The 142,576-nt window shown below is 54.7% G+C and overlaps 1 protein-coding gene and 1 long non-coding RNA gene across 11 annotated transcripts; both read right to left on the bottom strand.

The window, feature by feature from the left end:
* Window positions 1–36,468: 36,468 nt before the first annotated feature.
* Window positions 36,469–89,678, bottom strand: KCNJ12 (potassium inwardly rectifying channel subfamily J member 12). 10 transcript variants are annotated; one of them, XR_005017726.1, is made up of 5 exons: window positions 89,436–89,678; window positions 63,395–63,516; window positions 55,085–56,446; window positions 39,723–40,266; window positions 37,171–38,581 (listed from the first exon to the last, which is right to left on the bottom strand). XR_005017726.1 is itself a non-coding variant. In XM_036836051.1 (4 exons), the coding sequence occupies exon 3, from the start codon at window positions 56,382–56,384 to the stop codon at window positions 55,101–55,103; it is 1,284 nt and encodes a 427-aa protein (XP_036691946.1). In that variant the 5' UTR covers window positions 56,385–56,446; window positions 63,395–63,516; window positions 89,436–89,678; the 3' UTR covers window positions 36,469–36,502; window positions 55,085–55,100. The 10 variants fall into 10 exon arrangements, 7 of the variants coding, with proteins under 7 accessions (XP_036691946.1, XP_036691949.1, XP_036691948.1 ...); XR_005017724.1 differs by lacking the exons at window positions 37,171–38,581; window positions 39,723–40,266 and adding exons at window positions 40,634–44,686; window positions 47,695–47,965; XR_005017725.1 differs by lacking the exons at window positions 37,171–38,581; window positions 39,723–40,266 and adding exons at window positions 40,634–44,237; window positions 47,695–47,965.
* A 14,704-nt stretch (window positions 89,679–104,382) lies between these two features.
* On the bottom strand, window positions 104,383–107,108 carry LOC118886963. Its single transcript, XR_005017837.1, has 3 exons — window positions 107,000–107,108; window positions 106,330–106,647; window positions 104,383–104,511 (listed from the first exon to the last, which is right to left on the bottom strand). It is a non-coding gene; the product is annotated as an uncharacterized LOC118886963 (long non-coding RNA).
* Between the last annotated feature and the right edge of the window lie 35,468 nt (window positions 107,109–142,576).

The raw sequence follows: 142,576 nt of genomic DNA, 5'->3' as shown, positions 1-142,576 counted from the left end.
CTGATTCTTCTCTCCACAGACACCAACTAAAACTTTACTGTGTGAAACATCCTGGGAAGTTTGATGTGGGGGAAATAAAGGAATTCAGAGGATGCCATCCCACAATATGCTGCTCTGGCACGATGCTTACTTTGAGCTGAAGCTGCTTGAGGACAGACTGATGCAGGGAACTCACCCTGACTAAAAATAAAGTATACATTTCCCCTTTTGCAAAGAAATTTATAAGCATAGGAGAAAACTGTGTTGTAAAGATGCCTCCATACCACGAAGAGAGATACATCTGCCAAGAAGTCTGCTTTTAAGTGATGACTGAGATCCATCACTCTGGGATAATGACAAGTCTTAGCACACTGTCAACTACTAGGAGCCTCCGAGAACACAGATGACAGCTTGGACAATCACACAGGTTTGAGAGTTTACCATGAACTAGGGCAGGTTGAACAATAAGCTCTGTCTCCTCCACAAGGCCACTCCTTCAAGACAGGAAGGTGGGTTTTACCTACTGCACAGACTAACACAGAGAGTCAAGGAAAATGAAGAAACAGAGGATTGTGTACCAAAGAAAAGAAAGATCAGGATAAAAGTCCAGACACAGACCTTAAAAAAATGGAGATCGGTGATTTACCTGATAGTGTTCCAAATGATGGTCATAAAGATGCTCACTGAGGTCAGGAGAACAATGTGTGAACAAAGTGAGAATTTCAACAAAGAGATAGAAAATATAAGAAAGTACCAAACAAAAACTACAGAGCTATAGAACGCAATAACTGTACTGAAGAATTCAGTAAAGAGGTTCAACAACAGACTAGATGAAGCATAAGAAAGAATCAGTGAACTCAAAGTCAGGGCAGTGGATTATACTCAATTAGAGGTGCAAAATATATGAAAGAGTGAAGCTAGCTAGAGGGACATACAGCCATCATCAGGTGGAGCAATAATCACATTATACAGGTTCCAGAGGGGAACAGAGGGAGAAGAGGGCAGAAAGTTTTTTTTTTTAATTGGCTGAAAACTTACCTAACCTGGAGAAAAAAGGGATATCTAGATCCAGGAAGCCCAGATAGTTCCAAATAAGATGAATCCAAAGAGACCCACACTGAAGCAAATTATAATTAAATTGTCAAAATTTAAAAGCAACAAGAGAAGAGCAAGATGTTATGTACATGGGAACCCCCATAAGACAATCAGCAGATTACTCAGCAGAAAGTTTGAAGGCCTGAAAGGAGTGGCATGATATAGTCAAAGTGATGAAAGAAAAAAACCCTGCCAACCAAGAACACTCCACCCAGAAAAGTAGTCCTTCAGCTTAGAAACAGAAGTAAGAGCTTTGGAGACAAGCAAAATATAAAAGAGCTCATCAGCACCAGAGAAGTTTTACAAAAATTCTTAAAGAAAATGCTTCAAGCCAAAACAAAAGGTGCTAATTAGTAACAGAAAAACATAAAAATATAAATCTCACCAGCAAAGGAAAATGTATAAATTCAGAATACTCTAATGTTAAAATGCTGGTGGCTAAATCACCTATAAATCTAGCGTGGAGGTTGTAGACAAAAGTGATAAGATTAACTATAATTGCATAAACTACTAGTGAATATACATGATGAAAGATGTAAATTCTGATATAAAAAACATAAAATGTAGGAGAGAGAATAAAAAAGGAGAGCTCTAGTATGCATTCGAATTTAGGAAGTTGTCAGTTTAAAATAGAGTGTTGTAAGTTATTTTATACAAGCCTGATAGGAACCATGAAGCAAAAACTTATAATCGATCCACAGAAGAGAAAGAGAAAGAACTCAAAGCATATCACTACAGAAAAATCATCAAATCACAACAGAAGAGAATAAGGAAGATAGAAACACGGGAATTCCCTGGCAGTCCAGTGGTTAGGACTTGGCATTTTCACTGCCGAGGGCGCAGGTTCAATCCCTGCTTGGGGAACTAAGATCCCGCAAGCCAGGTGGTGCAGCCAATAGATAGATAGATACATAGATGGATAGATAGATAGATAGACAGATAGATAGATTTAAAAAAAAGAAAGAAAGAAACAAACGCAGTACAAAAGAGCCAGAAAGCAGTGAATGAAATGGCCATATAAGTTTTTACCTGTCAATAATTACTTTAAATTTACTTGGGCTAAATTCTCATGCAAAGATACTGAGTGGCAGAATGGATTAAAAACAAGACCTGGCTATACACTGCCAATAAAAGTCTCACTTCAGCTCTAAAGACACAAACAAACTGAAAGTGAAGGAATTTCCATTTGCATTTCCTTTTGTGCAAATGGAAACCAAAAGAAAGCAGGGGTAGCCATGTTTATTTCAGGCAAAAAAAAAAGCTTTACGCCTAAAACTATAATAAGAGACTGTTCAGCCTATAATGAAAAAAGGCTCAACCCAAAAAGATGATATAACATTTGTAAATACTTAGGCACCCAACATAGGATATTAAGCAAATATTAACAGACCTCAAAAGAGAAATTGGCAGCAACACAATAACAGTAGGGAACTTCAATACCCCACCTTCAAGAATGGACAGATCATCTAGACAGAAAATCAATTTAAAAAGCAATGCTCTTAAACTACACGTGAAACCAGATGGACGTAACAGACCCTTACAGAACACTGCACCCCAAAACCGCAGGATGTGCTTTCTTCTCAGGCACACAAAGAACATTCTCCAAGATGAATAACCATATGTTAGACTACAAAACAAGTCCTAATAAACTTAAGAAGACTGAAATGACACCAAGCATTTTTTTCTGACCACAATGTACAAAACTAGAAATCAACTAGAAAGAGAAAAGTAGAAAATTCATAAATATTCGAGATTAAAACACATGCTGTTGAACAACACCAGTGGGTCAAAGAAGACAGCAAAAGAGAGATTATAAAATATCTACAGACAAATAAAAATGGGAATTCAGTATACCAAAACTTGTGGGACACAGCAAAAGCAGTTCTAAGAGGAAAGTTTATAACAATAAATACCTACTTTAAGAAACAAGAAAGATCTTCAAGAAACAAACTAATTTTACACATCAAGGCCTAGAAAGAGAAGAGCAAACTAAGCCCAAAATTAGTAAAAGGAAGGAAGTAACAAAGATTTGAGTGGAAATAAATGAAATCGAGATAAAAAGACAATGAAATTAAACGCTGTATTTTTGGAAAAGGTAATGAAGATAGACAAACCTTTAGGTAGACCCACCAAGAGTGAGGACTCAAAATAAATAAAGTAGACATAAAAGGGGAGACACTACAACTGATATCACAGATATACAAAAGATCATGAGAGGTTACTATCAACAATAACTCACCAACAGAGCGGATACCCTAGAAAAAGTAATTGACAAACTCCTTGACTTTCGGCCCAACCCAGATTGGTTCATGAAGGAATAGAAAATCTGAAAAGACCAATAATGAGTGAAGAGATTGAATCAGTGATCAAAAACCTTAAAACAAATAAAATTTTATGACCAGATGGCTTCACTAATGAATTCTACCTGACAGTTAAAAAAGAATTAATACCAATTTTTTACAAACTCTTCTAAAAACTAGAAGAGGGAATGATTTCTACTAATTTTATGAGGGCAGCATTATTCTGACACCAAAACCACAAAGGACACTACTCGAGAAAAAAAGAGTACAGACCAATAAAGCTGATGAATATGGATGCATGAATTCTCAGCTAACCGAATTCACCAAGTCATTGCATGGACCATCCACCATGATCACGTGGGATTTATTCCAGGGACGGTGATTGCATATGATCATCTCAATAGATGCAGAAACAGCATTTGACAAAATTCAACATCCACTCAGGGTAAACTCTCTTTTAAAAATGGGAACAGAGAGGGAGTTCCCTGGTGGCCTAGTGGTTAGGATTCCGGGCTTTCACTGCCAGGGCCTGGGGTTGGGGAACTGAGATCCCACAAGCTGCACAGCATGGCCAAAAAATAAAAATAAATAAATAAATATTTTTTTAAATGGGTACAGAGAGAATATTTCACAACATAACCAAGGCACATTTGATAAACTCAAAGCTAACATCATACTCCACAGCTAAAAGCTAAAAGTGTTTCTCCTAAGATGAGGAACAAGACAAGGATTCCCAGTCTCACCACTTTTATTTGACAGGGCACCAGATGTTTTAGTCAGAGCAATTAGGCAAGAAAATAAACAAAATATATCCAAATCAGAAAGGAAAAAGAAAGACTGTCTCTGTTTGCAGAAGACATGATATTATTTATAGAAAACCCTGAAGGCCCCATCAAAAAGTTGTGAAAACTAATAAACAATTTCAGGGAACTTGCAGAATACAAAATTAATATACAAAAGTCAATTGTACTTTTATACATTTACAACAAACTTTTAGAACTAAAAATTAAGAAAACAATGCTTTTGGGGCTTCCCTGGTGGCGCAGTGGTTAAGAATCCTCCTGCCAATGCAGGGGACATGGGTTCTAGCCCTGGTCTGGGAAGATCCCACATCCCGCAGAGCAACTAAGTCCATGTGCCTAGAGGCCGTGCTCTGCAACAAGAGAAGCCACCGCAATGAGAAGCCCGTGCACCGCAACGAAGAGTAACCCCTGCTCACTACAACTAGAGAAAGCCCGTGCGCAGCAACAAAGACCCAACACAGCCAAAAATAATAATAAATTAATTAATTAAATTTATTTATTAAAAAAGAAAATAATGCTTTTACAATTTCATCAGAAAGAATAAAATACCTAGGAATAAAGTTAACCAAGTACATGAAAGATCTGTGCACTGAAATACTATTAGACATTGATGAAAGAAATTGAAGACCCAAATAAATGAAAAGTTATTTTGTGCTCATGGATTGGAAAAGTTAATATTATGAAGATGTCCATACTACCCAAAGCAATTTAGAAATGCAATGCAATCCCTTTTTTAAACAGAAATTGAACAAACAACCCTCAAATTTGTACAGTACCACAAAAGACCACAAATAGCCATTGCAATCATGAGAAAGAAAAATAAAGCCAGAGGCACTGCATTACTGATTTTAATATATACTACCAAGCTATAGTAATTAAAACAGTATGGTAATGGCATACAAGTTGACACATAGACCAATGGGTCAGAAAAGAGAGCCCAGTAGCACACCCTCAGGTATACGGTCAACTAACATTTGTCAAGGGAGCCAAGAACAATCCATGGGGAAGGAATAGTCTCTTCAACATATGGTGTTGAGAGGGGCTTCCCTGGTGGCACAGTGGTTAAGGATCTGCCTGCCAATGCAGGGGACACAGGGTTGGAGCCCTGGTCGAGGAAGATCCCACGTGCCACGGAGCAACTAATCCTGTGCGCCACAACTACTGAGCTGTGCTCTAGAGCCCACCAGCCACAACTATGGAAGCCCGCGTGCCTAGAGCCCGTGCTCCGCAAGAAGAGAAACCACTGCAATGAGAAGCCTGTGCACCGCAATGAAGAGTAGCCCCCGCTCGCCGCGACTATAGAAAGCCCCATGCAGCAACGAAGACCCAACGCAGCCAAAAATAAAAATAAATAAATAAATAAAATATTTTTAAAAAAACATATGGTGTTGAGATAACTAGATAACCACATGTAGAAAAAGGAAATTGGACCCCTACTTACATCACTTACAAAAATTAACTCAAATGGATTAAAGACTTGAACATAAGCCCTGACACCATGAAACTCCTAAAAGACAACCTAAGGAAGAAGCTTCTGACAGTGGTCTTGCCAATGATTTTTTAGCTATGACACCAAAAGCATAAGCAATGAAAGCAAAAGGATCAAGGGAAACTACATCAAACTAAAAAGCTTCTGCACAGCCAAAGAAACAATCAGGAATATGAAAAGGCAACTTATGGAATGTGAGAAATTATCTGTACACCATATATCAGATAAGGAGTTAATATCAAAATTATATAAGGGACTCATGCACTCAATCACAAAAAACCAAAACCAATTAATTATAAAAAGGGCAGAGGAACAGAATGGACATGTTTCCAAAGAAGACATCCATAAGGCCAACAGGTGCATAAAAATGCTCCATGACACTAATCATCAGAGAATTGTAACTCAAAATCATAAGGAGCTATCACCTCACACCCGTTAGAATGGCCACCATCAAGAAGACAAGTGATGACAAGTGTTGGTGAGGATGTGGAGAGAAAGACAAATACTGTATGATACCACTTCTTTTTCTTTTTTTTTTTTTTTTGGCTGTGTTGGGTCTTTGTTGCTGCATGCAGGCTTTCTCTCTAGTTGCAGCGAGCGGGGGTTACTCTTCGTTGCAGTGCACGGGCTTCTCATTGCAGTGGCTTCTCTTGTTGCAGAGCACAGGCTCCAGGCACACTGGCTTCTGTAGTTGCGGCACGTGGGCTCGGTAGCTGTGGTTCACGGGCTCTAGAGCGCAGGCTCAGTAGTTATGGCGCATGGGCTTAGTTGCTCCGCAGCATGTGGGATCTTCCCGGACCAGGCCTCGAACCCGTGTCCCCTGCATTGGCAGGCAGATTCTTAACCACTGCACCACCATGGAAGTCCTGTATGATACCACTTCTATGTGAAATGTAAAAGAAAGACGAAATGTAAAAACAGAGAGTAGAATTATGACTAAGAGAGGCTAGGGGGTGGGGGAATTGGGGAGACAGGTTTTAGGGTACAATTTGCAACTTGTAGGTACACAAGTCCTGGAGATCTAAGGCAAGAACAGTGATTATAGTCAACAACACTGTATCGTAAACTTAAAAGTTTCTAAGAGACTAAATCGTGTTATCACCACAAAATAGAAATTATAATTATGTGAGGTGATAGAGGTGTTAGCTAAAGCTATGGTGGTAATCATGTTACAATGTATAAATGTATGCAATCACCACTTTGTACACCAACATTTATATGATGTTATATGTCAATTCTATCTCAATAAAAATTAATTTTAAATAAATAAAGTTTAAATAAAAGGAGGTTCAAAGGGAAGTAAAAAGCCAGCCCAAGCCAAATGCTCTATAGTCTGGTTAGAGTTTAGGTCAGACGTTGGACTTTACTGCCTCCTGAGGAGAAAAGGCCGAGACTCTCACTGGAGCCCCTGGAAGGCTGGGCTGTGAATGAGAGAAAACCATCAACAGAGCAACCCTCAAACACCCTGGAACCCAGCCTGAAGTAGCTCAGTCCCTAACTGGAGCAAGGTGATCTACGGGTGTTGGTGGGGTCACTCCTCTCTGGAGGAGAGTCACATTACTCAGAACCTCCATAAATTTTCAGACACATCTCTGGACTTCAGTCTGAATCTGTTAGCCAAACCATGAGACATGATGTGAGGACCAAAAGTCAGAAAGAGAAGAAAAGAGGACAACGGAAAGAGTTCAAAGGAGATCAGGACTTGGTGTTCATCCAACACTGAGCTTGAAATGCAAAAGAGCCCCAGGGAGAGGGCAGATGATCCCCGGTAGGGAGACCCCCCCCCCACACACACACACACAAGCCAGTGGGGAGGTCTGCTCCGAAGGCTGCAGGAGCAAAAGGCAGGAGGAGGGTGGTGCTGCATCAACAATACAATTAACATCAAGGGTGTGGAAGTGGGTGGGTACTGAATTCATCTGATCTCTCATTTAAATTTCTCTTTAATGTTCACCGATAAAAGAATGGAACGCACTGGCAGCGGCAGAACAATGGAGGACTTCAGGGCAGACGGAACATTGGAAATTGGAAGGAGTTTCAAAGACAGGCCATCAAGATGCACTTGAAGATGAGAGGGTAGGGTTTCAAAAGTGTTTGTAGAAGCAGCACAGCTATAACTGAGTGCATTTAGGAAAACCCTGGAAACAAATGTTATGACCAAAAGTGGTTTTCTGTGGACTATGTGGGAAGTGTAAGTCCTTCGGCTGGTGGGAGATTTTTGTCTTTTTAATTCTATGTCATGTACCTGTATTACATGGGGTAAAGTCAATATAATTTTGTGTTAATTTATAATAAAAATGCTTCTTTTTACTTATACATTTTACTTTATTAATTTTACATCATATTATAAAATAATATTTAGTTCGTTGAACATTATTTAGATACAGAAGGAGACTGGTTTTCCTTCCCCACAGGGGTAAAGACTGGTGTCTGCATATATATGGAATCTAAAAAAAAAAAAATGGTTCTGAAGAACCTAGGGGCAGAACAGGAATAAAGACGCAGACGTAGAGAATGGACTTGAGGACACGGGGAGGGGGAAGGGTAAGTTGGGACGAAGTGAGAGAGTGGCATGGACATATATACACTACCAAATGTAAAATAGCTAGCTAGTGGGAAGCAGCCGCATAGCACAGGGAGATCAGCTCGGTGCTTTGTGACCACCTAGAGGGGTGGGATAGGGAGGGTGGGAGGGAGACACAAGAGGGAGGGGATATGGGGATATATGTATACGTACAGCTGATTCACTTTGCTATACAGCAGAAACTAACACAACATTGTGAAGCAATTATACCCCAACAAAGATGTTAAATAAAAAATAAAATAAAATAAAGACTAGTGTCTGTTATTCATCAGGAATTACTCAGCTTACATTCACTGAAAGTGCACTGAAATGTAGATGCAAGAAGGAAGGGAGGGATTAACATTCACAGGACTCCCTCTGAATGCCAGAGTCACTGATAGGCATTTCTACCTAACTTTCTGATGGCATTTCAGTGAATGCTACATTCAGCCTCCTGATCTCCGTGTCCCACCTTGGGAAATATGCTCTCCAGAGTGTCCTAGTTTATGCTAGGTGGGAACTGAGCCCACATCACTCTCACCCCACAGACCACAGCCACCCCAGAAGGAGACAGACAGTGCTGGTTGGGAGGGGCCCTCTATTACCCTGAACCCACTTTGGGTTTAGAGAAGAAGAGATTAAATAGAGGAAGCAGAAAACCCCAGTGTTCAAGAGCACTAATTTGGAGAAATGTTATGAATCTGCCCCTAAAGAAGCCCATGAAAATTTTCGTTATTACTGGGACCAGTGAACTCAGGTCAAGACCCAGCTGCTGACTCAGGTCTCTCTCCGGGCCAAAGTCTCAAGCTCAATTTGCTCTCTTAGAGTTTACAGAATATTAGAGGGCACCAACAAGTGGTTTTTCAAGATTTATTTCACAGCCCTGATCAGTGACCTATCAAAGAGACCTGATGTGAGAACATCGATGCCTCTTGACCGCCCCTGATGTACGGAAATCCCGTCATCTCCTGCAGACTTCTAGAACATGATATTCAGCTTTGCCATCTTATTACTGATTTCATCATATATATTGATATTACTTCTATATTACCAATGGTTGTACAGGGGTCGGGAGGCTGGTTTATAATTTATTTATCACCTACTATCACTTCCTTAACTCTGGAGGTCTTGACATTTTTAACATTGGTGGCCACACCAAAGAGGAGTGCAGCTATGAAGGTATAAATGCGACCAAAGACCAGTTTCAAATATAGGATCGATGCTTGGCTTGTTTTTACTGAGCGAATTCTTCTTGAACTGGGTCCGCTGTCCATGCTCCCTCCAGGACCTCTCTTTAAGCACAGTGGAGGCTCCCAGCCTACGTGGCAATGGCAATTCCTTCTATTGTTGCAAATTCCTCTATGATTGCATTTCTTAGGGGGACAGTCATAAGTTATTGCATCTATACGAGCATTGCAGGCGCTATTGAGACAGAACCTCTCAGGAGCGCAGGGGGTACCACTTCTCACATGACCAACATCAGTTGTTTCTGGGGAATAGTGACTGCCTACTCCCCAACACCAGACCCCTGAGATCTTTGACTGATGGAATGAAACATGTTCCTGCAACCGGGGAACATGAGTGACATTGCTACACTGCAGCCTTCCACATTTTATGTCTTCTTCTCCACAAGCAGCATAGTTCAACACCCTATCATTTCTTGTACAGTGTCCAAATCGATTGGCTTTTCTATTTATTGTATAGCAGACGTCATGAGCGTTAATAGCGTGTCTTCCAAAGATCTCTCTGCAGTGCATTGTGCGGTCAGTGCAGTTTCCATGATAGCAGTAGCCTTCTTCAGTACAGGGCGTTCCATCCTGCATATAAAAATCTTCTGGGCATTGACTGGTTGTTCCAAAACAGTACTCTGGAAGATCACATGGATTCTGGATTGGTCTGCAGAGTGTCCCAGGTTCAGAGTAGGTACAGTTTGTACAGCATAGTCCTTCATTACAAGTAGCCCCTTCCTCCAACATGCAGTCATACTCACAGCATTTGTTGCTGTAACACTGCTTGAAGGAGCCACAGTCACATTGCTCCCAATCCTCCACTATATAGTTTCCACAACGCATCTTTATCAGGCTTTCATTAAAATAGCTCACCGTTGTGTTAAATATACAACTGCCCCGTAGTCCTACTATGTTCCACCAATGCCCAATGGAACAGTCACTGTAGGCATCTGTCAAGGCTGGGTATTTTGCCATAAGGCAGGTGCTCCTTCTCATGCAATAGCAGTTATCACCATCATACCACAGACCAAAACTTCTCCCAATGAGTTGGGTTGATACAATAGCTAATATTAAATAATGTCTGCCTAGATAACCAACGAAGAGTAGACTACGATCAGTTGTACACATAGTATAGGTCTCTGGCTCAAATTGACCTGGTCGTGGTCCATCACGAATTACTATCAAGGATGAAGTGGTTTCTGTAACTAGTCTGAAATTGTTTGCATGATAACGAGCATATGCACCACCTGGTACTCTATAGTCATTCATGACAGTTGGATCTCTTTCATTAAATAGTACCACTGCAACTAGATAGAACCTTACAGCAAGACCTTGTTGAAAGGAGTCCACTATACTACACATATGTACCAGGGTTTCTACACACTTAGACACATTGTTGTATACATGATACATTGAATTAGAATATTGAACAAATCCTTTCATAATTCCCTTATGTGCTGCAAACACCCTAGCACCACTCCTGGGGGCTACACTGACATCTGCTTCAGGGAACAGTGGGTGTCTATCCTCCTTGTGTCCCGGTCCATATGCAGGTCCTGTTGCATTGGCATCTGCCACTATCTGAGAAACCACATGTTCAAACCTTTCCGAATCCTTGAGGGGTTTGATTTCATATGCAAGGTCATCCAACTTCATAATACCTTCAAGACCCCCATAGCACGTGTCCACGGTGACCATGGAAAAAGGAATCTCCTCCAGGTAGCCAAGGTAGTAACAATCTGAAGGGACGAAGGGGTAGTCCATCTGCAAGGCTCCTTGGTCATCCTGAGTCATCAGCAGCAGGTGTCCGGGCCAAAATAACTTCTTGCGCCGCATGTGGATAACGTGCCTCTGGCCCCCAAAATGCAGGCTGTAGGAGAGCCAGCCCGGCGTCTGAACACCCTTGCCTCGGTGCAACTCCTTCCTGGGTATCACCAACTCCGAAGAGATGTAGCGCCATGAAGGACGGCCTTGAGAGCACTGGACTGGAGCCAGTACTGCCCAGAGTCCAAGCAGCAAGACAGCTGCCCCCAGGGTGACCTGGCCCCCTGCCAGCCTTGGGGCCTTGCTCAGGGACATCTACCAATGAGTTAAAAGCAGGATCCCAGAGGAGCCAGGTCTACACCATCTGCTATGGCCACCTCCTACAAAGGAGACAGTGACAGAGAAAAAGAGGTTGCTGGGTGGGTCTCCTAATGGGATTAGGTAACAGTCCCAGGGCGTGGCAGTGGATGGGTCTGGATATGAACTCAGCCAGGGCTGAGGTGGGAGAGCGGAGGGCTATGTCCATGAGTGCTACCATGGAATTGAGGGCTTACTGGGTCAGCATCTAGAGTAGGAGTCATTGTTCCTCAGTGCTCTGTGAAACCCTTCAGAGTGCACCATCTAATGCTCCCTTAATCATCAGATTTTATTTTCCTTGCCCCAGCGGGTGAGAAGAGACACCACTCCTGACCACGTGAGAGCCCCAGGGGCGTTCCCTCTGTCCTTTTCCGTGGTTCTTTCCTGGACGTGGTAGGTTCCTCCTATGCATGTGCTGATCCCTTCTCTCTGTTGGTGCCCAATGTGAGAGAACAAATATTTCACTCTTGTGAAATTTTGTACTTGTTTTGAGAGGAGGAAAAAAATCTAGTACCAGGTCATGATCAGAAGAAAAATTTCATTGTCCTCCAGACTATGAATATTTCCCTTTTAATTTACAAACACAGTCCTGCCATTTAAACCGAATGTGATTGGGGATGAACTTCCAAGGTAGGACATTTACTCCTTGCCGTCTGCCTGCTGTTCTGTATTCCTCCCCATCCCAACTGGGCCTGCTCCTCCCTGATGGACCTAACACATCGGCCAATCTTCCCCCCTGATAGGGCGAGAGTTAGACGCTCTTTCACTCCCACAGTAGGGCTTTCGCAGAGCATAGGATGAGGATACCTGACCCATAAAATCTAATGATGCTCCCCTTACCCCCCGTGCAGCCCCAGGGCTTCACTCTGAGTCCTCACCATTCTGCTCTCTCAAACGAGTTCCCACTGACCTTCTGAATGCTAATTCTACACTTTTAATTTATACCCTGTACAAGATGATGTACTCTTTTCCCTCTACTCACCATTTAATTATGCTTACACATATGGCTTTTACGTTTTTGCTTCTCATTTCTTTCTTCTTCTCCCATCTTCTATCTGGGCCTGTTTTCATTCTACTGTAAAATCACATCTCACAATCTCCTTCGGTGTCTGTTAGCTGACAATGCACTCTAACTTGTTTTTTCATCCTATGTCTTCCATTAAGGTGCTTTCTTCAGCATGAAATGCTTTCGTAAGGCCCAGTTTCATAGGTACAGTACTACAGACTTGCACTAATTCCCCCCTCAGAATCCGGAGGCCACAAGCCCTTCTGCCTGCCTACACATCATGATGAGAAGTCTGACTTAACTGCGTATCTTAAACCACTTGAAGAGAATCAGACTTTTCCTTCAGAAATGGGATGATGGGATGAGGCCATGTGCCTGTGTGACTCAGGAGTTTTCTCTCTTCCCAGGTACCCAGGCTGAGAACCACATCGTACAAAGGCATGAGGGAGAGGTGGTCTCCATGGAGAGGCTCAGCCTCACCTGTGTCATCTACATGTTCCCAGGTTCAGAATATTCCCTGTGGTGGATCCACATTCACCCAGGGAAGGGGCTGGAGCGGCTGCTGTGGCCTGGGCTCAGGGGCACACTCAGGACAGCATGACCTCCAGTCCTGAGTCAGCATCTCCAGGGACACAACCGAGAAGCAAGTGTTCTCACTGCTGTGCAGTTCCAAGGCCAGGAGTGCAGGCAGGTACGGCTGTGCCCGAGACACTGCAGTCCGAGTGCGTGGTGAGCCAGACACAAGCCTCGCAGGGGCAGGTGTGGGGGCTGCGGGTAACAGCCAGGGTCTCCCAGGAGATCTCAGGGCCTCAGAGGGAGGTCGGCGCTGCCAACACAAGGCTGATCGTGGGAGCAGGCGCAGATGGAGGTTCAGGGCTGTTCCCTGCCGGGGTCTGGGGCTTCCTCTCCTTCGAGCAGTCTCCCCCAGCCCATCTCTGCCTCATGATTCTGTGCTTAACCCTGAAACCTCTGAATTAGGAAGATGTGCTGCCATAGGAGGAAAACACTCCCAAGCACAGAAGGCAGAGTCCCTTACGACTGTTTACTCCTGTCCATAAATACCAATTAATTATCAAAACTTCTGAAGGAAGTTGGCTGAGTCCATACAAGAGGCTCTGCTGCAGTCAGCAACGCGGCAGTGCACGGCTCAGCTCAGAGCACAACGAACCAGCAAGCAGCGCCTTAAAGCGCGTGATGGGTATCAGGCAACACCGGCATCACACACCCAAAGCGAGAGGAGGAAGGCCCTGGTGGTGGCGGTTACTGACCCGACACCACACTCACAGCACCAGCAGTTCTAATAGTGGACATCAAGGCAATGCACAGTGACACCCATCCCCGACCAAAGCTCGATATAGAAGCTCAGTCTGATGATGCCACAGGCACACGTGAAAGGAATTTGAAAAATGTATCACCTCCATTATTGAGGTGTCTGTTGAGAGCAGGGCAGACCTCTCAAGCACATCAGAAATGGTTTGATAGCACCAGCAATGGAGACGGATTAGGGTTTTTAATGTGGTTCCTGGGTGTGGGAGGGTAAGTGTTGTGCTCACGGGCGGGGCTCATGTGGTTTTGATCTCCCACCTGCATCGAAGGAGGGAGAAGCTGTGCTTCTTACCAAATTTCCCAGCAGTGGGCAGAGGAAGAAGAGAGGAGTGAACTTTAAGGTGTCAGCTCTCAAACATCAGAAAATAGAGTAGGACTATTTCTTCCACTTAACACCTGCAAAAACTAACTGAAAAGAAAGGAGAAAAGGGCCATTATGGATAGAAGACAATCTGAGTCCTTAGAAAGTGGGGAGAATGATTATATGTTGGTTAGCAATAATAAGAAATAACAGAAAAGGAGTTCTTCAGTCCCTCCCCACTTCTAAGGACAAAGCTTCCAATATGAAAATTCCTCTTCAAGCTCGAGGGTAAAGTCCACCCCTGGGCTGCGGGAGCTCACAGCTCCCTCCGCAGACAGGGCTGAGGTCTCTGGGGAAGGCAGAGCTGTGGTCCGGAGGAAGAGGAGGCTGTGGGTTCTTCTCCTCCGCCTGGTGACACCTCCCCAAAGTGAGGGTCGCAGGTGTCAGACACGGGTCTGCGGGGATGGTTGTGGCCACAGGTGACTGACGGCGACTGATTCTCCTTGTGCCCAGGTGTCCTGTCCCAGGTGCAGGTACAGGAGTTGGGCCCAGGACTACACCTTGCAGACCCTCTCCCTCACCTGTGCTGTCTCTGGATTCCTCATCCCAACCAGTGGTTATTGCTGGAGCTGGGATCCATCAGCCCTTGGGGTAGGGGCTGCACTGGTCATCAGGAATATGCTAGAATGACGACTCAGCCCCAGCCCCAGCCCCTAGGAGTTAACTCCCCGTCTCCAGAGACACGTCCAGGAGCCAGTTCTCCCTGCAGCTGAGCTCTGCGACCACCCAGGGCATGGCTGTGGACTGTTTGAGGGACACAGGGAGGGGAGGTCAGGGTGAGCCCAGACAGAAACTTCCCTGCAGGGAGACAGGAGGGGCTGGGCTGCAGGTTTCACTGAGGACCATGAGGCAGGGCTGAGGCCACCAGGGGATGCTCAGGACCCACTGAGCACAGAGACCAGCCACACGAGCAGGTGCGGATGAAGGTAGAGGTTTCCTGCCAGAGCCTGTGGTTCCCTCTGCGTCTCACCATTTCTCGTAGACCCTCTCTACGTTTGTAATTGTTTGTCAACTACAGATTTCTGATTAGAAACTTCTGCTCTAACACGAGCATACAGTCTCACGTGCACCAATGCAGAGTCCCACCTACAGAGCCAGTAATGACTGCTGATGGTCACCAGGAGCAGGGATGTGAGGGAGCCTGAGGGAGCTGGTTGCTGGTTTCCCATCATACTGGAAGAGCAGACCTCAACAGAAATCCTACACAAGGACAGTCTTTGCTGTCCCGGTCCCAGCCAGAAGAAGGCTAAGGCCGGGCCAGTCCCTGAGAGAAGCTGATGGATTTTAAATCTAACCCTCCTCTCACCAGACTCAACGCTGTACAGTGACCACTGATCAGGCTGTCTCTTCTGTGAATCAGCTTTCTTTCTCCTTCATCTTTTTGTCCCCAAACCCTTTCTCCTTCCACTCTCTGAAAAGGGGTCATGCCCCTTCTGTGGTCTAAACCCCAGGGGCAGACCCTTTACCTGGAGCTCAGGTGTGGCCCAGGCTGTGGCTCCTGCAGGCACCTGGGAAGGTGTGATGGGACTTTCAGACTTGCTGTGGACCAGGATGTGCCTGCTGTCCTCTGCACGTGCACTCACTGGGGAAGGTAAGTGGACATAAGTACTCAAGGGAGTGATGTTTGTTTAGACACAACGGGATGTGGAGTTTGAACTTGTCCTGATCAAACTATTGTGGGGTCACCACCCTGACCTGTGGCTTCCAGCAGAGCCTGATGGACACCCCGCTGTGCTGCGAGCTCTGGAGGATGGAGGCTGTGTGGCCGGTTGGAGACATACAACCTTCATGGGGCCAGACGTCAGGAAGGCCAGGCTGGAAATCTCAAGTAGTAGATGAAGCTGCTGTCCACTGTGGAACTGCATCTTCTTCAGGTCTGTTGTGATTGAATCAAGCCCAACCAGGTTATCTAGGATAATATTGCTAGATTAGAGTAAAATGATGATAGAATTTAACAACATCTACAAAATAGCTTCGGGGTAACACCTGGATTAGGGATTGATCTCCAGAATAACTGGAGAGGGAGCCCAGGCTAGCTGACACATAAAACTGACCATTGCCATTGTTATTTTATATTTTATATTTGCCTAAAGAAGCAGGTTCATATTATCAATAACTATGCTAAGGTATTTTTTCAGTTATTTCAGGTCACCTAAAAAGCAGTCATCGAAAATGGATTCCATTTGCATGGAATTTGTTTTTAGGAAAGTATGTTTGTGATGCTGAGTGATGTCAGTCCTGATGCAGCTCTGACCCTGAGTGATAGAGAGAGAAGTAAGATCGGATGGGACATCAAGTGTCCTTCAGTCCAAGGAAGGACCAGCTGGGGCATCTTCGCGCCCAAGTCGTCCTTCGGAGGACCCCCACACCTCATGGTTATGGTCCTGCCTTGGCATCAGCTGTGCAAGGACTGAATATAGACAACTCACCATGGAGTCTGGGCTGAGCTGCTTTGCCTTTGTTGCTATTTTACAAGGTAACTGACGGGGAACAAGAGATACTGAGGATGTGAGGGGATATGAGTGAGGGAATCAGTGGACGTGTGACAGTCTCCTGACCAGGATGTCTCTGTGTTTGCAGAGGTCCAGCTGGTGGAGTCTGGGGGAGGCTTGGTGTAGCCTGGGGGGTCTCTGACACTCTCCTGTGCAGCCTCTGGAGTCACCTTCAGTAGCTACTGGATGAGCTGGGTGTGCCAGGCTCCAGGGAAGGGGCCGGAGTGGGTCTCATCCATGAATACTGGCACTGGTAGCACTAGCTATGCAGACTCTGTGAAGGACTGACTTGTGATCTCCAGAGACAATGCCAGGAACATGCTGTATCTGCAAATGGACAGCCTGAGAGCCGTGGACAGGACCATGCATTACTGTGTAAGAGACACAATAAACGGAGATCAGTGTGAGCCCAGACACAAACCTCCCTGCAGGGAGACAGGAGGGGCTGGGCTGCAGGGTGTAATCAGGACACCAAGGAGTGCTCTGGACTCAGGAGCACGAGGTCAAGTCCCAGGGACAGGGCAGGTGCAGTGGCCTTAGCAGTGGATACCCTGGACAACAAATAACCCCATCTTCTCATTTATAATAAACTACTGGGCCACTGTCCAAAAATTGTCCCCTTTGGTGTAAAAGTATCTGGGAATCTCTTGCCTCAAAGATACCTAAAACGTAAATCAAAATGACACATATTTCCATGTATGCTAAGACCTACAATGCCTTACTAGAGCACTACTTATTTCCTTTGGAGTTATAGACTTTACTAATAGTAACTAAACTACACATTTCATTTTCAATACACACAATGTAGGGTCTTGGACTATCATTCAGTAGAACCATCATGTCCCTGATAGGTCCTAGACAGATGTTTGCTATTAGAAACATAATGCTCTTCTCAAATAATTCCTTTCCAAATTCCAGTCTGGCACATAATCCCCTGAATGTTTCTCTCCCTTTCCCCATGGCTTGATTTATTTTTTAATATATTTTACTATCTTTCCCCCATACCAAAAGGGTTGGACACCAGATCTAGGGCACATACTCTCCTGGAAGCACTAACCATAACCTGTCCTACAGGGCAGGTGGCTCATTTGATACAGGACCCTATATGCCCGCAAACAACAACAATAACAGAGACTGGTCAGGCACAGCTCATATCACCCTGATGATTGCTGATCTAATTAGTAACGGTCTAGTTGTTTTCATTAAATTATAATTGGAAGCCCACTCTGCCACAGAGACATTACTTCAGACAACCATGGCAAATGCTGAGACCCACATCCACTGCAGCAGGAACTCACTTGGAGGTTCTCCAGTCCACCTCCCAGATGATACCCATCCAACTCAAGACCTTCCCATTGGTGATGACTTCATCCTGGATGCTAAATCCTGAGCCCCAGTAAAGCCTGTGGATGGTCCCTCTTAAAACACAAATGATGAACACATAACTTTTACTGCTTTTCTTCTTTTGATATTGGTATTTCTATTATGTGTCTGGGCTCACCCTCTGCTTAGACCACAATCCTGGTATAATCCTTGCTCTCTACCGAAATGTACACCCCCGTTTTCCCAAGATTAAAGCGAAGTCTGGAAGAGATTACTCCTATCTGTGCCATTCTGAAAATTAATGGGGCTTTTTAGCAAATGGAACAACTGGATATCCACATGCAAAAAAGTGGATAGGTCTTGGCAAAGACCTTATAGTCTTCACAGAACTTTACTGAAAATGGTTCACAGAGCTGAATGTAAAATTCAAAACTCTAAAACCTCCAGGAGATAACACAGGAGAAAAACTAGATGATTTGGGGTAGAACGAATGATGACTTTTTAGAATCCATAAAATAAATCTTTGATAAGCTAGATTCTATTAAATTTTAAAACTTCTGCTCTGTGGAAGACAATGTCAAGACAATGAGAATAGAAGCCACAGCCTAGGATAAATTATTTGTAACAGATTCATCTGGTAAAATACTGTTACTCAATTATACAAAGAACACTTGAAACTCAACAATATGAAAACAGAAAACCTGATTAAAAAATGGGCCAAAGGGACTTCCCTGGTGGCGCAGTGATTAAGAATCCACCTGCCAATGCAGGGGACACGGGTTCAAGCCCTGGTGCCGCGGAGCAACTAAGCCCCTGCGCCACAACTACTAAGCCTGCGCTCTAGAGCTCGCGTGCCACAACTACTGAGCCCGTGTGCCACAACTACTGAAGCCCATACGCCTAGAGCCCGTGCTCTGCAACAAGAGAAGCCACTGCAATGAGAAGCCTGCGCACTGCATCGAAGAGTAGCCCCACTCACCGCAACCAGAGAAAGCCCACGCGCAGCAACAAAGACCCAACACAGCCAAAAATTTAAAAAATAAATAAATTTATTTTTTTTTAAAAAAGGGGCCAAAGACCTGAATAGAAACTTCACCAACGGAGATAAACAGGTAGCAAATGAGCATATGAGAAGAAGCTCTGCTTCACATGTGATCAGGGAAATACAAAGTAAAACCATGATGTGATGACTATACACAGTTATTCAAACAGCCAAAATCTGGAACATGGACCACGCTACATGCCGGCAAGGCTGATAAACTGTCATGACACATCGCAATTACCCGCCACATGCCAGCAAGGCTGTAGAAGGAAAGGAACTCATTCACCGCTTGTTGTAACGCAAGACGGTGCATCCACTTTGGGAGACATTTCAGCAGTTTCTATGAAAGGAAACATGCTCTTACCATATGACCCAGCAATCATACACCTTGGTATTTACCCAAAGACATAGAAAACATAGGTCCACGTGACAACCTGCACACAAATGTTTATATCAGCTTTATTCATGGTTGACAAAACTTGGAAGCAACCAAGATGTCCTACAGTAAGTGAACAGATAAATAAACTGTGGTGCATCCAAACAATAGAATATTATCTGGCAATAAAAGAATGAAAAGACATGGAAGAGGCATGCATATTACTAAGTAAAAGAAGCCAATCCGAAAAGGTTTCATATTGTATGCTTTTAACTTTGTGATATTCTGGAAAACACAAAACTATGGAGACAGTAAAAAGATCAGTGATTGTGTGGAGTTCGGGAAGAGGAAGATGGATGAACAGGTGAAGTCAGAGGACTTTTAGGGCAGAGAAATACTCCTCATGATTCCTTAATACTGGACACACGTCATACATTTGTAAAGTCCCGTGAAATGTACAAGGGTGAACCCTAAGGTAAGCTATGGACTTTGGGTAATTGCCATGTGTCATGACAGTTTATCAGCTGTAACAAATGTGCCATCTGAGGGTACTGATGATGGCGGAGGCTGTGCATGTGGGGGGTCAGTACGTATATGGGATAGCTCTGTACTGCCCCCCCCCCATTATGCTGTAAACCTAAAACTGCTCTCAAAAAAGTAAAGTCTTAATTTAAAGAAAATAACGGATGAGGCTGCACTCTAGAGCCCACGAGCCACAACTACTGAAGCCTGCGCACCTAGAGCCCGTGCTCTGCAACAAGAGAAGCCACCGCAATGAGAAGCCTGCGCACCGCAGCAAAGAGTAGCCCCCGCTCGCTGCAACGAAGACCCAATGCAGCCAAAAATATAAATAACTAAATGAATGAATGAATGAATGCAGGGAGCAGAAGTTTAAAAAAGAAAGAAAATAATATACATAAATGTTGTCTCCAGGAAGCACCGGCCTCCTTTCAGTCAACACCTTGACCCCTATGGAGTAGGACCACCCGCTCCTACTACAGCCTTGGCTATACACAAATACTACTGTCTTTGCATAAACTTACTTACAGTTCATACTCTCAAAGGGCGTAACTTCTGGACCCGTCTCCTTGACCTGAGCATATTCTAATACTCTTCACAACTCCGCCCAGGTATTTTTAGAGAGCCTCAAAACTTCAAATCTGTTTTCCTGGCTAATGCCATACAAGTGGGGACTTGGTGACGAGCCAGTTTACAAGGAATCTTCATACTTTTACTTGTGTTTGTTCTTCCTATTCTCACAGTAAAATGTTTTATTCCATTTAGAGTGACTTCTGCCATATTCTCTGAAAGTCACTCACCCAAAGTTCCCTTAATTTGAAGCCAGAGCACCACAGGGACAATTGTAGCAACTATATTTTCCTATTTCTGTATTCTCAACGTTCTGATATGGGGGGCCTTGACCTTGCACAGACTGCCCCTTCCTGGGCTGCAAGTTCCTGCAGATATCAGACACCTTCCTGTAGGTGTACCTCTGAGGTACAAGCCACCAATCCAGAGCACATCTCTATTTTCTATCTCTCTTACAAGCTCTCACACACCTTTCCATATTCCTCCTGACCTGGGTCACCCCAGGGCCAGGTCTCTGACAACCAGGGACCACACATGCCCAAGAGCCTGACAAAATTATTCAAGTTATCCAGTGCTAATTTTACTCAGCATACCTACCCTGCCTCATCCATTCCAAAACCCCAATCAGGACTCTGGTGCATGTCCCGCCCCCTCTTCTGTCTCCTGACCAACCCCAGTGCCTCCCTGAGTGGCCCCTGTGTGGTGTGTGCCCCCTGTTTCTAGGGGTCTGTGAGTGTAAACTGACAATCACTTCCACGTCCGTGTGTCTCACCATACCTGATGAAAACAAATCTGGCTACATTTTAACACACACACACATACACACACAGGTTTTTACGTATATTTTAGCAGAAAACATACTTTGACAAGTTAAAAAAATAACAGATGCATAATGTTTCATTTTCTTTTTGAAAGAGAATTTCTGATACTGTTTATATTTATGAAATGCCTTTCTTTTAAGTTTTTTTAAGTATTCATGAGTCACATATCTCTATTTTCTTTCTCCCTAAAATTAGGAAACATTTTTGTGCAACTAATAATGTCAAGCTCCCTGGTCATAATTTTTTGTGAATCAGGTGGGTAATCAGAAGGGAACAAGTCCCACCCTGACACCACTGCGGAAACCCTGTGAGAATCACAGATTAGAGACACGGGATAACTGCCTCACTGAGATTTAATCATAAGAATATATAAGACCTCTCTCCCCCAGACGGCTACCACAGTAATGAGGCTCCAGGATAACACTAGTGGATGAAAGCTGTAAGTGCTACAAGACGCAGACTCTCCAAGGAGGAGAACTGAGGGATGCCCAGAGACCACAGTGAGACAAAGTCCAGAAAAGGAGATCAGGTCGAAGCCTCTGACACCTGCAGCTTACAGACCAAACTCAGGATCCTTGCTCATCAGCCTCAGGCTGTTTTTCTCTCTTTCCTTAGTGTTCTATGACAAAGTTTCCCTCCTCCTCCAGGAGTTTTTGGTGGATCCAGGTGTAATCACAATCCGGGTTCCACCAGACGTAGAAGACGACGCAGGTTTCCCACAGTTGGCGCGGTTGTGGGTGATTAAGCAGTGGGTCTATCTACCTGTCAGATGCTAGGGTCCTAGGTCCACAGGGCAGGCGGTCAAGAGGAAAGATGACCAGCAGGATTGAGCCCGAGGACGGAGAAACTTCTGGTGACGAGGTGCCCTGCAAAGGCCAGGGCATCCCTCATGGAGCTGACCCAGCTCATCTTCCCGCTACTGCCCCACCCACCTGGTGACCCAGTAGGACAGCGTCACCTGAGTCAGTTGACAATGACGCTGCCTCATCCTCCTCTTCCTCCTCAGACTTCTCAGGTCTTCCTTCCTGCAGGTGGGGTCTCTGGGGTTCCTCAGGTGCAGGCACTATGAGTGAGAAATGTTGTGACTGTGCCCCACTTCTGACAATGTGGGGCAAGCCTGTACCCTTCCCATGGGGCAACTGCAGTGTCCAGATTCTTCAAGAACAGGCAAACCCAACGTGCTTGCACACTCCAGTCTCCACTTTACTGTGTTTGCTTTTGTTTGTCAAAGCAAGTCACACACTCAAGCCTAGGGTCAGTGTGTGTCAGGGCACGGAGGGCACTGCCCATGTGCTAGGTATAGAAAAGAAGAAATTTCAAGTACATTACTATGATAATTAGCCACTGTGTGTGTGTGTGTCTGTCTGTATTATTGGAATATTAGATGTTATGTGTGCATTGAGATCCATGGCTTCTATGTGCAGGTGTTCTCTGACAGGATATTAAACCAGAGGAGCCCAAAAGAAATGAGAGGAACCCCCAAAGCCCCTGATAGACTCTGGACTCACATGACTGTCAACTGCATCAATGCATCTGGCACCTCCAGGGAAAGGGCTCCCTTATGGTTTCATAAAATCCTTGCTTGGGGTCTCCCTGTAAAGTATGTGGGTTTAGTAAGGCCGATTCACTATTTCAAGAGATGATGTAGAAAGAATATGGTGTCACTGTAAAAGGATTCTGAAGGCAGGGCACAGCCATTGAATACTGGACTAGAGATACTGAGGTAGATACAATGTGAGACCAGGCAGGACCCTTCCCTGCAGGGTGGTACTGGGGGTGCTCAGGACCCACCCAGCACAGGATTGCAGCCCCAGTAGAAGATGCAGAAGGAACTGGGGAGTGGTTTCCTCTCAGGCACTGAGTCTTCTCTTTTCAGCTAAAACAAACCTAAATTAAGAGTTGTTAAGGACTGCTTACTCCTGTGTGATTAATATTGGATTCTATTGGGAACACATACCCAACTCAATGAGGCAATGAGAACTGTGTTTAACAGGTAAATTTGTAGGCCTTCTAGATATCCTAATTCTTAGAAGTGGAAAACAGGATTTTTTTAATCCAATGGTTGCAGAGTTTGGGGAGACAGTCTGACCCTAGGAGTAACATTTAGTTATCAAAGCTCAGAACATGTTCAGGTTGTTTCCCTGTCATTCAAAGGTGGGCTCAAAAAGAGGGGCATGTTGTGTGGGGCTTCTTTCTCAGTTTGAAGAACTCTGTCTGCACAGAGGTCAAGGATGTGATGGGGGACACATATTCTCAGACAAGGATTAGGACTTGGGCCTTTGGCATCCCACTGAGCGTGGTCCATGGGATGTCCATCTTTTCCTGGCTAGACAGGCACTGAATATGAAATATTCTGCCTCGTCAATGGGCAAATAAGTTGAGATATCCTAGGTTAAATATGGGTATGTCTTGCCCTAAGAGCATCATCCAACAACCATACAGCGTCCTCTACGGAAGTCTCATAGTCCTCGCCACAGACTGGACCGGGAGGATCCTCTTCCTGGTGGCAGTGGCTACATGTAAGGAACTTCCCAGTCCCTGGGCTGGGGAGGGAATCAGGACAAGTCAAGTGGATTTCATCCACTCCTGACCCCTCTCCACAGGTGTCCACTCCCACATCCAGCTGCTGCAGTCTGGCACTAAGGCAAAGAAGCCCAAGGCATCAGTGAATGTCTCCTGCAAGGCTTTCAGACACACCTTCACCAGCTGCTTTATGCGCTTGGTTCAAAAGGCCTCTGGACAAGGGCTTTAGTGAATGGCACATATTGATCCCAAAGATGGTGAAACAAGGTATGGCCAGAAGTTCCAGGGCAATCACCATGAGTGTGGACACATCCACAGCCTACATGGAGCTGAGCAGTCTGAGATCTGAGGTCACAGTCATGTGCTATTACTGTGCAAGACACATAGTGCGATAAACCTCCTCCTGAGTATGTCAGAAACCCCGAGGGAGAGGTTGGCTGTGCTGGGGCTGAGGAGGTGACAGAGATGTTTAGGTTGAAGGTGCCTCAGAAAATGGGTTTATGTAATTGAAATTACACAATAGATATGAGTATTCACTAATTATTTTGGAAATTTTCCATAAACAAATCACCATAGGAGCAAAATTCAGAGACTAGAAAATGGTTCAAATAAATAAAGCTGATATAAGCATTCCCATGAAGGCATTTGTGTGAACATAAAATTTCATTTTATTTATTTATTTATTTATTGGCTACGATGGGTCTTCGTTGCTGTACGCAGGCTTTCTCTAGTTGAGGCGAGTGAGGGCTACTCTTCGTTGCGGTGCGTGGGCTTCTCATTGCAGTGGCTTCTCTTGTTGCGGAGCACGGGCTCTAGGCACGCAGGCTTCAGCAGTTGTGACGCACGGGCTCAGCAGTTGTGGCACGCGGGCTCTAGAGCGCAGGCTCAGTAGTTGTGGCGCACAGGCTTAGTTGCTTCGCAGCACGTGGGATCCTCCCGGCCCAGGGCTCAAACCCGTGTCCCCTGCATTGACAGGCGGATTCTTAACCACTGTGCCACCAGAAAAGTCCAAACATAAAATTTTAAATCAGTTGGGTAAGTACTTTGTAGCCCACTCCTCAATCACATGGTAGGTGTATGTTTAACTCCATAAGAAACTGTTAAAATGTCTTCCAAGTTCGTAATGCTCCACTTTTGCCAGAATTTGATTTTTTGCATGGGTTTATTCAGAATCTACCCTCCTTATAACAGAACATACTTGGAAATATTGGCCATGTAACCAAGGCTTTGACTGGACTGTCATATTTTACAGTGATGTGTATAAAATCAGATGTGTCCTGAGAGTTCAAGACACTAAGGTTGATTTTTATTGCCAATGGTTACAAAGACATCTCAGGGTAACTGGCCTGCATCCTGGCTCATGTGGTACCCAGCCTTACAGGAAAGTAAGGAAAGGCACTTCTTGATAGGACCAGGAACCTTAGAATATTTTATAGAAGAGATAATAATGAGAGAAGAGAGGAATTCACCCAAATCTATAGCTACTGCATATGAGGTCTGGTGGTAAGTTCTTGGCATGTCTTCCAAACCTCAAGAGGCTTTTAAGACTACAACCTGAGATTCCTTATGAAAAATTCAACCAAAACAAACTAAAATGTTCATGTGGTCAGTAATCATTCTTGCTGAACATGTGTGAATATCAGGCAAATCTAATTAGAACAGATGAATTTTGTAAAAAAGGATAACCTTACTTTGTTAAGGTTTGATCACAAGTAGGGTGACTATATGGAGAAATTTTATGTTTCAGTAGAAAACTACAGCCAATCCTTTTGGGTTATCAGATTCTAGCCCAGATAATTTTCTTAGAAGGTATTTATCTACCTGTAAATTCGTCTTGATCCTGCCGTTTCTCGTATTTAGTTGGTCCTTAACAAATTCTCACCTCTTGTAGCTTCCTTCACTATCTGGCTACGTCTCTCCAAAGTAACGTTCCGAATTTTATCCCACCCTCCAGAATTCACATCATGAAGAACCAAAACGTGACTGCCCAGATCCTCACTGTGACTCTAAGTTGTCTATAGCTGATCTTCCCACTGCCCCCCGACCTGGTACCTAATGAAGCCGTGTGAGCTGATGCAGGACAGCTTGACAAAAACTTCAAAGAAACTTCAGAAGATGGTATGCAAATAATCTTGGTGCCTGGAGCTGCTGCTGTGTAGGCCCCTCAGGAAGTTCACCTAATTTCTGCACCTTTTAGTCTCTGCTCCAGGAAATACCATGACTGTAGACAATCTTATCAAAATCTCTCTGATGTCTATGCCACCACCTGGAACATTCAGTAAATCCATCCAAGAAATCCATCAGACTGGCACTGATGCTGTCACTTCACCATCTAAAGATATTTTGTGCCAAATGTCTAGAAATTTTCTTGATTAGCTGCACTCTGGACTCAGAAATTGTCATTTCAGTCTGCCTCAACCATTAATCTTTGCTTTTATTTTACTCTCTTGATAATCCCCCTTATTGCAGGTTTAAAGGCTCACACCATACAAACAATATCCTCTACTATAAACTCTCAACACACAGTGCAGGAGGCCCTTAACAATCAAAAGACCACTGAACAAGAAATGGACTTCTATTGTACAGAGGAAAGAAGAATGCCTCTTCTTATCTTGAGCCAGAAAGGTGGATGGACAAAGACTCCATCCTTGATCGAACTTTAGTGAGGCTCCTCTGAGCTCTCTTCTTGAGGAGACCTCAACCTTGGCCTGCCTTTAGTGAGACTCCTGCTAAGTCAATTTACTGAGAATTTCTCCACCCTTGATATGTGATCAAATTCCTGATCTTCCACCTTTGAGATACAAGACCTTGACTGCATTTAGCAAGAACCTCTTAGGCCAGTTTAAGAAGATCCTCTGACCTCTGTTACCCCCTATAAGTGAGTTTCCATCTCATCACTCTGCCAGTTGGTATAAATCCCCACTTGTCCCTGTTGTATTTGGAGTTTAGTCCAGTCTGCCTCGTGTTGCAGTAGTATTGAATAAAGTCTCACTTGCTATTTTTATAAGATTTACAATTTGTTGTTCTTTAACCCAAGTTCTTTGCTTTCAAATTACACTGGTGGGGCAGGCATAGGATAGAGTTTCCCATTCCCAAAGTAAAAAAGCAAGATGATGTAAACAAGGTGTCAAGCAAGTCAGAAAGAAACAGAGCAAATTCTATTGGATTTTAAGATAAGAAAAAAAATGTACTGGCTCTATCAAGGAGGAAGAAATTTCCCTCTACGTTTCCAGGTCCTTCTGGCTGGTCTAAAAATTAAATTGACATGAGACAGATTAAAAGGAAAAATTCCAATAAACACTTAATAATATGTATACATGGGAGAGACCCAGGAAACCTGAGTAACTCACCTTAAATATCATCTTAAGCTAAAGAAGAAAGAGGAGGTTGGGGTTAGTGGTTTGGGACTTCAAAGGGGAAGAAGGCAATTCACATGAAAATGGAAAAGCAGATGTTTGATAAATAAATATTTGCTGGGCCAGTGGAGACAATGGGACACAGAGTGGACTCTGATCTATAGGCCCTGCTGAGTCTCCTGGCCCCCACACCACCACACCTAGCCCATGTTTTCTGCACATATTTCTGCTGACAGCTCTATTTTGGTAACAGGTCCTCTATCTAAATTCTATAGGTAGCTAAGGGGGAGGTCAAAATTTCTTCCTGACTCTTCTGTTCTTAAAAAGAATGACCTTAATTTACTCCTCAAGATAATGAGACACACCGGGGTGGCAAATTTTGCTCCCTTTCATCTGCATGCTCTGTCCTCTGGGCCCACCTGTCTGTGACCCTGGTACCTCAGCCTGTGCCCTCTGAACACCTGGTGGCAGTAGCAACCAAGCGAGCCACTCCGTCTGTCCCTGTCCTCAAATCAATCTTTCTCTACTTCATCCGATTTGGTTATTTCAGTCCAGAGCAGCATTGTGTCTGCTACTGTCAGACTCTCAAAACCCTTCTTGGCCTTCTATGCAATTGATGAGATTCAGGTCTTCAGACAAGAGGATCCTCCACAGGCCTTTCCTGTATGACCACATAGCTATTCCTGGTTCTGCTGAGATGGTTGACTGTATGAATCACATGCATCAACCCTTTAGCAAAAGTTTTTCCAGGCACACCCTTGGCTCTATTTCAAAAGCAGGTTATCTGGATAGACTGAGATGTTTCCAAAACTTCAGGATTTCTTTCTGCTTTTCTTAACAATTTTCTCTTCAGTTTACTTTCTCTTCTCATAACTGCAAGCATCAAGAAGAAATCAGGCCATACCTCCTTCAATACTTTGCTTAGAAATCTCTACAGCTAAACATCCAAAATCATCACCCTCAAGTTCTAATTTGTACACGCAACCTAATACTATTCAGAAAAGTTTTCTGCCACTTCATTACAAGATTCACCTTTCCACATGTTTTCAGTGGCATGTTCTCCATTTCCATCTGAGATATCACCAACATTCATTTGTTTATGCTTGTATATATATTTCTAAGATTACAGAAGCTTTCTCTCAGCTTTCCTCTTTCATTTCTGATCCCTCACCATAATCTCCATCAATGTACATTTTCTACCAACAGGTCTTCCAGTCTATCTGAGCTTTTCCTATTAAGCACACCAACACCAGCCTCTTTTCATCATCCAAATCTAAAAATATTTCCACATGTGTAGGTAAGTGTTAAGGGCCTTCCTCTTCCTGATACCAAAATCTTTATTATTTTCTAGGGCTGCCATATGAAATATCACACACTGAGCAGCTATATGCAATAGAAATTTATTATCTCACAGATCTGGAGGCTTGAAGGAAATGTGACGTGTCGGCCAAGTCGATTTGACGTGTTGGCCAAGTCAAACATAATTGTCCCTCACAGCCCTGTCTGTCAAGCCTCTCTCCGTGGCTTGACAATGACCAGATGCAATACAGAAAGTAAAAAGACAGCCCACATAATGGAAGAAAATATTTCCACATTATATATCTGATGAGTCTTTATTTATCCAGTGTATATCAAGAACTCTCATAACTCATCAACGAAAACAAACAACCCAATTTTAAATATGGACAAAGGACTTAAATAGACCCTTCTTTGCACAAGACATGAAAATGGTCAACAAGCCGATGACAAGACAGGAGGGAAATGCAAATTAAAACCGCAACGCAATAACTCCTTCGCACACTCTAAAATGGTTATAATCAAGAGAATTAAAAATAACAAATGTTGCCAACAATGCAGAGAAATTGGAACCTTTAAACATGGCTTGTGGCAATGGAAAAGGGTGCAACCTATGTTTACAATATGAATGTACAATTACCATATAGTTCAACACCTCCACTTCTAGATAGAGACCCCAAAGAACTGAAAACAGGTGTACATATATATTGATAGCCGCACTGTTCACAAGAGCCAAAAGGAAGGAACAATGCAGACGTCCACCAGTGGGTAAATGGATAAACATAATGGGGTTGATCCATAAACCGCCATGTTATTCTGCCGTGAAAGGAATAAAGTGAAATGGTGCAGCCCCTGTGGAAGATAGTACGGCAGCTCCTCAAAAAGGTAAACACAGAATTAACATATGATCCATCAATTCCACATCAGGGTATATACCCAAAAGACTGAAAGCAGGGATTGGAAGAGATACGGGTACACCCATACTCACAGCAGCATTAATCACAATAGCAAAAGGTGGAAGCAATCCAAGTGTCCATTGATGGATGAGTGGATAAACTAAATGTGGTATACACACAAAAGAATGTCATTCGGCCTTAAAAATTAAGGAACTTCTGACACGTGCTACAACATACATGAACCTTGAAGTCATTAAGATAAGTGAAATAACTCCGTCACAAAAGGACAAAAATGATATGATTCCACTTATATGAGGTACCCAGAAAAGTCAAATTCAGAGAGAGAAAGTAGAATGTGGTTGCCAGGGGCTGAGGGGAATTCGTGTTTAATGGCTACAGAGTTTCACCGGTGAAAACTGAAAAGATCTGAATGTGGATGGTGAGGATATTTGTACAACAATGTGAGTGTGGTTAATGCCATAGAACGGTGTACTTAAAATAGTTTAAATGGTAAATGACCGGTACATTTAATCACACAGACACAAAATAAATGAAGTACTGATACATGTTACAATGCAGAAAAGCCACCCAGATCATACTCATCTTGTGTGCTTTAAATCCATCAAGGTTGTGAAAATGAGGGAAAGTACCAGTAATTGTTCCAGAAAAAGAAACCTGGATCAGAATGGGAAAAGACATTGCCCTAGAGCTGGAGCAGCTGGTGAAAGTTGAAGTGGGCCTATGGACTGGACCGCAATGCGGAAACCATCATAATTTCCTCATTTGGAGGTTACGTGTTGGTTCCCTGGAAGAGCGCCCCCGTTTTGGGTAAAATGCACTGGAGTATTTATTCTGTGTTCAGTGGCTAAAGCAGTAAAGCAAGGAAGGCTGGGTAATCTGAGTGTGCAGATACACAGTACCTTGTTCTGCTATTACAAGTTTCTGTAGGTTTGGAGTTACTGCAAAGTCAATAACTTTCCAAAACACCACGTCAAGACCACACCAGGAAGGCAGAGAAAATATCACACTTTCTTATAGAGGCCAAGCCTTAACCCAGATCCACTTCCCACAAAGTCAGGAACCTAACTGCCCTTATAGGAGTCCACACGGGATTGACAGGCACTGTGGGAAGATTCTAGTAGGAGACACTGCGTCTTTGGTGTTGCGGATGACCTAAATATGATAGAAACAGTGGGATTTTCGAGTTCCAGTTTTCTACCTCAGTCTACCAAAAAACTATTCGAAATAATAAATGAACTCAGTAAAGTTACAAAATCAATACACAGAAAATCAACTGCATTTCTAAACACTAATCATGAACCATCAGAAAGAGGGAGAAAACAAACAAAAGCTATTTACAATTCCATCAAAAAGAACAAAATACCCAGAATAAATTTAACGGAGGACGTGAAAGACCCGCACACTGAAAACTTTAAGGCATTGGTGAAGAAGCTGAAGACACAAATCAACGGGAAAATATCCCGCGCTCATGGAACGCAAGAATTCATATTGTTAAAATGTCCATGCTGGGCTTCCCTGGTGGCGCAGTGGTTGAGAGTCCGCCTGCCAATGCAGGGGACACGGGTTCGAGCCCTGGCCTGGGAAGATCCCACGTGCCGCGGAGCAACTAGGCCCGTGAGCCACAACTACTGAGCCTGCGCGTCTGGAGCCTGTGCTCCGCAACAAGAGGCCGCGATAGTGAGAGGCCCGCGCACCGCAATGAAGAGTGGCCCCCGCTCACCGCAACTAGAGAAAGCCCGCGCACAGAAACGAAGACCCAACACAGCCATAAATAAATAAATAAATAAATAAATAAATAAATAAATAAATAAATAAAATTTAAAAAAAATGTCCATAAATAAATAAATAAATAAATAAATAAATAAAATTTAAAAAAAAAAAATGTCCATGCCTCCCAAAGCAATGTACACAGTGAGCGTAACTCCTACCGAAATTCCAAGGGTATTTTTCACAGAAACAGAGCAAATCCTCCTAACATTTGTGTGGAACCACAGAGGACCCCGAAGGGCCAAAGCGACCCTGAGGAAGGAGACGGGGCTGGAGGCATCTCGCTCCCTGACTTCACACTCTGCTGAGAAGCTACAGTCCCCAAACAGGGCAGAACCGGCACAAAAACAGGCACACGGTCCAGAGGGACGGGACAGAGAGCCCAGAATCCAACCCACACGGGGTGGGGGGGGTGGGGGGGTCCGTTAAGTTACGACAAGGGGGCCACGGACACACCGAGGGGAAGGACAGGCCCCACAATAAATGGTGCTGGGAAAACTGGACACCCCATACCACATGCTGGCTACACAGCACACCGAAGTGACTAAAAACCCAGCTTTCCACACCAAGCCCTTCCTGGGTCGCAGGAAGACGGACCCCCTCAGCCGTCCGCCGCCCACAGGAAGCTTCTCCCCACTTCTTCTCACCCTTTCCTCCCGGCGTCGCCTGGGTCCTCAGGAAACCCAGCTTCCGTCAGCGTGGACACAGCCCTGCGTCGTCCTGAAACCGAAAGCCCAGCGAGTCCTAAGGAGACTGAGTTCCTGTCAGCAGAGACGCTGAGCCGGGCGTCCCAGCCGAAGCCTCGGCTGTGCCTGAGGAGACACAACTGCTCTCAGCTGCAGGCAGGGAGGGGGAACACGCATGCGCTCTGGGTCAGAGAGGCCAGCTCAGCGCCACCGTGTGGTCAGTGCAGGAACTGCAGGCCGTGCGTCCCTCACAGTTCACGGGACACAGCGCTCCCTGCAGGCAGAGCTGCGGAACCCATTCAACTTTGGGCGTCCACTGAAATGGAGACTGTGTCCCATAACTTCTCCAAAAATAGTTAAGGAACCGTTAACTGGAAACCGTATGACATGAAATGGAGGTAGACACGAACTTTACAACTTATGCCAACTCATTCAAAATTATTCTTAGACACATTTAAAAGGCACAACTTCAAAATTATAGAAGAAAACATAGGAGAAAATCTACATGAACTTGTGTTTGGTTAGGTAGATCATGAGCTTTGAGTTTTAACACACAACACCAAAAGGAAATCGACAGAAAAAGAGAAAGTAATAGCATGGACTTTATAAACTTAAAGATTTCTACTCTGTGAAAGACCTTATTCAGAAAATCAAAAGACAAGCCAGAAGCTGGGAGAAAAATATTTGAAAACACATATCTAATAAAGGATTTGTCTCAAATATACAAAGACCTCTAACACAAACAACCCCACTAAAAATAGGTAAAGATATGAACAGACACCTGGACAAAGAAGATATACAGATAGTATTTTAAAAATGCTCAATATCATACACCATTAGGGAATTACGAATTAATACAATGAGATATCACTGTACATCTATTAGAACTGCTGAACCCCAAGAAAATGACAATACCAGTTACTGCAGGGTGAGGAACAACAGGAACTCTCCCTGCTTACTGGTGGAATGCATGTTCAGCTAATTTGTAAGACTGTTTGGCAGTTTTTTCCAAAACTAAACAAGTCTTACCTTGGGATCCAACAATCGTGCTTCCAGTATTTAGGCAACTGCTTTGAAAAACTATATCTAAACACAAACAAGGATGGAATTATGCATAACAGCTCTACTCATAATGGCTAAAAACTGGAAGAAATCAGGATGTCCTTCAATAGATAAATGCATAAGCAAACTGGGGGTACATCCATGTCATGGGGAACAGAATATGCCACCCCAAAATGCTCTTAGGCATAGGTATTATGTTGATCTGATTGGTTTTTTATAATAAAATGACCCTGAAGAATTTCAGAAAACTGAGTAGAGTTTGCCCTTTTTGAGGGACATTTACATTTATAAGGGGAATCTCCATTTCAAGGGTGTGTCCCTTTCTGTAGAAAGATGATTATATAGAAGGATGATTAAATAGAATAGAATAGAAGGATGATTAAATCTCAAGAAACCCTCATCAATGGAGAAGTCCTGAGTTAAATCTGCATAGTAACCATGCCCTTGTTTACTGTGCATTGCATGATAACCTGTCATAACCGGCTTCTCCCCTTCCCCCAAAGTCTTGTTTTGTTTGTTTTTAGCTGAAGATGGTATTTAAGGTGATGGCTTGGTCCATTTCAAGGAGTTAGTTTTCCTGGGTATCTCCTAGATATACAAGAGGTATGAGTGTTATTAAAATTCTGTTTGTTTTTCTCCTATTAATGTTTTATTACATGGAGGATCTCAACCAAGAACCTAGAAAGGTAGAGGGAAAACTGTTTTTCCTCCCATGCACATGCAATGGAACACGACGCAGCAATAGAAAGAAATGAACCATCAACCCACGGAAAGACATGGATGAATCTTAATTAAGTGCATATTGCTAAGTGAAAGAATCCAGTCTGAAGAAGCTGCACGGAGTATGACCCCATTTAAGACACTCTAGGAAAGGCAAAGCTACATAGATGATAAGCAGACCATGTGTTGGGGGGTTTGAAGTATTCCATGTGACACTTTAGGACGGATACTTGTTGCTAAGCATTTGTCCAAATCCATAGATTTGTATAGCTCAAGGGGTCAATCATAATCTATTCAAATTTAGTATTTGGGGTGTAGGAGTGTTGCAGGATGGGATACACGATGTGACAGAATCTAACTGTATTAGAAATGTATGGAAAAAACTGTCAAGGGTGGGGGCAAAGGTGCTGACCTAAGTTACCTGTGGAAATGAATGGAATCTGTAGACTAAAGGCAAAATGGACCGGACATAAACAGTGGGCTTTATTTTATGAAGTTCTTTCCAGGGTGTAGTAGCTAACAATTCTGAAACCTCTGCACATGTAACCTAGAAAGGAGCAATGCATAGATAAATGGCAGATGGTGGGAGCCAGGCTCCTCGCTGTGGGAGTGGGAAGTTACAGGTAAGCAAGGGGAGAGCCTCTGCCCTCGTAATCCTGGATCTGGGCTTCCTGGGAGGATGGTGTCGAGAGTTTACTGGCTGGGGAAATGCACAGATCTTTACCCTGGGAAGGTCCTGCAGAGGTAGGAACATCACACCCCATCTTTCCACCCCCATGAGCTAGAAACAATCAGACCTCCGAAATCAGCCAAATGCAGCTTTTAAGACATTCTCGCCCCCAGATAAAGGAGCGTGAGGGTCTTGAATTACCCCTAGGCTGTCCAAGAATCCAGGCCCTGGGGGGTGGAGCCAGGATGGGGGTGCCTGGGCCTCTGACCAGCAGCTGGTTGGAAGAAAGGAGGCCAGTCCTGAGGGCAGGGGTTCCCTGAAGCCTGTGAGTCCTGGTGCCCTGATGGGATTCATTCCCAGTGGGGACATCTGCAGGGCCTGCAGTGGTTCTATTTTCCACCCGGCCCCTTTTGATGAAGCCACAGCAACACTGGGCCCAGAAGTCTCCTGGTGGTGTCTCAAACTCTGACACAACAGCTTTACAAGGAAATAAGAGAATGTGCTTCGGAACCTTCCAAAATGAGGGAGAGAAGAGTGAAATTGAAAGAGAAGAATCCGAGGCGCTTTTCCTATAAGGGCCCCTGTTGGGAGAGGCAGGGATGGAAAAGCAGGGAACTGGTGGACGGCAGCCCTCCCTCGCACGTGGGCCATTTTGGACCACAGAGGACCTCGTTCCTGACTGAGTACGCCCTCCTGGAGGAGGGCGGTCCCAAGAACCACACGCATCTCCTGGTTTGGGGTTGGGGTGGGGGACCCCTCACCCAGCACATGTGTCTCCAGGGTGGGGTCTGGGTTGGGGTGGGGGACCCCTCACCCAGCACGTGTGTCTCCAGGGGACACTCTGGTCATGTGATACATCAAAGGCCACCTCCAAGGGGACCCTCCCATGAAGACCTCTGAGAGGTGGGTCCAAGTGGGCTGGAAGGAGAGGGTGCAGGTCTTACCGGGAGGGATGCCATCTCTGGGCCCCTCCAAGTGTCAAGGACTCAGACGTTTCCAGCTGCTGGACCCCATCCCTCCCCTGCTTGCCTGACCTTCTCCCCCAGCAAGTGTCTCCTCAGCCTCCACACCAGGATAAGGGAAGCTCCTTAATGCATCAGTAGATCAAGGAATTCTCGTTGGCCACCCAGGGGCACAGGCTCTGCCCAGGCCCTGGTCCTCCAGGTGTGTGGAGCCGAGCAGGCATCAGGGATCAAGCCCTGGGCCAGTCACTGGGGAGACAGAAAACCCCCAGTCTCTGTGATCAGACAGAGGAGTGCCTGGGAGGGGGATTGAAGGGGACCACTGACCCCAGACCCAGCACTGACCAGAGCGCTGAGCACTGACCCAGACCTCTGACCACACCCAGAGCCAGCCCAGCCCCAGAGCACCCAGGACTGGGGTCCATAACCATGCGGACACCTTTTCTAAGGAACACAGGCCTGGGAGTGCCCTTCCCACACCACCCCCTCGCAGCCCCAAAGTGCCCAGCGACCCCACACGTTCTAGTAGACAGGTTGGCACCCTGGATGGGTGACGGGCTGAGAAAATATCAGCCAGTGGCGGAAACGACCAGAAGACGCCCCAGACCTTTGGGGGCAGCTGTCCTCCTGTTACCGAACCAAACTTGTGTCTGCTCACCCGTGCAAGAATAAAGCCAATCTAGTGACACCAGGTTGTGGTGAAGGAACCTGCAGTGTTTATTGTAAGGCAGCAGATAAGGAGGCCAAGGCAGCCAATGCTCAAAACGCCAGAACTCCCCAGTGGGTTTCAGGGAGGCATTTTTACTTTTTAAAATTTTTTTATTTTTATTTTTATGTTTTTATAAATTTATTTATTTATTTATTTATTTATTTATTGGCTGTGTTGGGTCTTCATTGCTGCGCACGGGCTTTCTCTAGTTACCGTGAGCGGGGGCTACTCTTCGTTTTGTTGCGTGAGCTTCTCATTGCGGTGGCTTCTCTCATTGCGGAGCACCGGCTCTAGGTGCACGGGCTTCAGTAGTTGTGGCTCGTGGGCTGCAGAGCGCAGGCTCAGCAGTTGTGGCGCACGGGCTTAGTTGCTCCACGTCATGTGCGATCTTCCCGGCTCAGGACTCGAACCTGTGTCCCCTGCATTAGCAGGCGGATTCTTAACCACTGCGCCACCAGAGAAGTCCCAGGGAGGCATTTTTAAAGGCCAAGTGAGGGAGGGGAGTCACAGGGTGTGGGATCAGCTTGTGCACAGTTCTGATTGGCTGATGATGAGGTCACAGGGCGGGCTCACAGGGGTGAACATTATCGATTCTCAGACTCCAGTAGGTCTGGGGGCTACATGCTCATGGTCATCAGTAGTTAACTTCTTCCATTTGGTGGGGGTTTCAGCATCTGTAAAACAACTCAGGAATGTGCCTCAGATGCTATCATCTAGGTACTTCAGGGAGGAGCTACAGCAGAGGACATGGGGAGGGGTCCGTCCCAGGAAGGCCCCATAGGATCCTGCTGGGTTACACTCCCCGACCCCATGAGTCCTCCCGCCTGGACCTGGAGCCCTGGAGCACCAGCCAGGGCTGGTGAGAAGCACTAGCTGAGAGCTCCTCTTTGCCTTGTAGATGATCTTTCCTTTCTCAGACATGACTTGGAGTCTCGGAAAGAAATGCTGATTCTGTGAGATTGGCTTTTTCAAGTGGTTTCCTTCCCTCTGGTCCTGAAGCAGAAGGTTGGGGCCAAAGATGACTTGATGTTACCAGGGATGGGCCAGAGCGGGGAGAAGTCGGACCTGGGGCAGTTTGCTGCTAGAACTGGAATTTCTAGTCATCGGTTTATGACAGGAGGAGGTGGGGTAGCGGGAGGCCAAGGGGGTCATTTCAGCACCACGGATGTCTCTTTGTGTCAGAGCCACACACCCAGGTAGCTCTGCTCTGCGGGCTGGATCCCCTTAGAAATTACATCTGGGCTCCGAGATTGTTAGTTCTCCATTCCAGCTTCCATGCCAGCGACCCATCTGGTTGCGCTCAGGCCGCGTACGTGCCATGGACGGAGGCCAGCCCTGGGGTTGATCGCCACCTGGCAGCAGGAAGTGTGACCCGAGCCGTGGAGGGGAGTTTATAGGAGGTTCTCGGCTACAGGCCAAGTCGCTGGGCTGTGATTTGCTGCTCCGTAAGTCGTGGCTTTATTTTCTGGAAAACTTACTTGTGGGGGCAGCCTTCTCTGTCAACTCAGATTTTCAAAAATATCTACTTTGATTTGCTGCCAACTAACGTAATATGATAGAACCCAATTTGATCTTATTAACGTTGATGAGGCTGAATTAGCTAACGTCAGGCCCATTTCCAAAGTGCACAAAGGTTGCCGAGGAGGGGACCCCGTGAAAGCACTGCACTGGAGGCCTCGTCTCTGCCGAAGCCCCCGGAGACCTGGAGACCCGGGGTGCAGTTTGCAGAGACCACCGATGCCCTTGTTCCTCGGACAGTGAGAAGGACACCAGCTTGAGTCACGGCTGCCAAGCACCTGGCACGGAGCCTGGGAAATCCCTTGCCCACCGGGGCCATGGCACGCATGTCTGCAAGATCAGGCCACAGCTCACTGAACAACAGTGCCAGAACGGCTCTCGGACCCAAGGAAGCAGCCCTGACACCACCTGCCCTGTCTGCTGGGCTTTTTGATTTCTCAGATCCTCTGCTCACAGTTTCCCGGTCTCTTCCTCTGGTCACCGCTGCCAGCATGCCTCTCCTACAACAGCAGATGCCTCTTGCCTTCCATTCTCTGTGCTCCAAGCCGTGCTGCAGCTGAACTTTTTATAACAGAGCACAGCGAACAAGTGCCTGGTGAGCGCATTGTGAGCAAAGCGGCGGCCTTACTGTGACCCTCGGGATGTCGTGTGGCTCCTTAGGGCTTCCTGGATGTCTGGGCCAGCTGCACACGGGCGTCACCTGGTCACGTGCACGTAGGCGAGGGCCTGCTGTTCCTTGCCCTCGTTTGTCTCATCAGACAAAGCGTCTGATCTCAGGGAGGCTGCGCACCTGTACGCCAGGTGACCATCTCCTGAGGTTCACAACCGAGAGGGACAGATGCCACTGGGGCCTTGTGTCTGAGTCAGAGAGAGAGCCGACGCCTCCAACACTGCAGGCTCCCTGAGGGCAGGGTATCCCGCCTCCCTGCCGGGACCGGGCGTGTGCTCTTCCACAAGGAGAGGAGCCCACACGACGGACCCTTTATTTGGAAAAGATAAGCAAAATCCGGTGAAGCAATTTGATACCTATTAAGATGATATCTTCATCCCGAATACCACCCGAATGTATTTTTTAGAAGGTTAATGTTATTTATCATAGCTTAAAAAATGGAATAGCCAGCAGCATGGCACGAATAAAGGAACGCTCTGGAACCTTTGCACACAAAGAGAAGATGCTCACGTAACGGTGCTACTGAGATGAGAAGAACACAAAGACTGTAGAATAGATGTGAAGAGGTGCCTGGTTCTGCACGTGCAGGACAAGTTACGTGACAATTGCGGACCAAGTCTGGGGACGGGCCAGGGGTTCTGATGTCAGGCAACGGTGACCTCAAGTAGGGGCCAGGTTTCCATGGGGAACGCCCATCTCCCCCCAAACCTAGATGTGCTTCCTGAGAGCAGTGAACACAGGAAGGTAGTGTAGGAGACAAAAGAACTCATTCATGGGCTCAACATCCCCAAGACCACTTGGCCTTTGTCCTCCAGCCACAGATCTAAGCATCTATTAAACAGGAGCTAACCAGGGCCACAGCCAAACACAGAAGCTGCCACACAGTAGGTGCTCAATAAAGAACCGTTGAATTAATGGAGCTGCTCCTAAGTGGGGTCCGAGTAAGGGATCTGACACATCTCACTGCCCTTTATTGACTGAAAATGTCAGCCCGCTAACGAGGTCTAGGTAGATTAATTATAGAATTTAACACATTTATGTTAAAAGGCTTTGCAAAGAGTGTCTTGATAAAGAACACACAACACCTGTCACGTTCATCATCCTAAAGATCGACTCATGTGCATTGTAGCCACTTAATAAAAAGCTAGCATTTACTAGATGTTAATTATTAGCAGGTGACAGCCGGAAGCAATGTTCTACACATGCATATCTACTCACGTGCTAGAGCATGGATACAACCATCTCTCTGGATGCAGCAAAAGACACACAACATGAGTTGCCAGCTTATTTCTAGAAGTTCATGATCACATGGTGGGGGCACGGGAAGAAGAGGAAAAAACTTTAAACTATGGTCCTTTATTCTTAGAGACCTCAGTCCCCCAGCCACAGGGACATGCTTCGTTGAAATAATGGCTAATGTAGGTAAAAATGAAAGAGGAACTTTGACTTACCCAGGAAAGTCCAAATCAGATGTTTTCCAGTTTGAAAGCATGTGAAGCAGGTGTTTTCAGAGTAGGTGTGCATCTGGGACCAGGGTGGGTGTCCACCAGCATGGAGGAGATAGGCCCAGGGCAGGGGGGACATAGGGCTGCTCTCCCAGTGGCCTGCAATGGACGCCAGCGTCCCCAAGACTTCACTGAGACCCCAGCCACCCGCATGGAGTAAACCCCTCAAGGCAGGCTCTTCAGATGCGGCTCTCAAGACAGCACCAGGCCGTGTCTGCACCCTCCAGGGCCCTTCGAGGAGCTGCAGCTGAAGGAGCTCATGCTGCCTCCCTGCCCCTCCCCACACGGGTCCTGCACCCCATCCCCACAGCCTTTGCTTCTCTCTGCGGAACAAGCTCCCTCTCGCCCACGGGTCTCTTCCAAGGCAGCGATGCTGGGAAGTCTGGTACTCAGACCCAGAAGGAACCAGCAGGGAGGTTCTGTGGAGGCATCACTGATGATCTCCCCAGATTGAAAACGCTCACTTGGGAGAAAAGGGAACTCCTGTGCACTGTTGGTGGAAGTGTAAATTGGTGAAGCCACTGTGGAAAACAGTAGGAAGGTACCTTAAAAAATTAGAAATAGACCTACCACATGACCCAGCAATCCCACTTCTGGGTATGTATCCAAAGGAAATGAAATCAGTATCTCAAAGAGATATCTGTGCCCCATGTTCATGGCCGCGTTACTCGCAAAAGCCAAGATACGGAAACAACCTGTGTCCATCGATGGATGAGTGGATAAAGAAAACGTGAGATATGTATATATACATATATATAGAAATATAATGAAATACTCAGCCGCCCGAGAGGAAGATTTTCCTTTACGCTTCTAGATTCTTCTGGTTGGTATAAGAATTAAATTGACATGAGGCAGACTAACAAGAGAAAATCAAACAAACTTTAATAACATGTATCCATGGGAGAGACCCAGGGAAACTGAGTAACTCGCCAATGGCCAAACCTTCACCTTAAATACCATCTTCAGCTTAAGACCATAGAGGATGTTGGGTAGGGATTTGGGGCTTCAAAGGGAACGCAGACAGTTCACCCGGTGACAGACATGCAGATGTTTGGTAAATCGCCGTTTCCTGGGCCCTGCAGAGAAAGTGGGACGCAGACTGGACACTGGTCTCCAGGCTCTGCTGAGTTTCCCCACCACACATAACCCACGTTCTTTGCAGATTTCTCTGGTGACAGCTCTGTTCCAGGAACAGACCCTTTATCTAAATTCTACAGGCAGCTAAGAGGGAGGTAAAAAAAAAAAAAAAAAAACACTTCCTGAGTCTTCTGTTTCTTAAAATAATCAGCCTAAATGAATCCTCATGCCAGAGAGACACATTCTGGGATGACAGATTTTGCTCCCCTCCACAGTCAAGGAGCTCAGGCCCCCTGGCTGGCAGTGCTCCTCACAAATGTACATTTCTAGCCCCAGCACCTCCATTCCCAGGTCCCTTTATCTGAAGCCTCGGACAGGGGTCTTCTCCAGGCGCCTCTGTGAGGCCTCCTTCGGGGAGGAGGGGAAACCTTGAAGGCACTTTCCCCACTCTGACTTGGTACCCAGGACGTTTCCACTCCGAGCCCACCCCCTCACACCTACCCTCAGCCTTGGGTCCGTAGAACCGACAGAGCCTTTTGCTGAGCTCCCCCCTGCAGTAAGACGACCCCCACGCGGCTCTGCTCTACCTAGCCCTCAACAGGCGCACCACTTCCTGGGGGAAAATGGAACAGCTGTAGATGCTTGCGTCGTTCATCACAGTAAGTGATTAAAGCTTTAGCGCTTCCATTTGTGGCTTGTGGCTTTAATCACTTACACCTAACAGCTCAGCTCCCTCTCAGCTGAGCTCCGGACGCCCCGGACTTGCCCTTGTGCCTGTAGCCAGAGAAAGCAGTCAGTTCGCAAGGGCTCGTGTGATGAGATTAGGCCCACTGGGGTCTTATCCCTCCAAAGGTCATTGATCAGGAACTTTAGTGACATCCGCAAAATCCCTTCGCTCTGTAAAATGACATAATCACAGAAGCGGCAGCGGGGCAACCACGCTGGGAGGCAAACCTCTCCGTGTTGCCAGCTATCCACGGAGGCCGCTGTGCACGGCCTGCTGGGCCTTCAGCAGCCTCCTTATCCTGTGCCCCAGCCCTCAGACTACCCGGGGACATACTTGCTCACGGCATGATTAGGACGACCAGAACAACCAAGGAAAGATTCTGAGCAGTGTTGAATTTACGGGCTTGGCCAGCGGCCGTGCTGCAGGGACCACACAGCTGGGTGGTCCCCTGGTCCAGCAGCACCCCCACGAGAGCCCCGGTCCCCTACAAACATCAGATGACCTAGGGCACCACTCATCTACTGAACTGAGAGTTTAGTGCCTGGAACCCTCAGCAGGACAAGATCATTTGTGGGCCATAATTTTATACAACTATACCACATGCTTCTCTGTACAGATCAACACTTTCATACCCTATCTGCCCTGTTCGGGCCGTATAGATCGACCTCATGTTGTACATCGGAGGTGCCAGTATGACAACTGTCCTGTTATGACGATTTACATCCAAACCACGTGTAGGTGATCATGCCAGTAAGAGTCTTCCTACTCAGGTGAGCGTCTTTCTCTAGAGGCAGGGGTGGCATGAAGGAAAATTTACGGGTCAAATCCATACACATTGTAATATTACTATGTACCGCCAAATGGCTCCTCAAAAAATAGCACTCATATGTACTCAAAATAGCGTAGAAGTATATATATTTACCCATGGTTTGACCACCCCTGGATATTGCTGACCTTCTCAGTTGTTACCCATCAGACAGGTAACGAGAAGTGCAAGTAGCTTTAGTTTACATTTTCCAGGTTAGTAATCGTTTCGTCATTGTCCAGTTGGGAAAACAGAAACCGTACCAGTTAGTCTAACAGAGACCAGGGCACGTAGGGAGCTGGGGAAGCACGCAGCGGGGACCCGAGACAAGAAAGGCCACACTCGGGGAGCTGGCGCCGCCCGCGAGGCCGCAGAAACAAAGGACAGGGCTCGGGCTCGCAGAGGCCATGCCCTTGGGGAAGGGCCGTCACCTGGCAGAGCCGGGACGCAGACCTTGGAGAAGGTCCTGCCCAGGCGAAAGGTGGGATTACAGAGGTTCTCGAAGAAAACATAGGAGTGCGTCTTCTTTCTGTTACAGCATCTGTGAATTTGGTGTCAGAAAAGCGTTCTCCAATGGGACCCCAAAAAATGCAATAACCATAAAGTAAAAGATTGCTAAATTGGACTTTGTTAAGATTAAGAACTTTAGGTAAAAACAATAGACACAAACGGGAACGATGCATTTGCAATGCATTTATCCCATAGAGGATTCATACCCAGAACGTCTAAAGAACTGCTACAAATCAATTTTCTTTTTAAAGAGAGCCCAATTAAAAATAATCAAAAGTTTGAACAAGCCCTTCAGAAAAGATGATATCCAAATGGCTTAGAAGCCTCGGACAGCCAATCCTACAACATTACTGTTCAGGAAATTCAAATGAATATGTCATACACAGCACACACATCAGAATGACTAAAATTAAACAGACTAAATAAAATATTTTAAAACTGGCAAGATAAGCATCGCTGATGGGAGTGTAAATTAGTACAGCAACTTTGGAAAACTGCTTGGCAGTATTTATACAGCTGAGCATACATACGTACCCCCTCTGACACAGCCCGACAGAGACTATGGCTTATGTCCAAGAAAAGACGTGCAAGTACGCAAAAGCTAGAAAAATTAATTAAAAATTTTATGCCAGTAATCGAACAGACACATATATTTTGATGTATTCAAACAATAGTGCATAGCAATGATGAAATGAGTGATTCCTGCACGAAATAATATGGATGAGTTTCACAGACATAACCTTGAGTGGAAAAGCTAGATATAAAAAAGTACCTAATGTGTGTTTGCATTGCTTGGAGGTCGAGAAACTGGCAAAGCCCAATAGAGAATGCAAGTGTGGCTAGCTTTGGGACAGGGTGAGGTTCATTAAGAGGGCACGGAGTGCCTTCCTTTACCTGAAGCACCGTATTGTCTGCTCGTTGTTCTAGCTTGAGTCCTCCTGTTTGTTTCTTAACTCTTCACATTCATCAGTATTCCAGCAGACTTTATTGACTCTAAGCTAATTGTAACGGGAATACTTCTGTTTCGTAATTTCCGTGTTCAAAGAGAAACATGCTTGATCTTATTCGTATGATAAGATCAGCCTATCCCTACTTATTCCAAAGTCGTAAAAACTTAAGGATGCATTTATAATTGCAAATTACATTAGAGATGACGGGGGTGGGGGGGAGGCGGTGGAGGGGTGAGAGGTCACCTGTAAATACTGATGAGTACCTGTCTAATTGTTGCCAGCAATTGGATGAAGAGACCACATTGCTGGGGGGTCGTCAATTGTAACGAGCTCAGATACACTTTGATTCCTTATCTTCCAAAAGTCGTTCTTTCTGAACAGCCAACTTATTTCTGTGAATGCAGAATTTAGTAAGTAATGCAATATAAAGGAAAAAGAATAAGCTTAAAGTTGGTAATCTCAGTAGGATATTCATTCTGGGTTGTTCTTTATTCTATCCAATATAACCCCATTGGACCATCCATAAAGTTAATACTGAGTGGATATTTGTTGATTTTCCACCCTGCTCTGAAGAACAGCTGCGTCGTCTGATATCTCATTGCTGAGAAAGAGCACAAACGCTGAGCGCTATAAATACTGACGACTCGGCACGTCCATTAAGGGTAGGTGGCTGTGCGCAGCTCCTGGAGTTAATTAACCAAGTGCTCAAGAAACCCTTGACTTTACTGTCCACAGACCAAGCAACACCATCTAGTGACTAATGATTTCCTGCCCTCTGCTGGTTCCAGTAGATATATTCCAGGAAAAAGGCTTCAGGGTAGAATTTTTCTGGATGTTTCCTCTTAAACACAAAACAAGCACAAATAAAATAAAAATATGACAATTCTTGATGTATATCCTTAGTCAAATATTCAAAGAGCAGAAAGCATTCTGATGCCATACGAGATGTCAGATCTACCCTGTTTTGCCCTTCACATCATTCGAAGCCATCAAAACGTTTCACCCAGAATCCAAGGCTCCCAGTTAACAGTCAGCTTATAATGGCGCCTCTTGTGGGAGTGGCTTTCTCGGGCCCCGTGCCCCACACAGGGCCTCGTCCCCAGAGGCCCCAGTAGAGGAACTCTATTCAAAGGCAGAAAAAAAAAAAAGAGGAAAAAAATGCTGTCTGCCCCTCTGTTCCACTGGCTGTGCGTCTCTCTCTGTCTCTACATGTGTGTGTGTATGACTCTATGTACAGATGTGTGTGTACGTGTCTACCTGTCCGTCTGTTTTACTGTCTGTCTGTCTGCCTCACTTGTCTGTTAGTCCACCTGTATCTCTCGATCCATATTCCTGCCCGTCTGTCTCTATGTGTCGTCCATCTGTCTTTCTGTCTGTCCTTTTGTTAATATATCTGTTTATGTGTCCGTCCTTCTGATGCTATCTCTTGGTCCATCTATCAGGCTGTATGTTTTTTGTTCTGTCACTTTACCTATCTGCCTCTGTGTCTGCTTTTTCTGTCTGTCTGTCTGTCTGTCTATCTATGTACATATCTATCTATCTTTTTTCCTCACTGAGCTGTCCCGTGTGTGTGTGCAATGCATACACTGATAAAAACCTGTTCTTTGCTGGGCAGGACACGTGGACCCAAAACCTCTCCTCGTCGGGCCATCCCTCCAGATCCAGGTGCTGCCTGTTCTCTGAGCCCAAATCCGCCCAGTTCTGCCCCCAACACTCAGTTACTGGCCCACCTGCTCCCACAGGCAACCCCTAGCCTGACTTCTATCCCCACAGAGTCATGTCTATCCTAGAACTCGAGCACGTCTCCATTTGTGACTGTGAGGCCCCTTCACGTTGGTGCACGCATCAGGGGCTGCTCTTTTGCACTACTGTGTAATACGACGTACACTGTTGTGTGTGTGTTTAGGGCGTGTATGTGTTTGTGTACATCTTAGGTGTGTGTGCACGTGTATGTGTGGGTCTGTATGTGCTTATGTGTGTGTGATGGAAGGAGGCCGCACCACCCTTTCAAACACTTTCCAGCTGGCCAGTAGGTTCACAAAACAACGTTGCTGGTGTCTGCAGGAGCAGCTCCCATCTGGGCCCCGGGCATCCCAAACCATACTTGCCATACATGCTGCGGATCCCTCCCCACGGAGCCCGCAGGCAGCAAGGAGAGGCAAGAGGCCTCAGCAGTTGCCATTGCTGTGCACGGCTGAGTAGGTTGGGAATGGCACCCTGGGGTTGTACAGTACACAGCCTCGGGCCCTGCCCTGGCCCAGAGCTGTGGTCGCCAAGCTCCAGCTCACTTTCTGCACTGGGCCTCACTAGGGAATCGGAACAGCCCCAGGCCTCAGCACTGAAGCAGCATCGATCCGGGAAGGGAAAGGAAGAGCCCTTCAGCGTGCGGGCCTGACCCAGGGCCTCAGAGAGCCTCATTCCTCATGTGTCGGAAACTGAGGTTTCAGGGAGGATCTGGGGCCGGCAGGTCACCCCGAGAGGATGGTGCCAGGATCCAGGCAACTGGTGTGCTCCTTTTGGTGCAGCCAAACTCTCTGCCTGTTGGAGGAGCCTTCATGCAGCACCCCCAGTGGACCCATCAGGGTCAGGGAGCCCAGGTCACCCAGACCCAAAGCCCAGGGGACTCTAAAGTTTTGTGCAGGTAGAGAAGGGCGAGGGGGCCCAGGGGACCAGAGAGGAGATAACTGCAATCATCCAAGTCAGTGAGGACAGTGGCCTGGAACGGGTGGTGGCAGCGGGATGGAGAAACGTATTGGGGCTGAAAACAAATTTTAAAAATTTAAAGGTCAGGGTATTGCACTAGAGTGGGAGGTGAGGGAGAGAAAGGGTGCATCAGAAACGAGGTGCAGAGGTCTGGCTTGAGCACTGAGAGGCCGGCCCGCTCCTTCCTCTCCGTGAGCCTCAGTTTCCTCATCTGTAAAGCGTTGTTGACATTCTAAGTTCTAACCATCCTTGTCAGCCACTCATCACTGAGTTCTCCCATGTGTATGTGCTATGGATATGTTGATAAACTTCTGCTTGTTTTTCCCTTGTTCATCTGTCTTTTGTCAGTCCACTTTGCAGGGTACCAGCTGAAGGACCTAGGAGGATAGACGGGAAAACAATCTTTTTCCTCTCCTACATCAGAGAGGGGCTACCTCGGCTCGACACCTCTGTAGGGAACGCCGGCCACCTAAACTCACACCCGGAATGGGTTATAACCGTGTGAGAGAGCCAGAGCAGGGGGTCAACACACAAACCTCTGGGGCTCCTTCCCCCCAGGCAGAAAAACAGCAGTTCTCAAGGTGAGGCCCCCATAACTGCTTAACATCACCTGGGAACTTGTTAGAAATGCACATTTGGGGACTGCCACCGGCCAGATGAATCAGAACTCATGGTGCTGTGAGTTTAAAGAAGCCCTCTGGGAGGTTCTGATGTAGCCCACGGCCTGTTTCTGTATGGCCCTTTAGCTAAGAATGGTTTTTGCATTTTTTTAATGATTGTGGGTTGGGGGCAGAATCAAAGGAAGAGTCATAGTTTGCGCCATGTGAAAAATATATGAAATTCGGATGTCAGTGTCCATAAATGAGGTTTTATTTGAACACAGTAACTAATAACTAACGGGTTTGCTTTCATGCTACAACAGAGCCACGCCGCTTCCAGAGACCTCACGGCCACAAAGCCTACGGTATTTATTCTCGGGCCTCTGTCAGCAAAGTTCCCCTGTCCTGCCTGACAGCAGCAAGCCTGTCTCCAAACCACTGGGCCTGCAGGGCCTGAACCCGGGCCCGCACGCCCACCAGGGCTCAGGGGAAAACCCGGGGGCATATGTACTGGGACGAGAAACATGTCCATCTCCGTGTTGCTCACCTCAAATGGAAATTTGCCGTCCTCTTCGTTTATGGATGGAGGCGATTCTGCTGCCTGCAGAATGGGGGTGTTTCTTCGTCAGTGACTTTCTGGGACCCCCGACAGTGAGGCTGTGCTCACCACCAGGAAGCTGGCATCAGCGGTTAGTGAGGAAATGTGGTTATTAATATCCCACAAATTTTTTCGTTTGTATTTTGGTAACTGCTTTGCACGAGGATGGGTTTCCTCTGCAACCAGAGGTATTTCATTTTGTGCATTTCAAAATGTTATTCTGAGAAGAAGACCACAACATAGAAAAATTTTAAAGTCTGCAGGCAGTGGCTCCCTGGCACCTCACAGCCTGGGCTGACACGGAGGAGGCCTCCTGGACCCTCCCACCCCGGCCAGCCCTGCGGCAAGGCCCCCGGCCCCTCGCAGGACAGGCCAAGAACAAATACGGACATCTTACTTCCTGCGGTTCTTTCACATCTTGCGGGAGCAGCCAAAGCTGAGCCCCTACGGGGTGCCAGGCACCGGCTGTTCTGGGTGCTGGGGCTCCGTCGTGAATAAGATAGAACCAAAGCTCCCGCTCCGGAGAGGCTGACTTTCCAGGAGGAGGAGGGCAATGCAGCAAGGCTGCCAGGGAGGCCTGAGGGAAGCTGGGTGCTGGGGAAGGAGGCCGGGCCCTGCGTGGGGTCCACGGGCCCTGGGTGGCCTTCCCTGCCCCAGCCAAGCGGCTCCTTTTGCTTCTTCCTGAGCTCTCCTACTCCAGGGCCTTTGCTAGTGCTGGTCTCTCTCTCTCTCTCTGGGAAGCTCCTCCCCACATACCTGGCAAACCTCTACCCACCCTTCAGATCTCAGAGGAAATGTCACTTCCCTGGAGGACCCCCCCGCCTTGGTCCCTGCAACAAGGCCTCCCCTTGCTTTACCCATGGCACCCTTTCGTGTCCCTCACTCAGGGACCGCACTGCATCGCTACTGCTGCAGCAGGCGTGGCTTGTGCGCCACCTGAACCCCTTTACCGGGATGAGCCGGGCGCCCAGGTGCTGTGTCATTTGCTAATGGCTCTCAGCTGCCCCCTCCCTGGAGAACCATTCTGGGCCAACAGGAGCCACCTTGGCCCGAAGTGGCTGAGAGGCTGGACCTCCCCGCTCGGCAGGGTGGCAGTAGCCAGAGGCTGGTTGCCAAGGGTACAAAAGCCCAGCCCCCGCCGGCAAGTGGGACAGCTCACATTCCCGAGCCCAGGGTCAGGCCAGCTGGCCGTCAGCTGGACCCACCTGGGCCCTTCAGCTCCTCTCCTGCTTCTGCTGCTTCCCTGCCCCCAACCCCCCAGTGAATCACGCGCACACGAATCCCTGTTGCAGGCTCTACTTCTGGGGACTCACATGTTGAACGCCTGTCCCCTGAGCCCCTAGACTGACGTCAGGGGCTGGGCCTGCCCTGCTTCCTCCCAGAGTGCCAATGCCTGCCTGGCACACAGTGGCAAATCGTAAACACTTGTTGAAGGAATGGGTGGAGCTCCCATTTCTCACGTAGGGAAACTGAGGCCCAGAGATGGTCGGTCATGAGCATTTAGGAGGCAGAAGGCCTTCGAGACCCCAGTCCAGGCTTGGGTAAGGACGGCCCGCTTCTGTGCTTTCTCGGCAGCACTGAGAGGGAAGAAAGTAGGGCCCAGAGCCCTCGCTGGGCTCAAATCCCCTGTAGCACCAAGCTCTCCACCCTTCCTGCCCCAGGCCGAGCTGCTCTCTCCTCAGCGTGGCTGGTGGCCGGGCTCTGGCCCAGCTGGGTCAGTGGGAAGGTGAAGGGGGGCTGCAGGCTGGTGAGGCCTGAAGACACTTCTCTGGGTGGTGAAGCCCACAGGGCCTGCCCTCCATCCACCCACCATCCGTTAGACGAATACACAGGGAGCACATCCTAGCCCGGCTCTTGGCACTGGGCACCCAGGAGTGGACGAGAGACACGGCCATCCCTGCCCTTGGGGAGCCTCTGCACGGGGGCCGGGAAGGGTGGGAGGCGGGTCTGGGGGAAGAGGGATCCAGGCAGAGGGACCAGCCCTTGCAAAGGTCCTGGGGTAGGGGCAAAACGTGCTCTCAAGGAGCTAAAGCGAGGCAGGGTGCCTGGAGCAGGGGAGGGGGCAGGATGGGCAGATTCCAGGGCTGGAGAAACAGCGGGGACTCTAGTTCCAGTGTGGAAGGAAGACAGGGAGGGTTTCAGGCAGCGGGGTCAAAAGGCCTAATTCTCGTTTTGAGACCCCTCTGGTCCTGGGTGGAGGGTGGGCTGTGGGGGGATGGGGGTGTCCTTCGAGGCCCCACCGCTCTGACCTTGGCCCCTTGACACTGAAGAGAAGCCCACTTCCGACGTCCTCCCAAGTCGCAGGAGGTGGACCTGGGGATAAACCGGGGCAGACCCTCTGGCCAGGTTATCCCTCCGGCCCGGGAGGGCGGAGGCATCTGGGTCAAAGGAGCAGACGTGAAGTCCGTGAAGTCCGCAGCGGGGGCTGGGGGCTTGAGGCCTAGCCCTGACCCCAGCTCAGACAACTACCCTCCCATTGCTCTTGGGCAAGTCCCTCACTGACCCTGAACCGACTTCCTCCGGAACAGGAAGCCCGGGCCCTGGTCCTGATTCCCCGCCCACCCCACGTGTACCGGTTTTCAGGCGGATTCTCTCATCCTCAGGGAGGCAGGAAAGAGCAGAGGCAACCAGTGGTGACGGCCACACACAGAGGGGGTCCTGGCTGCGTCGCCCCTACCCGAAGACCTGTGTTCAGACAGGAGGGCACGGGTCCAAAGCACTCGCTGCACGAAGCGCTTCTCTCCTCCATTCTTTTCAACAAGTCTGGGAGCTGGCCGTTGTGAGGAACACCCTTTTCCACTGATGGAGAGACTGAGGCCGGAGGAGAAAGGAAGCCACTACTCCAGATCACTGAGCAAGCGCGTGGCCTGGCGTCTGACCCGGGGTCTCAGCCAGGACGGGCCCCGAGGGACTCCTGAGCTCCGGCTGGGGCCAGGTCCTCCTGCCCAGAGGCCGGACCTGTCAGTGCTGTGGAAATAGCTCTCAGGGGAGCGGGGGAGGCCACAACTGCCTTAGACTCCGGTATTGGGGTCGCAGGGAAAGCTTCAGGGCCAGGGGAGGAAAGCCCCCACTCCACATAAAGCCAACCATCTCCAGGTCCAACTCATGGGACATCTGCCAGGAAGTCCTCGCAACCACCCCAGCCCCTCCCATCACCCGGCTTCTTATCCTGTGGTCTGGAATGTCATCTGGACCCCACGGCATGAGGGCCCCGGTCCTTCACTGACACAGAGGAGGTCTCCACTCAGGGAATGTTTGGGCAAAGGGAAGGACTCTCTCCCTGGGGGCTACTTCCAGAAGCCACCGGAGCCCTCGGGGCGACGACGCTCTCCTTTGCCCGGAACGGGCTGTGCACGTGCACGCTGCTCTCCGCGACGGCGGCACCTGCCTGCCCTCCGGCCCCATCGCCCCAGCCTCAACCACCCCAGCGCCCGCACGCCACCCGGCTTCCTGTCCGCCGGTGAGAAGCAGGGCTGCCTCGAGCTGGGGGCCCAGACCGCGCCAGCCCTGCCTTCATCAAACCCTTGCAGAAGAAAGGAAAGGGGAGCACGGGCCCGCGGAGGGCAAGGCAGGGGCGCGAGTCCAGGCAAGGCGGGCGGTCTGGCACACTCGGGCCGCGTGGAGAGGACGGTGGTGGCGGGGGGCGGGAGGGTGAGGGCATGTGCGACGGCCTGAAAAGCACGCGGGGGTCCTCGAGGAGGCCAGTTCTGTCCTCTCTCCCCTCCCCCACCGGCCTCTGGGGAGCCCCCCCAGCCCAGGACACGGCCGGGGGGGGTGAAGGCAGCACGAGCACCAGCACCCGCCGCGCCAGGCGGGGCCTTTCAAACACACGTCTGCACGCAGTGGCACTCCGAGAGATCAAAATGGTTTAATGCGGTGTAGTCTTGTGGCCTACGTCTTTAGATACTGCTGTGTATTGAAAATAACATGAAAATTCTCCAGTTTCACCATTTAAAATAGATTTGACATCGATTTGACCTGTGCAGGGGCCTCGTTCCCGCCAGGCCCCCTGCCCCCGCCAGGACCCTAGGGTGGCACAGCACCAGCAGGTACGGGGGGGCAGGGGGCGCCGTGCTCTGAGACACTCGCCCGTCTCGACACACGACCTCCGGGACCCGGGCGGGTCCGCGAACGCACACACGCCACCCCCAGCAGGCAGGCACAGCCCTGCTGACGGAGCCCGGCACACACACGGACGTGCGTTCGTGGACAAATGCACACGGGCCTCCTACATGGAACTGCGTGCAAACGCTCACCTTTGGAGGCCAAGTCCTCACATACACGTGTAGCTGTCACCTTGTGCCCGGGTACACAGAAGCCTCACCCTGTCACACGTGCTCCACGCCTGCCCACGTGGACAGAATCGGGGCAGAGGGCTGGTGGGACCACGGCCGGTGTCCGTCCTGAGTACTGTGTGCCCAGCCCCACAGCCTGGTGAACATTTAAACCAACGCCTGCGTATACAACGAGCACACAAACAGACCTCTGGGTAGATACACACATAACTGTGTGAGCCTGTGTGCGTTTACACACATGTGTACATCACGTATAGACACCATCAGCCCAGGTTCACACACGTACGGAGCTCGTCGCGGGCACACATCTGCACAGCACTCCCACGTACACTCGGGCACTTACAGGAAAAGCCATGACTGCACACGTTTTACCGGCACGCGGATGAGATGATTCCACACGGGAATTCACGCCTCGGTGCTCACACACGTATCTTGTCCCCAGGCCCCGCCCCACGCAAGCAGCTCAGCGTCTCAGGGCGGACGGCGCCTCAGCCAGCTCCAGCCTCTGCACCACTGGGTCCAGGCTGTCGAGGAACTTCCCGGAAATACCACTGCCGGGGGCGGCGGGCTCAGGAGCAGGTTTGTACACCCACCCGCTCAGCACACAGGCCACACGTAGCATACACGCGTGCTCGGCGCGCACACACCACACGGCACAGCGCACACTCACCGGGTTCGCACGTTGCACGCCCCACACACGGGCACACGCACCCCAGGGACCACGTGAGCCTGCCTCCGCACACACGGCTCCCCCCGTCCGCCCTCCTGCTTCAAGGGCACTGAAGAGGGAGGCTATTTTGGTCTTCAGCACAAGCAATAAATAAATAAATAAATAAATAAATAAATAAATAAATAAACGAACACAGAGGAGGCAAAAAGAGGGCAGCGGAGTTTGAAAACGCAGCATCTGCCTTTGGTGAGAGATGAAAGGCAGCTCGGGGAGGCCCTCCTGCAGGGTCTGCGGCCTGAGCCGTCCAGCGTGGGCCTGGGAGGGGGACAGGCCCGAGAGGAGGCGCCCCGGGCCACCCGAGACAGCTAGGGCCTTGGGGGACCCAGGGCCCCCGGGGCTCTGCCCTGGTGGGGTGAGTGGAGGGCTGGCCCAACAGGACCATGTGCCAGCCCCGAGCGACCAGGGCCAGCTGCCACCCCCCTGGCAACCACAGGGACTCCACATCACCGCCCAGGACTAAGGCTGAGGAGGCAGGGGCTCAGGCCAGGAAGGGCAGAGGCCCGTCCAGCAGATCCTGAGAGGAACGAGGCCTCTGCCTGCCTGGGGCTGACCCTTCCGACTCTTCCTGACCGGAAGTTAGGGTGGCGTCTGAGGCCCGGGCAGGGCTTTCTGGGTGGGAATACACAGCCCGGACCCGGACCCTGCACGGCCCCTGACTTCAGGGCCAGGCCTCCCGCTGTTGCAGGGGCTGGAGGAGGGGAGAGGCAGAAGCCCCCACTGCAGCCCCCGGCCCCTCCTTGCCCCTCGCCCATCTGCACTCGGCCTCTGTCTCCTAACTTGGGCCGGAGCCCTGGCATCTCCGGGTGGTGAGCTGGCCCGTGGCGGCCTGGATAGGCAGGCTGGGGCTCTCTAATGACTGACCGGCTTGGTCATTTGTGAGGACAGCGCTCTCAGCAGTCCTGGGAGGGGCCCAGGCTCCGCCCTGACAGCTGTTTCCTTCGCCAGGAACGAGCCTGCGTTGGGCAGCTCTTGGGCTGGCAGAGGCAAGAGCCAGTGACAAATCAGGGGGCCCGAGCCGCTCCCTGACCGAGGTGCCCAGACGTGGGTGCTGACCAGCCCACGGCTCTCCTAGGACGTTCCTGTGCGTTCGGCACCAGGGCACAGCCTGGCTGGGCCCCACCCAGGCTCACCTCTGCTGCCCACCTTGGCGGGATGGGTGCCGGCTCGGCCTGGCCTCCGCAGACAGAGGGCCATGGTGGAGCCGGGGGCAGCAGGGAGGATGGGTGAGTCCAATAAAAACAGTGACAACTGGAGCCAGACCCCCCAGGGTCTCTAAGGCACGACTCATGCTGGGGCCCCGCGGGGACGGGCTGAAACACATCCTTGGAGTCGGGGAAGCTGGCCCCCCTTCCCGTGGAGCTATCCACCCCTACGTTCCCCAGCTGGCCCTCTCCGGGGAAGGGGGTGGAGGCCACGGGGCAGAAAAGGAGGGAGAATCTGGCGGGCTGGGGTCGTGGAGGGTGGGTGGGGCTGGGTGGGGGGGGAGCAGACCTTCCTCCGCAGGCAGGTCCCATCCCGGCCCTGAGATGCACCTCAAAGGAGGTACAGAGTCAAACTTAAAAAGCTCAGACTGGATCCTTCCCGGCCCTGACTCCCACCCCAGAGACACTGAAAAGCTTTTGTTATGATCATTAACAAGGTCTTGGTTTTACCATCACAAAGGAAATCCAGTTCACCCCGTGAGCACAGAGCACAACGGGGTGGGGAGGCGGGGTTGACCTCCGTGCTCGCCCTCAGGCCACGTGCCCGGCCTTCACGGAAGAGAGGCCAGCCCAGCCTCGGGAACCTTCTGGAAACCCCACCCAGCTACTTGCATCCTGGCAGACTAATGGAATTCTAATTGTCCTTTCCCACCCCCCTCAAATTATAAAACTTTTTTTCAATCACGTGTTAATTTTTTTTTGTAAACAGTCTTAAACTAAGGTTGAGAAAGCCAAAACCCGGTGTTTCTCCCCGAGTTAAAAACCAGCGAGGTGCACTGCAGCCTGCGGGCCTTCGCCCACAGAGGCCGGGCAGCTGGTGAGCCGTTTCTGGAGAGGCTGTGGCTCCCCCCTGAGGCAGAAGCCCCCAGCTCCTGTGGCCCGGCCACCTCCCCCCCCCTCCCCTGGAGGCCACCTCCCCGCCCCCAGGCCTGCTCTGGCCTCAGAGGCCACTCAGGCCACCCACTCTCCCACCAACATCCCCAGGCCGCTGTGAAGAAATGTAAAACATCTAAAACGCTACTGAGTCTGCAATCAGGGCCCAAGCCCATTCCGCTCTGGCCCGGGGCCCTCGCGGGACTCGGGGCCTTTCCCCGGCGGGGCGGATGCTGCACCTTGGCCGCTGGCGGCTCAGATCTCGGACTCCCGTCTGTAGGGCCGCTGATCGAGGGCGGTGCCGGCCTGGGGTCTGTCAAAGTCGCGCCTGGCCTGGGGGCCGTGGCCGTCCTGCTCTCCGTCCGCCTCGTCCTCCTCGTCGCGGCTCAGGAAGGCCAGCTCGTTCTCGTAGCAGAAGGAGTTGGCGCTGGGCAGCAGGAACTTGTTCTCCACCAGGTCCTTGGCGCTGCAGCGGGGCGTGGACGGCACCTCATATGTCTTGTGGAAGTGCGAGTAGTCGATCTTGTACTGGTTCTTCTCCTCGAAGAGGACAGGCTCGAAGCGGTGGCCCCACAGGATCTCGTTGGCCAGGTAGGAGCTGCGGGCCTGTGTGGTCATGGCCGTAGCCTCCACCATGCCCTCCAGGATGACCACAATCTCAAAGTCGTCCGTCTCCAGGTCCTGCCGGCTGATGCCAAACAGCGGGCTGGCCTCGTCGATCTCGTGCAGGATGGTGATGGGCGACACCAGGAAGATGCGGTCCAGGCCCTTGTCGAAGCCGACGTCGATGTCGATCTGGTCCAGCGGGATGTACTCGCCCTCCTCCGTGACCCGGGGCTTGATGAGCTGGGCCCGCACGTGGGCCTCCACGATGTGGCTCTTGCGCAGGTTGCCCACGCGCCACATGAGGCAGAGCTTGCCGTCGCGCAGCGCCACTACCGCGTTGTGGCTGAACAGCAACGTCTGCGCGCGCTTCTTGGGCCGCGCCATCTTGGCCATGATGGCGCCGATCATGAAGGAGTCGATGATGCAGCCCACGATGGACTGTGCCACCACCATGAACACGGCCACCGGGCACTCCTCGGTCACGCAGCGCAGCCCGTAGCCGATGGTGGTCTGCGTCTCAATGGAGAAGAGGAAGGCCGCCATGAAGCCGTGCACCTGCAGCACGCAGGGCGTGCGGCCGCGGCCCTCGGCCGGCTCCAGGTCCCCGTGGGCCACGGCGATGACCCAGAAGATGACGCCGAACAGCAGCCAGGAGGCAAGGAAGGCCAGCGAGAAGATGAGCAGCATGTAGCGCCAGCGGATGTCCACGCAGGTGGTGAACATGTCGGCCAGGTAGCGCTGCGACTTCTCGTCCATGTTGGCGAACTCGATGTTGCACTGGCCGTTCTTCTTGACGAAGCGGTTCCGGCACCTGCGCCGAGTGTGCACCTTGCCATTGCCGAAGCCGTTGGCGCCCGACATGGTGACCAGGTGCAGCCCGTCCTCCTCGGACGACACGATGCTGTAGGGGTTGGCACGGCCAGATGCGGTCATCCCGGGGGCGGGGGCGGTGGGACCCCAGCTCGCCCCCGGGCCGGCTCCAGGCGGGACAGCTCCTGCAACAGAGGGGACAGCGGGCTGGCAGTGAGGCCGGCAGCCGCCACCCCGCCTGCGCCTCCGCCCCGACCCGGCCTCACCCACAAGCAGCTCCTGGCCCTCCCTTCCACCCCGGCCAGCTCCTCGGCCACCTCCACTCTCCCGGCTGCTCCAGACGAGAAGCCTGGGTTCTTCCTCAGTCTCCCTTTCTCCCACCAAGGGCTCTGCTTGCAAAGATATTCAGGATCCAGCCCCTTCTTCTACCTCCCGGCCTGGGCCCCTGGCATCACCCGCCGAGAGCAGCATGCTGGCCACCTCGCCAGCCTCCCCACTCCCACCCCGGTGCCAGTGCCCATGGCGGCCACCAGGAGTCAGTCCATCCTCCGCTGGGGCCCCTCAGATCTCACCTCCAGTCTCGCCCTTGCTCGCCCCCAGGCCCACCTGGACACCCTCCCCCCAGGCCCTGGCTTCTATGCCACAACGGTGTCTCAGGGCCTCCCTGCACCTGGGAAAACTGTGCACCCCACCCAGGACCCCACGGTAATCCCACTGCACCGACCTCTGACCTCATAGCGGTAGTAACAACAACAGCAATGGCTCGCTGGGGCTGCACCCACCGTCCCAGCGCGAGACCGTGAGTCCCTGGGCGCAGGGGGCTTGCTGTTTGTTCACTGCTGTCTCACCCCCAGGGCCTAGACCTGGGCATGACAGACACCTCAAGCCGGGCCCCACCCATCCTCCTGAGGCTCACGCTCTCCCCGCAGGTGCCCACTCTCGCTGCCCATGTGCTATGCTCGTGGCCACCCCATCACCAGACGTGGCTAGGAGGCGGCCCACGAGTCAGCACCCAGGGGGCTCACTGACTACGGACCTCAGCCCAGGGGCCTCCGCCACCCCGCCTTCCTCAGCGCTAAACAAGAGCAGGTGGGGAGCACTCGGAAGACCCCTGTCCTCAGCCCACTCGGCAGAGCACCGGGCTGGCACACACACTCACACACGGGGCGGTCCCAGGGCACGCTCCACGACACCGCTTCCCGGTCTCACGGCTGGGGGCAGGCACCCAGGCCCCAGACGCGCAGGCCGGTGGCCACCCCTCCCCCGGTGCCCCGCTGGCTCTGGGCTGGCCTGTCAGTGCCCGGCTGAGGCATCTGCAGACCGGAGACCCCGACACCACTTGGCCCCGCGGGCACTGAGGCCGTCTGGCCGTCCGCGTCGGGTGCCCCGCGGGAATGGCGTGGCAGGGCGCTGAAGAGGTGGGCCTGCGCCCCCTACGGATGGACCCCACGCCCCCCGACCCCCACCAGTGGCACGACGAGGTCAGAGTGCTCACGTGTGATGCGACGCCGAGGCCCCACAGAAGGTCCAGGGCGGCCCGGCCAGGAGAGAGGAGGCGGCGGCACTGGGACCCGCCCTGGTCTGTGGGACGGGGTGACCTCTGACCTCCGTTCCAAACACTCACGGCCAGCCAGGCTGCAGACCCCTCCCAGGGTGTGTCACTGGGTCCCCGGGTCTGGCAGGCACAGGGCGCTCCCTGCTGCCTGGCCCAGCTTACCCACCCACAGGGACGGCAGGCCAGACGTGTCAGCAAACGCTCCTGTGCCACCCTCTCAGAAGCCCAGGAGGCAGCTACCGTGGCTACTTCGACCCTCTGGACGGCGGCTCGGAGAGGTCAAGCGGCTTCCGCAAAGCCACACAACCACGAGGCAGGAGAGCTGGGCTCAGGGCCACTGCTGTCTAACACAAGGTCTCCCACCGCGGGGACCCCAGGCTCTGCGGCGGCCTCCGCTCAGGCTGCCATCCTTCCCCCACGGCTGCTCCAGCCGACAGCCTCCCGCTGGGTCTGAGGCGCTGAGGCCTCAGGCCGTAGTGGTGGACACGGCCCCTGCCTGGTCCAGGAGCCGGTGGGGGTGGGAACCCCGTAGACTGTGCCAGGAGGACAGCCCAGCCCTAGACTCCTGGGCCTTCCAGGGGGAGGTGGCCAGGCCTGGGGCACACAGATGCCAGCAGCAGGCCACCAGATCGCCGGGGGCAGGTCTGTGTGGCCGGGAGGCCTTGAGGGACGTCCAGCGGGTCCTGGCTGCTCCAGGTGGGGCTCTGAGCAGCTCGAGGCCTGCGGGGGACAGAATCGCAAGACTCAAAGGCCAGAGGAGCCCAGCCTGGCACACTGCTCCCAGCAGCTGGGCAGCTCGCAGACAGGTGGGCGTGCCACAGTGACCACTCGCACCTCTGCCCGGGCTGGGCGCCGGGGCCGCACCCAGCCTGTGCTGCACGGTCCTGGGAACCCCTCTTGTACTGGTCTTCCTCCTAAAGCCACAGCGGAAATCAACAGGTCACATTCGCAGCCACTCCCCCACTTCTCAGAGCTGGAAACTGGTACTCGGAGCAAAGTCACCTGGGCGAAGTCCCCTGAAGCCAAGGAGCAGAGACACAGCGGGCGGCTCCGTGTGCACGCGTGTGTGCATACGTATGCGTGCATGAGATGCCAAGGGTGGGGGGGGTACCTCGCGGGCGCTTGGTGAACACACCACCACAGAGGAAGGCCGAGAAGAGGAGCCACAGTAGCAGCACCGGCACCACAAACCCGCCAAACGTCCAGGGACCCTCCACACACCCAAGGCAAGAAGGCTACAGGGCTCTGTGGTCTTTAAGGGCTCGGTTTAAGAAATGTGGGGGACTTCCCTGGCGGTCCAGTGGTTAGGGCTCTGCGCTTCCACTGCAGGGGGCCCGGGTGTGATCCCTGGTCGGGGAACTAAGATCCCGCAAGCCGTGTAGCGTGACCAAAAAAAAGAAAGAGAGAAAAAGAAATGACGGACAAGATTCTCAACCAGCAACGTGCGGTCCCATGTGGCTCCTGCTCAACGGGCGTATACAGTTAGATCAGATAGAGAGGAAATTAGATCTGCTTTGCTGGAAGAGGCTTTAGCAAGCAAGGAGGCCGGCTCCCCATTTTATAGATGGGAAAACTGAGGCTGAGACTTGTCCCAGGTCACAAAACACCTTGTGGGTCAGGATGAGATAGATGGTAAAGACAATAATTAAGACTATGTTGGTCGGACGCCCAGGTTGGCCAGTGGGGGTCCCAGGCGTTGCTGGGAGGGAAAGGGGAGAGAGGCACTAGGGTCCCCTACCTGAGCCAGCCTAGGCAACTTCAGCACTGGAGACTGGGAGTGAGGCAGGCCCAGCAGGCTGGACACAGAGACTCCGAGGGGAGAAGGAGCTGTCCCGAGCCCGGCGTCTCCAGGGCCCGCGTCCCTGCCCCGCCGACCACAGCGCTTGTGCACACAGCCTCCCGGCACCCGGCAGGCTTGGCGCACCAGCAGGGCCTGGGCTGGGAGCTTTTAGGGAGGCAGCTAACACATGACCTGCGGGCCAAGAGTCATCGCGAAGTGCCCCCGGATGGAGCAGGACACCCCATGCCAGGTCCCCCAAGGCTCTGGGCCTCAGGTTTCAGCAACGTCCGGAGGAGACCAGGGCAAGGCCAAGAAAGCACTGGCTAGTCGGATCAATGGAGGGGGCACCGAGGAGGAGCTCAATGTCCCCCTCCCTCGGGGGGCCTCCCAGGTGGCAGGACCCCTTCATAGGGATGAATGAGCAGAGTAACCGGTGTTTATCAAGTGCTTAGCACCTGCCAGGCACTGAGAGCTCAAGTAGCTCACGCAATCCCTTATTATGACTTTCTGGATGAGGAAACTGAAGCTCAGAAACCTTGAGTCACTTACCCAGGGTCACACAGCCTTTCAGGAGTGAGCTCCTAGTCTGGGGGGTAGGAGAGAACTCAACCCCCCATTCCCCTAGGCCCCAAGGCCAGACTGTGGACATGACACTGTATTCCAAGCCTCAGTCCTCAGGGTCCCTGCAATGCCACGTGGTGATAAGACACAAATAACCCCAATCTGAGCACATGAAAGCAGAGGTAAGACCCTCACCAGCACCCCTGATCTGTGGCCATTCAGGCCCTGCTTGGAACATCCAGGGACAGGGCACTCACTACCTCATGGTCAAGTCCTTCCAAGTCCATGGTCTCTCGGAAGAATCCTTAAAAATCACCTGTTTCAGGGAAAGCCAGCGTGCAGCCGCTTACACCACCTCCCCAGCCCGTGCCCAAGGCAGACGTACTGATCCCTCACAGGGCGTTTCCTCACTGCACCCTGTGGTGGCCTCGGCATCCTTATCCAGCCACTACCCAGCAGACTTAGCACGAGAGCTTGCAAAATCCAATCCTTCATCTGCAGGCGGGAAGACGGAGGCTCCGAAAAGGGCGCCCTTGCTCAGTCGCACAGGAAGTGAGGGGCACGGGCCAGGCCTGGAGGTGCTCTGCAGCGAGACCGGGCAGCTCAGGAAGTGAGGGGCGCGGGCCAGGCCTGGAGGTGCTCTGCAGCGAGGCCGGGCAGCTCCGGGGCGGCAGGCTCCAAGGACTGCGGCGCAGAGGCGGGGGGGCACTCCCGGTGGGGAGGGGAGAACAGGCTGGCCCCTCAGGGTCCAGTGAGGAGGCTGAGGCCGGCTGGGGAGAGCCAAGAGCTGGCCTGGACACGAGGTGGAGGGTTAGGGGGCCGACACGTCCGTTCTCACGCTCTGGGGAGACAACGGCCATCTCCTGTGCCCGCCCACCTTTCCCAGACACATTCCCTCCCCCTCCCCCAAACATTCAGCCGGCCTCGGTCACCCACGGCCTGCAAACGTTTGGGGTCAACACTGTGCAGGCCTTCTGGGCCAGGCCCCTGCGAGGCCCCTGGGAGGCCTGAGGAGAGACATGTCGCGTTGTGCTGGGGATGGGAATGGCCGGTGCTTGGCTGGCCCCGGGCCCTCACCACTTCGAGGCCCACCTGCCCGGTTTCCAACCACCAACACCAGTCTTTCCACCCGAAAGCTTGCTCTGCCCATGCACCGGCATGCCAGGGAGTTAATGCCCCAGGAGCAGCTCCCTACCACAACGGGCACATTCGGGGCACCTGCTCTACTCGGCCTCCCAAGGCCCCTCAGCTCCTGGGCCCTCCTCACAGGCCTCGGGGGCGCCTCCACAGCGCAGACTCCTGAACCTGAGCTCCCCGGCCGTGTCCCACAGCACCACGTGGCCGGCATGCTTCTCCTCTTCCCCAAAGCTTCCTCCCCCTTCCCTCCACTCCTCCCCCCGAGTCTCCTTCTTTCTCCCTCCCCCTTCTCCCCCTCCCCCTCCTCCTCCACCCCTAGGGGGTCACTGGGCAGTCCAACCACCTCCCCAGTTACCCCAGCCACAAGCAAGTCCACTCCCTTCCCAGGTCCTGTGTATTTTATCTCCGGAATGATCAAAGCTGCCCGCCCACTCCTCGCCCACAGACACGTCCTGTGCAGGCCACTCCTATCTACACAGCAAGAGGCTCCTGAGGGTTTTCCCGTGGTGAGCCTTGCCCCGTGCGGGCCAACCTCCAAGTCACAGCTAATGGGAATGCTGGAAATCCTCCCATCAGTCAGGAATCAGCAGAAGCCCCCCGCTTTCATGAAGCCCTTTTACATTCTCTGGCCCTGGGCTTCTCCTGTTAGGACCAGAAGCTACTTTCCACCTTGTGTGAGAGTTGGCCTTGCCTGGGCCCCATCTCTGGCCAACCTCAGAGGTCCAGAGAGGCCGGTGCAGGCCTGGCACAGTGGGGCCACCCAGGAAATGCTCACTGTTCAGACAAAGACGAGGGATTAAGCTGCTGAACAGAGGGATGGATGAGGAGGTGGAAGAATCAATGAATGGGGAGACAGTTACATGTACAGGTGGGTGGTCAAGCGTGTGGATGGATAAACAGGGCTGACGGACGGGGATGGATGGATAGAGGGTGAGTAGAGGGATGGTTCGTTTAGGTGGGTGAAAAATGGTTAGATGAGTTGGGCGAGTGGATTAGTGAATGGATGAATAGATGGATGGATGAGTGGATGGATGGATGGATGGATGGATGAGTGGATGGATGGATGGATGGATGGATGGATGGATGAGTGGATGGATGGATGGACGGATTGAGTGGATGGATGGATGGATGGATGGTTGGACGGACGGATGGGTGAGTGAATGGACGGATTAGTGGATGGATGGATGGATATATAGATTGAGTGGACGGATGGAAGGGTGGGTGGATGGACAGATGAATAGATGGATGGATTGAGCGGATGGATGGATGGATGGATGGATGGATGGACGGACAGACGGGTGAGTGAATCGACAGATGAGTGGATGGATGGATGGATGGATGGATAGATTGAGTGGATGGATGGATGGGTGGGTGGATGGACAGATGAATAGATGGATGGATTGAGTGGATGGATGGATGGATGGATGGATGGATGGATGGATGGACGGACGGACGGACGGGTGAGTGAATGGACGGATGAGTGGATGGATGGATGGATGGATAGACTGAGTGGACGGATGGATGGGTGGGTGGATGGACAGATGAATAGATGGATGGATTGAGTGGATGGATGGATGGATGGAGGGATGGGTGGAGGGACGGACGGGTGAGTGAATGGACGGATGAGTGGATGGATGGATGGATGGATAGACTGAGTGGACGGATGGATGGGTGGGTGGACGGACAGATGAATAGATGGATGGATTGAGCGGATGGATGGACGGACGGACGGGTGAGTGAATGGACGGATGAGTGGATGGATGGATGGATGGATAGACTGAGTGGACGGATGGATGGGTGGGTGGACGGACAGATGAATAGATGGATGGGTAGGTGGGTGGCTGCATGGCTGGGGGGATGAATGGATGGAAAGATGGCTGGCTGGGTTGGGTGGGTGGGTGGGTGGGTGGATAGTTAGATGGATGGGGGGATGTGTGGAACTAATGGATGGATAATGGGTGAGTGAGAGGTCAAACGGGCGGGTGGATGGGTAGGTGGGTAGGTGGACACAGAGATGAGTGGGTGGGAGGGGGCACAGATGAGCGTCCGGCTGGACGGAAGACTGCGTGGACAGGTGCATATCCGCGACCTTAATCTTACCTCTGGAATCCTGTCTCCTAAGTGACGGTGCTCACCAGGCGAGTGACTGTCTTCAAGGCTGCACGAGCAGCGGCTGCCATGTCCCAGGCACCAGCTGGAGAGGACTCAGCGGCTGGAAGACCCTGAAGTTAACAGAGCACAATTACCATTCTCCTTGGGGGAGCTCATCGGTCACAAACCTCCACACAAACCCCCATTTCTGCTTGCTTTGCCCAGGACCCCAGGGGAGGTAGAGGGGGCCTCCAGCCCATCCCAATGCCCCAAAGCTTCACAGCCCGTGAGCCTGTCCATAACAACCCCTCGGAACCAGAGAAGGGCGGAACAAGGCGGGCCCCCAGAGAAAACGACCGCTGGTAGCTACTGAGTGCCCACTGCGTGCCAGACACTTGGTAGTTGCTTCACGGACGTCAACTCAGGTAAGCCTCACGACAGCCCCAAGAAGTGGGACCCCCTGCTGTTCCCGTTGCAGAGGCGTGGGCAACGCGGGGACTCTCCTCAGGTCACGGAGGACCTCGGGGCCCAGCCTGCGCGCCTGGCCACCTGCAGAGCCTTCCCCACGCCCCCCACGGGCCCCGCTGTGGGCGGACGGCCCCCGCCTTCCACGGCAGTGCGCCGCGAGGTCGGGGCAGAGAGCAGCGGGAAGGGGCTCGGGAGCCTTGGAGGTGAGCCAGCCCGAGATGCCCCTCCACCCCTGCCCCCCCGGCCACGGCCCCCATGCAGGCCGCCCTCTCGCAGCCGACGCCGGCGGGGGTCCACAGTGGCACTGGATTTCCCGGCTGGGACTGAGGGAACTGCTGTGAGTCAGCCCACAGCACAAGCCTCCTTGGGCAGCGCCAGCCGTGGGTTTAGAAGCGCACAGACCTGGGCTCCAGTCGCAGCTCCGCCCCGCACGGGCTGTGTGACCTTGGGTGCGTCCCTTCCCGGCTCAGGGCTTCTGCTCGCTCTGGTAGCGGTGGCCTAGCTGGTCCCGCTTCACTCCAGGCTCCCACCTCAAGACGCCCAGTCCTCAGCCCCTGCTTCCCCACCCTCACTGTTCCTAGAGCAGCAGCCAGTGGCCCTGCCGTAGCCCCTCTCAGCCGTTTCCTTCTAAAGCCAATGGAGGCTCCATCCCAGAGCCCCACCACGCAGCTGGACTCCCGACGGCGAGGACCTGTTCCCGGGTCACTGACTCTCGTCCTTCCCCTGGAGTGGACGCCCACTGTGCCCGGCCCTGTGTGCTGGGCTCTCGGCTTCAGTCATTCCAACCTTCGCAGCCCACCCTGAGGGACAGACGGGGAAACTGAGGCTGAGGGAGGTGAGGTGACTCGCTCCGGGTCACCGAGAGCTGGAACTCTGAGCAGAGGAGGTGTCACAGGGCCGTGGGGAGGGAAGGGGGCGGTAAGCAGGTAGAGCACCTGCCCTCCCCACTTCCCGTGGTCACTCAGCCCGCCTGTCCCAAGCCCTCTCAGCCTCTGACTCCCTGCTTCCGGGAAGGGGCTTTCTCCTATGAGGGAAGCAAAACCAGCTCCATCCTACAAAGGAGGAAATGGAGGCTCAGATCAGAGAAGGGCCTTGCCCAAGGTCACAAAGCCACGGAGTGAGTGGCAGCTTGGAGACAAGAGCCCAGGATCCGACACCCCGTCCGGCGCTCCCCCTGCCCCTGCAGTGGCCATGGCCCACGAGACGTGACCCCAACCCTCTGGAGTTCACCAAACGCTTTCCTGGGTGGCGGTCACAGTCCTGGACAGGGGAGGCCGGAGCAGGGGCAAGGTCTGCAGGTGACAGGGGTGACCGGATGTGACAGTGAGACCGTCCCTCAGCCTCCCAGCAAGGGAGGGGGGCCCCCTGCTCCTCCCCCAGGGCCGTCCTGTCAGCCAGGGGCGAGGCACTTCCCTTTCCTGCCCGGCCTCCCCACGGATGTGCCTGTGAAATTCAACTTGGGGGGGAGGTGTGCGCTGAGCACAGGCCCGGCACCACGTGGCTCCGTCACCACCATCACAGCCTCCCTTGGAGCGGCGGGGCCCAGGGTCCAGTGAGCTCCCAGCCCTGCATTCAAGGCCTGATCGCTCCCCAGCTCCCAGTGGGAACTTCCCTGGGCCTCAGGCTTCTCATCTGCAAAATGGGTAGATCCCACCTGCTTGGGGAGGCCGTGAAGAAGGTAGACCGAGGCCCTGCCCCAGCGTCCGGTGCGCAGCAGACACGCGGTAAGCACCAGCCCTCCCAGTGTTCTCTGAGGGGTCTTCCTGCTCTGACAACCATCCGGATGCCCAGCACGACGGGAAGCTGGGGCATCCCGGACCCCCCCCCCCCCGTGCGGCCTGGTGTGATGCTCTCAGGACGCGTCCAACAGGCAACGAAGCAGGAGAGCCTGAGCTCTGCGGGTGCAGGGGCCTGGCTGCCCCGCTCCTCTGTGCCACGGGTGTCATCGCCGGCAGGGGTGCCCAGTAAACGCTGGCCACAGCAACCACGGTGACCACGGCCCCTCAGGCCCCTCAGATTCCATGGCCTGGAGACAGGCTGCACGCACTGACCACAAGGATAGGCTGCACCAAGCGGCCGGGAGGGACAGGTGTCCACCCTCTGAGCCCCGAGGTGAAGCCAGGGCAGGAAGTTCTGGCCCCCACGGCGGATGACAGGTCATGCCAGGCACCAGGGAATGTTTCCGAGGGTATTTTTATCTTGAGAACATCCTTCCCTGGGGGGTAGGGGCAGGAGAGAGACAGGGTGTCCTTGGCCCCAGGCCCCTGGAAGCAGCAGAGGACATAGACCCCTGGTGCCCTTTGCTAGCGTGGCCATTACAGACACTGCCCCATCCCTGGGCTTCCTTGGGTCCCAGGAGCAAGTGGGACCTGGAGGGTCTTGGGGTTTTCTTGGGGCTCCCAGCTCTGCTCAAACTCACTGTGTGACCTAGGGTAGGCCCCTGTCCCTCTCTGGGCCTCCCTCTGGCAGGCAAGCTTTCCTGATGGCACCAGGGACTTGGCGATGGACCAGTAGTGCCCGCCTGCAAGGGGCGCCCCCACCGAGCAGGAAGACAGCGAGTTACGCAGCAGACACAACAGGCAGGATCAGGGCCGCGGTCAGAGCCCTTGGAGCCCAGGGGAGGTGTGTGACCCAGTCGGGGGCAGGGCCTCCCTGGAGAGAGCCCGGCTGAGACCGACCACAGCGCGGCGCAGGGCACTCCGGGTCCCACGGGTCAGGGTGCACATCGGCTCTGCTCTTCCCACACTGGGCCCCGGGCAAGCCCCGCCCAACTCCGAGCCTCCCTGTTGCTACCTGCAAACGAGGCGGCTGGCCCTTCCGGTCCCAGCACTCAGGATCCTAAGGATTTGGGGCTGAGGCGGGTATAGAGAGACAGGCAGGGGCACCCCTTGTCACCCTAATACCAGTGAGGGCAGAGGTGTGCTGAGTGCCTGTGGGCACAGGCATTGCACTGACGCCTGCAGAAACGGAGGCTCGGAGAGGCCCTGTGAGTCATTTTAATGAGCTTGGACTTGACCCCAAGGGCACTGGGGTGCCAGAGAAAGTATAAATTCTGGGGCAATACGGCTTGCGTTCAAATCTTGTCTCTGTCCCTTCCTGGGTGACCCTGGGCAAGTCATATAACCCCTCTGAGTCCAGTTTTCTCACCTGTGAGATGGGATTAATAATGTTATCTGTCTATGGGTTCATCATGGGGTTTCATCAAGTTAGTACAAGGAGCTGGAAATGTCCTGGTCCCCCACGCCCTCCCCTCATCACATCTCTGAGCCCCTGACTCACTCTGAAGAGGGGCCACAGGTCCCTGGAGGGCCTGGACTGGACCTTACCTCCAAGCAGGAAGGAGAGACCAGATGGAGAGGATGGGAGGGACCCAGTGAGCAAAGGCACCATGGTGTCTATTTTTCTTACAGCTGTAATTTTTCAAGCTTCAACTTAATTCAAGCCTCAGACATTTTCTAAGTGTGCAGAGGAGAGCATGGACCTGAGATAGTGGCAAGAAACAGCCTGGGACAAGAAAGACCATGAAAGAAAAGGCTGGAAAATTTGCCAACATAAAAATATTTATGACATTGCTTATCAAAACCCATTATAAGCAAAATAAAAGGTAAATGATAGATGTTTGTTATAAAAAGGATTGATGTACTTAATATATAAAGGGTTCTTATAAATCAACAAGAAAAAAGGACACAGTAGGAATGATCATGTGATCCCGCGATCCTCAGTGGGTGACGTCTCAGGAATGTCCACACCTAGAGCCTCAGCATGAGCTGGCCCCTCACCATGGAAGGCCCCGCTCTGCCTTCCATCTTTCAAGCTCAAAGCATGCCTCCTCTACGAAGCCTTCCAAGATTTCCCTGGAGCTCCTCCCGCTCCTTGCCAGGTCCCCACAACATCTTTCTTGGACCCCTGGCACCAAATGCCTAGCTTCTGCCGAGTGCCTGGCATTGCATCTGAGAATGTTCCAGGTGAGATGGCCCAAGCGTCTCTGACCAAGGAGGAAGTAAGTCACGGAAAAGAGCACCGTGTCCACAGTCACCAGGCTATGAGCCACGGTTCCAAGCCCAGCATCCAGGGGTCCTGCCTCTGTCCCTCTGCGTCCAGCCACCTCCTTCCTAAGGGGCCCTCCCAGCCAGGGGCTGCCTAGCTTCACAGCAGGCTGGGCCCAGCATGAGGCCTTCCAGGCAAAGGCAGGCAGAACACGGCCTGACCCCCGGCCACTTGCTGGAGGAGCACAGGGACAGCTGTTTTCTCAGCTTCCCTCCTCTTCCCCTTCTCACTGTGTAAGTCTGGCTTTATTTTGGGAACAGAAGATTCGTTGGGAGGGCCTGACAGACTTCTGAGCGCTGGGGTTCACCCTGGCATGGGCTGGAGGCTGTGCTCGGAGATCAGGAGTCCGGGAAAACAGGGTGGGCTTCCGGACGACCCACCACTCCACCCAGGGTCCCCTTGACAGCTCGGCCCCGGGGGCGCTGCCAAGGCCTGGGCCTCCACCTGCTTACCAGACTCGCACTCGGCACTCACTCGCTCAGCAGACACCTGCTGGGCCTCCGCTATGTGCACACACGGTGCTCAGGGCCGAGATCCAAGTGGGACAAGGCAGACAAAAAACACGCTGGGGAGAAAAGAACCCGCGTCACTCCAGAGGCAGCGTGGGCATAGGAAGACCTTTCCGAGGAGGTGACATTTGACTCGAGGCCTCAGGAGGACAGAATGTGGGAACAGTGTTCCCAGAAGTGGGAACAGCAAGGACAAAGGCCCCGAGGCTGGAACCCTGTTCCATGTGTTCAAGGGACTCAAGGGGGGGCAGTGGGGCTGGAGCCGAGGGTGCCAGAAGGGAGAGAAGGTGACGCGGGAGGGAGCGCTCAGAGGGAGCGCCGTCCTGCCTGGGACACACGGCCATCAGGCCAATGGGGGCAGCCGAGCCGCCTCTTTCTCATCTGCCAGCGGCAATTACAATCCACATCCCAGAAATGGCTTTCAGAGGAAACGCTTCCGCCTCCTGCCTTGCACGAGACCGAGGCTCAGCGTGGGAAAGCACCAAGCTGGAGGGCGCCCGACCTTCTGACCCACCGCGGCCTCCCACGCTTGTGGCCTCAATGCCACACACGCTTTTCCAACCCCACAACTTGAACTGTACACGTGAACACTGTGACACGTGCTACCTCAGCTCACACTGCGGTTCCTTCGGACAGTCGCAACAGACCGGGGCTCAGAGAGGGTGAGCGCCATGCCCAGGGCCACACAGCTGGTCCACCCAGAGCTGGGTGGGAATCATCTGAACCCAGATTCAGGGCCATGGGAACAGAGACCCGGGAACTGACCACACATGTCTGGCCCTGGTGTCTCCAGGAGAAACCACAGTCTCTCCAAGGGGCTCAGGACCGCCTCCTACAGGAAGCCTTCTGTCTGGCTGCCTCCCCCTCATGGCCAACTGGTGCTGTGGGAAGGCAGGGGCCGCTGAGAGCCCAAGACTGGTGGGGCAGGGCCTGGTGTCTGGGTCCTATTAGGCCCTGCTGTGCTGTGTGACCTTGGCCTGAGCCACCAGCCCTCTCTGAGCCTGCGCCCAGGAAGAGGAGGTAGATTTGCAGCGGGGCGGGGGCGGGGGGGCGCGGTTCCTGGTGCAGTGGGTGTGAGCAGCAGGTCTCTGCCCCAAGAGCAGGAAGGGTGGCCACTGAGAGCCCCAGGAAAAGCTTCCTCACACCTGGAGCTTTTATTTAGCACCAACTGTATGCGCCTCTCAACAATCCTATGAGACACTGCCCGAAGAGGAAGCAACAGGGTCAGAGAGAGAATGCAGTGCCCCAAGGCCACAGGCCAGTCAGTGCCTGGGGCTGCGCCGTCCTCAGGCAGGGAGTCCTGGAGAGGTTGTGTGCACCCAGTGGCCGGGGTGCGTGGCCAGAAGCCGGGGGAATGGTGAGGCTGCTCCGGCCTTCACCTTCACGCCAGCACCACCAGCAGCTGTGGGCCTGTGGGACCCCCCCACACCTGGTCCCGACCTCCGCCAGCTCCAGCTTGCCCTCCTCTACCTCTAAGGCACGTGTTTACATGACTAATGCCTGCCTCAGTCTCCACATCTGTAAAAGGGGCCCAATTCTACTGCCTGCCTAGTACAGCTGTTAGTCTACGCACAGGGCGCAGGGTCGGGTCCAGCACACAAACATGCTCGTGGGTGCACACATCCTGCATGGACACACGGCCTGGGGTGTGGGTACGTGTTATTCCAGGAGCGTCGTGGTACGTACACACCTGGCCTCACTTTGTTTCCCCAGAAACAGGTTCTGAGTCTAGTATTTGGGGGCAGGTGGTTTACTTGGGAGGTGGACCCAGAGAGGTGACCAGGGAAGGGCAGCAGCGGGACGGGAGTGCCATGGGAGGCGGGGCTGCAGCGGCCTGGAGTCTGGATGCTGCGTTTCATCCCACAGCTGTGCAGCCGCAGGCGGCACTCACACAGGGACCAGGGCACGAGGTACGAAGCCGGCGGCCCGCTGCTCACACCGGGCAGCGCACGTCTGTGCGTCCCTGCTCCCCCGCGGGAACACACGCAAAGGCACGTGGGCTGTGTCCTCACGGGAATGCATCTGTGCCTACGTCACGCCGAGGCTGGACACATGGGGTGAGTCTCCGTGCGCCTGCTCTTGCACATGTGTATGCGTATGTGGGAGCTGTGTGTGCGCACACGTGTGCACAAGGTATGGCACAGGCATGCACACATGTTCAGGCTACGTGCGTGTGCACGCACCGAAGTCCCTCACCCAACCCTGGCCGTGGCCGTGGGGTGGTGGAGATGGTCTGGTCACCTTGGTAACTGGCTAAGCTGGGGCAGCCTTGATTAAAAAAAAAAAAAAAAAAAATCAAACCACTGAACACAAAGAGGAGAAGGAGCTGGAGGGTTGTGAGGGTGAGGCTCAGCCCCAGGCTCCGCTCACGGCTCCCACCGCAACCCACCCACCTGTCCCGACCCAGCGAGGGCCGCCACAGCCAGGACGCAGGTCCCAGGAAGCAGCGGGCGGACAGTCCCTGGTGTGGGGGGGTTCCCTTCAGAGTCCCGGGGAGCCCACCGGGATGGCAGCAGTCAGGGACTGGGCGGGCCCCACTCTGCAGACTCACCAAGCCCCGGAAGAGGGCACCCTAGACACCAGGCGCTTTGCAAACCAGGGGACGCTGGGCCGAGCCGCCCACAGTCACCCTCTCTGGACAATGAATGCACTAACTGCATGCGCTGCCTCGTGGCCAGTGCATTAGCCCAGATCATGTGATGATTGATTCACGAGCTCTTATCCCCTTCCCATCCCCGAGGCCAGCTCGCCAGCCTCGCTGCCTCTGCTGGGTGGGGAGGGAGGGCCCGGCCAGACGCTTCCCTATCTCGCTCGCAAACATTGCACGCTATTTATATCTCATCAGACAGCGTGCACGGGGATGAAACCGCCGGTGCTCCGCACCCCGCGAGCAGCCAGGAGCTGAAACCCCGACACGGGCTGCATCAGGCAGAAATGCGAGGTGCTCACACCCTTGCTCAAGAGCCTGGGCCGGACCTGCACTCACACCTACAGGGGCTTTGCCCTACCTGCCTCCCTGTGTCCTGAGAAAGCCCTGTAAGGAAGAGTCTGCTGTTGTCCCCATCTGACAGATGAGGAAACTGAGGTTTGGAGAGCTGAAGTGACTTAGCCAAGGCCACACAGCCTGTAGGATGCAGAGCTGGGGACTACACCCAGCCAAGCCGCCCCAAAGCCTGGGCCTGTACTGCACAGCATTTGACCTCCCTAACTGAGTCCCAGAGCAGCCCTATGAGGTGGGCATCATTATGATTCCTGTTTTACAGAAGAGGAAACTGAGGCTCAGAGAGGTGAAGTGACTTGCCCAGGGGCACACAGCCGAGAACGGAAGCCAGATGTGTAACCCTGACTGATAACGTGCCCCAATCCACGCCCTGCGTGACCCCCCGGACACGTGCAGGGAACAGCCCCAGGGGGATGAGAATGGCTCAGGGCAGTCTGTCCCCGCGGCTACCTGAAGCAGAAGCCACGTGGGGCCCCTTCACGTTGTGAGGTGGCCCTGCCTCAACGCCCAGCCCTCCTTCCAGACACCAGTGGAGGGCAGCTTGCCTGGTCCTGGTACCTCCAAGGACCCAGCTACCAGCACAGGGACAAGTGTGAAGGGCCCTCGAATCCTAGTGCTGACCTCTGGTCATCACCGTCACAGAGCAGGGGCCCCCTCGCCCGGCCACATCAGCATTCGAGCAGGGGACTCTGGAAACCCGCTGCCGACCTCCACCCCCTGGGCATCCTGCGACCCTGGCTCCTCCTGAGACCCTGGGAACCGAGCCAGCTAGAGCTCCGGAGGGCAGTGCGGCCACCTCTCGGCTCCCCAGCGCCCTCATCTGTGAGACAGGCACTAACAGGCCCTCTGGGCGGGGGGGGGCATTCCAGACGTGGTACCCAGCACAAGGCCTTCACACAAGAACCCCTCAGCAAGTGGTCATGCCGTTGGCTTTCACGTCGTTGGTAAAGCACGAAGCAGCCTACCCGCTGAACCACAGAGCTGCACGGGCTTCGCGGGGTGCCAGTTCTGAGTTCAAATGCCAACTCTGACTCCTTGGTTGTGTGTCTCACGCACCTGGCAGCCCCCCTCTGAGCCCTGGTGTCCCTGCCTTCCCCACGGGCCTGTCCAGGTGTGCTCCGGCCTCAGCGAGCACTTGAGAGCCAAATAGCCCCTCACCCCACCCGACTCCAAGGCCAGGGCAGCTGGCACCTCTGAGCGACACCTCGGCCCGGGCCTGGCCGCGGGGGCCCAAAGAGCGACTACACGACGTATCTCCTCACCCCCAGCCTGGAGTCCTGAGCTTCTAGATCTGACTGTCACCCAGCACAGGGCCGGGCACGAGCAAGGGCAGATGTCGGTAAGGAGTGCGCAAGCTCTCTGGGCACCTACCACACGCCTACCTGGAACCCGGGGACTTTACCTGGATGCTCTCATTTAAGCCTCATGAGAGTCCTGCTTTGACATCGGAGGAAACCGAGGCACAGGAAGACGGCCTCTGAACATTGGAGACCATGTGGGCTGCAGCCCAGACCCCACCCCCTTCTCTGTTCCGCCTGTGGGGTGGCAGGAGAGGCCAGCACTAGTGACCGGCAATGCTGCAGTGGGGACGGCTCCCTTGATTCTGTGGGGATGGTCCCCTTGACCCTTGGTACCCCCGGCCCCGAGCTTTGGGAAGCCACGTCCTGGCCCAAACGCAGGGCCCTCAGTGCTCGGCGTGGCAGCTGGAAGGTGGAGTAGTAGGTGCATGGGGGCTGCACTCCCGGCCTCTGCAGCCTCATCTGTATAATGGGTGGTAGGGACAAGCCTGGCACCTGGCCAGGTGGGCCCTCAGCCATCAGCTATGGAAGGGAGGGCTGAAGGGCCCCTAACGGCCCAGGGTCCACCAGTCTCCCGCCACTCAGGCCTCCACCTCCTACCGGCAGGTCAACCCAGACAGGGGTCTGAGGCCCCCAGAGGGGCATTAAAGGTCCCAGCACCAGATTGATGGCCATCAGACAGTGATGGCCCCATAAGCAAGGAAGAAAAGGCACCCCAGGCCTTGCACAAAGGCAGGGAGTTGCAGAGACTCTGTGCCCACAAGGAAGGGCGGCACGGGGGCGGGCGTGAGCAGGGCCAGCCCTGAGAGTAGCCAGTGACGCGGGGGCAGACCGCATGGGGCCCTGAAGCTGGGCTTCTGACGGCTGCCCCGTCAGCCACAGCCAGACTCCTAGACTGAGGCTCAGAGGAGCACCCTGGGCCCCAGAAAATCCCTTAACCTTTCTGAGCCTCATGCCTTCCTCTGTAAACGGGGGTAAAGAGAGTACTGGCGCCTTCCGGGGTCACCACAGGAAAGCAATGTGTCAACACCCACCGAAGCCCGAAGCAGCACAAGCTTCCAGGAACGTCCTTTCCTGAGACCCCGGAGCCCACACTCTCCCTCCAGCCAGGGGGGCGCGACAGGGGAGCCATAGAACCCACGAGCCGGGGAGACGCTGGGAGCAGAGCGATGGGACAGGAGACAACGGAAGACACGGGGACCTAAACGTTACCGAGGGTCAAAACACAGAGCGCGGGGCGGTGGGGGCCAAACCCACCTGCGCTGCCCACGCACGGCGGCACGGCCCTCCCCACCTGTGCCATCGGTCATACCCGCCTCACTGGTCACAGCACACGCGCTCCTCATGCCCGCTTACACACTCAGACACGCGCCCACCACACAGTCAGGGTCCTGCACGGCTGCAGCACACACAGCCAAGCACCCCACACCGTCCACACCTCTCTACAGTCTGCCATTCAGACGGCCTGACCCCGCCTACACGGCTGGCCCCAGGCCCACCCTCTGAACCCACGTGCTTGGGCTCCACCCCCTGAGCATGCTGTGCTGTAAGGAGGGGCACAGAAAGGAGGGTGGGGGTCCACGAGACCCTCCACTCCTGCAGCACCAGCCCCCAGACCAAGGGGAGCCAGGTGGCTGGGGCTCCCTCCGAATCCAGCCACCGGCACAGCCCTGATGGGAGCTCCTGCAGGCTCCTCGGCACTGACAGGCTGATTAGGGGGTGGGGGATCAGCTGGGCCCCCGCCTCCCACCCGGAGCAGCTGCAGCCTTTGTGGGGTGCAGAGGGAGGGGCTCCTGTCCCCTGCCTGCCTTTCTGTCCTCCCAGCAGCAGACAGACCCACCCTTCCCCGGGGAGCCCATGCCTGCTGTGCACACACACGTCCACATCTGTGCCCCTCCACTGAGCACACACTGAGCACCCACTGTGCGCCAGGCCTGCGGGACCCCGAGTGGGTGGCGTGACTCCCACGGCACGCCCAGGGACCCGGGGCCCGGGGGGCTCAGCTCCTCGACACAGATCACCTTGGTTCACTGCGATCCACTTTTATGAGGAGACACGTGAAAGAGACATGAGCCCAAGTGCAGCCTGCCAGACCCCGGCCAGCTCCTCCGGGCTCACGCTGCTGCCCTCGTGCTGCTGCTCCTCGAGCCCGGTGAGCCGCGTCCACCCCGGCCTCTCCCCCAGGCCCCCTCCCAGCTCCTCCCCAATCCCGTGAGGGTCTCTGCTCAGACGGCCCTACCCTCTCACATGTTCCCTGCTCACTAATTCAGGAGTCTATGCTCAGTTGCCCATGGACATGTGAGGGCAGGGATTCTCTTTTTTTCTCAAGAGTGGTTTTTAGAGCAGTTTAAGGTTTACAACAAAACTGAGGGGAGGGCACAGAGTTCCCACGTACCCCGACCCCGCACGTGCACAGCCTCCGCATTGGCAACATCCGTCAGTACAGCGGGGCCTTTGCTGCCATCAGTGAACCTGCGTCGACAGGTCAACATCACCCAAAGTCCACACTTTATCTCAGGGCTCACTCGTGGTGCTGCACTTTCTGTGGGTTTGGACAAATGTACAAAGACTTGTATCCACCACGACGGTGCCACACAGAACAGCTCACTGCCCTAAATATCCCGGGCTCCGCCTGTCCATCTCCCGTTCTCCACCCCTGGCAACCACTGATCTGCCTGCTGTTTCCACAGTTCTGCCTTTTCCAGAATATCATATAGCTGGAATCACACAGCAGGTAGCCCTTTAGGACTGGCTTCTTTCACTTAGTCATATGCATTTAGGGTTCTTCCATGTGTTTCCATGGCTTGACAGCTCATTTCTTTTTAGTGCTGAAAGACACTGCATTGTCAGGACGGACCACGGTTTATTTATCCATCACCTACTGAAGGACATCTTGGTTGCTTCCAAGTTTTGGCAATAACTAATAAAGCTGCTATAAACATCTGCGTGCAGCGTTTGGTGTGGATATAAGTTTTCAGCTTCCTTGGGTAAATACCAAGGGTTAGAGTTAGGGTTGCTGGGTCATACGGTAAAGTATGTTTAGTCTTGTAAGAAACTGCCAAACTGTCTTCCAAAGCGACTGCACCATTTTGCCTTCCCATCAGCTGTGATGAGAGTTCCTGCGGCTCCACGTCCTCATCAGCCATTCTAAAGGGATGTAGTGGTATCTTACTGTTGTTTTAACTTACATTTCCCTGCTGACAAATGATGTGGAGCATCTTTTCTTTTTTTTTAATATTTATTTATTTGGCCACACTGGGTCTTAGTTGCGGCACACGGGATCTTCGTTGGGGCACACGGGATCTCTCTTTGTGGCACATGGGCTTCTCTCTAGTTGTGGCGTGCAGGTTTTTCTCTCTCTAGTTGTGGCACGCGGGCTCCAGAGCACGTAGGCTCTGTAGTTTGCGGCACGCGGGCTCTCTCGTTGATGGGCACAAGCAGCTCAGTATTTGTGGCATGTGAGATCTTAGTTCCCTGACCAGGGATCAAACCCACGTTCCCTGCACTGGAAGGCGGATCCTTTACCACTGGACCACCAGGGAAGTCCCTAGAGCATCTTTTCATATGTTTACTTGCCATCTGTATATCTTCTTTGCTGAGGTGTCTGTTCACATCTTTGGCCCGTTTTTTCCTATTGTCTGTTTGTCATTTGTTCTCTATTGTTGAGTTTCAAGAGTTCTTTGTTTTGGATAACAGCCCTTGATCAGATGTGTCTTTTGCAAATATTTTCTCCCTGTCTGTAGCTTGTTTTCTAATTCTCTCAACATTGTCTTTCCCAGAGCAGAAGTTTTTAATTTTAATGAAGTCCAGCTTGTCACTGATTTCTCTCATGGATCATGCCTTTGATATTGTATCTAAAAATGCATAACCATACCCAAGGTCATCGAGGTTTTCTCCTACTCTATCTTCTAGGAATTTCATAGCTTTGTGCTTTACATTTACATTTATGATCCATTTTGAGTTAATTCGTGTGAAGGGTGTGTGGTCTGTGTCTAGATTAACTTCTTTGCGTGTGGACGTCCAGTTCTTCCAGCACCATTTGTTGAAAGACTATCATTGCTCCACTGTGTTGCCTTTGCTCCTTTGTCAGCAATCTGTTGACTATATTTGTGCGTGTCTATTTCTGGGCTCTCTACTTTGCTCCATTGATCTGTCTGTTCTGTTGCCAACCCCACACCGTCTTGATTTCTGTAGTTTTATCGTAAGTCTTTTTTTAGAAATAAATTTATTTATTATTTTTAAAATTTATTTATTTTTGGCTGTGTTGGGTCTTCGTTGCTGTGTGCGGGCTTTCTCTAGTTGCGGCGAGCGGGGGCTACTCTTCGTTGCAGTGCGCGGGCTTCTCATTGCGGTGGCTTCTCTTGTTGCGGAGCACGGGCTCTAGGCTCATGGGCTTCAGCAGTTGTGGCATGTGGGCTCAGTAGTTGTGGCATGCAGGCTCAGTAGTTGTGGTGCATGGGCTTATTTGCTCCGCGGCATGTGGGATCTTCCTGGACCAGGGCTCAAACCCATGTCCTTTGTATTGGCAGGTGGATTCTTAACCACTGCACCACCGGGGAAGTCCCTATAGTAAGTCTTTAAGTCAGTTAGTGTCTTTGTTCTTCTCCTTCAGTACTGTGTTGGCTGTTTCAGGTCCTTTGCCTCTCCATATAAACTTTAGAATTAGTTTGTCAATATCCATAAAATAACTTTCTGGGATTTTGATTGGGAATGCATTGAATCTATAGATCAAGTTGGGAATAACTGATGTCTAACAATATTGAGTCTTCCTATCCATGTACATGGACTATCTCTCCACTTATTTAGTTTTTCTTTGATTTCACTCATCAGGGTTTTGTTGGATTTATACGTCGGTGGTTTATTTGGGGGGGGGTGCTAATAGAAATGGTATTGTGATTTTAATTTTAGATTTCACTTTTCACTTGTTTACTGCTGGTATATAGGAAAGTGATTGACTTTTGTACATTAACCTTGTATCCTGCAACCTTGCTATAACTGCTTATTAGTTCCTGGAGTTTTCTTGTCGATTTTTTCATATTTTCTACATAGATGATCATGTCATTCGTGAATAGAGACAGTTTTGTGTCTTCCTCCCCAATATGTATACCTTTTATTTCCTTTTCTTGTCTTATCTCATTAGCCAGGATTTCCAGTACGATGTTGAAAAGCACTGGTGAGAGAGGACTTCTTTGCCTTGTTCCTGATCCTAGTGGGAAAGCCAAGTTTCTCATCATTAAGTATGATGTCAGCTCCAGGATTTTTGTAGGTGCCTTTATCAAGTTGAGAAAGTTTCCCTCTATTCCTAGTTTACTGAGAGTTTTTACTGCAAATGGATGCCGGCAGGGCTTTGTTTTGTCGCCTGGTGTGTCCTGGTGCTTGGAGGAAGTGCCAGCCCATGGCAGGCCCTCTGTGATCTCCTTTGGAAGGAACAGGTGCAGGGTGCAGGGAAGGGGCTAGCAGGGACAGGGAGACGCCACAGCAATGGCCTTGGGTAGGTGAAGGCAGAGGGGCCAAGTGGCCGTGGGGGACAACAATCCATCCACAGGAAAGGGATGGAGGCATGGCGAGGGGATGCAGGTGGCGGGAGGTGGGAGCTGCAAGGTTCTCCTTTGACTTTCTCAGTAATGAGGACGCCACACTGTCGGCTGAGACTCCAGGACCCTGGAGAGTCTCAGGAGGCAGGGCCCCGGGACCAAGAGGGCAGGTTCTGGGTGGAAAGGGAGGAGGTCTGGGGCCAGAGCCCCAAGCTTGGAAGCAAGAGAGGGGTCCATGAGGCCCCAGGGCAGTGCAGGCTGCAACTGGACTCAGGAGCTCACGTCCTTTAAGTCTGGTTTCCTGCATGTCCAGGAGGGATAGGGTGGGCTCAGGAGGCAGGTGGTGGGGGACCAGGGCACTAGGGGTGGTTCTGAAGGGCTCTCTAAGGTCCACTGGCTGGACACTCACCCTGGGAGGCCTCCTGCGGGGCCAGGCCAGAGCCCCTCCCCTGGGGCACCTTCTCTGCTCCACAAGCCCCAGCATCCCCACTTCTGCAGAGACTTCGCTCAGGCCACGTGGATGCACTTCTCCCGCGTCCAAAGTCGAGTGGTGAGTGAATCGGCCGCCCTGCTGTCTCCCCAAGCAGCAAAGGTTCGCGTGCAGGTCTGTGGAAAGCCCAGCGTGCCCACAACGCAGCTACAGGGCGGTGGGGGTGGCTCCTGGACAGATGTGAGCCCCACCACTGCCTAAGAAATGGACAGAGGGGGCATGACCCACACGCTGAGAACTTTAGCAGGGCCTTGGCCTAAACCTTTCCCTTGCATGAGCCTCCCAGTACAGAGTGGGCACTCAGATAATGGTCTTTCTATCCTAGTCCTGTGAGGGTAAAAACGAGGGAGGCTGGACCAGCCCCACGTCCTGTGGCTGAGGTCACAGGGGATGGAGGGTGGCAGGTCATTCAGTCCCTCCCCCCTTGGGGCCTCAGTCTCTCCACCTGTAAAGTGGACGGGACTCTGAGAACCCTCCTCCATCATCTAGACTTCTGAAACCGTTCTAACACCGGGCACACACAATCACAGTTTGAACGGGACAGACTTGGCCCCATTTCTCAGAGTAGGGAAGTGAGGCTCAGAGAGGTGAAGCTGGTTCCCTGGAGTCACACAGCAGGGGGGCACGGGGGGCGCCCCATTTAAATGCACGCTAACCTGGCTCATGCCCAACACCGCACCTCCCAGATCCTCAGCCCAGGTCTCGGCCTGCCCTCAAGGGAGAGCCCTTCTTAAAGGCCTCCGTGCCTTTGGAGGCACCGGGGGCCCAGCCGTGGGGCTCCTCGGTCTGGCCGCCTGCCTCCCTCAGGACCCCATCATCTCTCAGTCCCTGCTCCGCTCCCGGCCAGTACGTTTTGAGAATTAAATGAGATGATGTTCGGGAAAGCACTGAGCGCAGCGCCTGGCACCAGAAGACACCGAGTAAACAGTCGTTTTCATTATTGTTTTGGGTGCCAAGTCTCAGTGAAACATCGTGGCACTTCCTGAGAAATAAAGGCACCCAGTGACACCACGGTGCTGCTGAATTCACCACCAAGGCGGGCATTTTGCTGAAGCCCCCAAAATATCCTGCCGGTTGCCAGGAGCCAAGGGAGGGGGCCGAGGACACCCAGGCCCCCGGGGCACGTGGCCTCAGGCCAGGGTATCACAGTGGTTTGTCAGCACACCAGCCATCTCCAGAGGGACTCTGCCTGGCGGCCCAGGGATGGGGCCAGGGCAGGGGGGCCAGCAGGAGTGAAACCCAGCCCTCTCCCTCCAGTGAGGAGAAGGCTGGGTTTCTTTTTGTTTTTTTAATAAATTTATTTATTTATTTATTTTTGGCTGCACTGGGTCTTCGTTCCTGCGCACAAGTTTTCTCTAGTTGCGGTGAGCAGGGGCTACTCTCCGTTGTGGTGCGTGGGCTTCTCATTGCGGTGGCTTCTCCTGTTGCAGATCACCGGCTCTAGGCACACGGGCTTCAGTAGTTGTGGCTCACGGGCTCAGTAGTTGTGGCTCGCGGCCTCTAGAGCGCAGGCTGAGTAGTTGTGGCGCACGGGCTTAGTTGCTCCACAGCATGTGGGATCTTCCCGGACCAGGGGTCGAACCAGTGTCCCCTACCTTGACAGGAAGATTCTTAACCACTGTGCCACCAGGGAAGCTTGCAGGGAAACCACAGCACCGGAGGAGGCCCCTCGGGCTCCAGGCGCAGACGGACTGCTGGCGATGGGCTGGGGCTATGCGATCTCTCTGAGGTTCAGTGTTGGCATCTGGAAATAGGGCAGCTGCTCCCCATCCCTGGGGCTAGCCATGAGGACCCAACAGGATGAGAAAGGGCCCCGCATATGGCAGGAGCACCACCGAACTCCCAAAGACCTCAACCTGGGGAGGGCAAAGGTCAGGGAAATAACTGCTCTGCAGGAGCTGGCAGCTGCCAGGAAGGGAATGACAGAAAGGTGTTTCAGCAAGAAGAAACACTCCACTGGCTCTAAAACAGAGGCAGTGGAGGCCACGGTGGGACCCAGGCACGCTCAACTCTCCAAGGGGCGGGGACCACCCCCAGAGGGCACAGCGGTGGCAGCTCTAAAAGCTACAAAGGCGGGCTTCCCTGGTGGTGCAGTGGTTGAGAATTCGCCTGCCAATGCAGGGGACACGGGTTCGAGCCCTGGTCTGGGAAGATCCCACATGCTGCGGAGCAACTGGGCCCGTGAGCCACAACTACTGAGCCTGCGCGTCTGGAGCCTGTGCTCCGCAACGGGAGAGGCCGCGACAGTGAGAGGCCCGCGCACTGCGATGAAGAGTGGCCCCCACTTGCCACAACTAGAGAAAGCCCTCGCACAGAAACGAAGACCCAACACAGCCATAAATAAATAAATAAATAAATAAATAAAATTTAAAGTAATAAGGAGGTACCATTTAAAAAAAAAAAAAAAAACTACAAAGGCACGAGTCCTCCGACCCAGCAGGGCCGCTTCTGGACTCTTTGCTTGGACAGAGCTGGCACGAGGACCTCAGTACCCAGGTGATCATAGCAGCGTTACATGCGATAACAGCCAAGGGCTGGAGGTGCCCCGGAACGAAGCAGGCTCACGAAACAGAAATCCAGCCCAGTGAAGGGAATACTGGGCAGACCTTAAAACCGTTCTGCTGATTGATGTACTAATCAAAGGGGTCATCTACTACACCTCTCCTGTGCATTTCCTTTGATCGCTCCCAGCAGCCTCATGGGGGGAAGAACTGTTAATGCCTCCATTTTGCAGATGAGCAAACTGAGACACAGAACAGTCAAGCAATCTGCCCAAGGACACACAGCTGGTAAGTAGCACAGACCAAGCATACCGTATATGCTTGTGTCTCGAAGATATGTTGCTACAAAATTTTTTTTTCTTAAAAAAGTCAAGACACAGGGCAGCATATCCAGGTTGACCATGTGTAATGGGTTGAGTGATGGCTCCCCCAAAATATATGTCCACCCAGTACCTCTGAATGTGAGTTTATTTAGATAAAGGGTCTTTGCAGGTATAACTAAGGATGTGGAGATGAGACCATCCTGGATAAGGATGCCCTGAATCTAATGACAAGTGTCCTCATGAGAGGAGAGAAGACACAGGGAGAGAAGCCCACGTGAAGACAGAGGTGCAGACTGGACAGATGCCAAGGAACCCCAAGGGTCACAGCAGCCACGGGGGCCGGGAGAGAGGCCCGGGGCGGATTCTCGGAGGAAGCAACCCTGCCGACACCTTGATTTCGGACTCTGGCCCCCAGAACTGAGAGACAACAATCTGTTTTGTTTTAAGCCCCCCAGTTTGTGGTGACTTGGTATGAAAGAAAGCAGTACAGACCCCACCGGCTCCCAATCATCCCGCTTCTGTTTCCTCCTCTGGACCTGGCTGATGGACCATCCCATAGGACGGCTGCCCCTGGCAGGGCAGTGCAGACGTGTCGGGGGTGTGGGTTTGTCCAACAACCTCCCCTCGGGTTCCCAGTTCCCAGAGGAGGAGACTGAGACCAGAGGCTCGGGTCACAGCTCCCAGGGGGGCTGCTCCCCGTCCACCCCCCACCCACCAGTGCTTGATCCGTGGCAGGGTGAGTGGGGGACCCCTGAGGCCCACCAGGAGGGCAGCTGGGTCAGGACAGGACCCAGAGCCAGGTCACCTGGCTCTGGAGCCTCAGGGCTGGGGCATCTGCTGTAGGATTGGGGCCAGACCCCACAGGTGCCGCAAGGCTCTAGCTGGCAGGGCCGGCAGAGGAAAGGAAGAGGGTGGCTCGGGTCTCCTCTGCTGTGAAGCCCCGAGGGAGGGGCTGGGCCGTTCCGTGGCTGTCCGGGGACTTTTGGAGGCACCCCCTCCAGTGGTCCTGAAGGCTCCCGGGGCCCGGGGTGGGGGTGGGGGGAACTTGGCTACCCCAGCCGGGCAGGTGCTCCCGACAGCTTGAGGCACAGCAGGCCGAGGTGATGGGCGCGGGTGAGCCTCCGGCCTGTGTGGCAGAGGGGCCGGGGGCAGGGAGAGCGGAGGCTGCCCTGGCCGCCCTGACCGCAGAGCTGAAGTGGAAAAGGAATGAGAAAACAGATGCCCAGGCGGGGCATGATGTTCACGTCCACTTCACACATGCGGAGACCGAGGCTCGGACCAGCACAGGGGTGACTAACACCCTCTCAAACTTAGCCTCTCAGACCCTTTCCACAGGGGCCCTCAGTGGAGCCTGAGGGGACGGTCCTTCCGATGCCTCTCAAACCAGGTGACAGGAGTGGCGGTGCTGGCACCCGACAGGAAGCTCAGAGGTGGGTCGGGGGGGACCGAGTCCCCAGCAGAGGCCTGCCCCTGCCGAGGACCTCGGACGAGCAGCCTGGCCAGTGCCTTCCCCGCGGGGCTCAAGCACAGCGCTGGCCTCAGCCTCATATGTGTCCACGCCGGGCCGGGCGGTCCCTGAGGCCAGAGGGGACGGGGCCAGCCCAGGGTCAAGGGCTGGGCTGCAGCAGGGTGAGCTCCCCGTGGTGGCTACACTGCCGGGGAGACTGAAAAGTGCAGGTTCCCAGGCTCCACCCCGGGCCCCACCCCAGGCCCTCGGAACCAGAATTTCTGGGGACAGAGCCAGGAGATCTGGATTCTCCAACTGCTTCCCGAGGGGTCTGAGGAAGGAGGTACCCCAGCAAAGATCCAGCACCTCTCCCGGGACTAAGACACGCCAGTTCTGCAACTCCAGGTTCTCTGTCCCAAAGAGGCCACAACTCCATGACTCAGAGCCCATCACCCAGGAACTTGGGTGGCTGAGTGCTTTCCTAGACTCCACAGCTAAGATGCTATGGTCCCAAGACTCTGACTCAGCCCTCAAGTCATCAAAGGAGAGAGGACGAAGCCCCTGAGTATGGGGCCTGGGGCACCAGCAGGGACGGCAGGGACGGGAAGATGAGAAAACACGGAAACAGGGAGGGGGAGAGAGACAGAGAGGGCACTGCAGCTGCTAGCAGGTGTGCACAACCGCATCCACATGTTTGTTAAGCACTCAGACAATCTAAAAGGTTCTCTAATGACAGTCCCCTCAAAAGCATAAAGCTTTGGGGTGGGGGTGAGGGGGAGACAAGGTTTGAGAAAAAGAAATTCATTTTCTGTCCTGACAATCGTGTGACGCTTTACCGTGAGCCTGTAACACTCTTGTCATTAAAAACTGTGATAATTAGCAAGAGAATATGACAAAGTCTATGCTTCCTTAAGTGTCTGTTCACTGGTTTCTTTACCCTCCCCCAATCCAGACATCAGTTCCCAGCCCCCAGCCCCAGGCACAGGGTAAAGCAAAGGTACCTGCTCCAGACTCAATAGTCAAAAGCATGAATAATGCTGAATTCTGACCTCCTCAGGGCCAGTGTCACTAAGATTCACCAGGCAGAGACCTCTAGGGCTTTCTGAGAAGGGAAGGGAGAGACCAGCAAGGAAAGACATGTCCAGGGGCTGGTCCCGAGGGCGCTGTGCAAGGGGGTCCAGGGCCCTGCCCACACCCTGCTTCCATAAGGCCACGGGCCAGGCCCCTGAGAAGCCCCACCTTTGAGCCCCCTCACCTGCCCCGGATCCCGGCCCCCTCGGGAGTCGCCGGCGTCTATCTACCTCTGCTCTCCGCGCGACCCAGCCAGGCCCCGCGCTCTCTGGGCCTGGCCAACCTCTCGCCCTGCAAAGGGGCCGGGTGGAGCCAGCTCCCCGCGGGGCCCCCAGTCCTCCTCGGCCCCCCCTGGCCCGGCTTGGCCTGGAACCAAGAGCCCACAGGCACAGGGTCGGGGGCAGGGGGGTGGCGCGGCTGCTACCTCCCAGAACGCCAGCTGCTGGCAGCGATTTATTTTTGCCTTAAGTGCCAGAGAATTGCAGGGCTGGAGCCGCCAGCTCAGGGGGCTTGGGCTGCAGCTGGAAGGAGAGGAAGGTGGGCAGGGTGGGGGACACACAGCCCCTCCGTGACCTCGGCCGTTCACGCACACGCGCACACACACACACACACGCGTGCGTGCACACACACACACAGAGCTCGGTACCTCGCTGTCTCCACATGCCAACCCCCCCCCCCCCGCACCGGCCCAGCTCTCCTGAGGAAGCCAGCAAGCAGCTGCGAGGAGGCTTCGGGGGCAGAGGGTCCCCACCGCTGTCCCCCGCCTTGCTGCCACCTCTGGCTGGGGCTGTCCCTCTTGGGCCGCAGGCTGCCCCCTCCCACAGCGGGGGCGTCCCTCACAACGTGGGGGCCACAGCCCCAGGCGAGCTGGAGGGGGTCCGGCTCCGCCCCAGAGGGGAGCTCAGGAGACACAGCCTGCCCTGCACCCAAGGGAGACCGACAACAAACAAGAGAAAACATAACGTGGCAGACGGCGTTAAGTTCCACGGAGAGAAAAGCAGGAGAAGGAAGTGGGGAAAGGGAGGCTGCCGTGTTGCCCAGGGAGCCAGGAGAGGCGTGGGGAGTAGGCGGCGTTCGGGCAAGAGCTGAGAGCGATGGGGGAGGGCCCTGCGGAGCTCTGGAGAGGGCAGCTGGGGGCAGACGGGGCAGAGGCCCAGGCAGAGGAGGCCTGGCGCATCGGAGGCACCGCGGGAGGGAGGCCGGTGGCCTGGGCGGAAGTGGGGAGTGAAGGCGGCAACAGGGCCAAACTGCGGGCTCGGCGGACCAGGGTGAGGAGGGTCCAGACCCCAAGACTCTAGAGGCCACGCCAAGGGAAACATGGCCGGCGCTGCAGGGCTGAAGGCTAAGCAGGGGCTGGACCAGGGTCCCCAGGGCGCCCACAGCCTCACGCGGCCTTTGCAGCTGCCACTTCAGCAGCTGGGCAGGAAGCCTCGAGATGCAGAACATCGGTGGGGTGAGAGGAGGAAGTGGGTTGGGGAGGGGGTAGAGCTGACACACTAGGAGGCGGAGGCCCTCTCCTCCCATAGAACCCTCGCCTGCCCTCTCTGGGCCTCAGTTTCCCCCCTGTCCAAGGGAAGGCTGGACTGAATGGCAGATATCAAGGCTCTGGCATCGCAGAGGCTCACATGCCCTCCTTCATGGAGCCCCTCCTTTCCGCACCCCATTTCTGTTGAGACTCCCCCAAAGGCACACACAGAGGCTCACATTTCCACTCTCCCATGCTGGGTGCTCTCAGAAGCCTCCCCTCCTGGCGCTCTGATCCCACTTCACAGATGATAAACTGAGACCCAAGAGAAGAAGTGACTGGGCCACAGTCAGACCCCCGGCCTCGCTCACCCTAGCTGTCTGCCCTAAAGTCTCCCCCGAGAGAATGCGAGAAGGCGCTAGGTCAAGGGCCAGGTCTCCATTTACTCAACACCCACTTATTTAGCACCTTCTGTATGCCAGACACTGCACTGGGGCCACAGCTGAGTAGCGGGGCACCAGGGCCTCCACCCCAGGAGCTCAGAGCCCACCACAGCCCCCAGTGAGGCCTCAGCAGCAGAGAAAACAGCCCAGACACAGACCCACCAATTATTTACTGAGCACCTACTACATGCCAGGCCTTAACCAGGTCCCGAGGACACAGCAACCTGGAAGCTGGGATGGCAGGCAGGCACCAGGGCCTGTAGGGGACCAGCCCTGGTGGGGCGGCAGCCCCCACAGACAGCCTGGCAGGCGGATGCACTCTGCGCAGGCTGTCTGTGGGATGCAGGAAGGTGGGCTCTGGGTCCGAGCCGCGTTCCCGTCTCTCCCAGAGCCTCCCTGGGCCTCGCGGAGCTACTGCCATCCTCTGCACTAGCAGACCATTAGGAAATTAAATCAGCTGGCAGAGTGCTGGGCCCTCAGCCAGTGCCCAGCGAGGGCTCCAGTTCTGCCCTCGGCCCCAGATCCTCTGGAAAACCCTCCTGCCTGCCCAGCCCCACCCCCAGCCTCAGCCCCACGGCTCCTCTGAAGCCTCCGGGCCTCCTGCCCTGCCTGCGGCCCAGTTTCAGGCTGGCCTTCTTTCATCTCTGGCCTTCCCCTGGCTGTCTCCCTGCCACACTGCCAACTCCCCTGGAGCAGCCATTCCGTGGGCCGAGCCCACACCCCACACACCTGCCCAGTGGCCAGCCAGCCTCTATCCCTCTTGCTGCCCATGAGCTGCCTCTCTCCCAGCCTCTCCTCCATGCCAGCCCGAGACAGGGCTCCAGCTGCAGCCCCAGGGCAGGGGCAGGTGTGCCCAGGCGTCACTCACAGCAAAAGCCCCGGCAGGGACCCAGCAACAGGCGCCAGTTGCACCTGTCGGAGGGACGGCCCGGCCCGAGCTGGGAGCAGCGAGCCTGAGACATCAGGTGGGCCCTGAGGGGGCTCCAGCAGCCTCCGGCCTGGAGCCAGACAAGGGCCACTGAGGTTGCTGGGAGTGACAGTGCAGTTGCTTCCACCCTAGACGCTGTGCCAAGGCCTCCTGGTGCCGGGCTTGGTGCTGCCAGCCGTGGCCCAGGGCACCAGAGGCCTCGCCAGGCCAGAGGAAACTGCCCACAGGCAGAGCTGGTCCCAGTGCGGCATAACTGCAGGGCGCTGCTGTCACTGCTAGTGTTGTTACTGTTACCACTGCTGTCACTATTATTGCACTGCCTCAGGGCCACCAGGGTTACCCTGTCCTGCTCTGGGCAGACTTGAGAGGAGGGACACCATGGCCCTGTAGCAGGAAACCTGGCAGGGCAGCCCTCTGGCCTGGCGAGAGCTAGGTGGAGGTTTCTTCTCAAACCCCTGACTTGCTGTGTGGCTTTGGGCAAGATCCTGCCCCTCTCTGGGCACCTTTTCCTCACAGCACAGCACAGTTCACTGAACATCCGTCCACCAGGCACATACCTCGAGGAGGGGTCTCCTCCTAAGCAACTTGAAGCCTGATGGGGGTCTGACATGGCAGTTGGGCATGGGAGGGGGTCCAGGGATAGACCAACAAACTTAGGCTCTGCCCCTTTGCCCGAGGGAAGGTCCATCCCCTTCAGGGCTGGGAGGGGGCTCTGCTGTGCCCTCACCTGGAGAGCGGGGCACAAGGAGAGAGTCCGGGACTGGAAATTCAGGTCTGCCAGGTGTGTGCCAACACCCAACATCTATAGACTGCCCAATATATGCGCTCAGCGGTACACCCGTAGAGAGGAGGGACCTCCCCTGTTGTCCAGCACACTGGAGCCCCCTTCTTGTCCCCAAGGGTGCCCAAGCAAGCCCCTGCCCCCTTGCACCCTGCTCTCCCTCAGGGGTCTGGGGCCCACATGACTGGAGCCCTTCCGAGGCCCCCTCCTGGAGCTGCCGACACCCGGCCCCCTAGCTGGAGGGGAGGGGCCGCCAGAAAGCTGAGGGGCGGATCATGCCGAGGCGTTTCTTTGGGGGTCCCAGCGAGCGGGGAGGGTGCTCTTCTCACAACGGGGGGAGGGGCTGGCCGCAAAAAGACCACACGCCCCCACCGCTCCTCGGGTTCTCCCCTCCCTGGCGCTCTCCAGCCACGTGGTGGCGGTCCAGGGCGGAGACCTGCGATGAGGGGCTGCAGAGAAGCACAAGCAGAGGCTGAGGTCCGAATGGGGCGGCAGCCGGGGCCTGGCCGTCCTCTGCACCTCGGGAGCGGGCGAGGGGGAGGCTGGAGGCTACCGCCTTCTGGGTTCGCACCTTCGAGGAGGCGGCTGCTGATTTCAGCGGCGTGTGGGCGCCTCTGCGCTCCCCGGAGACGGAGCCTGCGGACCCGGGCTCCGCGACGCGGATATGGGGGGCTGGAGGTCCCCAGCACTTTATTCCAGGGTCCGTCCTGGGCACGGGGAGCACAGGAGAAAGGAGCAAAGGTCCCAGGAGGTGCAGGGCTCCCGGATGAAGAGCTGCTGGGGAAACGGGGAGCAGGGTGGCCCCGGTCCCAGCAGATCCAGGCCGCGCGGAGGCAGGAGAACCTCCCAGAACCAAAGACCACCTCCAAAGAGACACTTGCCTGTGACCTCCGGTTCTGAACACAGGTTTTAAAATGTTCACGTGACATGTGCACACTCCATCGGAACAGGCAGCACAGACACCCACTGGGGCCTCAAATCCCATCTGAAGCCCCGCAGGAACTCCCCACCCAGTTGCCGCGGGTTCCCCCGCCCCGCGCCCCTCCCCGCGCCCCAGGACATCCAGAGCAGACGTCAGCACTGTGAGGGGACCCCGGCCCTGAAACCCGCGGGGCCTCTCAGCCAAGCGACCACCCCTGAGCGATCAAGGCCGACTCCTACAAGCGAAAAAAGGTGCGGCTGGACTCCTCGGCTGGCTCACTCGCCAGAGGACCACACCGTTTCCAGAATATCTTTACTCCAATAGAGCGCAGGAGGTGGGAAAGACCGACGACTCCAAGGACCCGCAGCCCTTGGGCCTGGGGGCATTCTCCGGGCGGCCCGCAGTCCGCGCCCCGCTCGGCACCCCCGCCCCGGTCGGGGGGTCTCCGGGGAAGGTCACTCGTAAGACTGACGCCGCCTGCGGAAGCGCCTCCCCACGCTCCCTCCCGAGCCCCCTCGTGCGAGGCGTCCAGAGGGGGGCCGAGGGCGCCTCAAAGTTTCCCGGAGCGCCCCCAGGACGAAGGTTAGCAAGGAGCAAAGTTCCCTGGCGGCGGTGGTTGGAGACATGGCAGAGGAGAAAAGCTCGCAGTCAGCATTTCCTCCTAACGCTCACCAGGGAGGGGGGAAAAAAAAAAAAAAAAGCAGAAAACGAGAGGACGAACAGACCCAGCCGCCCCACCTTCCCAATTGCTGCACCTCCTCGTGCCCGCTCGGCCGGGAAGGGGGCCCGCGAGGAGCTGGAGCCGGGCCCCCCGGCGCTTACCTCGGTCAGTGCCCCGGGCGCGGCGCGCTCCGCGTCCTCCGAGCTCCGGGCGGCCGTTCCTGGCCCCGGCAGCCGCCGCGCTGCCTGCATCGCCGCCGCCGCCTCAGGGCAGCCCCCGGGGGCGCTCCATGCTGAGGGGCGCGTCGGTGCGGGGCGCCAATCGCCCCGGTCCGGTCGCGGGTCGGGGGCGCGCGCCTGGACGGCGCCCCCGGTCGCGGGGCGCACGCTCCGGTCGGCGCGGCTGGCGTCCGTCCCTCCGTCCCGCGGCGCGTGCGGCCGACCCACCCCCTCCCCCGCCGGCTGTTATCTGATCCCGGGCTGGGCCGGGCGCGCTCCCCCACGCCCAGGCGCCCCGCGTCTCCACGCCCGCTCCGGCCCCTCCGGCCCCTTCGGCCCGTCGCCCTCGCCCTCGGCTGCCGTTCCCGGGAAGGCGGTGGCAGCGGCAAGGCCCGGAGAAGGCGGGGAGAGCGGAATGGAGGGCGAGGAGGCGGCGGGAAGCTGAGGCTCGGCGCGCACCCAGCTCCGCGCCCGGCTGTCACCAGAACCCAGCTCGGCAACAACTCTAACTCTCCGCCGAGAGAACGCCCGCCCCGCGCCGCGCCGCCGCTGCCCCCGCCCACCCAGCCCAGGCCTGGCCCGGCGTCCCCGGCCCCGGCCCCCCTCCACACACAGACACACGGCCAGCCACTTGCGCACTGGAGCGCGCGCGCGCGTGCACACACTACACACACACACACACACACACACACACACGCACAGGGAGGCATGTCCTCCCAGAGACCCACACAGGTGCATGGCGAGCGCACACACAGGAAAGGAAATCTTGCACACACACGTGTGCACACAGCCGAGTACACAAGCTCAGGCGTCTGGATCCACACATGCAAAATGCATGCCGTGACATGCATGATGGTTGCAGGTGCAATACACACTCATACATGCACGTGCAAGGGGGATAGCTGCAGGAGGGCACATGTGCACACAGGTCCCAGCTTGTACATTCCCATGGACTCCTTTCCCGTTGCGCCCCAGGCATGCACACTCGGACACAAGCGTTTCCCCCTCTTTAATAGCATCTCTCTCCTCATCTTGTGCTCTGCTTGGCTTTTTCCTCTCTTGCTTTCTCTTTCTGCTCCTCCCCCTGCCCTCTTTCTCTGCAGACCTGACCCCCATGTGACCCTCTTCTCTTGCCACCCCTGCCTCTGCCTCTTCCCAGCCTGTCCCCACAAGCCCTGCCCTCCAAGCCTCCTGGGGCCTATTGTCTGGGCCTCAGATCTCTCAGCCTTGGGCAGGGCCCAGGCCTTTCATCCCGGCAGACAGACCTGCCCAGCTGGGCCTTGGCCTAGGGAGACCCCATTTTATCACCAGTCTGACCCCTTGCTCAGCTCTGGGGCCACGGATTTCGGCCAAGGAGGCAGGTTTGTGCTCAGAGCGCAAGCCTCAAAGGGCTCTCTGGCCCCCTCAGCCTCCAGCTTCCCCTTTAATGTGAAATATAATTATGTGTCTGCACAGCAGGGAGACTGGCTGCAGGGTTCTAACCAAGGAGGATGGCTTTCTGGCCACCGCCCAGATCGCTGACGGCTCAGACAGAGCGGCCTGCAGTCCCCACCGGCCCCAGGCTCCCGGCCCCAGGCAGCTGGTGGGTTCGGCCTGGCCGAGGCCACCCGGAAAACTCACCCCAGGCTCTCCAGGGCTGGAGCCACACCAGGTCCTCTGTCCAGCTGTGGAGGCAGATCGCCTCGCCTCTCCGTGCCTCACTTTCCTCGCCTTCGTCCTGCAGCTGCAGTGAGAACTGAGGACAGAGCACACCTAACGCCCTCGGCAGGCTCACGGCTGTGTAGATGCCGAACGCTGGCCAGGCGCTCGCTCGCGAAGACACTTCATTGTCACGACAGTGGCCCTATTTCACAAGTTCAGGAGCATATCTGTCCCCAGTATGAGAGCCCCTGCCCCTTGCCTTGACGGCTGCGAGGGGCTGCGGCGGAGAGAAGGGGCATCCCAGTAGATTCCAGCCCCATGCCCCCAACCTGTCCTGCCTGACTGGTACACGGTGTCCTGGTTTTCTCCTCCTCAGAGACCAGCTCCCAGGGGACCAAAAGCTCTCAGGAAACTTTTCCTCCCTCTCCCTCACAGTGACCGAGGAGGGCAGTGGCTCAGCTCCCCACCCTCCCCTGCCCCGTTCCCCAGAAGACAGAGGACACGGTTCCACCGTAGGAGGAAGGGGCCCCAAGACACCCACCCTGTGAGACCCCACCCAGGGTCCCCAGGGGATCCGGGATGCCCCTCAGCTGGGAGATGGTTCCAGCAAATGGTCTCAGCTGGGGAATGGACGGGAGTACCTTGGGGCAACACTGGGTCTAGGATTCTGGCAGCTCTTGGGACAAGGGGGTGTACCCAGGGCATCCTCAGCCCCAGAACACCCCCCACACACACAGAGCCCTCACCCAGCTGCTCACCAAGAGGGCCAGCGTGCGGCAAGCTGGTCATCCCCCTGGGCCCCAAGCCTCCCCCAGAGCCACTATCAGACCCATTTCACAGAGACAGCGAGTATCTTCCCCAAGGTCACCCAGCAAGAAGGTCCCGCAGAGGTGTGAGCCTAACTCCTTCGGCTGCTGCCCTTCAGGCTCTGCATCCCTCCCTCCTGACCCACCAGCTGGGCGGGGACTCAATTCCTAACCCTGAACGCACCCCACCAGCAGGCGCTATGTTCCCTGGACACACAGTCCTTGGCTGGACAACAAGGGGAACCAGCTTCCCGGGGGGGGGGAGGGCGGGGGACTCTCCCTCGTCCCAGTGCAGGAACTGGAGCACAGAGGGGCCCAGGGCTTCCGGTCTGTGGGCAGAGGGCTCTCGGCCCTCCCAGGGCACTGCCCAGAGCAGTGGGGGGCATCACACCTCCCTGTGGTGTGGAGGAAGGCCAAGCAGGGCCGGTAGAGGGACCTTGGACGTGTTCCCTGTGAGGTCCCACTTCCTCCTCTGTAAAATATCCCCCCTCCCAGGACTGCACGAGAAGCCAAGCGAGACAGAGGAGGTAGGTGCCCTGCACACAGCAGGAGTTCTGGCTACAGAGGGCCCTTCCCAGCACCCTGTGAATGTGCCCAGCTTTCCCGTACCCTGAAATTCTCTCCTCCTCTCCAGGGTGGGGCCCAGGCCCTCCCAGCCCTGGGCGGAGCACACAGTAGCTGTTCAAGAAAACGTTTGCTGAGCTGGGCATTCTCAGAGCCACAGGCCAGGAGGCAAAGGGCCCCTGGTCCATTTGGAACCACTCCTTCATTTGAGGAACGTGAGGCCCAGAGACGGGAGGCTGCTCCCGAGGCCACAAAGCCATGAGGAGCAGGGGTGGGGTGGGTAGGGGGCCCCCGCAGGCTGGGGTTCACTGGTCTGAGTGGCCACACGCTCGGAGCTGTCGGCTCCTGTAATACTTGTATCTTAATATGATGACACCAGCGTAAGTTAACCATTGACTGAGATGTGAAAACTGGGCACCCCGCCCGTCAGGCTGCTGCCTCGATGCCCCCAAGACCCCTCCCAGCTCCACAGCCCCGAGGGCTGCCTCCTCCCAGGAGCCTGCCCGGGTTTCTCCTTCCTCAGCAGGAGACCCTCGCAACATAAAATGGGCTCATGGCCTCCCAGGGCACGACTGAGAACCCAAGTCCCAGTGTGCCCCCTCCTCAGCCCCCCTGTTCCCAACACACCGGCCAGCCAGCCAGGCCTCAGACACCACCAGCTTGGTTCTGTTGCTGGGATCTCTCCCCAGACTGTTCTTCCTTCGGGGGCAGCTCAGGGTCCCTCTTGGAGAGGCCTGCGCACAGTCTCCCATCCCCCGTTTCACTTTCTTCCCAGCTGGCCACTTGCTGCGGCATCTCGTTTACTGTCTGTCTCCTCCAAGGTCTGTCAGCTGTATGAGGGCAGGGGCAACGTCCGCCCAGCATGCTCAGAGCCCAGGGCCCCCAGAACAGTGGGAAGGGATTGCCTGGGGGAGACATGACAGGTGTGCAGGCCGAGGCCGAGGCCCTTTGTCAGGGGTGCTGTGGAGACATGATGGCAGGGAGAGGTCAAGACAGTGACAGCCTGCGAGCTCCCGGCCCTGCGCTCCCCCGTCCCCAGGCACCTGCAGGCCCCGGGCTGACCCTACGGCATCGATCTGAGGAGAGCAGAACTTCAGGAATGGAGGGCAGCCCTGGAAACAGGACACTGAGTCCCGCCCACCCCATCAGGAAGCAGGCATCCATCTCGGCCTGGAGCTGGCCCGCTGACGCTTCCCTCCTGCACGGGCTCTGCACGCGGCCTCCTCCCCGCGCCCCTGGAGCTGCAGCTGTGTGGAGGCCAGGGGGCAGCACCGGGGTGAAGGCCGCTCGATCCAATACCTTCTGTGCGTTGGGCGGGTGCTGTCCTGGCTGGGCCACTTTGGAGGCATCAGTGGTCCACATTCTCCCACTGTTTAAGCCCCTCTCCCGAGAACCTTACCCACACCTACCCATGCCCTCTGCCATCTGCTTGCTGGAGGGATGGCTGGGACCACAGCCGGCCCAGAATGCAGGTGACCCAGGCCTGGCTGTGAGCTTTACTGTGATTGGTTGGGGGTGTGGACATGTGATCGAAGCCAGCCAAGGAGAACCGGCCCTAAGACTTTGGCTGGATCAGCTGGGAAAGGAACTCTATGCCCAGGGGCTGCTGGGGACACCTTTGCCCCAACGTGGGCTGAGCCCACCTGAGAGGACCCCCACCCAGAGGAAAGCAGAGGTGAGGGTGCAAGAAACAGACTCCAGACATGGCCTATGGGGCCCTTTAGATCCACCCCTGAACTTCGAGTTCTGCAACGGCAATAATCCCTTTTGTAACTTGAGAGATTTTTGAGGTAGGTTCTAAGACGCCTCTCCATGCCCTCGAGGGGTTGCTGGTGGATGTAAGAAGACCAGCAAGGCCTCCACAAAGCCCCGCAAACTTCCCCAACCTCTCTTTCCTCTTCCTTGGCAGAACCGTGGGGGTAAAGGACTTGGTGCAGGTAAGGCCACCTGCTGCCCTTCCCGTTCTCCTTCTCCCTTCCTCCAGAGGGACGGGGATGGCCTGCAGGCCCCAGGATGACAGGAATAAAGGGCAATAGAGGGAGAGAGGGAAGTCGCTTCAGCTCTCAGAGTTAAAAATAGCTTTCCCCAGGGAGGCCTCCCCGCTGGGATAATCCAGCCAATCACCAGCCCCTCCACCCCAGGTGGGCACTGCCCGCCTCTTCCCTGGCCTGCCCATCGAGATCGCCACGGATGGGGCCTCTGTTCCCAGGACCAGCCCCTCCCCCCTCCATCCTACAAGGGGGCAGGGCTGGAGCCCTCTACCTCAGTCTCTTCTCTGAATTGGGCCTGACTCCGAAATAGATCTGTAAGGCCTGACAACGGAGAGTGAATTGGCCAAGACGCCCTGTCTCCCCTTCCTCGCAGCCCCTCGCAAAGAATCAAGAGGCAGAATAGGGCCTATTACACGATCCTATTTATGTTAAGAAAAACTACAGATATATTTGCATCAGCAAAGCAAAAAACCTGGAGGTTTGGAGACTCTTCCCCTCATTCACTTCTGTGTGGAAGCAAATGTCTACACCTGCTTCCTGAGTGCTCTGGGTTCAGGCCCACCTGGTGGGTCCCTGCCCCTGTGCTCTCCCCGCTGGACACCTCAGCAGGGGCTCAACCTCCACTCCGAGTAGCGAGAGTAGTTTGCACACTTAGGACAGGTGGGCTTCAGGGCTGGTTTTGATTTGTTTTTTAACTTTGTGCAGAAAGCATTGATCACATCAGCATTTTTTAACTCAGGTGATCTTGTAAATGTAATAAAGCGACGGGGTGGACAAAGCTCCCTGGTGTCCTGAGGTCCAGCTCCAGGGATCAGTCTGGGTGGAAGCTCCTATTTAAGGAGCACCCACAGCCTGGGCTCTTCTCAGGGATGGGGGGCGGAGTGGGGGGAAGGAGGAGACTGGGTTTCTGGGGCCTCGGCTCCTGCCTTCCCCGTCCAAGCCTCCGTTTCCTCTGCTGTAGAATGGGTACAGTGCTGCCCGAGTACGGTGCCTGGCGCTTGGGAGGTCCTCGGGGGATTCACTGGACAAGGGGACAGAGGACACAGCTCTCCCGGGGACAGTGCCCGGACACGCCCAGCGCAGTGGGGGCTCCTGCGGCCTCCCTGGCGCCCCGTCCTCCCAGGCCGGGTCCCACACCTGCTCTGGGCACCCACAGCCTCCCAGCCTGCCTACCCCTCACACCGGGGGCTCCTTGAGGCCAGAGGGGGCTTCTTCCCTCCCCCAACACGTCCCACTTCCAGCTTCCGCATCTCCCTCTCCGCCGGAATCGGCATCACCTCCAGCCTGGGTCACCTCCCTGCCTCAGCCCAGGCCCTGACGTTTCAACCACAATCTGGCCACAGCTGGCCAAGTTAAGAAGACACATCCCTTGATGCTGGGAATTCATCCCACCGACGTGCTTGCACACGGGTACCGAGACGTACCTCAGAAGTTCCCGCTTGTAGTAGCAGCACTCTGCACTGCTCCCTGGAGAGGTCAGGACACCATGGCACCGGTGCAGCAGGCACACAGCTGTGGGGAGTGACGACTGGGCTCCATGAGGACAGAGGTCTGGTCTGTCGGCCACAAGACAGCACTTAGTAGCTGCTCAATAAATATTTGTTAAATGGATCTAACGAGGCAAATTCTTTAAGATATAGTGAAAAAGCACAATGCGGAAGAGAGGGGATTGAATGCCATCATTGGGATTTTATTTAAGCAGGATATGTACACACACACACACCCCCTAGGGTGTTGGATAGAATCTTCTGGAAAGACACCAGAAACTGGCTCCCAAGAAGAGAATTGGGAGGTTAGGGGACAGGAGGGAGGCGAGCTGCTCTCTGTGAGTTCGTTGTGCCTTTACACCACCAACTCAAGGGTTCCGTGCGCCTCCCCGCCACATTAATTCATTTAAAAAATAGCCCAGGGCTGAGGGGAGAGGGAGATTCCCCACGCTGGGGCTCTCAGCTGCCCAGGAGGCTGGTCCAGAAAGCCGTCCTGAACCCGCCCCCTCACTCCTTCCCATGACCGGCTTCTTCCACTCCAGATTCCCTGAGGAGCTGCCCGACCCCATCCTGTCTGTGGGATTAATAAGCACTCTGTGATGACCTGAATCTCACAGAAGCTCCTCGGGGACAGCCTCGCCTAGTGCCAGGGGCCAGGAGGACCTGCTGGTCTGAGGGATGTGCACGGTCCCCCGGTGGTCTATAGGGTCCTGACACACCTTTGCCCCCCTGTTCCCTTGGCCCGGGGCGCCACCCCTACTGGCATCTTGGCAGTAGGTTCAGTGCAGGTCTCTGTTCAGAGCTGGAGGAATCCCTCCCAGCAGGCCGGCCCATCCACAGCACGGGGACAATCGTATCGCCTCCGTCTGAAGTCCATTAGCCTGCCTAGGGATGGGGAGGACAAACACAGAATCAGCTGCATATCCACGGAGCCCAGCCCCGCCCCAGGGAATGGCCCTCTGAACACAGAGGATTCAGTAACCACCACAGGTCCCGGGGTCAGACAGGCTTGGGTTAAAATCCTGACACCATCACTTACAAGCTGTGTGACCTTGGGCGAGTCACTTAACTTCTCTGTGCCTCAGTTTCTTCCTCTGCACAATGGGGACTATACTAGTGCCTGCCCTGCAGGGCTGTGGTGAGGATAAGATGCAGGAAAGCATCCCAGTGTCTGGCACAGTGCAAAGCCCCCATAAAGACCAGTGGTCATCACTTGTCGCCGCCCATCACTGACTGCGGCATTACCGGTGGTGCTGCTCTTCCCGGCAGGGAGGGCGGGAGCAGGCGAAATGTCAGGGATGGAACTCGGGGCCCGTGTTTTTGAATGGGAAGAGTATCACTATTTTTACCAGGCACAGCTGAAATTTACCATTTCCTTCAACTGTAAATTGAGGCAGCAAACGCTGCTATCAGCAGCAGCACCTAGGACTTCATCACCAAGAAAAGTCACAGATGCGTTCATATCCCACTCTTGGTGTTACAGACCTCTGCAAATGTCATTTACATTCATCTCTGGCCCCAAATTATGGTTGGGATTAAATCTGCCACTCAACATTATCATCGATGTGTTCACAAAAAAGCACACATCGTACCATATCACAAATGTGCTTTTTAGCCACTGTGATAACTGGCTCCTTTGGAATCCTGGGTGTTATTTGATGCATTTAAGACCAAGATTCTGAGGAGGGGGCCGAGGCACAGGAATAGGCCAGAAGCCCCCAGAGGGACGGCACCACGATGGTGCTGGGCCCACTGACCACACTCCTGCCGAGACTGCACAACTCCAGTCCTAGGCCTGTGGCCACGTGCCTCAGAGCCCCAAGCTCACCCTTCCTTGATCTGGGCCTTGCACACCTATCTGCACAAGCTCCAGTGTCCCTACGCCCCTGCAGGGGGTCAGACCAAGCAGGGGATGTCTGAGCCCTGGGGCTGGGGGCCGGGCGGGGGTGTTGTCACTGGGGGTGCCCTAGGAGGCCTCACACATTCACTCCTGGCCTCGCCATTTCCGAGGCCGCCGGGGAGCCCTCCTCCACAGCTGCAGGTCTCAGTCCCTCCCCGGCATCTGGGCCGAGGGTCCTGATGCCTCTGGCTACTCCAGAAGCCCCTGGAAAGCCAGCATCTCCAGCACCGGAAACTGGCTCTCAGAAGACGAGGCAGGGAGAGTGACGAGAGGGTCTGGGCGGGGGAGCCCCTCCCAATCCGGAGGCCGGGAAGATGCAGGAGCCGTCCACAATAAGGGGCTCTGGAAGGGAGCAGGTGGACTGTGGGGAGAAAGCAGCCCTCTCCTCGAATTCCCAACGCAGGCAGCTCAGCTGAACATGGAGACCCAAAACCCCTGCCTCTTGGGGACGCCCCGAGACCTCAGGGTGTTTCAGCTCATCCCTGGGTCCCATACACTGAATTCTCCAGGCAGCCTCTCCACCCACATCTCCATTCTCCCACTTGGAGCATCTCGGCCATCTTACGCTGAGGGAAACCGAGGCACAGAGAAGTGAAGTCCAACGTCACACAGCCACGAAGTAGCCGACTCCAGACTCGATGCTCAGAACAGCCGCACTGCTCGCTTCCCCGAGGAATGAAGTTTCAGGGTCCAAGTTCCCCCCAGTCCTCGGGTGCCTAAAGGTCCAGCATTACAGTATGAATGGGAGCGGGGAGGGCATTGGGGGCAGAGAGAACAGTAAGGACAAAGGGTTGGTGGTGGGGCCAGGCAGTGTGTGTGGAATCAGGGTCTCTTGGAGGCCAAAGCTCAGCCTCTTTCTGCTGAGTTCTTTCTGCAGAAGAGCGAGCAAGCTTTCCTGCGACCCTAGCAGCTCAAAGCCAGACACGGCTGCCACGAGGGGTAGTGAGTGCCGTTACTACAAGAGGTGTGCAAGTAGCCAGGACCCTTCTGTCCTTGAGCACCAGGCTTCAGACGTCTGGGCAGGGACTCTGGTCAACATGTCTCGTGTGTGTGTGTGTGTGTGTCTGTGTGTGTGTCTGTGTGTGTGTGTGTGTGTGTGTGTGTGTCTGTGTGTGTCTGTGTCTGTGTGTGTGTGTGTGTAGCGGGATGTGGGGCGTGCAGAGATTGAGCCTGCCCATGCATGGCCACGAGGTCAGTGCCCAGAGCCGGGGCACCATTGTCCTGGGATCCCTCCTGGGCCTTCAGTCGAGCCAGGGCTTAGGCACAAAATGGGAGCACTGAGGGAAGCAAGATGCGGAATTCAGGGCTTTGTGTCAGCACATAGCTCACACTGGCCGAAGCAGGCACTGCCCCCCACCCGGGCCCCCCAGCCTGGCTGGGGCCCCTTTCAGCCTCGCCAGTCTCCGGGGCTCTGAAGGTTGGGCACACCCCTACCCCCAGCATCATCTGAGGAGGGCAGAGGGAGACTGAGAAAGGATTTCTGTCGTTTTGCTTTAGAAACCGTTTCGGTTTATGCCTGGCTGTGACATGCACATCCTTAGGGGTTTCTGTCTCAGGAAAAACCTGGACCACAAACCATTTCCAAATGGAAAAGATAGAGTTCCTGAAGGGGACACTGGGTTATGTGGGCAGCCACTTCCAGGCACCTGCCCTCCTGCCCATCTGCCGTCTCCTCCTTGCAGGCTTGGGGTCTCAGGTGAGGGGCTGATGTAGGAGCTGTCTCCACCTGGCTCCCGGGGCTCGTGGCCTCTTAATGCCAGCCCTCGCCTGAGCCCTTGTCAGGGGCAGCCTCCAGCTTCCTGCGGCCTCCACAGGGGTCACCGGGGGTGAGAGGATGGGGTGAGAGCTGGGAGGGCAGGGCTGAGCCTCTGAGAGGCCCCGGAGAGGGGCTCTTCTGCTGGGGAGAAATGGCCCTTTCCTCACACATCACAGACTTGGCAGCCTGTGAAACCCTCTGTTCAAAACCCTCCCACGTCTCCCAATTCAGCCACGGCCTCAAGACCTCCACTACCTCTCGGATCTTATTTCCTATCCCCTCCTCTCACACCTCCTTGCTATTCCTAGAACACACCAGGTCCTGCCCACCCCAGGCCTTTGCACTTGCTGCTTCCTTTACCAGAATGCTCTTCCCCCACATCTCCGCATGGCTCACTTTTTCACCAGCCTCAGGTCTCTGTTCACGTGTCTCTTCTCAGGGATATGCCTTTCTGGATGTTTACTTAAAACTGTACCCCTCCCAGCTCCATCCACCCCTTTTCCTTTTCCTTTTCTCTATACCACTAAACCCCACATGATATGGTATGTAATTTACTTATTTGTTATGTTATCTCGCCCCAAAGGCAAGAACGTTTGTCTGTTCTATCCACTGCTGCATTCCCAGCACCTAGAGTTACCTGGGGAAATAAAGCTTTGTTCAATGAATAGAATCTTCTTAATAAAGCTGCAAAGTAGGCATCCACACCCCTGTTTTAAAGAGAAGGAAACAGGCTCAGGGAGAAGTGACTGGACCAGAGGTCCCGGCAAGGACACGGCAGAACTGGTTGGAATCATCGTCAGTGGAAGCTGAGCACCGACTGCGTACCACACGCTCCACGTTCATCAGCTCACAGTACGTTCCCAACGTCCCAGGGAGCGAGCTGGGCAGTAGGATGCCTGTTGTACCCACTGGGCACTGGGGCTCGGGGCTCCGAGGCTGTGGGGCTGGCTGAAACACAGGCCCTGGGGTGGCGGGGCCGGATGGAACAGGCTCCCTTTGTCTGCCGCGAACCACGCCTGTCGCCCCCCCACCCACACCCCCTTTCCTGTAGGCAGGGCGCTGGGTGACAACCTGGCTGCGGGTGGGCTGCTCTCACTACCTCACTCCTTTGGGGCCAAACGACGCTGTAAACATCAGACTGGAGCCAACAGGTCTTCACATAGACTTCCTCCCCCAGAGGCCAGCTGGAGGGAGCTTCAGAGATGCCCAGATGGGTTGCCTGTCCCCAGAGGGTGACCGCTTGTGTGGTGGTGACCGCATCAAGAGCAAGGCGGCCCTTAAGGCTAAGCTAACCTGGGTACCAGTCTGGCCTCAACTTCTCCTCAGCTGTGAGGCCTTAGTAAGTCATTTCACATCTCTGAGGCTCGGTTATTTTCGTCTGTAACATGGGGACATAAATGCCTCCCTCACAAGGTTGTAATGGGAATTAAATGAGACTGATTGTGTGAAATGCAGGCAGGGCACACAGGAAGCACTCGGTACATGACAGCTGCTTCTCATCTTCATCATACGCATCCTTCTCCTAGCCATCTGTTCACCCACCCAACCACTCATCGATCGACCCATCCATCCATTCATTTGCCCGTCCATCCATCAACTCATTTGTCCATCTATCCATCCATCCGTCTATCCAGCCACCTATTGATCCATTCATCTATCCATTTACCCATCCATCTGTCCATCCATCTGCCCCCTCATTCACCTACCTTTCCATCGGTTTCCTTTCTTCATCATTTAGAGCATCAGTTTTTTCACTCATCTCTCACCTCCATCTGACCTCAACCTTCCCAGTACAAACCCTTTCTCTGCCACTCACTGCTGACATAGTCAGACCCACACTTCAAACTTACCTGAGTCTCCACCTTCTGGACCCAGTGGAGGCCTTGGGGCTGACACGGTGGAAGAGGGCAGAGGGGGAGGGAAGGCCACTGCCCACCCTCAGCCCTTCACACTCTTCTCCAGCTAAGCCCAGACTGGCAACTAGAGCAGGCAGGGTGCCCTGGAGGCAATCAGTCAATCAATCAATCAACCATCCATTCATTCAAGTCACAGTTGTTGGGCACCCATGGTGTGTCAGGCACTGTGTCACCTGCTGGGGACAGAGCAATAACAAAACAAACAGAACCCCTGTCCTTGAGTAGCTGGGGCTCTAGTGCAGGAGACAGGGAATAAACAAGCTGCGTGAGGACTTAGAATGTCAAGCGTTATGGAGAAAAAGAGAGCAGGGCCGGGGGTGCAATTTTAGGTTGGGCCACAGAAGTTTCACTGAGAAGGAGGTGAGGGAGGGGCCGTGAGGATAACCGGAGAGAGAGCAGCATGTTCAAAGGCCCTGAGGTGGGACCCGCCAGGCGAGCTCCAGAAGCCCAGGGGCTGAGCAGAGGGGCCGAGAGGGGCGGGGGCTCGGGAGGGGCTCCTCTGGAGCCTTGAGAAACCTCTGCCTTTGTCTCCGAGGGAGGCGGAGCTATGGGAAGGTCTTGAGCTGAGGGGTGACCTGAGCTGACATAGGTTCCAAGAGGGCGGCAGGAGAAGCCTCTGGAGCAAACAAGTGAGCCTGACGGGCAAGGCCCCTTGGCTCCTCCCCCAGGACACTCACGGGGGCTGGTGGCTGTGACTGTGGATTGTCATCCACAGTTCCTGGAAGGTGCTGGAGAATCTGCCTCTCCCCATTCCCCCCCACCCAGCTGCAGGGCCCTAAGGGCAGAGCCTGTGTCTGTCCAGTTGTCCCCAACACTCAGCAAGCTGTCTGGTGCACAGTAGGAGCTAGGGAACGTTTACTGAAATAAAGAAGGGAGGGAAGAAGGGGTGATGTGAACAAGACAAGAAAGGAAGGAAGGAAGGAGGGCGGGAGGGAGGGAGGGAAGGAAGGAGGGAAGGAAGGAAGGAGGGAAGGAAGGGGGAAGGGAGGGAAGGAAGGAGGGAGGGAGGAGGGAAGGAAGGGAGGAGGGAAGGAAGGAAGGAGGGAGGGAGGGAGGGAGGGAAGGAAGGAGGGAGGGAAGGAAGGAAGGAAGGAAGGGGGAAGGGAGGGAGGGAAGGAAGGAGGGAAGGAGGGAAGGAAGGAGGGAAGGAAGGAGGGAGGGAGGGAGGGAGGGAAGGAGGGAGGGAGGGAGGGAGGGAAGGAGGGAAGGGAGAGCATAAAGGTCTCTGCTCTTCCTCCTTGCCCTCCTCCTCTTCCCTGACAGCGGAGGTCCCCACTGCTCACCTGTAACATGGCACAATGCCCCCACCCGGGGCTGCAGGTCTCGGGGCCCCTGGCAGCCTCACGCTGCAGCCGTTAGCTTGCATGGGCCCCTGGGGGCGTGTGCTTTCCTCCAGCAGCACCCTACTCCAGCCCCTTTCCTGCTGCTCCAGCAGCTGCACCCAGGCTGCGGATCGTGGACCAGGGAGGGATATGAGGAAGGACTCCAAGGAGCCCCCAGCCCTGCCTCTGAGGCACAGGGCTGTTCACACATTCTGCCCCCAGACCGTTACAGCTACTGTCAGAAGCACTGAGCCTCTTTAATAGAGCTCAGCGGTCCCTGGAGGCCTCATCTTGGCCCCAGGACTAAGGAGACAATCGGTGTTCCCATTTCACAGATGGAGAAGTGGAGGTCCCTGGGGCTGGCTCCTAAGAGCCCCCAGCAATGATTCTCCATCAGGTTCCCATTTCCCAGCCACTGTTCCATTCCCAGACATATTTGTGAAGGCAAAATCATGTTTTAAAAACTTAGTTTGAAATTTAAAATTTAATTGTAAAATGGGAACCATAATGTTCAGCTTTGCCTCACTCATCCTGACCACCTGCCAAGGGCTAGGCTCTGTTGGGGGCAGAGCCCCTGAGGGTGCCTGAGCTCTGGCCAACCGCTGTGGAAACCTTCTCGGGGCCTGTGGGTTGGAGATCCTGTCTTTCCCAGCACAGGCACTTCAGTATTCCGAATTTTCAGTCCAACCCCCACCCCAGTTGAATAGATGAGGTAAGTGAGGCCCTGGCAGGGGTTGATTTACCCAAGGACACACCAGGGACTCCTGCCAGCAGGTGAAATACACAAGACGGTTTACCGAGGAGAAAAGCTGAACCAAGCCAGGAAGGAAGACGTCAAGTTCTCCAGCTATGAACGAAAGGCAGGTGGAGGTCCAGGCAGCAGGAACCCCCCAGGCCTGGTTAAGCATCAGAGTGGCTCAGAGCAGGGAGTGGGCAGGATCCGAGCGAGGCTGCCTGAGGACCACCCAGGCCGGTGGAGCCGCGACCTTATCAGGAGGGCGCTGGGGGGCCATGGAAGGTGTTAAGCTGGTAGTGACCCAGACAGAGATAAACGGGGGTCTGTCCTCCCCAGGGTGCCCCCCTTTCCACCCAGCGCCGTCAAGGAGAGAGGGGTCTGGAATCCTCACCAAAGTGTCCCCCATGACGCCTGAAATTCCTCCATCAGAGGCTCATGAGGGAGTGAACTGTGGGGCAGGAAGACCCTCCTGGCTTCGCAACCAGAAGGAAGGACCTCCATCCCTCCCGCCCCCAACACCAGCGTGCCCCCCCCCCCACACTCACACACACACACACACATCAGCTTTGCCACCGTCCGGGGCTCTCTGCTCGCACCGGCGGGCTCGGTGTGAAATAATTGAGCACTTGTAACAGTTTTTCTCCTCAAGCATCCCAATTAGACACCGCTTGACGTTCCTCCTCCCTTCAAGACCGTCTTGCCGCCCCCCGCAACCCCGGAGGCAGGGCAGGCACGCGGCCACCCTCCCGCCGAGCCCACTCACGCTGCTCTGCCGCCCGTCCCCTGAGGTCGGCCGGGCAGGCGGAGGCCGGATCCGGTCCCTCGCTGAGCCTCGGCTCCTTCCTCCACGAAGCCGGCAGGAGAGCGGCCCACACCTCGCCAGGACCTCACGAGGAGCCACTAAAGGAATATTAACGAAGCGCTCAGCGCGGGCAGCCTGGGCCACTGGCCGCCCTCCCATGAGGGACGCTGGTCACGGGCCGCCCCCCCGCCGTGAGGGACACGGGTCCACGGGCCGCCCCCCCCCCCGTCCCCCGCCGTGAGGGACGCTGGTCGGGGTGGGCCCAGGGGGCTGAGGCCAGAAGGCAAGGGACCAGGTCTCCCTGAGCTTCCTGCCAGCGTCTAAGGCCAAGATGCTGCGGGGCTTCCCGTTCTAGCCCTAAGTGGGAGAGTCTAATTCTAAGATTCCTGAGGCTTCTAATTCCTGACGACTGGGAGCCCAAGCAAGTCCAAGCAATCCCCACCCTCCGCTCTCCCTGCTGGCTGGAGCCCGTGAGGCTCACCAAGACACAGGCAGAAGCCACCCCCCAGCCTCCCTGCTGGCCCCCTTCCAGCCACGTACAGCCAGACGGGTCCCAGGAAACCTGAGCTGGAGCGTGTCCCCCGTGCTCTGAGCTGGCCAGCAGCTGTCCTGTGCGTAACAGGAAGCCAGACTCCTGGGTCCCCTCAGTCCTCCCCGTGCCCTCTCCCCCTCTCTCTCTCCCTCTCACTGGCTTCCTTGTTTCCGTCCCCACCTCAGGACCTTTGCACGTGCTGTTGCTGCTGCCTGTAGCACTCTTCCCCTAGCTCTCCGTTCACCAGGCTCCGCACCACCCAGGCCTCAGCTCCAAGATGTCCTTCTCAAGAGCCTCCCCACAAGTCCTCAGACCACAGAAGCCACCCGTCTTTGTCTCACGTGAAAGCACGTTTTATATTCTGCATGGCACTTTCCTCTCAAAAATTGTCCCAGTTGTTCCTTCACATGTTCATTTTTCATCCCCCAGGCCCAGAATATTTGTCTCTTTCACTGCTGTGCTCAGGGCCTGGCATACAGTGGGTGCTCAATAAATATGTGTTGGTGAATGAATGAATTCTGTAATTAGGGGAGCCTAAGTCTTGTCCTCGCATGCAGGGTGCGATAGGACTTTGTTGGCTGTTAGCTCAATGGGCGTTTGTTGACTGACTGCCTGACCTGGCACAGCTGCTCCTGGATAAAAGGCACTTCACATACGCTGGAGGGGAGAAAGCAGAGAACAGCGTACAACTCCTACTTGGCAAAGGGACAGAGGGGGCTTTGTGCTGGGCTGCTGGCCCCACGACCCACACCTCTCTACCTGCCATCACCACCTGCTCCGTGGGTCCAGCCACTGGCTCACACCTGCCAGGCTCTCGCTTGCCTTTGTCCTCCACAGCCCTGTATAGGCCGACCGGTCCTTGACCAGAGGCGCAGGCCTCTGAGGCCTGCAGGGGTTGGTGTGAGGGGCCAGAAGCCCTGCCAGGAAGTGCAGGTCCTAAGGCTGGAGTGAGGGTTGGGATGGGGCAAATGGCCAAGCAACTGCGACCTGGTGGTCGCTGCTTCCCCAGGGGCTGTTAAGAGTGTTAATGGGGCTGAGATGGCCCCTCCAGAAGCAGGCCTTCCCCTCCTGGGCTGTTAAGTGGATAAGTGGCAGGGAGGGAAGGGAAGAGCAAGCCCCCCCTCCTCCACCACCCTGGTACTCAGGCGGCCTAGGGAGTCTAGAAACCAGCTTAGAACGTGCGGGGACGACACTGCCCTCCTCCCCCTCATTACAAGTGAGAAACCCCGAGGCCCGGTGCACGAACCTGTTTCCATTCATCCCCTCCCCTCCAGCCCCTGCGATCATGGCTCACGCCTCCTCTCTGGGCTGCAAGAGACCAGCCACAGACCCTCAGGAACAGCTTCCAACCCAGGCCAGAGGGGGACACCTGAGGACAGCTTACCCGTTGGGCACAGTAGCTGCGGTGCCTCGGGCCCCCAAGCTTCTAGGATCAACGGTGGGAGCGGTGAGAGAAGAGAAGAGGTAACTTGGCAGGGCCTTGAAGCCCAGCTAAGCTTGAAGTCTGGGTTGGATCTGTCGGCAGTAGGAGGTGAAGAGGGGGTTTGTGCTGGGAAGGTTGGGGTCGGATGCTGGAAAAATCTCTAGAGACAAGAGAGGAATGTAGAGACTGACACAGTAAATGATGGAGAGATAAAACAGATGGACATGTGGACGGATGAGCGAACAGATAGGTGAGTGTATGTAAGAGAAGGATGGACAACTGGATGGGGTGAGCAGGTGGGTCAAGAGGGAGGGAGGGAGGGAGGGAGGGATGAACAGGTGAGTAGACAATGAACAGATTAATATTCATCTTTATACCCATTCAGTCATAGAATATAATTTTCATTGTTTTTCATGGAGGACGGGGCTCATGAAGGCAAAAGTGCCTGGGGTGCTTAAAAGTCATAATGGGCCCCCAGAGGAAGGCCTGATGACTCACTGGGGGCCCTGTTTTCTTCCTCACCTCCCTCCAGCCTGGCTCAGCATTCAGGTCTCCATTCCCCCGCCTCCAGGGCCATGCTCAGGTGGTTTCTTCTGCAGGGGACACCCTTTCCAGAACCTGTACCACTCACCCTCTCCTCCTCCAGGAAGTCCCTCAGGGTTGGCTCAGCACCTCATCTGGGCTCCCACAGACCCTTGGTCTTGTGTTTGAAACAGTCTCCACCCAGACGTGAGCCCTGGGCGCCGTGATCTCTCCTCAGGGACGGAGGCCTAAGGACAGGAAATAGCCCCTGTTACCCCAACATTTCCCAGACACTGGTCATGTGCCCAGTTGCCATGCAAAGAGGAGGTTAGCGGACAAGTGTGGCCCAGGGAGACCACGAGGCAGCCACTGGCCACATCCAGTCAAGAGACGGTGGCAGGAGCAGGATTGGAATTTAGCATGTGGAACTGCGGGGTTTCCTGAGGGGCGGGGCATGGGGCGAGCGGAAGCAAGCGGTGAAATCCCACCTCAGGGCCTTTGCACCTGCTGTTCCCGCTGCCAGGAATGCAGGAATGCTCTTCCCCAGATGGATTCTCCTTCAGTCCTTCGCCTGTTAGTCTTTGCGCGGCTGTGACCTGCTCAGGGAGGCCTTCCCAGACTACTTGATTTTAACCTGCAGTCCCTCCACCCCAGCAGTATGGGCCCCTCTCTCCTGCCTTTTTCTTTTCAAGGCACTGTCTCCTCCTGGTATTTACTAGTCCCCAACTTGAATGTCAACTCCACGAGGGCGGGGCTGTTGTTCTGTCACCACTTGGTCCCTAGCCCCTTGCACAGGAACTGGCACACCATAGATGCCCAGTGTCATAGACCCGGGAAGACTGACAGGGAATGGGTTTGGGGGGCAGAAGTCAGTGAGCACAGAACTGACAATCATTCATTCATCCAATTCCTTCATTCGACAGCGTTTATCCAGTGCCTACCATGTGCCAGGCACTGCTCTGGGCACGGAGGGGTGAGCACATCGGACAACGTCCCTGTCGTCCTGGAAGCAACACTCCCCAGGGAAGACGAGACATAAACATGCCAGTGTGGCCATGAAAAATGGGACGGCTTAGGCGTGCTCAGGGCCGGGAAGGAAAGAAGCAGAACACGGGGTGCTGGCTGACGCCCCAGGCCTGGCACACCGGGGTCGGTGCAGGGTGGACCCCGCCTGTCCTCTGCCTGGGCTCGCTCAGGAGCTGGCGTACGTGTGGTGACAAGACCCTGACGAACCAGCCCCAAGCCCTCTGGCCACCTCGCTGCCACCCCTCATCTGCTATCCACTTGGCTCCAGCCTTACTGGCCTCCTGAGTTGCCCAGATGAGACATAGCCCTTGAGCTGAGGTACCTCAGGGGCTGTCTCGGCCCTGGACCTCACTGGGGGAGCGCTCCCGACGTTCCCCCAGCCATGTGGGATTGTGGTGCGCCCACGGCTGGAGTGCAGTAACTGCCCCGGCCGCCCTGGGAACCGGGGGACCCGCTGTGGGAAGCCTGGGCCCCAGCAATGCAGCCAGCTCCGTGGCTCCCGCCGCTCCGCCCGCTCACGGCATCTCCAAGTGGCAGCAAGTGCACGTACGTTTGTCTCTTTGCTTCTTCCGGCCCCTCAGCCCCAGGCTGGGAGGGCCGGGTACCCTGCTCTGGCGGTGGTTCAGGCTCATCCCTGAGATCTCCGGGGTTGCTGTGAGGATCGACCAAGGTTCAGGCAGCCGTGTGGCCTCAACACCATGGGCACAGAGTAAGAACAGATTGCATGTGCTCTCTCCCCTCCCTGCCAGCGCCATGCTGTGTGACCTTGGGTGGATTTCCTCCCTCTCTGAGCCTGGAGCTAGTTGGTCCTTAGAGGGAGCTCGGCCAGGATCCCTGAGGTTCTAGGATTTTACCAATTGTGGCGAGCAGATGGGGTGGGACGTTGTGCGGCCCCCAGCAGTGCCCCAGAGCTGCCCCTCTCCGTGGCCTCAGTGGCCAGCCGGCACAGGGCTGGCACAGAGGAGAAATTTGGGGCCGTTTATGGAACGAATGAGGGAGCAGCCCTGGAGCGGGACCCTCCCAGAGGGAGCTTGCTGGGCACACAGAGCCTGGGGAAAGCGGTGACGGCTGGGGACAGCGCCAGCTTCGTCTCTCGCTCTTGACGCCCCGTGTGATCTGCGGCTGTCGCACAGCACCTGAGGTCCCCCAGTTCCCCCGTCAAATGGGAGGAGCGAGCCCCATCTGCCTCGGGGGCTGCGCGGGGAGATGAGGGCCCTGGTCCTTGGCTGCACTAGTGGACGCCTCACGCCTCTCTGAACCTCAGTTTACCCAAGTGCTAGGCGGGAGTGGACCCACGCTTCTGCCCTGTCACCTCGAGCCAGGACGAGTGCCCCCACCCCAGGCAGGGAGAGGGAACTCGATGACGGGGAAGGCGAGGCCGAGGCCAAGCCCAAAATAGCCTGAGGTGGCAGGATGATGGAGGTGGCGGGGCTGGGCGGCTTGGCGGTGATGGATGGCTCTGCACCGGCGTGAATAAAACATCTGCCTTCCTCCACCCTGGGCCCAGTGTTTGCGAAGGCCTCCTAGGCTAGGGTCGCCCCGCCCGCTCTTCCTGGGTCCTCCCTTCTCCCTCTCCTGTTTGACTCGCCAGCGCCCAGAGGACACACGTCCACACCGAGGCTGTCACAGGGCTGTCCTTGTCCCCTGCTGCCCAGCTGACAGCCTCACTGCCCCCTAAACCCACCCTCCCATTCACACCTCCTTGCCTTGCCCGCAGTGATTCACCTGTCGGGAGGCCCCGCCTCTGTTTCACCTGGGGCAATAACCCCCCATCTCAAGGGCCCGATGAAGTCAGTCTTTCAGGAAGATTTGCCTGCCCCTGACACGGAGGGCCACCCCGTGTGATGGCTGGCTGCCTCGCCCAGGGGTCCCTCCCTCCACCCCCTTCCACTCTGCCAGCTCTAAGAGGTGCAAGCCAAATGCAGTCTACCTGGAGGTGCCATTTTCACCAGCAGATTTCCAAAGACCGCAGCAGGGCACGGGGAAGTGGGCGCCACACTCATCACTGGTCAAACGGCCGCCACAGAGGGCCATTTAGGCAAGCTCACCAGAAACCACCGACCCACTGAAGACTTCAGCTCATGAATTTCCTTGCACATGTGCGAAACACCTGAGCAAAGATGCTTGCTGCAGCCTGTTTGCAAGAACAGAAGGTTGGACAGCCAGGATCCACTGCAGGGCACTGATGGGACAAACACTGGTGCCCTCAGACACAGAATGTTACAGAGCCGATCGCCCGGGACAGGAGACGCTTCCAGAGGTAACAAGTGAAGAAAAATATAAGGCGCGGAACAGCATTCACACACGCTATTTTTCTGTTCAAAATAAGAACCACAAAAAAGATTTTGTATCAGTGCTGCGTGTGTATGGGAGCCTCCGGAAGTAGACACGAGAAACCCAGTGGCTGCTTCTAGAAGGGAAAAGTGGGGGGCTGCAGGAGGCATCCACGCTGTTCCCGCAGACTCCGTCCCCATGTGTCCATTACAAACTCGGTGTAAAAATGAAACCTGCTGACCCACGGACCCAGGGATTTTACAGCAGTGCACAAACCCTCTAGAAATAATTAAGACACGTGGAGTTGTAAACTCGGGGTTTGTTTTAATGGCTAAGAGGTGGAAAGGGCCCGACGTCCAGCAGGAGGGGACAGTGTCTGGCATGTGTGCGGCAGGGCTGTGGCAGCCTTGACCGCCATCCGCACAGAAGGACCCAGCGGCGTAGACGGCGCCCCGCACAGCCAGTGAGCAGGAAGGCAGACTGCAGGTACCACAGAAGGAGGAGAGTAAGATGTGCTCAGGTGCAGAGAGAAGTGTCTGGAGGGCAAGCTTAGCCCTGGGCCCAGATCTTTGGTATCTTCCCTTTGTTTTCTCTGTGTCTTTGAGAACGTGTACGGCTGGTGGGGGTAAAAGGACCTACCCCAGCGAGGGGCGTGGACACATATACACGACCAAACGTAAAACAGAGAGCTAGCGGGAAGCAGCCGCGCAGCACGGGGAGAGCAGCTCGGTGCTTTGTGACCATCTGGAGGGGTGGGGTAGGGAGGGTGGGAGGGAGACGCAAGAGGGAGGGGATATGGGGATATATGTATACGTACAGCTGATTCACTTAGTTATACAGCAGAAACTAACACAACAACGTAAAGCAATTGTACTCCAATAAAGATGTTAAAAAAAAGGCCCTACTGCAGGCTCACGGCCCCCCAGGCTGAGCCGGGCCCCCACGGCACCCCCGAGCTTACCCTAGCACAGCCTGGGCTTCGTGGGCAGGGGCCACCAGCAGCGTCACGTGCTGTCCTGTGCGTGACCCCGCACACAGGCCCCTCCTGCGGGCTCCTCCAGGACAAGGCCACATCTGGCCGTCACTGTCCCTACCAGGGGGCTGGGCACCAGGGAAGGACCCAGCTCAGGCCCCACCACTGGCCCACCCTGCCGGCTGCCGTCCCTGAAGCCGGACGCTCCACGCACGTTAGCGGCCCCCGCTCTGGGCTCAGAGACGGCCCCCACCCCGTCCCCGCACAACCAAATCGGCCCCACAGAAACACACTCCCACCACATCTCCCAGTCTCACCACCACACGGAGAAATTGGTGGGGGGACAGACGGGGGCTGTGAGGAGCTTTGAAAGGCTAGTCACCCACACACGCCACACCGCGCCCCTCCCTCCACAGACGGGGTCCCGCCGCTGCCCTCTGAGGACCCGGCCCCGCAGAGGAGGCACGCTCGCGGCCTCTGGGGTCCCACCTGCCGGGCGACCCCAGGCAGAATGGGCACATTCAATTTGAGCGCTTGGGACCCACTTGGCCCCCAAGATCTGAGCTTCCGGGAAAAGAGGAGGAGAGGAAAGGAGTGAGGGGCTGGGAGGGGCTGGAGGCAGAGCACAGCAAGGGCAGGTGCTATGTGACCCCAGGCAAGTGGCTCAGCCTCTCTGGGCAGCCTTGCTCAGAGTGCGTGACAGGACCCTATGAGCTCAGGGGCCAGGCCCTTCAGGGTTCCCGGAGCTGCTGGGGTGAGAAGACCCTGCCAGTGAGGGCTGGCCTCAGCTACAAGCCCTGGGACGCTGAGTTGAGGCCACAAAACAGACCCTCTGAGCCCCACACACCTGGCACTAAAAATGAGCGGGGCTCAGGGAGTAAGTTAGGCCTGAGGGCTGCGAGTCTCCGAGTCTGTCAAGAGTGAGGAGGGGAGCCGGGTCCAGGGCCCGGAGACCCGCACGCCTGCTTCCCAGAGGGCAGGAGAACGGGGTCAAGGCAGGGCTGCTGGCTGGGCCAGTCTTCTTGCCCAGAGACTGGAGGGCCGGGGTCTCCCTCCCAGCTGCCGAGCTGCTGGATGGGCAGCGCCCAGCCCTGGACACCGGACCTCGGGGGGTGTCTGCTGGGGCTGCGGGATGCACCCTGCACGCATGAGGTGCCACCGAGGGGCCTCCGGGCGCCGCGCTCAGGGCAGGGGGCGGGGGCTGGCTCCTCATGACGCCCTTGAGCCTGCCTGCTGAACTTGCCCTGGTCCCAGCCCCTCCAGGAGAGACCGGAAGTGACACCACCAGGTGTGACATCATCAGAGGTCTGGCAGCTGGTGTCTGCAGCCCTGACCCCCTCACTGGCGGCCCTGAGAGAGTGCGCGCCCTCCACAAAGCTGGTTCTCTCCTCTCTGAGGTAGGGTCACCCCTGGAACGCCAGGACCGTCGAGGTGAGCCTGGAGCCATGGGTGCATCAGGCCCTTCTGTGCCCCACTGGGCAGGGCTCTGGTGTCCACGAGATGGAGGACACCAGCAGGGCGGACCCCCCAGGCCTGGAAGTTGGGCCCCAAGCCACCTGGAGCCCTCGTTCTCACCCGTCCCTGCCACGGGGCCGGGTCGTGGGCAACTTCCTCAACCATGCCCACCTCAGGGCCTTTGCACTCGCCCTCCCCTTCCTGGAAAGCTCTTCCTCCAGACCTCTCGCCGTGTTCAGGTATCCACTCAGGTGGTACCTCCTCTGAGAGGCCTTCCTTCCCTGTGTTATTCGCCTTCCCGTTTCCCGGTGTTATTCCCACGGTGCTCGCCTCTGCCTGGCATTTCACTGTGTCTGTCTCCCCAGTGAGAACACCAGCTCAGGGCTACTGAGCACGGGGCGGACAACCCCTGCCCGGAATCCTGAGCTGCTCACCAGGCCCATCCCCACCCCTCAGCCTTAGTGGGTAACCCCACTGGAGGCCTCAGTTTCCCCACCTGCACAGCGAGGGGAGTGGTAAATACAGCCCCTCGGGGGCACTCAGGGGCTCCCTTGGCCAGGCCAAGGGGACAGACTCATTGGTCAGCTCGATGTTTACCAAGTGTCCACGGCTGATCAGAAAGGTCGGGGGAGCTGCACACTGCGTGGGGCCCGGGATCTGGAAGAAGGAACGTCACCGCCATGGTCCCAACCACGCTGGCGCCGCAGGCGGGGGGCTGTGCCCGTGCCGGCGGGTCTCCTGCCCTGCCACCTTGAGGCTTCAGGGAAGCCAGGTGAGCTCGGGCAACACCTCTCTTTGGAGGAGGAAGGGGATGCAGAGACCCCTCCCACACGCGCATCCCGGGAGCCCGTCCGGAGTGTCAATCACACCCCGGCCACTGAGCAGCTAGGGCCCTGTCCCTCGTGTGTCTTGACGTTTCTTGGATGCCTCTGACTGATGATGAAAAACCCGCGCGAGGCTGGCATTCCGCTGCAGAATCTGCCCGAGGTTTGTTCTCACAGGAAGTGTCACGTCCTGCCCTGGATTTTCGAGGATAGCCGATGCCCCAAGAAGATGGGCCGTGAGTGCCCTGCAGCTTGGCTTTCTCCGGGGTAAGGCCGCCCCGTGACACACAGTGACAGTGGGAGAGCCAGGACTCGGGCATCCCGTGGGCCTTGGTTACTGGGCCACACCCTGTGCCCCTGTGGTCCCCGACCTCTCTGTCTGTGACCTGGTTCCTCAGAGCCCTGGGTCCCCGGCCGCAGTCCCCCGGATAAGGGAGGAAGGAGCAGAGTACAGCCTGCTGGGGACAGAAGGAGGTTGAACCCTCCAAACACCAGGGACCGTGACCCAGCAACGCCCCTCCAAGGTCTCTGCCCAAAAGAACTGAATCCTGTGTTCACACAAAACCATCTGAGAGGGACTTCCCTGGTGGCACAGCGGTTAAGAATCCGCCTGCCAATGCAGGGGACACGGGTTCGAGCCCTGGTCTGGGAAGATCCCACATGCTGCGGAGCAACTAAGCCCGTGCGCCACAGCTACTGAGCCTGCGCTCTAGAGCCCGCGAGCCACAACTGCTGAGCTCGCATGCCACAACTACTGAAGCCCGCGCACTGAAACAAAGAGTAGCCCCCGCTCACCACAACTAGAGAAAGCCCGCACGCAGCAACGGAGACCCAATGCAGCCAAAAATAAATAAATAAATTTTTTTTAAAAAAAAACATCTGAGAAGGTTGAGAACGGCACTGCCCACAATGGCCAAAGGGGGTCACAAACCAAGTGTCTGTCAGCAGATGAACGGACACACAAAAGGTGGTCTGTCCACACGGTGGAATATTACTCCATCCCGGAAAGAATGAAGTTCTGGCCAGGCTGCAATGTGGATGAACCTGAAGGTCATTATGCCAACTGAGACAGCGCAAAGGACAAAGACCATGACCCCTTACACGCAGCATCCAGACCAGGCAAATCCACAGACAGAAAGCAGCCTAGAGGCTGCCCGGGGCTGGGTGACTGCTGGTGGACACAGGCTGCTCCTTCTGGAGAGCGAAAATGCTCTGCAACTAGAGCGTGGAGACGTTTGCACGACACTGAATATATACTCGATGCCACTGAACTGTACACTTTGGGTAATTTCATGTCATGTAACTTTTACCTCAATAAAAAGGGGGGAACCACCAGGGCCACGGCAGCACCGTGGCAGCAACAGCAGGTGACACGGTGAGCGGACGCCTGGGTGCAAGTGCCTCCTGCCACCTGCCGGCTGTGTGACCTTGGGCACGTTCCTTCCCTCTCTGAGCCCCCGTTTCTCCACCTGTGGGGAGAGGAGAACACACCAGCTCCAGGACTGTGGGGAGGACAAGTGCGCGTGTCTGGAGCAGGCCTGCTGCCACGTTACCGCCACCAGCAAGGGCCACAGCACCTGAGCCTGGCTGCCCTGGGTGGGCGAGGCCCCCAGCTGCCCCAGACCATGTCTGCGGCCACGGCCACCCCGCCCCCAGTGGCCAAGATCTGAGCCACAGCGGCCATCCCTCGGCGTCCTTGGTCAGCTGGCGTCTCGTCCCTGGGCTTTGCCCACTCGTCTGGGGCTTTGCCCACCTGTCTATGAAGGGACCAGATACCAGCCATCTGTGGAGCTCCCAGCCCCAGGACCTTTCTGTTCCCGGAGCCTCACGGGGTCAGCAGCGGGGATGACGCAAGAGGGGAGGGCTCAAATCCCAGCTCCCCCACTGCCCAGCCCTCCGCCCTCGGGACCCAGTTGCCACAGTCAGTGGCTCCCTGCCTCAGTCTCCCCACCTGTAAATGTGGGTAATAATTGCAGCCACTCTGTGGGGTGCAGGGAGGCCTGCATGAGTCCTGCCTCATGGCACTGGCTCCACAGGTGCGGGTCAAACGTCTAAGTCTCACAACCCCTGTTCTTCAGGTGAAGAGACAGAGGGTCAGGCTGGAACGTGCAATGGGGGCCACAGGCTGGGCTGCCCCACACCAGGCAGACTGGCTGTGCTAAGCCCAAGTCCCCCCAAGAGCGGAGACTCAGGCGGGCTGGGCGGAGAGGGGAGGCCAGGAAGGAAGGGGGCTGGGGGGAGAGGGCGGGGGAGGGAGCCGGCCCTCACGCGCACACACGGACACACACACACGCTCACACACGGACACACGCAGAAAGAGCTGCCCGGAGGGGACGGGCAGCGTGGCCTGTGCCGGGGGCGGATTCAGCCCTACCAACCATGCTTTATAAATTTTGCATCATCTCAGCTATGAATAGCTTCCTCCACAGCAAGACAGACAGTTCAAAGGGAAGAGAAGGGCTTGCAGTGGGGGGCGGGGGGGCGGGGGGAGGAGGGGGGACAAGGGAGCCGCAGGATGGGAAGGGCCAGGTGTGTCTGGGCCCAGGAGGGTGCAGCGGGAGGCCTGGAGACCCCATCCTCCCCTGCCCTGTGGGGCTGCAAGGCCACTTGTCAGACGGGCACACTGAGGCCTGGGGAGGTTGCCCTCCACCGAAGGTCACACACGCTGGCCTGGTCCTGAGGTGAACGCATGAAGTGGCCAGTGCGCTGATAGGGAGGGGTGAGCGGACAGGCTCGAGGGGGCTGGCCGGGGCCCAGGGCAGCCTCCACCAGCCACTTCATGGCTGGGAGCCTTGGGAAACACGCAAGACCTCTCTGTGCCTCAGTTTCCCCAATAGTAAATGTGTGATGATAAAACTACCTGCCCCACAGGGGGTGGTTGAGGTACAGCCTCCAAGCCCCCTGCCCAGGGTTCAAGCCCAGCCCCTGCTGCCCACCAGCCGTGGAACTGTCCCCCTGCAGAGCGGCCCCATGTGCTTGTGAGAACGAGCCTGGTGCAGCGTTAGGGCCACGCGCGTGTTTATCACCGCTGTTAGTTTTCTGGTCAGCGAAACGTGAGGGGGCCCCTCCTCCATAAAGTCACTGCTGGGCAGCCCCACCGGCCACCAGGGTGTCACCCCAAAGTGTCCGAGGCACACGTCCGGTCCCCGCCGGGCCGGCGCCGGTTGAGGCCAGGGAATGCGGTGAGGGGACGCTCGCCACTGGCGGGGCTGGGGTGACGGGGCCACGTCCCCGCGTTCCTGGTTCAGGGGCCTCAGGCCATCGCCTCGACCCTGCGCCTGGGTGCAGGCTTGTAAACTGAAGGGTGTAACCTGCCTCTTCGGGTTTCCGTGGGAACCGACACCCAGCACCACAGCCAGGCCAGTTACGAACACGCCCGTGACAGTGGCTTCACCCGGCGTCACACGTGCCAGGTGCTGTTGAGATGCTTGATGTGTCTTAACTCACCTCACCTTCAAACCGCTCTGCATCCTGAGGAGATGCCCCGCGCGTCCCGTCTGACAGGTGGGGAAACCGAGTCCCCGGGGAGGCGGAGGGCTTGCCCAGGACGTGGGCTCGTCCTCATCGCTCCGTCACCGTGCCGGGTCCCGGCTCCTCGTTCAGGCACCGGGGGACCAGGGTGAGACCCGTCCTCTCCCCAGGCCTCCGCGCCTCAGCAGCGACGGCTCCGAGGGGAAAAGAGCAAGGCCCAGGTCCCGCCCGGCCTGGCCTCTCGCCGGCTGGGGAGGCGGGTCCTGCGCCTCTTCTCTCCTCCACGGGACGTGGGGCAGCAGCTCCCGCTCCAGGACCGAGTGAGGCAAAGTGCGCGGAGCCCTTCGCAAGAGCCCAGCTGACGACAGTCGTCTCTGAGACCGAGCGGAGGACGGGGGTCCACAGAGCCAGGGCCCTCAGGGCCCTCTGAGCAGGCGCATCTGGGGCTCTGCCCCCACCGTCTCGTGTCTGCCAGAGCCCTGCCGGCCAGGCAGAGGAGACCCCAGGGAGCAGAGGTTCGGGGGGGACCCTCCCCAAGGAGAAACATGGCTTCTCCAGCCCCTGAGACCCCGCTGCCCAAGCACCCGCCAGCCACAGGCCCTGGGGCCCGGACGCTTCCCCGCCAGGCAGCTTGGACTCGGGGCTCACCCCGGCCCCCCGCTTCCAGCCACACGACTGTGACGGGTGGCCTTCCCGTCCCCCCTGTGGCTGGCGGCATCGGCCCCACAGCAGAGCTTGCCGTGGAAGCTCAGGGCCGTGACACAGACGATGCGCCTGGCTGGGCCTGACGTCCCGGCCTCCGAGGCCAGTCAGTGAGGTGAGCAGGGCCGCCAAGTCGGACATTCCTAGGGCCACACCTTGACTCACTGTGTGACCTTGGGCAAGCTCTTTGCCTTTCTGCCTCGGTCTCCTCATCCGCAAAACGGGCTTAATAACGCCTGGCGTGGGATGCTGTCGTGAGCAGGAAGGGAGGTGAGACCAGGGCAGCACCCAGCAAATGACGCTGGCGCCATCATTGCTGCTGCCGCGGCTGGCGGGGCCCCTCCATGCAGGGGACGCCAGCATCCCGTCCAAGGGCCTGCAGCTGTCCTCAGGGAGAACCTTCCCTCACCCCCTTCCCGGCACGACTGGCACGACAAACATAGCAGAAGGGAAAGGAAGGCTGTGAGTCGGCTGGAGAGGTCAGCAGCAAAGCCAGAGCAAGCGGGGCTAGGGAGCAGGCCTGGCTGGAGGCCCTCACCGTGCCTGGCTTGGGGGCTCTGAGGGGGTCCAGTCCAGGTACACACACCTGCGTGTTGGGACCTGAGCTCAGTGGCTCACCTACTGAATCACTGGGGTCAAAGCCGGTTGGGCCAGGACCGACCTCAGGCTAAGTGACCTCAGCTGCCTGGGCCTCAGCTAATAGCCCCGAGCCGACAAGAACTTCACGAACACCTGTGGTGAATAACAAGCACAAAATCGGCACTTTTTATCTTATAAAGCCCGTTAGAGCTTATTCCCCACATCCCACCTCCATGACCTCATTTCTGTCAGGTCAAAACTTCCATCAGCTTCTAGCACCCTAACTTCTAGTCCCCCACCTGACTGTCTGCCTCTTCCATCAAACCAGAGCTCCTGGAGAGCAGAAACTGAGTTTGATTTCTCTGTGGCCCCAGCAACACCCAACATAAGGCCTGAGAGCTCAGAACACGTTTACTGACTGAATGCATGATGGCTTTTCACCACATGTAAATTGCAAATATGGCCACACATTCTTCGCAGTGACTGCCATCAGGAGATGGACTCTGTCTCCCGTCGCTTTGAATCGTGAGCTTTGCAGTAGCTGTAGGACAGGCAGAGGTGAGACCGGGCCGGGACTAAGGCTAGGTCTCCCAAGGGCCTGCAGCTTTCTGCCTCTGGTCAGCTGGCCCGGGCTAGCCTGCTGGAGGGCGGGGGGCCTCTTGGAAGTGAGGCCCAGGCACCCCACCTGAGCTGGCCAACAGTGAGCTAAGCCCAGTGGAGGACAGCCGAGCCCAACGCAAGTCACCAACCCACAGATGGTGAGCAAAATAAAAGCACTGTCATTTTGTACCCCTGCGTTTAGGGGATGTATGTTACAGTGCAATAGCTGATTGCTACACATCATATCCTCATTTCTCAAGTGAGGAGATCTGAGGTTTCAATGGGCCAAATCTCCAGGCCTCATCTCCATCTGCAAGGGGGCATCCTAACCACTGTCCCATCACGAGGAGCTGAGGGGATGCAGCCGCAGTGAATGAAGAGCGCACACCCTGGGAATGGACGGCTGTGACAGCTCTGCCAGCCGTTTGGCTGCTCACTGATAAAGATGTGTTGTTGCAGATAAAGCTCACGCCAAGGGCGCCTTCTCAGCCCTCCTGACGTTTTGCACTGGCTGTTCATTGGCCGAGGGGCAGCTTGGCCCAGCAGACAAGGGTACAAGGACCAGCATCAGTCCCCTCCCCGCTGATTCTGGGCCCGCGAGGAGGGGTCTTCTCCTCCATCTAAAAGTTGCTGTGGCCTGCGTGGGGGCAACGGGAAGGTGAGGAGGGGAGCTCAGAGCCTGCCTTGCTTCCCGCTGGCGGGCAGGGCCTCCCATGCACCTGCAGCCCGGACCGCACCAGGCTGACCACACTTTCTGCACCTGCCACACCTCTGCAGCTGTCGCTTCCTCTGCCTGGTGCGCCCTTTCCTCTTTCCTTGTCAGACCACGGCCAACTTGTGTGCAACCCTCAAATCCCAGCCACGTTAATGTCCTCTTTGGCCCTGATTCCAGGCAGGATCCATCTCTCTGTGTCCCACCCCCAGGCCCGGGCCCTGAGCTGAAATGGTCAGTTCAGCAGCATCTTTCCCGCCAGCATGGAAACCTCTCGAGGGCGGAAGCCACTCTGTCCACACCCTGTCCTCCAGCCCCGCACAGGCCAGGTCCCAGCAGGGACTTGACCTGAATTAAGGTAAGTTAGAGGAAGTAAAACTCAGGCACAAGCTCTGACTACACTTCTCCAGGAAAATGCACTTCCCAGGCACCGTGTCCACTCATTCCAGCCATCTGAAACCCGGTCAAGATTGTGAGTCACTGGGTAAGGTCCAGGGGCGCTGGGGGGTGGGGAGGAGGTCCCGCCTCAGACTGCAAATCAAACACGGTGTGGATGGGGCTCTGGAACCTGTATTTTAACACGCCTTGCCCTCTCTGCCTGTGCCCATGACTCCTACCCACGGCCCGGGCTGGGAAGGGCCGGGCTGGAACCGGGGTTTAAACTGGGTCCCAGAGCACCCTCGGATCCACAGGGGTGCCGGGCACACGAGGTGCAGGCCCCCTCCACCTTGAACCCTGCTCCAGCTTCCAATCTGTTTTACATATCGGGGCTTGGAGCACGTTCTTTCTTTCTCAATGGGTTTGTTAACTTCCATGCAGTGTGGGTACGAGTGTAATTAGGATAAGCACCTTGGAAGCCATCTGACAGCATCTGCTAAAGATGCCCATCGCCTGTGACCCAGCAGATCCACTCTTGGGTGTGAACCCACAGGAAATGAATCCACTAGAAGGTACAGAGCAGAGCATTCTTGCTGCTTTATTCGGAATCACCCTAAACTGGAAGCAACCCATCAAGAAGAGGAAGGATGAACACGCCGTGCACATCCACACGGCGGCACACAGCGCAGCGGCGACGCGGACCCGTCACGTGGACCAGCACTGCAGACGCGTTCCCAGCGAGGGGCCCAGATGCAGAGCCGCACACATGCCTCCAAACGGGCCAGTCGGTTCTCGGCGATGCCGTCGGAGTGGGGCTGCCTGTGGGGTGCCGGGGCCTGAGCCGGGTGGTGGCCACGTGCGGACTCGTGAACACGCTCACACACTTCATTTAAGCAGAACCACGAAGAAAAGGTTGACAAAATGAGTCCACTTAGCCCTGGTGTTGTGGAGACACCTGCCCCAGAGGCTTTCAGACCTGGGCTCACTCTGGCTCTGCCCCTTCCCAGCCACGCAGCCTCAGGCCTCCCTCTGACCCCACAGAGACTGCAGGCCCAGGTCAAGCCAAGTCAGCCATTGGAAAGGGACACCACCGTCCTCCGACGGGACCCCCAGGCGCTGCTGCTGCACTCTAGCAACAGTCACCCCCGGCCCTGCCAGCCTGGACGTCCAGAGGGCTGCGCTCTCCATTCCTGCAACAGGCCTTGCTTACTCCTCACCACAGGCGCTTTGCACCTGCCCTGCCAGGACTGCTGTCCACATGTCCTCCCACTTCATGTCACCTCCCCTGGGGGGCCCCAGATGGCTCAGCAAACCCTGGGAAAGCTGCCCCTGCCTCACTCCTCCTGTGGCTGTGATTAGGATGACTTGTTTCTCTGCCATCTATTCGCCCTCCCGGCCTGAGCCCCCGGGGCAGGTCGAGTTCGAGGCCGCATCCACCGACAGCCTGCTCTCAGCGGGGCTGGTGGACGCGTGCTGGATGAGTGAGTGGACAAGACAGTGAATCAGTGCATGTGGAGCCAAACTCAGCATCTCCCGAGACCACAGGCAGGCCGGGAGGTCTCCAGGGAGCGGAGGCAGTGATCGGCAGGGCGGGACGAGGGGGTGGGGCCGGGCCCCAGCGGAGAACGGGAGCCGTGGGCTTCAGGACTGAGGAGAATGGCGCTGCCCTAATGGCCCCGGAACCAGCCTTGCCTGCAGGGTCGCGGCAAGGAGCGCAGCCTGGAGCCGCCCACCGGGGGTCAGACGTCTGCGCCGCGCCCCCCGGAAGGGAGCTGTCCTGCGCAGGCTGGCACGGAAGGTGCTCAGATCAGAACTGGCTGCACAAATGTTAGTGCTTTTGAGTATTTGCCGTGGGCCGTGGCCGGCTCGCGTCCACCCCCGAGGCAGTGCTGTGACACCATTTTGCAGATGAGGAAACTGAGGCCCAGGGAGGTAAAGCAACCAGCCCGAGGCAGAGCCGGGATTGGAGCTGAGTCCTCACTCCAGAGCCCAGGACTCCACCCCCCAGGCGCTTTACCTCCCAGCTCTGCCCCACACACAGCGCGACCTTGGCCAGGTCACCACCCTCTGGGCTCAGCACGCCGCCCCGCCCCCCGACTCTCTCGGGAGGCCCAGCAGCCCGAGGCCTCTGCCCACCGCCGAGCCCATGCATCCTCCCTGACGGCTGGGCAGACGCCAACCTCTGGCTCTGGCCAGCGAGGCTGAAACCACAACCACACAATGTTCCCACTGACTTTCCCTGGCTTACGGGCTGGGGTCTGCGGCTGCTTCCAGCTCTGACTCCAGAGGCCCCGCAGGCTCTGCAGGAGCCAGGCCGGGTGACACCCCGCCTTTCAGCCCAGTGGGACCACCTCACCTCTCCTCCCCAAGAAATGGGCTCGCGTCGCCCCGCCCCCGCGGGTCCACGTGGCCTTTCCCTGGACGCATGTGCACCCGGCTCCTCTGGTCCCCACACCGTGGCCTGCGGTGACACAGATTCAGAGCGTGATCCAGCAGAGGATGAGGGCCGTGGGCACTGTGTTGCCGAGTCAATGCGTGTGCTCTGCAGCAGGGCCTCAGCTGGACGCCTGAAGAGGGGTCTGGACACTGACCAGAAGCTGCAAGTCCGAGCCAGAGGAGACGCCAGATGGGAAGCTGCACTTTCTACAGCGCTCGAGGTGGGACCGGAGGTTCCGGAAGCCGTGAGCCCAGTGCACCGGCCAACCCACCCACGGGTGAGTTTTCCCCAGCTCCCCGCCTGGGGGGAGACGGAAGCGCCTGCAGCCGCGGGGCCTCACCCTTCACACACACACACCCGATCCTCATCTGCTCACAGGCCGTCCCGAGCAGACCCCTCGCTGACCCTCTCAGCGCCTTCTCCCCGGATCCCTGAACCCAGACCTTACTCCGGCTGTGCTGGCCGTTACAGGAGCGTCTAGCCACACGTAGCTATTTAAATTTAAATTAATTAAAGTTAAATTTAATAAAAATTCAGTTCCACAGTCTCACTAGCTACATACAGTTTAGTGCTCAGTGGCGACGTGACGCCAGCGGCCACCACACCGGGCAGCACAGATCCAGAGCATTTCCACCTTCCCAGAAAGTCCTCAGCTCTAGAGGATGAATCCTGATGGGTCTAAACCAGTCATAGAAGCCCATTCCCCAGAGCCAGCGGCTGGTCTCTTCTACTGAACAGGGAGACAGAAGGGAAGGCTGAGAAAGATGATCCTCCTGGTACAAAGGGATGGACATGGGAGGAGCAGACACTTTACACATTGGTTACCCACCCCTTGCCTGCAGCCTTTGAAGACTGTAGTGAAAGGATGTGAAGGCTGGAGCTGAGGCAGCCTTCTTGCAGCTATAAGGCAACAAGTCTCAGAACAAAAGCCAACACACGGCAGGGGGCAAAACAGAAGGATGGAAGGAGACTGGGCCTCCACTGACCACTGGAACTAGCTGCCTCTGAACTTTTCTTTGTATGAGATAATTCAATGTGTTTATTATTCAAGCAGCTGTAGTTGGGGATTTCTGTCACCTGCAGCTGAGTACTTTCTAACTGATAAACTATGAAACAATACCTGCATTCGACTTCCAGGCCTCTAAGTCATTCCTTCTAAGTGAAAGGTCCCTCTTCTCAACTCTCTCCAAATCCCAGCCATGTTTTAGGGCCCAGATCAAGGGCCACCTTCTCTTAACATCCCCCACAAAGCAGGAAGTGACCCCTTCTTCCTGTAACCCATAGGTTGGTCCCCATCTTTCAGCACTTGGCACCAACCCACGGCAGAGCAAGGACAGGGTCACTATCCATCGTCATGGAGCTGTACCCCCAGACCCTACAAAAGTGCCTGGCGAGTAGTAGGCACTCAATTAATATTTGGTGAAGAAAGAATAGATGCTTTGGGACTTCCCTGGTGGTCCGGTAGTTAAGACTCCGCACTTCCACTGCTGGGGGCATGGGTTCGATCCCTGGTCGGGGAACTAAGATCTCGCATGCCACTTGGTGTGGCCAAAAAAAAAAAGAATGGATGCTTTATCTTAGCATCTCCACCATGCCCTACACGTGGTGTATGTTTACACTAAAGTTTGTGAAGAAGTGGAGAAATTCCAAGTGAGCTGTCTACCCCTACCTGATACCATCTACCCAAATACAGTCCTGGTCAATTAAAGGGTCAAATGCAGAAGCAAACGGTTCATATTTTTATTTATTTCTTTAAAATTCTATGTGGAGCCCACTGACGAATAAATGGATCAACAGAATGTAGTATATGCACACAACAGAATATTATTCAGCCTTAAAAAGGAAGCAAATCCTGGGACTTCCCTGGTGGTCCAGTGGTTAAGACTTCCCCTTCCAGGGCAGGGGGTGCAGGTTCGATCTCTGGTTGGGGAGCTAGGATCCCACATGCCTCTTGACCAAAAAACCAAAACATAAAACTGAATCAATATTGTAACACAGCAGTCCCCAACATTTTTGGCACCAGGGACCAGTTTCGTGGAAGACAGTTTTTCCACGGACCGGGGCCGGGTTGTGGGGGGGGGGGTGGAGGGAAGGGGGGTGGTTTCAGGATGATTCAAGCACATTACATTTATTGTGCATTTTATTTCTATTATTATTACATTGTAATATATAATGAAATAATTATACAACTCCCCATAATGCAGAATCAGTGGGAGCCCTGAGACCTCTCCGCTAATGATAATCTGTATTTGCAGCCTCTCCCCAGTGCCAACATCACCACCTCAGCTCCACCTCAGATCATCAGGCGTTAGATTCTCGTAAGGAGTGTGCCACCTAGATCCCTCGCACGTGCAGTTCACAGTAGGGTTTGTGCTCCTATGAGAATCTAATGCCAACGCTGATTTGACAGGAGGCGGAGCTCAGGCGGTAATGTGAGCGATTGGGAGCGGATGTAAACACAGACGAAGCTTCACTCACTCGCCCACCACTCACCTCCTGCTATGTGGCCCGGTTCCCAACAGGCCACAAACCGGTACCGGTCCATGGTCCAGGGGTTGTGGACCCCTGTTGTAACAAATTCAATAAAGACTTTAAAAACAGTCCACACCAAACAAATCTTAAAAAAAAAAAAAAAAGGAAGCAAATCCTGCTACAACATGGGTGAATCTCGAGGACATTATGCTAAATGAAATTAAGCCAATCACAAAAATACAAATATCATACTTGTATTCATAGAGATAGGAAGCAGAAAGGCAGATGCCGGGGCCTGGGGCGGGGGGTGAGGGGTTGTTTTATGCTGGGGACAGAGTTCAGCTTCGCAACATGAAAAGAGTTCCGGGGACTGGCTGCGCGACAAGTGAATGTACTGAACAGGAATGAACTCAAAAATGCACTTAAAAGTGGTTAAGATACTCAACATTACGTTACATGTATTTTACCACAATTTTAAAGCTTTTAAATGATATGTGGGATATACACATACAGAAGGGTACATAAAATGACTGTCCAGGTTAAACCAGAATGCAAGGATGAGCCCCCGTGGGCCCAAACCATCTGAAGAAATAGAGACCCATAGTCCCTGTGAAGCCCTGAGCGTCCCTGCCTGATTTCACCCCATCCCTTAGAAGAAACCACCCTTTAGACGCTGTGTTCACCACGTCCTTGCTTTCCTTTACACTTTTGCCAGGCATGTTCTTAAACAACAGACAGTTCAGTTTTGTTCAGTTATAACCTCTGCATAAATAAAGTAAATAAAGCAAATGCGATATCTCTTCTGACACTTCTTTTTCTCCTGGTTATTTTGGGGGTAGGCATTTTTATTACTATTATTTGTTAAACTTGCATTCGTGTCATAGACTCTTTGGTATGTCTCATAGGTTTCACAGTTAAAAATAAATACATACAGTGTTAAATGTAAAGATTGACGTTCTTAAAAAAAAAAAAATAAGGGAATCTAGATAACTGTTTTTATAATCCTCAGCTGAGGAAGGACTTTCCAAGCATCACACCAAAGACAGAGCCCCAAAGGAATAGGCCGACATGCCGGATGACAAAACAGTTAAAAACGTCTGTGGATAAAATATGCCCGAAGCAGAGTCATAAAGGCAAAACAAAAACTGTGAAAAGTATTCACAACGTAAGGCAGAAGAGATTAACATCACCACTATGTGAAGGGCCCTTCCAAATCAGCTAAGAAAAGATGAACACGCTCTCACACTGCTGGTCTTGATAGAAGTTGGTCCCACGGTTTAAGAAGGCGATACGCATTGATATATACCAAAAGTCGAAAGAAAAGTTTAGACCCTTTAACCTAGTAATCCCACTTTTAGGAATTTTTGCCTTAGAAAATAACCAGAGATGTGTACCAACATCACATAGAGGTCCTTCACAATCATATCTGTAATGAGGAAAAATGCAAGTGCCCTAAATGCTAAACAACAGGGGATGGTTTGAATTATCAAAAACATTGAAATCCTATTTCAGGGAAATATTGCTGATATATGAGTTAACTTTAGAAGCAGGTTATGCTCTGATAGACGGCTGACTGGGAAACAATGTGGTGCAGCCGCTTTGGAACACAGCCTGGCAGCTTCTTCTAGGGTCAAATATGCATTTGCCACACCACCCAGCAATTCTACCCTTAGGTATTTACCCACGAGAAAGGAAAACACAACCACACAAAACTTGGGCACAAATGTTCGTAACAGCTTTCCTCACAGCAGCCCAAACTGGAAAGAACCCAATTGCCTGTCCGCTGGGGAGCAGTCATGCATACTGTGGAGGGCTGCTTGGCAACAAAAAGGAACAGACTTTCGGGTAAATCTCAAAAGCATCACGTTAAGTGAATGAAGCTAGACATAACAGGCTACATACAGTGGGATTCCATTTACACAGCATTCTGGAAAAGGCAAAACCACAGTGTCAGGAAACTAACCAGTGTTTGCCAGGAGCCGGGGGTGGGACAGGAGGTCGACTGCCAGTTGGTCAGAGAGAATTTCGGGAACGAAGGAAGTGCTGTTCCTTACCTTGATCGAGGCGGCGATTATACAGCTGCCGACACTTATCCATCTCATCAGGGTGTCACTTAAAATTGGTGGATTTTATTATCTATAAATTATGCCTCAATAAAGCAGACTGTTAACAGCCTTTTTGAAAAGAATGTTATAAAATAACACGGCTGGGGACTTCCCTGGTGGCGCAGAGGTTAAGAATCCGCCTGCCAGTGCAGGGGACACGGGTTCGAGCCCGGGTCCGAGAAGATCCCACACGCCGCGGAGCAACTAAGCCCGTGCGCCACAACTACTGAGCCTGCGCTCTAGAGCCCGTGAGCCACAACTACTGAGCCTGCATGCCACAACTACTGAAGCCCGCGCGCCTAGAACCCGTGCTGCACAACAAGAGAAGCCACCACAATGAGAAGCGCACACACCGCAACAAAGAGTAGCCCCCGCTCACTGCAACTAGAGAAAGCCCGCGCGCAGCAGCGAAGACCCAACAACGAAGACCCGATGCAGCCAAAAATAAATTAATAATTGATTAACTAAAAAAAAATAACATGGTTGGTAGGGCCTCAATTTTGTGTGAAAAAAACCAGTACACATCTGTGTTGGTTAGGACAGACTAGGATACGCTGGGTGACAAAACCCCACAGTCTTGGTGGGTGGGCCAAACTACGCTTCTCAAACTCACGTCCCAGCCTAGAACAAGCTGGCGGATGGCCGTGGCTGCTCTCCGCTGCGCGCTGACTACAGCTGGTGTCCGGGCAGCCTCCACCGTCTCGTTCAGGACCTGCAGGGTTTCTGTCCAAAAGGCGGAGGAGGGAGGCGCGCCAGCTCCCACCCGTGTCATCCTGAAACTAACACGTGTCACGTCTGCTCAGAGCCCGTGGGCGAAGCAAGTCACGTGGCCCCAACCCAATGGCCAGGGAGACCGGAAACACGGGCCCCCCAGGGAACGCTCGTGGCCTCTGCTGTAATCCTCCGAACACGCCTGCTCCCTCCTTCCTACACAGAGACCACACCCCTCGTCCCGTCCAGCACGGCCACCAGCTCAGAGCAAGGGATCTCTGGGGACGTGCAGTGGCCACTGTCTGGACGGCTCCTCTTACTCCAGAGCCTCGTGAACCAAAACAGTGGGTTATCGACCCTCTCCACACGCACACACGAGATACAGGCATCAGACAACAACAGTAAGGTTCCCATTTGGAGCCCATCAAGACACTCCCAAGTTCAAAGCCACCAGGCACACTTTGTGCAGCCCCGTCTTGAGGCGTTAGGCCCTGAGCCCTCTCTGCGCCGCAAGCCGCGTCCTTGTGGCCCCTCGCTCTGCCTTTTGGGGTGCTCCTCTTTCTCTCCTATCTCGTTTCCCTTCTTGGCCGCATCCGGAGTGACTTTCCTCACTGCTCAGCCCTCTCCCCATCTCCAGGGAGGGTGAAAGTCCCCAGGCCACCTCATCCCATTTCAAGTCTCCAGCCACCGAGGCTTCTGCGGGCCAGGCATGGGATTTCATTGGAATTCCACTCCCTTTGGAAACCTAGCAGGTTCTGACCTACTCGCCTCAGGTCTGCCCCACGTGCCAGTGACTACACCTGAACTTCTTCTTCACAAGAAAACAGTTCTCACCTACGCAATTTCACTTTATCATCTATGGGCCTCTTTCTCTAGTTACTGGTTGAATCTATCTGAAACAGAGCTGGGAAGGCCAACTCCTCACTCTAACATTTACCCAGCGAGAGATGTTGCTGGGTTTCTGGCCCAAAGCCTTTTAAACCCCACTTGACTGTCAGGAACCAGGAGGCCCCCGAGTGTCCCAGCCCTGCTCTGTCCTGAACCTCTGACTCACCCCAACACCTTTCCATTCCTTCTGAGCTGATTTCCTTCCTGTAACCCTTGCCAAATGCAGCTGAGGGCAGCAAAGAAACATTACCAACCCCTTCTTTTCCAGCTTCTCCCCGGGAACTATGAACTCAGGAGCCGTTCCGTGCACCTTCCCAACCCTCATAGGAGGCTGGTCTGCAAATGGTTTGCCTCTGCGGCCGCGGCTCCGTCTTTCCAGCCCCGGATGTCGGTGTCCTGGCCGCCTGGCCACACTCAGCTAGGCCGGCGCCCCCCGCCACGGGTCTGCAGTGGTGGCATTTCTCCTCCGTGCTGGTTTCTCTGTGAGTCAGAACAGGGAAGGCTGTGGAATGAGCCCCAGAGTTCAAAGGCTTCCCACTCTAAAAGTTCACTGTTGGCTCCCACGTGGTCTGGTGTGGCCTGATGGGGGGTCCGGGCCCTCCTGATGCAGCTCTGCCTCCCAAGAAGAACACAGCAGTGACGGAGGTGGAGAGACCGTGTACACAGCCTGGGAACTGGGAGGGCTCGCTGCACACGCCCAGGTGTGTGTGCTTGTAAGCGGGCAACGTATGAAGGAGCTACGGCGGGCCTGCAACTCTCAACACAAACTAAACTCCCCTCCAGGGCAGGGCCCTACACTGAGAAGGAGGTGCTGAGAACAGAGTCCAAAATGGGCAGAACAGACACAAGAGGGGCCAAAAACTAGAACTGAAAGGTGCGGGAGTGGGGAGAGCAGGAAGAAAGGAAGGGATGGAGGGAGGGAGGAAGGAGGGAATACAAGACCATTTTTTTTTAACGTTTCATGAAAACAGCAGAAAAGGAAGCTAAAGATTATGACGCTGACCCAGTCCTCCTCTTGAAAGTTCCGAAAGGCATTTCAAATAAAAATGAACAACAGAAAAGATTACGGTTAAGTCCCATACCAAGTTACTGGAGAAATGAGAAAACTAAGCAGTGCCCCTACAGATAATGAAGGCGTTCCAGAGACACACACCACAGACCACAGCCAGAAACAAACAAAAGAACGTATCCTAAAATTTTTGCATGAGTCAACAAAAAAAGTAAGAAAAGATACAAAAGAATAACAAATCAACATGAGAAGACCTCAGAAAAGATGTGCTAGAACTGAGGAAAGAATTAGGAAGAAAAGAAAAAAACGCATTTCAGAACAACCGCAGTAGAAGGAGTACAACACAACGAAACACTATGAGATAATGCCTAAGAGAATCAGAAGTTAGAATGGAGGGACATCTTTAAACAATAAAAAAATGGGAGAGAGAAGTAGGATTCAAGAGAAAGTGACTACGTAGAGAGCAGGCAAAGATCTAACGTGTATAACACCAGTCACGAAGAAGGAGTCCAGGTGTTTAGTCAAACGCTGAACACTGTAATTTAAAAAAAGAAAAAGACTTTCCTGAAATATATGAAAACTTGAAACAGCATCAGGTATCTGGAAAAACTGATCCAGAATAGCCAACAGAGAGACATATTCTACAACATATTCTACGGCTGCCTTTGGGAATTGAGGCAAAAAAAGTTGAAGTCACTTCCAGGAAAATCAGGTTGTCGTCAGACTCTCCGACATGAGCACTTCCTGCCAGAAGCCCCAGGGGCACATCTAGACACCAAGGGCGGGAGCAGAGTGGGGCAGGTCCAGCCAAACTGACTTCCAAGTACAAAGGTCGTAAACGGTTATCAACAGGCAAGAACTCCGGGACGTTATTCCCACATGCCCTCTGAGGACCCACCAGAAAGCAGGTCTCAAACAATCAAGACAACCAGAGAAACATAATCCTAAGGTCTGACTGTGAGTACTAAATGGGTAGAACACATAGGAACTTACACAGTTAAAACCAGTGATGGACACAGCAGATAGAGTATATTTGAGGGAAAGTGGGAAGAACATGGAAAAAATAGAATAAGCTTACTGACTGCCTTGTAGTTAAAGTCTGAGAGTAAAAGGACATTAATTCAAATCAGATGCTGTGCACAGAGGACTGTAGCAAGTTTCAATATCGCTCATAGTAGGAAACCAACAGACAAATAAAAGAGAGGACCAATATTGCGTACAGATATTACTGTAAAAGTAACAGTTGCAACAAAAATAGGAAGCTTTCCTAAGTACCAAAAAGATAAAGTCCAGTGAGAGAGAGAGAAAATAAAAACCACACTGAAAGACAAATTGTTTAAAAGTCTTGCACAGGTAGGTGTAAATGTAACATAAAACACCACGCAGAACTGAGGCTAAACATATTGATCGATCGGTCTTAACTCACCTATTAATAGAAAACAGATTTTCAGGTTGGCTAAGAAAGGAAACTCCAAAGCTGGAGTGACCGCCAGAGCCCACCATCCAGGGAAAGTGAGGCGGAGGGAGCGGCTGTGCCGTAGGGGGGGACGCACGCAGTAGGTGTCAGCTCGTGTTCCAATGTTCGAAGCTCGGGGGAGAGAGTTCCGATGACCTATTGCCCCACCGCCACGCCATGGCTGGCTCAGACGATCAGTTCACTGTGTAAACGATTTCGTGGTCAGGAGCCCAGGCGGGCCTGCCGCGTGGGTCCTTTTCCACGCGGCGTTGACAGAGGTCCCTCACTGGCATCCAGCTGGAGGAGAGGCTGGCCTGGAGGCTGGGCTCGCAGGGACTCTGGACTGGTGTGTCTACACCTGGCTCTCCAGCACAGGGTCTCCGCGGAGCGCGGCTCTGCGGCGTGTACACCCAGCCCTGCGGGCCCCCAGCGCCTGTCAGCCACACGCTGCCGGCGGCTGGAGCAGGCCCAAGTTCCCCAGAGTCAAGGCGGAGACAGAGACCACACTTCTCAATGAGACGTGTGTCCAAGAATTGGTAGCTGTGTTTCACAACTACAATGGCCACCAAGGCTAAACCATTTTTTTTAATGGTTACATACAGGGGAGAGACCCTCAATAAGGGTGATTATCACAATCAGCTGAAACACATAAAATATCTTTAAATCCATGTGTTCCTAATTGTTTTTTTAATCCCTACTTGATCACCGCCGGAAGACCAACTTAATCAGAAAACTGTTACAGGGACAAGGCAAGCATATATCCTGCCTTTCCTCTATAAAACTGCACCACTTGGGGCTTCCCTGGTGGCGCAGTGGTTGAGCGTCTGCCTGCCAATGCAGGGGACACGGGTTCGAGCCCTGGTCTGGGAAGATCCCACATGCCACGGAGCAGCTGGGCCCGTGAGCCACAACTACTGAGCCTGCGCGTCTGGAGCCTGTGCTCCGCAACAAGAGAGGCCCCGATAGTGAGAGGCCTGCGCACCGTGATGAAGAGTGGCCCCCGCTTGCCACAACTAGAGAAAGCTCTCGCACAGAAATGAAGACCTAACACAGCCATAAATAAATAAATAAATAAATTTAAAAAACAAAAAAACAAAAAAAACTGCACCACCAGGTAGCCAAACACTGGGGAGGGCAACTTTCTCTCCGAGAAACATTTCAGCTAACAAATGAGGCAGGAATGGTAGAATTAGGATGTCACCAGTTTGCAACCACTAATAAAGTAGTGAATCCAGGCGCTGAGAATCAGCTGCTAACACAGCAGAGACGGTAGGACGCCACGCCTCCCACTGGGGGAATACAGCTTCCCCAACAAGTAAGTTACAAGGAAGAAAACAGGGGCTGAGCCTTTAGATGAAAGATACTTGGGAGCTACATCAGGCAGTGTGACGTGGGGACCTTATTCAGATCCTGATTCAAACCATATTTTGTTCATTTTGACATTTAGGAGACAATTGTAAACTTAGACCGGATATTTGCTGATATTAAGGAATGGTTGTTACATATGAAGTTCTAAACAATGATATTGTCTTTTAAGTCATAACCTTTCAGAAATACACTCTGAAATATTTGTGGATGAAACTACACAATGTCTGGGATGAACAGGACGACTGTCCCAACAATTTGGGAGGGAAAAAGTGGCGAGGGCAGAGATGAGACCAGACTGGTGTGTGCTGATCACCGTTGAAACAGGGTGCTGGGTGCCTGAAGGCTCATTACTCAACCTAATGTTGTATACGTTTGACCCTTTCATAATAAAAGCGTTATGTATGTAAATTTTTGCACAATAAAAACTTATATATAGAAAAAAAGGCTGGAAGGATATAAATCAAAATACTAGCTGTACCCCTTAAACTCACACAATGTTCTATGTCAATTGTATCTCAGTGAAAATGAATTCTAAAAAATGCTAGCCATAAATACTTCTGGCAGATGGGATTATAGATAAATTTTCTTTTTAAATTGCTCAATATCTTCTAAAATTTCTACAATGAACACATAGCACTTTAAAAATCTGGTAAAGAAAGATTAAACCAAACTGGCTCCCTCTCCCCGGGGCTCTGCAGGCGGGTGGGCCCCTTGGCAAGACCCAGCCAGGAAGCCATTTGGCTGCCAAAGCCGTGGCCTTACAGGCAAATGTGGTTCCCTCCGCCCCACTTCTCTTCTGGGAATCGTGCCCGGGGAAAGCATCTAAACCCGAAACGCCAGCCGACCTGCCTGCTCGAGGGTGTCCACGTCGGCGCAGTTACTGGGGTGAAAGCTCGGCGTTGGGGGCCACATCCCGCGACAGGGGTCGTGTCGGCGAAGCACGGACATCATGGCGATGGACCGCTGGGCTGCCACCAAAACGGAAGTTGGTGGACTTAACGCTGGGTGCACCGAGGATGCACGTCTGTACGTCTGTCAGGAGTCCAGTTTTGCAAACATACGTGGAAAATGAGCAGAGCCCTTATCAGCTTCATGGGACATGCCGTGAGTATGAAGCCTGTTAAGATGCCCTGACCCTGGCCCCTCATGGGGAATCGGCTTTCCCTGAGATCCTCCAGAAGCCCTCAAACCCAGCCTGCTCTGGCCTGTGTCTCTCACGTCCCCGGGTCAGCTTTGTCTTTTGCAACTCTCCCCACTGCCCGCGGACAAGCCCCGCCCAGGCTGCAGTGGGGCACACTTCCACCCAAGAGTGGACGCTGGTGGGTTACACAGGGAAGGGCCCCTCCCACAGGCCACTCCTCCTGGCCCCTTCCTGTCTCTGCCTGCCCAGCCCCAGCTGCACCGCACAAGCCCTAACCTCCCCTGCACCCACGGGCCCTCCCGAACAGGAGCCCCTTTACTGCCACAGAAACCTAAGCGTATTTCCTTAAACAGAGACCATTATCTCTGAAGGAAGAATTTTGTTCCAGCTTTAGAGTAATATTCTGTCCTCCTTACGTGTGCTGAGAATAAACAGACTTCCCCCATTTCTATCCCCCTCTTCCCAGGCCATAGAGCCCCTGAAGCTTAGGTGGGTGCTGGGCTGCCTGTATGGACTACAGTTCCCAGCCTCCCTTGCAGCGTGGTGACCATGTGACTGAAACAGGATGTGAGCCAATGATGCGTGTGCCTTTCAAGGGAAGGGATGTGCCACCTCTCCACCTCTCCCGCCGTCCTGCCGCCCAGTACGTGGGCTGGTGCCGGGGACCATCTCGGGTCATGTGGATGAAGGCATCAAACACCCAGGACAGAAGGAACCTAGGCCCTGCTCCATGAAACGGCCCTTTTGCTACAGACCACTGACCCTCAAACTGTGACAGGAGAGAGAGATGATCGTCTATCTGGTTTAAACCGACATTAGCTTGGTTTTGTTGGTGTTTTTAATAAGCCGCCAAACCTCGATCCTAACCAGTAAACTCGCCTGATTAAAATGCCCCCAAGGCACCCAGTGCCAGCAGGCTGTCTAGTCAGATTCTCCCAGAAGCAGAACCTGAGGCAAGGATTCAGGTGCCCGAGCTTCAGGAAGGACGTTCTCCCAGCAGAATCCAGTATGGAGCAAGGGGAACAGGAGAGAGCAGCAGAAGCCCACCAAGGGTGCGCTTCTGTCCTGGCCATGGCCCGACCCCAGGGAGCTCTGCAGCGGTCATCACACCTCTGAGTTTGTGCTGCTCCGGGCAAGGCGCTGGGCTCTCCCGCTGCAGCAGCTGGGCTGGAGGTGCCCAGGGAGGCAGGTGTCAACCCCCAGGCGTGCCAGCTGTTCAGGGCAGTGCAGCTCCGGGGGCCTGAGGGCCACTCTCTGAAGCAGGTCTGAGGCGTGAGTGGCCAGCTGCCAGGCCCAGAACAGTGGGGGGGACCAGGTATGAGGTTCCCTTGCAGGCTCTGGCAAGGCGCCGACAGGGCTCCACACACAGAAGGAAGCCCCCCCAGACCTTTTGCGATGCCCATCCTGTCAGCCTCTCCACCCTCCTCACGCTGTGGCCCCAGACGAGGTAACGGCCCCACAGACACCTCCCTGGGACCCTCAGCCAAGAGTGCTGGCAGATGCCACGACACCGGGGATTTGGTTGCCCAGTAAGCCATGCTGGCGTTTGCCCTGAAAAGGCAACAAGTCCCAGCACAGAGAGAATCAGAGAGGTGCAGCGACTTGCCCATGGCCACACAGCTGAAGTGGAGGGACTGAGGTGGGTGGGCCAGGGGAGGGGCAGTGTAACAGAAAAGCCCTGAGAGAACCCGGGAGAAGTAGACCCCAGAGTCTGTGCAGAGCCAGGAGAGCTGATGGGGAGGGGGCAGCGCCGCGGGAGGATCCCTGTAATGACTGCAGGTGTCACTTACCGAGCACATCTACGGACTGAAAACCTGACCTCGGTTAGCGCCTGCGTCCCCACCCTCATTCGCAGAGGTGCTCCCTCTCAGGTAGCAGACACTGAGGAGGATTTAGGTGCGAGGAAATCCTGGGAAATGCCCACAGGAAAGCGAGACAAGGCGTGTTCTCAACACAGTTCCCCTGAGCGCCTGGAGCTGCATCCAGCTGGGGCAGCTGGGGGCCGTGCGGGCCCTAGAAAGCTCGGGGGCAGGCGCTGCGGCGGCGGCCGCGCCGGCACCGGCACCAAGGCGGGGTCTGCGAGGCGGGGCCGGGGCCTGTGGGCGGGGCCGGGCGGGGGCGGGGCCTGGCACCGGGGCGGCCCGGGGCGCGGCCGGGTAGCAGGGGCGGAGCCTGGGGCCGGGGCGGGGCCGACACTCCTGCACCAGCTGAGGCTCGTACTTTCTTCTTCACAGAGGCGAGGGGCTTCCTGTGGCCCCTCTGGCCCTGGGCACAAAAATCCTTCCACTCCTTCCAGCACTTTCTCCCTCTAAGTTCTAGAAATAGCAGGAATTCCCTGGCGGTCCAGTGGTTAGGACTCCGCGCTTTTACTGCCAAGGGCCCTGGTTCCATCCGTCGCCTGGGAACTAAGATGCCACAAGCCCAGCAGCCAATAAATGAATAAATAAAGCATGCCAATGTTTGAGACCTGTGTGCCTTCTTTATCTGAACAACTTCAAGAATTGAGTGACGTAGAGCTTTTCATTTGAACATTGGCATTTTATCTACTCACTTGATTAACCCACTCTGGGGGAGGAAGGTCACTGTCTTCAAACACCTGAGAGGGGAGGAGCAGCAAAGTGCCAGATCCCACCCGGATGGAGTCAGCCCTGGGGGACTGGACAGCCCCTCACTCCCCTGCCCTCCAGGCCAGGCTTGCTGGATTTGGATCCCAGGTCTTCCCCCTACCAGCTGTGTGATCTTGGACAGTTGCCTAGCTTCTCTGTGCTTTGGTTTCTCCATCTGTAAAATGGGAAAGGTAACAGAAGCCACCTCCTAGGGGTTCAATGCATAACTCCTGCAAAGAGCATGGGTTGGGGATGAGCCTGGCACAGAACGAGTGCTGGAAACATGCTGACCAACCTCTGGTTCAAGGCAGCAGATCCGGTGTGGGAAGCAGACTCGGACATGGACATGGCCACCTGTGTGACTGGGGCTGGATGGAGGCAAGCAGGGGGCTGGGGGGAACCCTGCAAAGGAGGTGACCAGTACCTGTGGAAGTGAGTTTTGAGGGATGAGTAGGAGTTCACCAGCAAAAAAGGGGGGTGTAGGGGATATGTGTGTTGGGGTGGGGTGGCTCTCCAGCACCCAAACCCCTTCTTAGCTGGGAGGGATCCTTCTGTGTACAGCCCCCAGTGGGCAGGGTCCTATTTCCCACTGCAGAAGCTGAAAGGGCCAGACTTTGGTCTGGTCAGGAGGCCACTCCTGCCTGGGACTTTGAAGCTTAATATCTGGGGCAATGGCGACACGGGAGTCCTGACCATATTGGCCTTGATGCCCAGGCCCCTGTAGCCCCCTTAGCCCCCGAAAGTTGTCTTGTCCGCTCTGTAAGCCCTGAGACTGAGCCAAGAAATGCCCCCCTTTACTTATGGCGGACAGAGTCGCTTTGTGTTGCTCGCAGCCAAGAACTCTGTAGGGAAATCCTGGCAGAAAGACCAGATAAGCAAGAAATGGAAGGGAGCGATTGCATGAGTGATCCTGGCCCCCAGGCCCTGCTCCCGAGCCCTGCCCTCCTCCCCCAAGCTTCCCTTATTGAGACCATCGCGATCACACGGGGGCAGGCTGGATGGGGGTCGGCCTCGCCGATCCATTTCACAACCAACAACGCTGAACCCTGAGAAAAGTGGTGACTTGCTGAAGGTCGCCCACAGAGGGTTAGATGCTGGCCAGGCTCTGCCCTTGTTCCAGTCAGGGGCTCCAGCACCCCGAGATGGGCAGGTCCGTCCCCACCTGCCACAGCAGGCTGAAATCCTACAGTCCCAAGGAAAGACCTTGAGACCAAGGTTTAAAAGGCAAGCCCATCTCGGCCACAGCCGTACATCCTAGGGGGACAAGGAGGAAGGAAGCTTTGTTTTAAAGGCAACTGTGAGGCGGAGAATGAATTTGGAGCCGTGGAATACAGTGACTGAAGCTCATGATTCACACTCTGGGCCTGGCCCAAGGGGTGGCCCAGGAACTGGAGGGACAGGTTCATGAACTGGGCACCTACCGTGTGCCAGCATCGTGATGGGCCTTGCGCGCTCCAGCATGTCGTGGAAGCCACCTGCTATCCTGTAAGGTCAGCATTAGTACCCTCAATGTGCAGAAGAGGACACTGAGTCTGAGAGACGCTATGATGTCTTCAGGGTCACACTGCCTGGGGTGACAGAGCCAGGCTCAGGGCTGTCTGACCAAAGAGCTGGGGGTGGGAGGCATGGAACAGGGCTTGGAAGGCAAAAAGACATGAGGACATTTCAGGAAGGTGATCCTCTCGTTATTGTTGTTCTTCACGTAAATCCAGTTGCATCTCTCCCCTGCCTAAAACGCTACCACGACTTCCCTTACCCCCTGAAAATAAAGTCCAGAGTCTTTGCCATGGCTCTGCGTGATCTGCCCCCCAGCCGATTCTCTTCGGTGGCACCACGTCCCCTCCCACCCCAGGGCCTTTACACAGGCTGTTCCTGATCTGCTCTCTCCACCCCTCACCTACATGATTCCCAGTCCTCCTGCCGCTGCCCCACCCGCTCACTGGGAGTCTTGTGAGGCTGTGGGCCGCCCCCCAAGACAAGCACCCAGTAAGGGCTCCCCCCACCTCGTGTGTCTCCTTTTCACCCCACTGAGCACAGATTATAATCCTCTGAGCCGTGCATTTTCAAGGGAGGCAAAATTTGGTTCTCGGGGGACTGAAAAAATAGATGTTACAATTATTTGTGGCCCCACATGACAAAATCTCATTCATTAGTATTGTATCTCTCATTAGGGAGAAATTAAATAATTTACTTAATTAAATTGAGTTACTCAATTGTAATCAAGTTTAATTAAATGATTTAATTTAATAAGTCAATGTTTCTCCTTAGGGAATGATAATGGGAAAAAAAAGTGGGAAACGTTGCTGTAAGCATTTATGAGTTTGCTTATGCTCTGTCTGATGCCCTCTGAGCTCAAGGAGGGTAGGCCAGGTCTGTCTAGGTCCTGCTATAGCTCCAGTTCTAGAACGCTGCTGGCACACAGTAGGTGCTCAGGTAACACCTTCCATGTGCCAAGCCCTGCAGAGAATAATCCAGACAAGGCTCTGCCGTAGAAAGGTGGTGCCGGGCCTCCCCTCCCTGGATTCCGTGGGCAACAGGGGGCCATGGAGGGTTCGGGAGCCAGGAAAGGAGAACTTCTTGGGCTGGTGCATCCCCAACCAGAGCTGGCAGCTGCTGCTGCCTCCCAAGCCTCTCCCCACCCAAGTCCCACCACCAGGCCAGCCCAGGACAGAAATAGAGCAGCCCACGTCTTCTGCAAGGCTGGAGCGGGTGGATGCAGCTAAACGCAGCTCGGCAGGTGGCTCACTCAGGGTGGGAGTTGGGGGTAGGGCAGGCCTCCTGGGTTACTGGCGCACTGTCTGGTGGGGCTCAGGCAAGCCTGGACCCTCACAGAGGCTTTGTGGCCTCCAGGAGAGCCTGACTGCCCTGGGCCTGAGGATGAACGAGCTACACTAAAAATAGCACAGCTGATGTATATATAGACCCTCCCACCTGGTTTCCAAAAGGATTCAAAACGGCTTTCACAAGAGGCAAAGAAATGAACATTTAGAGCGTGCCAGAGTTTACACATGAGGCTCCCACGTCACAAGCCTCGGGGAGTAGAACCAGGACAAGAAGAATCTCAGATCCCTCCAAGAAGCACGTCTGAATGAGAATGAGCTCCCCATCAGAGGAGGTGTGCAAGCAGAGGCCTCAGCCCCTGGCGGGGGTGTGAGTGGGGAGGGATCCCTGCAACGGATAGAGGCTTGGCCAGATGCTAAGTCCCTGCTGGGAGAGAAGATGGCACCAGCCCCGCTTTCTCAGCCACCGCCCCTGCCCACAAAGCAGTCAGGGATGCCGCCGGAGGTAGGGCTGGTGATAGGAGCCAGGTGCTGGCCCCTTCCCCTTTTCCTGAGCCAGAGTTATCCTGACAGACTTGAAAACTGGAGCAAGGGTGGGGGGATGGGTGGGTAAGCCTTAGGGCTCCCGGGACTGCTGTGCTGACATCCGCAGTGACGCAGGCAGCCCTGCCTCAGACCCCGACGTGGTCCCAGCTTTGGTGCTGCTCGCCGTGTGGTGTGGTCTCGAGCTCATCGCTTCCCTTCTCTGACGCACAGCGTCCCCGTTCAGTACAACCAGGGGGTTGCCTGGGTCCTAGAGAGCCCTCCTGGGACCCACAGCCCCAAATAAGTAGAACTGCAGTGCCCACCCCCACCCCCAGCCCAAGGCTTCGCACAGATCTGGCAGGGCCCTGCTCCCTGGGCCCCACTGCATTGGTTCTGGGATCGTTCTTGGGGCCGGAGGGCACCTGCCCTGCACTTGCCCTGTTTCCTCTGTCATTGCCTGACCCTCGTCCATGCCAGGCTCTGAGCAAGACAGACCATCTCAGCCCTAGAGGAGCTCCCAGTCTAGTGAGGGAGCTGCCCAGCAGACAAGAGTGTGAATAAATAGGTTGAGGAAAATACAGCAGGGCAAAGGGACAGAGAGAGACAGGGTGGTCAGGGAGGCCTCACTGAGGAGATGGCATCTCTGAGGGGGTGAGCAGAGGTGTCCCGAGCCAGCCAGGAGGATGTCTTGGGGGAGAGCGTTCTGGGCAGCAGAGGACAGCTAGTGCAAAGGACCCGAGGCAGGTGAGCACGGCACGGCTGCAGCGCAGGGAGCAAGGGAGAGTGTGGGCAGGGGAGGGGGGTGGGGTGGGAGGGCTGGCTGCTGGGGGCCATGGGGAGGCTTGGACAGAGGGAGGCGGGAGCCACAGCAGGGCTCTGAGGAGAGGGGAGGCCGAGCTGTTGTCTAACAAGCAAAGCTGCCTTTCCTGGCCTCTAGAGGGGAGTTCGCCAAATTCTCCCTCAGAGGCCACCTCCTGCTCCCAACCAGGCCCAGATGCTGTATTTTTAAAGCTGGCGGTTGAGGAGGCTCTCCTGGCTGTAACTGAAACAGAAAGTCCAGGAACCTCCACCATCAGTCTGTCAGTCCAGAGAGACTCATTCACCCCAGGTCTGGGATAGGCCCCTGCCTGCCCATCTGGTCCCTGTGCCCATGACCGCCACCCCACAGCCTAGGGACAGGGAAGGGGGCCCTGCCACTTGGGGCAATCACGGGCTGAATAAACTGTCAAGGGCCTGGGCACCGGCATGTGCTTTGTAAATGTCAGTGACCTGCACACTGGCTTCTCCCACTTGGATGCCTGGACACCCTGTGTAAAAGCTGAAGCGTCCCCTAAATAGTACCTGAACCTGTAAACAACCGTGTTTGCACTAATGCCAAGAGGAACTCTACAAACGCTAACGTTCTAATATGGCCAGGGCTTGGCAAACTGGGAACCACTTGCTGAGCTATAAAGCGCCTCATAATCCTGCGGAGGCCCTGTGCACGATAAATTACCTTGTAAGCTGTGTTTTGTAAACAGCTCTGGGCTTTGTAAACCGCAAAGTCCTTTGGACACTGCAGATGACTTGCCAGCTGTAGAGCGCTGTGCGCCCAGGAGAACGTGAGTCAGGAGTCGCCCTCCCTCGGCCCCGGGCTCCCCTCCGGGCCTCCACGCTGAGGACGGACGCGCGCGGGCCGCCGCCTGGGCTCCGGTCCGGGGCGCAGAGCTGGGCGACAAGAGTGCCCCCGACCCCTTCCCCGCAGCCCAGACACCGCCCTCCCCAGGCCCAAGCGCGGGTGGGGCTGGGGGCGGGCGCTCCGGGGCCGCGGGGTCGAAGCCCGGGCTCTGCCGCCTCCTGGTGGCCGCGGAGGGAGGAGGGACCGGGGCCGCGGCCGGGACTTGGGTCGGCTGGTCCTGCGCGCGCGCGCGGAGGACACGGGTGCGTGCGTGCGTGCGTTCGTGGGCGTGTGTGTGTGAGGCCGTGTGTGCACACGGAGCCACACTCGCACGCAGGGCGATCCGCCCACGCACACATCCACGCACGCACCTTCAGGACTCACGCCCTCGTCCTTTCGTGTGTTCACTCACTAGTGTTTTCATTGAACACAGGCTGAGCGCTCCCCGGGTGCGGGCACTGAGCACACGATGGTGGCGGGTCCGATCGGCCCAGATAACTCAGAGAGAGGTTAGTACACCGATGGGACCAGGTGCCGGGCCTCCCTGGGGAAGTGACAGGGGAGACAGGAACCAGTGAGCAGGGGGCCACAAGGAGATGGGGAGGAGCGTTCCACACAGAGGCCACAATCAGTGCAAAGGCCCCGAGGTGAGAACAGCCTTCACATGGGAAGGAGGTTGGGGCTGTTAAGTGCTGTGCCAGGGAGGGTTCTAGGCAGAGGCTGTCTGTCCCAGACTGAGGCTACCTGGGGACGAGAATCGGACTCTGCCTCTGGCTGAACTGAGGCTGGGAGGACTCGTGGACGAGGCAGAGGGGAGATGGACCCCAGAGGGATCCGTGTCTCCTTGTGGGAACACACCCATTTCCCTTGGAGGACTAGCAAGGCTAGTCCTCAGACCTTGGGATGTAGGGAGGCTGACTCTTCCTGTGTTGGGTCCTTTTAGCCTGAGATGGGCTTGGGGATGAGCATATGACGCTTCCTAGCTGAGAAGAGCCAGCCCTGGGACTTCAGTGGGAGCTCTGGGCCCCTCTGCTAAGCTGGTGGGAGCCACTGAGTCCTGACATGGCCCCATGTGGGGAGTGTGTAACTGAGACAGAGAAAACAGCTAAGGCAGACTTAAGTTCCACAGGATATTAACCTGGCTCCTGGATCCCACTATGCCTGAAGCCAGACACAGTTCTGCTTACATGAGCAATTAAATCCCCTTCTGCTTCAGTCTGATGGAAGAGGGCTTCTACCCGACTCTGCCCCAGCCCAGGCCCCAAGGATGACAGAGCCAGACCGGATTCTGCCACGGATGCCTTCCTCCAGCTGCCCCACTCCCTCCGTAGGGGCTACTACCTGTCCCCAAGCCTGTTTCTCCATCTCACAAGCCATGTGGCTTCGGGCAAGTGACTTCAGCTCTCTGGGCCTGTTTTCTCACCTGTGAGCTGGGAATAATGACATTACCCCTCAGTGAGGTGACGGCCCAGGCCCAGGTGCTGCACCTGGCGATGAACTCGTCAGTGCCCGGGGGACAGGTGGCCCCTCAGGGGAC

The sequence above is a fragment of the Balaenoptera musculus genome, chromosome 20 (assembly GCF_009873245.2).
Source record: "Balaenoptera musculus isolate JJ_BM4_2016_0621 chromosome 20, mBalMus1.pri.v3, whole genome shotgun sequence".
Taxonomy (NCBI): domain Eukaryota; kingdom Metazoa; phylum Chordata; class Mammalia; order Artiodactyla; family Balaenopteridae; genus Balaenoptera; species Balaenoptera musculus.
The sequence above is the reverse complement of the archived record's forward strand: the minus strand, read 5'-3'. Positions and strand labels throughout refer to the sequence as shown.

Coding starts and splice junctions, on each gene's coding strand:
- KCNJ12 (XM_036836051.1), bottom strand. CDS start 56,384: ATGACCGCATCTGGCCGTGCCAACCCCTACAGCATCGTGTCGTCCGAG.